The following is a 143722-nucleotide window of genomic DNA, read 5'->3' as shown; positions in this document are numbered from 1 at the left end:
AACATCTCTCTAAAATGCTTCTGATTCTAATTTATTTAAGTACTGATGAAAGCTTTTAGGCTCTGGTTGGAGACAACTTGTCTTCAGCAAGTCAAAAGATGTGATGGATAAATTTGGCACATACACACTAGCTGCAGCTTTTAGGTGTAAGTCCATAAAAGTGAAAAGCATTTGGGATGAGAGCAGGAACACCTTGTAAAGAGGCCAAAACAACTGTCTCTGTCATACAGTGTAGAAGAAAAGCTGAATATAAAAGAGAGGATTGGAAAACAGTGCTGTCTGTCTAAGACATCAAATTTAGCGTGGAAAGGAATAGATAAAATGGATTCATGTGCATTAATAACAATGATAATAATGACAATCTAACTTGCAGAGGCACATCCTATAGCTGTCTCATTAAGATAATTCAGGGAAGTAGCCTTCATGTTCTTTGTGCAGGGACGTAGCTGCTCTTGCCTCATCAGGAGATTTCTGTGTGCCTGTATAAGCTCTGATCTCTAGTCCTGCTGTAAGAATTGTTGCTATAAAAAGCCTGCAGATCATGCTGATCATGCTGACATGATTTCCTCCTGAAGGTAAAGATTTTCTTGTTTTGACTTTTAGTTTGCAATTTCAGAGTTAGTGCGCGGGGTCGTATGAGAGATGGACTCTCAGCTGACAAAAGCTATGGATAATTATTACATTTGTGAGGCATTTTCATGGGGCTGATAAATACAATCTTAGAAAAAATGTAGGCTGGAAGGAATTGTTTTTATTTATATTGGAGTCCCATGAGAGCTGTGCCAAGTAGGCTAAGGTCCCACCCTGGTCCCATTATCCTCAATGGGTATTTATGTCACCAGCGTAGTATCTACCACACATATTCCTAGAATCATCCAGCTGAAGAGCCCGAGACCAAGCTGTGGGCAGCCTTACCACTTAGCAACATTCAAAGAAACCACAGCTGATTATAACTCAGTATAAATCACTTAACACCTTGTAAGAACACATTTGCCAGGACTCTTTAAAGAAGTTATTGTATCACTGTGTCCTATGGTAGGAAGCCAAACCATTCACTAGGAATTCTTTGGAAAGAGCATATCTCAATGTGACAGAACACGTAATGAGAGAAGATGACATTGGTTAGTTAGATGAGTTACATGTCAATCCCACAACTCTGTCTTGGAGTCTTGGCCTCACTACTCCAACAAATTCAGAATATGCATCAGAATACTTGTAAAGAAATAAAATCAAATTCCTGCTAGAACTTTGAACAAATTATTTCTTTACTTTCTCTATTGCTTTCTAAAACGTTTTCAGTTTCTATCACTCACTGACTTCATTTTCCTGCTAAGTTTTGAAACTTTCCAATGGCAAAAAGTTAAAAGCAGGAATTCACAACATAGACACAAAATCAAATCAGCAAGTCCCCTAAAAACAATGACCAAAAAACTCAAGTAGCAATGGTACTTATAATTTTAGTAAAGGGGGAAAAAAACAAATTTGATATAATATCCAAGCACTTACATGCTTCATGAAACCTAAAACTTTTTCAAAATAACAAGCATATCCAGCATCGAGTCTGTGTCTCTTCTTCAGTGTGTGCTGAGGATCCTCTAACTCAAGATTTCCCAGGCTGAGGACCACAGAATACTGGTGGTGTGGGTCACCTCCTGTTTCATTTTTGGAACAAACAGGGACAACCACAGCAACTGTTCCATTGGAAAAGTAATGGTAAGAAAATATTTAGTCATTCCTAACTGTTCCAGCTGCAGTTCTGGCCTTTACTTTCTCTGCAAGGACAATGCATACAAGAGGCAGTGAAGATACTTATTTCTGTCCCATTCCAAGTGCTTAAATAGGATTCCCGACTTTTCCTGAATACACCTCCAGGTAACTGGAAGCAAGAAAGCAGCACTTTGTGTTCTATCAATTATCTACGGACGATTAAAAAATTGCATGCTGATGCCATCTTGGAGATCACTACTATGGAAAACACAAAGAAGCCATGTGTCTGTAACTGTAATAATAAATCCACTTATCTTGATCATGACATAAAACTTCTCCAACAGGTCAATCTTACTGATAGCTCATTCCACTGATTTGAAGATCCAGATATTTCTAGAATATCTAGAATTCTAGATATTTCTCATCCTAGTACTTGTGTGACAACCAAACTCCTCCTCATAATGTGACTGTGTTCCCACATTTGTGTAAGCCTTTCACACAGCAAAGAAAATATAATTAATAGGGAATGTATTTGTAGCAGCAGGAGAAGAAAGGCATATTCAGGTTGGTATAAGTATGTAAAAAGAGTCTAAAGTTTCCTGATTAGCAAGGGGTTTATATTTATTCATAAAAATGTGTCACTGGAAGTGCAGCATGTTATGTCTATTTTGTAACACTTCATCATGACTAAGAGATAATTTTTTCTTCCAAATAACTGTTGTTTTCTCAGTGCAGTCCCAGTGTTCCTTTCTTAGTTTATCCACATGTTTTTCTACAATTATGTGTGTTTTTGTAAGCACACATTTCCAGTATCTCTGAACTTGCTTCCCAGGGTATGACCCAATCATTAAGGCTGAACCAGTCAAGTGATTTAACATACAGGGATTTCAGGTAGGGTGTAACCGGAGGAGGGAATGCAGCCCACCCAAGTCTCAGCCTGTGAACGCCAAGTTTAAGTAAATTTACTAGCAGGCCTTTTCCCTTTACCTCCTCCCCCCAACAACAAAACATATAATCAAAAGGTGAAGAGTTCAGTTATGGAACAAACAGGACCTCTTTAAAAATATGTAGCTGGCTGTAGCCAAAGACAAACTATGATGTCATTGGGTGGGAACTTCCCCTCACTGTATGCGAGCAGCGTTGGAGTGATGTGATGCAAGATGTGAATAAAATCACCGGAGTGATTTAATATATTCTGGGGTTTAGTTGTTACAACTAATCTGCATTATCAGTGATTTTCTGTTTTATTCACTCTTATGACTTGTTCATCTGCCATAAATTGGGGGCCACACAATTTTCCATTCCTAGCCATGCTACTCTCATACACAGACTGAAAGCTAATCTGATTTGCAAAGTTGTCAATCACAGCATTGATTACATGGTAGATAGTGGTGTTAATGCAATCATTAAATGGCAAGCAGCTTTTGCAATGTTTTCATTGAGTAGCTTCTAGGGCCCCATCCGTATTAGAAGCACGGCTGATTCAGGGAACCTGGCTATTGACAAGTTACCCTATAACTCGGTTTTAACATTTGTATTGATTGGCCCAAGGTTGCCAAGACCTCAGTCCTGCAGACCTTTAGGTACATAGTTCATATTTTCTGTCTGTTTGCAGAGCTAGAAACTGGTTTTGCCCACAAGAGATTTCCTGTGCAGCCAGTTAGGCTTAGACACCTTTATAGCAAATTCCTTGAGAAAAGGCCATGTGTGGTGTTGTCAGCAAATGTGTCAGAAAAATATAGTTTAAAGAAGAATTGGTACTTATGTTGATGTCTCTAATTCTCACTCGTCCATGTAAGACTTTAATGGTGATAAGAGAAACAAAGGTGAAATCCTGGCTTCACCACATCACTAAAAAACAACCTCTCTTGACAGCAATGGGGCCTGAATTTTGTCCTATATGTTTTACACTGAAATATGGTGAGCAGTGTGAATCAACTCTTTTACCTTTGAGACCTTAGTTCAAAAGAAATTGAAGAAGCAAATTAGCTTGCTGGGTTTATTTCTACTACTGTATGGGCATTTATCTGTAACATTAAACTTCCACACAGTGTTTTCTTTTCCCATAGAAAGATCAGCATTAACTATTAGAAGTTTCCTTGGTCTGCAATGAATTACATTAGTATACATGTCTGAGAGAGATCCAGATAAAACATCCAGCTCTTTTACATTTTGCTTTTCCCAGGAAGAATGGAACAAATATTTAAATTTTAACCAATTTGAGTTTACAATTTCACATATATTATTTTTTTTATTAATCACACTCAAGAAAAAACAGTGGATAACAAACAGCTTCACAATTGGCATTGATTTTCAAAGAAATCTGTTACCAGTTTTCAAGTACCGTATTCACAAAGGTCAATAAACTCAAACTGCACAGACTCATTGTTTGAACCTACAGGGTGCTGAGGGGAAAATGTGCATTACAGAGAGTCAACCTCTTTAAAATAATCTATCTCAAGTCTTTGCCTCAGGTCATTTTTTAGCATTAAAAAAAGCATACCATCTATAGCCATGACCTTGCCCAGATGTCTGTGATGTCTTGAATCAAAAATAATGAATATCCTCATATTCAGATGATTTAAAATTTGCTCGACCCAAAGCCAAACCTTCCCACTCTTCTTTTTTCAGTATAGATTATTTATTTTGTTTCTTGAAAGGAGGAAATGACCATGAATAACAATATTGGGCCCAGTTATTCAAGTTCTCTAATATTGTAAGTATTAGTAAAGTGTTTATTCAAAATGGTTACCATACTAATAATGATACTAACTGGACTGTTATCCATATGACATTTAGCGGTATTTCAGTTTTATGCAAGGGAAAGCATCCTCCGCCATTAAAAATTCTTGTGGCTAATCGTATCATTAGTGAGAATACATGGTTATCCTGTATGCAATTTTAGATTCAAATGAATTAGGGAGCCTTGTTGACCTTTGGATGTGTGAAAATAGCCACTAAATATATAAAATCACAGGCTAATAGTCGCAAAACATACTTGTTTATGTCACTGCTCTTTTGCTCGGAAAGTCTCTAGAAACTAACTTTTTGCATTCAAGGTTTGACTTGCACGTGCATCAACATGCAGCCATGCCAGCTGTGTTCAGAGCAGCTTAGAGTTTCTTGCCAACTCCATATGCACCAAGTAACCACACTTTAAACTCATTTAATGTGCGTGCACAGCAGGTGCATGCTGAGTGTTCAAACTGATACAAGGGAGGCCAGGAGTGCAATTCTCTGTTCGGAGTGGGCCAACTACAACTTGTGAAAAAGAAGCAATAGCAGCATTGATGTTGTTTGTAATGCCCTTTGGAGCGGAGCAGCACAGCGGGGCCCCTGGCAGCTCCTTCCACCACTCAGCTCACCGTGCTGCTGAGAGGGAAGTGTGGAGTGAGATCTGCCTGACTTCCCCTTAAATGCCCTCCCAGTCTGTAATCCACAAACCACACTAATCTGCACTGGGGCTTCCCTGCATTATTGTGGATCAGTGACATTCTGCTGTATCATATAGTGCACTTATGTGCTGTTCGCAGACCCTGTCCAGTCTAACTCATGGCAAGCAATGCTCTGTGGTCTCATGCAGTGTTAACATCGGTTAATACAGGTATATTAAAAAAAGTATTAAAAAATAATGTTATTCTTACTTTACAGTAGAGTTTTATATAGCATACTGCATGCACACCTTATAGCCAAACTTTTTTTCACAACCTTGCAAAGGGAGGTTAAATGTCTCAGGGTGCATTCAGCCATTCCTTTGCACAATGGCAGGCTCTCACCAATCTGTCAGGAGGTGGTGATGTTCAGGGATTTTGCCTGGACTCCCCTGTACTCCACAATTCTTTTCTAGTGGTTTGGCTGCCAGCCTAGCACTGTTACTTATTCTCCCTCTCTCAAATAAAATCAGTAAGCCCCGATCCTACAGGAAGCCTGACACTCTTACCCTCCCTGCTCCTGCAGGCTTCAGTCAGCCTCTTTTTGTAAGGTCTACTGGTAGTCTTCTGGCAAGCACAGCTCTGTTAAAAAGTGGTCCTGACTAATTCAAAAGGAGGAGAAATTTACAGGACACACTGAGTTCCTTTAATCTCACAGGTCACTGCTCCCTTCCCTACCCATCACCATCACATTGTCTCTTTTCCTCCACTTCTCTGCGGTGAGCCGGAGGGCAAGTCACTGTAGGCGAGATCAGGAGAACGGGGAGAGTCCTTTGGCAGGGTCCGCGAGCTTCATCTGGTCCTACTGTGCAAGCACTCAGCATACAGGGCGCTGGTGGCCCCTCTCCTCCCATGCCACTCCATCAGTCTGCAGTCTCACTGTGCACAGCTACCATGGGAAGCCACTGTCATATATGCAGAAAATATACCCACAGGCCCTGTGGAAGGACAGCAGCACTGAACTGTTTGCTTGTGTTCCGTAAGAAAGGCTGGAGCCAAACAGTGGGGTGCGAAGAGCAAGGCTCAGAGAGGAGTAATGGGGTGCTGTGGAAGGACAGGGACGTGACTGCATGGAGAGAAAGGGTAACCAAATGCCTTCCTAAGAGTCTGGTAGCAGCACATGGAGACACATACAAACAGATCTGCATAGCTCACAAACACTTACATTACAAATCCTCTTAAGTTCTCCTTCTTTGAGAGGAGAAAATACTATAGCTGGAGTTGCTGGGGAAAGTCATGTCTGTCCACTTCCTCAGGGCCCAGGCAGGGCACCCCACATGAAACACTTTTCACTTCAAAACTTTCACTTCACTCAGCATCACCTGTCCCATCTGCAGACTATTCCCTCTCTTGCTTTCCCTGTCTGACTTACTGCAGGACCCTATATTCAATCTCTGCTCTCTGTTAAAGCTTTAGCTTTAGGGAGAAGGCATTGGGGAGATTCTGATGCTGGTGAGAAGGTGCATTGTGATAATGAACTACTGGCTATTGCTGTATAGTCTTCAGCTCTAACACTCATTTCACTATGGACAAGTTGTTGCTATCCTTATATAATAGATTCTCTCCACTAGTTACTCTGGTGGCTTGCCATTTTTTATGAACAGACTTCAAATAGAACAAAAAATGTCTTTCTTCTCTTCTAATGTGGATAAAATTACATGTTTCCTCTTCGGTGCATTTTATTTTTTTTTACTGGGATCATAACTACTGAGAAGGCAGGAAAGTTAAGTCAGATGAGTTTTGTGGTCTGTGAATCTCTGGACTACTTCCATCAGAGTGTCTAGAGATGTTACCTGTTTCTCTCTTCTCCCCTTCCTGCTCCATCAGGGTTTTGGTTGGTTGGTTGGTTGGTTTGGTTTTGTTTTTTGTTTTTTATAGTCCACAACTGTCATGGGAAGCTGGCCTCACAAATAAAAAAGTATATCCAGGACCACCTACATACAGTAATGACAGCACTGAACTGTATTCTCTACTTTGAAAAAGGTAAAGGTTCAGTACAGGGATGCATCTGTGGAAGCAAAACCAGTAACACCTTTTGAAATTATTATCCTCATGGAAGTGTTTTTTCTGTTGACTTGAAGCAGTCTTGGAGAGGTTTCTGTAACTTGCATCTGTGTTGAATTTTGTACTAGGCGCAACATTTCCCAGCATTTCTGAGGAAATTTCTAGGCAAACTGAACTCTAAATTGGTTATATGTATGACACTGGCATACTCTAAGAAATCACATACATCTTTAGAGAAGTAGCAGCAATGCTCTTCATGCAACACGCACAAAACCTCTTATGATTTAAATGTGAACAGACTATGTATCTTTGCCGTGTTAGCTCAATAATCCAAACTTCCCTCGGGCAAGTTGCCTGTGTGTCTAAATGGCACACATCTGTTCTTTTCCACCACTTGTTTACATGTTCTTCCTCTCCATGTGCCTCCACCATCCTCATTTTAAAGATATTCCTTAATGCTTTGTTTATTTCTCACATATATTTCACAACTGCATGCTGTAACAGTAGTATGTATTGAGTGCTGGGTTTATACAGTTTATGACCCAGTGTTTGTTTTTCAATATGTTAGTATGTATTAAGAATAAGTCTGTGAAGTCATTCAAGGTTAAAATCAGGCTTCCTGGCTTCAGGCTGACTGGGCAGCATTGCAAAATACCACATTACAGGGGAATGTAACGAATGTATCTGAAACGATACCTGCTATATACAAAGGACTTAGGATAGGAGAAAAAAAGTCTAATTAAAATTAGCAATTTAGTAGTGGCATTCAAAATAGTAATATATTTTTAATAGCATAATCAGAGGAAAAATGCACCTTGAATTAAGAAGATTTTTTAAATGATGACTTTATCTTTAGTTTTCTGTTCTCAGGGGCTAAACAGCCTGATTTTGAGAATTGCTGAGCAAATATTTGTTCAGTAGTGCTGAAAAAATAATGCTGAATAGGTGGATTCTGTGAAGTCCACCATCTTTGCAACATTAACACAATGCTGTACAAATATTAGGACAAAGAAGATGCTCATTTTAGCCTAAGGATGGAGTAAAACATTGCTGCTGTTTGAAGATCATTGCTAGAGCAGCTCAGTTCTGAGAATTGGATTACAAACCTTTCTGCTTAACATTACTTTGTGTTTTCTCTGTGCTATTTAAAGTGTTCTACAACTAATAAGCCAGATAAACTGAAGTGGGTTGTTTGTTCCTCTGCTGAAATGACAATCGGTGCTACCAAAACAAAGCTCTCAGCACAGGACTTGTTTACATGTTTTGTCTGCTTGCTTATCTTATTCTAGTGCTGATTAGTGCTGCCTCAGTGTCTTTTTCCAGAGTCTCTGATTGCCAGCCTGGAGTGGAGCCTGCAGTGTGGGTTTTTGTAAAAGGCTTAATAAGAAAAGTAAAATTCACAGAGAAATATTGAGCACATCTGACATTTCATTCCTATAAAATGCACCCACAGATTAACAATGCATAGTTCAGAAAGGAAACCAAGTATTTTCACGGTACAAACAGAAACCAAAAAAAGTATTCCTGTGCATAAATGGATATTGCTGTAGGAAAAAAAAAGGTTTCTGATGATTAATCTGTTGGAATTACAAAATCTTAAAATTGGCAGAAGGTTGGTGTGGAATTAAAATTCAAAGCCTAAGGAACTCATTGAGATAATTATTCTGCTTCTTAGGCTTCTTTTTTTTTTTCTTCTTTGTAAAGTAACTTAGCAATGCACATCTCTCTCCTATTTGTGACAGCTATGAAGAAACAAAAATATATTTTTAGATGTGTATAAATACTATTGCATAATGTCATGTTGATCTCTGATCATTGCAAAAGCAATTATTTCCTTTGGACAAAACTGTCTGCTCATTAGCACTGAATGGTATTTATCAGTCTTTTTTCCTGTTTAGATAATTTGTTCAGTGTTGATATATTTAAAAACATTCAATTGGTTGGAATAGTATCTGTGGCTTCCCATCAAAAGAGTGATGGCAGTAGCTGTGGGTCTAAATCTCAAAGCACCACTCTGTAGACTTCCTAAGTGATTAGCACAGAGTATTATCGCCCTCCACCATCTGGCTATCTAATATGGAAACGATATTAAAGGAATCAGAAGACCTATACAGGCTTCTACACTTTGAACATAACGTGCTTCACAGCAAAAATGTGGAAGCTGTGTTTAAGACAAGAAGAGACATGCTTAAACATAAAATTATTATTTTTATTAGCAGAGAAGGTATACATCTGCTCACCCTCATTTTAATTCCTTGCAAGTGTATAAAGCCATACATATGTATACCGAGATAATACAGCTTAGCACATATACGCGGGCTGCATGTTTAGCATGCTAGGAGTGAAATCTGTTTAAATTAAGGATCTCATTCTGGTTTTGATGTCACTACAATTAGTTGATGTGTTGGATGGATTCTGAGACTTTGATTCATTTATGCTTTAAAGGTTTTGAAGTTAAATGCTTTGGATAAGGCGGAATTAAAGAATCATCAGAAATTTCTGTGCTAAAGCCTCGCAATCCAATACATAAAAACTCTTGTAATTCAGTGTACTGTATATCTTTGTGTATAAAAATATCCCTTTATAAGGAAGAACAAAAGATACGCTTCTCCACTCCAGGAACGTTACATGGAATAAAGAGCCTCTGAAAACCTCCAAAGCACAGAATGCAAGCTTGTGCTGCCAGACAAAAGTGAAAGCCTATCCTGTTTTCTCTCTCCCTGATGTAGTTGCTGTGTCAGATGAGGGCATCAGGGCAGATTTAAAAGTCAGAATGAAGAAAAGAGAAGCAGTGTAGAGAGAAGTGTGGTGAATCCAGTCCTGCAAACACCTAGGTTTTCCCTGCACAAGCCCAGCTTTAGGCATTTCAATTTGTTTGTTTTGCAGAAGTGCAGATAAAGGTGGTAATTAAAAATGGGCTGTCAGATTGCACTCATTCATAGGTGTTCTGCTCCGGGGTACTGGGAGCCCTGTATCCGGTGTAGAGGGAAGCAGAAAAAAGAGAGGTCTTTTCTCCTGTTCCCTTCAAGCTGTTTAGGAAGTGATTTCTTTACTTCTTTTTTTAATGGTTTTATTTTTACCTCATAATGAAAATCAAACAGTTTCTTTGCATTGTCAGAGAATCCAGAGCTAGTGGGCTTTCAGCTGCACTCGCTAGAAAAGTTCAGTAGCCATTAATGAGGAAACAAAAATGTTTCTCTGAGCAGCACAAACAAGAGTTTGGTTTGGTAAAGATCGGAGTCTTTTGGTCCAGAAACCTCCTTCCCCACTGCAGCTATCTCAAGTCCTCCTCTGTCTTCTGTGGTACCTGCCCTGGACAGAAGAGAATGTGAACTGCAGCGAGCCTGGAAAAAGGACAGTAGCAGAGCTGAGCTCACCTTTCCCTCTGATGAAGAATTAATTTCCTTTCTTTTCTGGATAACTGTGGGGTATTTTACAAAGCTTGTAAGATGCTAATTGTCTTTAGGATCACTATCCTCTTGCACATATGGCTGAAATTGGTCACTGACTTCAAAAGCTAAAAGGCAATGGCTGAGAGCACAGTCACATGCACCTTAGGAAAGGAGGTTATTAATTTGCTTACAATGTGGCTTTTTATATTTTATGTTCTCAGCACTTTTGACCTCAGAACAGCCACAGTTCTCTGACCATTGGTAGTGTTGTCCAGGATGGCCAAGGATAAGTGAAAAACTAACAACCAATATCTCCATACCCAAATTTTCCATCTCTCTTTCATCTCCACCTATAATGAAATGAACACAGGATCTCCTCCCATTTGTACAAGCTGCTTTACACAGGGAGGCTGCAGATCCATGTAATGCTGCTTTTGGCAGCAAAGCCATCTCAAGTCAAGTCAAGTTGATGAGCTTTGTTCTATGGCTCCTGATCTGATCAAATCTGCATTGTGCTTTGCACCCGCATCGGTTGTGTGAACAGAGCCGTCTGTGGACCCTAGGGTAAGGCGGCTCACTAAAATCACTAGTACTAAAAATAACCCCAAATTAAATTTTTTAAGACATTGTTAATCGATTTCTTTCCAACATTCTCATTCTTATCTCTTCCACTTTAGTGATGCAGGGGCAAATGTTCACAGCTGCAGTGGAAAAAAGAGCTAGGAGATGAGTTTTAAACTGGTTCTGCTACCAAAGGGGAATTGATTTTGAGTTACCCATAAAGTGTGAAATTCTGTCCTGACTGGAGATACTAGAAAGTTTGTCTTTTACTGCAGAGTGGATAGAATTTCATCTTGTGCAGCCACAGTGCAAGGGCAAGAATCCAGGCCCTACCGACATCAGGAGTAAAATATCCCATGAATTCAACATCTTGGCACTGAATAAATCCAATAGTTGTGACTCTGCTAGGGTAGCAGTAAAACCTGAGAAACATTATCTGTGGGTAGAATCTCCTCTGCCATTACAAATTCTGAGCATAACTACGGAAAAAGAATTATTAAAGGACCAAAAGATAAAATTAAGATTGCTCCAGATTTAACTGTCATGATCTTTTCAGAAATTAGGATACAAAAACCTTTTAATTCTATTGTACTTACATTTACATTCATAGTTTAGGCAAATATTTTATGCAAGTATTTAAACTTTTCTGGTACATTGTTGTTTTGTTTTTCCTTTTAATCATTATCAATTAATACAGATTGTGATGCATTTTCTGTAAAATTTGCATTAACAGTGCAGACAGATATATGACCACCAGAAATGTAAACAGTTTGTCAGTATTAAAAATACAATTTTCAGATATGTAAGAAAAAAAACAGGTATTGGTAGGATATACAAGGAGAGAGAAAAAGAATTGTCAGCCTCTGCGCACAGTGTTCAGCCAGTTCATAGTGACCTTCCATGTGCTGGTTCATAATGTACAGGATCTGCTCATGAAGTCCTAATTCTGGCAAAAATTCCTTTTTCCTGAGTAAGGAGAGCAGAGCAGCCCTCACAGTGAACACTCAATTAACAAGTCTTTATGTAAAACTGCACAAAACAGTTTTTGGGAAGGAAAAATACATTAAATACATTTTCCAAACAACTTATTTAGACATTTTGTCTTCTGGTTTATACTCAGATATTTCAACATAGTCAAGGAACTGTAATAAGGTAACTCAGTTAAATGTATTTGTGCTCAACTTTTACTCACCGTTGGGCACATACTGTCTGTGGCTGAAAGCACAAACACAACAGCAGCAGTCTATTTTTGGCAGAAATAGCCCTGATATTCCAAATGTTACCATCTCCTTTCTGTGTGTTAGTAGTCTTGTAGTAACTGTTTAGCAAGAAGCAGGAGCATTTACCTGCTCTTTGCCAGCAAGAGAATCACACACACAAAAAATCTGTGTCCAGCACAATCACAGTAAGCATATACCCCTTTTCCCTGCAAAGGACTAACTAACGATTCCAGCGTCCTCATTGTAGAGAGGCAATATACACATTTCCTTCTTTATGGTGGAAATCAGGGCAAGACTATAAAAATGCACTTCAAAAAAGCAGATTTTAATAAAATATAAAGAACTTTATCATTCTTTAGGTAATTCCTTCTGGCACGGATTTTATTACAGCTTTACATCCTGGATTTCCACCAACATAGATGTCATCTTATGTAATTAAACTGGATCATTTTCAACAGTATAGTACACAATGAGTCACTTGGAAATCAACTGTAGGAAATATACTTGGAGGAAAGTGAACTTTTCCATTAATAATACTTTAGAAGATTCAGGAATAGGTATTTGAAGGAAGATGTGTCTATTCTGACATATGATATACTGGAATTCTTATGGGTTCTTTTTGAAGTGATGTGCTAGTAATTGAAAATGAGATTTTAAAATAGAGGTTTACAAAGGGATATCAGCTCTTTTGTCAAGGCTTGAACTGGTTGTACCTATCACACAATAAGTTTTCTTGTCCAGTTTTCATTGGAGATATTTTTTTGTCACTGCGTTGTTTTCTTTTTTAATTTTAAAGTGGACAAGCTCCATCTGTGACAGATAGACCAGGATATATACAAGGGAGCCATAAGACAAGCGTTAAACAGCTTAGAAGATTGTCTTAATGCATTACTAGCCCAGCAGTTGGAAGGATTATCGCTGTTGCTGTTGTTTTGGATTTTTTCCTGGCAATATCATAGCAAATAACAGATTAAAGGAGAACAATCAAGTAGTTTTGCTGGTGCTAAAAGCGAAGTTTTTCCAAACAGAAGAGGGAGCATAGGAAGAAAAACTAATTCTACATCTTCACAGTACTAATGTAATGATGTGCACAGATATTTGAGCTGCTTCTGAATGAGTTAACATGGCACTGGAAGCAGAACAAATTCATTAGTGTGGTATTTTCTTTGGGCTGTTTACCCGGCTGAGAGGCACAATGTATTCATCCAGATGTACAGCCACGGTAACACAGCCATGCGGCGTCCAGCACCCACGACCGGTTGTTAAGATCTGGTCTGTGTTTCTCTTGAGCTATGCGGGCACAACTGGCAGCTCCTGTTTAGAAATTACGTTATAATCCTTTCAGAGAAGGTCATCCACCTTCTCAGTATTAAAAGATAATTAGGACAAGCATCAACCATAAGGAATGAAAATCACGAAAGCAAAGTTGTTTGCTAAAATACAGAAGATGTGGAGGAATTTAAAGATAGGTGACATTGTCAAAGCTGACATTCTAGAAAAATTACGTTTCCAAAGACTAGGGGAACTAAATTGTATTTGTCGAGACCAAAAAAAGGATGTTTCAGCACTTAAGATGTAAGGTGAAGATCTGGATAAGGATTTCAATAGTAAATATTATAAGGTACACAGACAAGACTCTATCTTAGATAAAAAATTAACTTCTGCATAACATATCTTACGACAGATTGAGAGAAAAGCTTTGAGAGGTTTGAGACAAACATAATTCTTCGGTGATGGGTACTGACTGGCAGGAACCTGTGGCTCCTGATGACTGAAGGAATGCAAAGAAGGAGGATGAACTGTTTTTAATGATGTTGCACGTGGGTTGAAAGCCAGACATCCACAGGCAGACTGGCAGTCGAGGACAGGCTGAGATCTTAATTTTAAAAGAAGGAAACACATATGAAGGAGAGAAAGACCTGGGAGTGATCTTGATAAAGGTGGCAACTTGTGCTTTAGATGAAAGAGAGTAAGAAGTGAAGGGTATACAGAAAACGGTGAAGGAGTAAGACAAATCCTCCAAAGGCAATGCTGAAAAATGGGAGAATCATGAGCCAATGTTGTCATAAAAAGGCAAGTGTGGCAAGATTTCAGTGTGAGAAATCCGACCATATGATTTGAAAGATGTCAATTGGCCACTAAGAATAATGATGGAGTCTTGTTTCTGGGACTTGGGTTATTTGAGACTCGGGTGAAAACCGTTTCAGCTGTAAGGCAGAAAATGGACTGTAGAACATGCAATTTTACGATAATTTAGATGGCAAATGTAAACAGCAAATTGACTGAGCCTGGAGCTGAATGATAAGACATGTAACATCTAGAAAAGCAAGCACATACGGACTTCTTATCAAAGGGACAATGATCCCTGAGGTTGCCAGTTCTCATGGGATGTTAGTGAGCTGTATCTAATCACTCTCACTTGCTCTGAAATCTCCCTAACTATCATTCTAATAACATGGATGTTACAAGTCAACTATCATTAGTGGTACTTCCCATGAGTCTCTGGGGTCCTCCAAATGTAGTACATAATTGGCAACATCTGCCGTAGATCCACAGATAGATTTGACAGAAGTGCAACTCAACATTTCCTTTGGCACTCAGTTTGCTTTTTTCCTCCTTGTCCTTCTGCTGCTTCTTCTCCTCTTCAATTAAGGGAACAGATCCTGGACATATTACACCATTGCAGGAAAATGTGACTTCTTTCACTGAATGCCCCTCAAGTGAGGGGCCTGTTGCTTTCCTAACTGTCCCAAAAGCATAAAGCAACCTTTTCCTGGGTATGACTTCACCCTTTTTTAAAGTCTCCATGCAGCTGACCTGTCTCAGCCAGCTCTACTGTGAGGAAGGCTGTTCTTGAGATTATAGATACCATTGTGCCAACACACAGCAGAAAGACAACTACATGTCCCACAGTACTATTTGTCTGCTATTTTCGACTTGCCTATTTTTTGCAACGTTGATGCTTATCTGTTTTGCTTGAAAAAATGATGATGAAGTTTTTAGGACCCAGCGCAAATTAGAAAGAAAGAGAACAGTCACATCACAGTGCTGTTACACGGGAAGTTGTCACACCATTTGGTCAAAACTGAATGCAAGCATATCTGATACTGAAATATTTTGATCTGAGTGTGAATTATGTCTCAAAAAAATCCATTGATTTTCTGGCTGCTCACCAAAAATAGAGTTCTTGACAGACTGTATTTTATTGTATGCCAGAGCTCCTTACTTTCAGTGTTTCAAAATGTGTAAGCCACCTTTCGTGACTTTTAAGTTGCAGATTGATGTTCTTACATAGATGTAAGTCTGGCAAATTCTACTCTTAAAATGAAAATCACCCAGAAACTGATTAAAAATAAGACTTATTTCTTTCCTACACAGGTACAATTCTTGTGGTCAGACCAACTAGCTGTTTTGATCAGACCAAATGAACTACAGTTCTCCTGGAGCCCTGGGGAGAGGCTTTGCCCTACCTTCTTCTCCCTTTATACTAACTGTATTAAACAGCTGTTAGTTCAGTTTCACAGGTACATGGTAATGGGCACATGCTGGCTTATGGGGACAGACTGGATGCCTGACAAACTGACCCAAATCTGGTTCTTTCAGTACAGGTACTGAAAACACTGTTCGAACCTGGACTGAAAGTCAGATTTAGCAGTGGAAATGTAAATGGTTTCCTCCCTTTCAGTTATTGCAGCATATTTAGTGCTACTGTATGAGTGAATGTGAATGGACAGTTGCTCAGCAAAAGCCTGCAGGATTGAATAAGAGGTCGACTATTAAAGACACAGCAATGTGTTAAGCTGGAAAATTAAAACCTGTCTCTTTCCTCATTAGCCAGAATGTGTTCAGGTGTTTTTGTCTAGTTGTATTTCTTTCCATTTTTGTGCTTTATCATAATACTAGAACGTGGACACAAGTTAAATCTTTCATTTAATGTAAGTTAAAATAATGATTGTAAATAAGGGAGCTTTATATTGGTTTGTCCTTGTGACTTGCTACATTAAAATCTTCAGCCTCAAGAAGAGGATCAGGAAAACTCCACTGTCAGCAAAGACATGGCGAATACCCTCAGAGCAACACATACAGGCTGATCCAATAACTAAGAGATTTCAGTCACAGAAACTGGATGCCAGATCACATTGTTCCAGGTGTGAGTGGCAGCTAAAACAACATTAGAACTGAGATCTCTCATTTCTGTTTAGGTCAAGGACCCTTCAAACAATAAGTTACTGTTTCCCTGTATAGCTTGTAGGAAAGGTATTTTGAACTTCATCTTTTTATTTGATACTCCTGGTTAAATATAAACAGGCATTTTAAGAGACTGCTGATGTGAAAGCAGCGGGTGAAATTTTTTGTGCAGTTAGGCTCAGCTACACCGGGGATAAATCAATTTCAAAATTCATGAGAAACATAAAACAACACGGCTTAATTATTTCTTCCTAGGTAGGCTCTAACTTGGCAGAGTCCCAAAACCTACACTGCGTGAAGCTTTCTGAGCACTTGAGCTTTGCAGCATTTGCCATAGCCATCGTCAGGTTCTTCCGACTGCATGAGGGTTAGTATAACAGTTGAGAAAGCCTGTTTTGACACAAGTATTTCCAGTTAGAGAGTAGATGTTGAATTTAATTGTCTGGGCTCCAAGAGGCTTTGCCAGAGCCTGACATATTGGGACGGAACACAAAGATTTTTGCCTAATTCTAAAGGAGGCAATAACAAAATTCAGGCCTTGATCCATTTCACCCAACCTGAGCCTTCTAAATGACATGCCTAAGCAGGACACGAGCCAAGTTGTCCTGGACATCTCTCTTGTCCATGGTGAGGGAAGAACAAATCTCTAGAACAAATCTTATGTGAATCACAGTTTCCCTCTGAAGAAGCCTGTGTCTTTATTGACTAGTGAAGAGGCCTAGGGCGGGTGTATTCACATCTTAGGCTAAATGAGAAACTGGCTGAAGTTCTGTTAGTGCTTGTAAACTAATGTCTCAGTTGCTCTTAGGAAGAAAGGCAGACATACACCAGAAATCTGCACAGAAGTGAGAGCGATTATCTGAATTTCAGGAAGGACTGTACTACATTCTGGCAATAAGATTAGATTTGTTTCTTTCTAATTGGACTTTGTGCTCTGCAAACGTGCATGAAAGATACTGCACCTATTCCACAAGCATCCTAACTTTAGTAATACAAAAACTCCATAGATAAAAGAGGAAAAAAGATACAAGGTCACACACGAAGCCTGCAGAGCGGTGACAAACACACAGCATGTTTGTGCAATACCTGGAGCCTGGGAAGGCAGGAAGCCAGAGTGGAAAAAGAAGCTTGTGGCTGAAGGAAGAGATAGAAGGACAAGAGGGGAGAGGAGCATAAGCAACACAACAGATAGACAGCTGAGAATCAAGATTTTTCAGTTTAGACAGTAAATACGTATTTCCCCCACCCACATCTGGAATAACATGAATTTTGGATTCAGAACTGCATTCTTTATTTGCCTAAGACTCCCAGTAAAGTGTCTTTTGCTCAAGGAATGCAGGATCTAGTGTCTCAGCTGTATGACTTCTGCATGTAGTTGGCAATATTCACAGCATTCAAAATCAAACTGGTTTTTAATTGCAGGCAGTGTTGTCTACTTAAACAAAACACTTCTCCTCTACTTCTCCCTTGCACATACTTTTTAAAAAATCTCTGTTTCATTTTAAAAATCTCTGTTTCAGTTGGAAAATAGGAACAGCTCCAGGGAGCTGGAGATTCCGGATCAAACTGAACTTGACCTCTGGAGTTAAAAAGTCCAGTGGGTTCCATAAATTTCCTAAAAGAGAAAAATGCTTTTACTTCAGTGTACAGCCTCTCATGTTGCAGGTCTCTGAAGGTTCCCTATCAAACTGAATGGTGTCTTTACTTTGCAGACTGCTGTCCTTAATCGTCTCCTGAACATGCAACCTTTTGCTCAAATACAAATTATATCTATCAAGAATAAGAGAAACAAGATTGCAGTCATCAAAATAATATTTTTTTTCTATTTTATAGGTTTGTTGTATGTGTATAAATATTTAGTAAAAAGAAAGTTATCTATTCACATTACAAAATATGAAGTAGTAGAAGCATTCCATAAAATTATTTGCATTCTAGTTACCTTATATTTTGGAAAGTGAAGCTATGTGTATCACATCGTTTGATGGAATTTGTGCTTCTGAGACAAAGGTAGGGAAATTAATAGCTTATTTTAACCTTATGGTGGAGCAACATAGGGAAGACTGGGTTTGTTTACTATAGAAAATAAAGTACCTCTGCTGCAGAACGAGGATTTACCTAGATGACTTCTGGTGGGTTTTCTGAGCTGACAAGTGAAAGAAAAATTAAGTTAGGAAAAGATATTCTACCATGCTGCTTCAAGTATTTCAGAGGAAATATTAAAATTAGCCAATGAGATACCATTTGCAGGGCAAATGGGTAAAGGAACTAGCTTTAATAATTCATTTTTTCAGGGAGCAAGGCCTGTAGGAGTTCAAGCTAGAGATTGCACCCTAATAAAAACAACCAGTAAAGAATCCAAGTTAGTAAAAAATGTCATGGACTGTTAGTACAGATGTGCATCCAGCAACTTTGCCAAAACTCATCTGTCCTATATGCAAGATTTTATGTTTGTATTTGTTGAACTTCATGTAGCAAGCATCTGTTGTTCTGCTTCTCCAGCCTGTTGAGGTCCCCCTAAATGCCAGCTTGTGTGCAGGAGTGTGGGATGGGTCCCCAACAGTGCTGCTTGCTCAGGCACAGTCGGACAGTCTCTGCCGTCATGCTGCCCTGCATCTGCTTTCCCATTGTCTACCACTACCTCTGCCGGCACATCTCTTCTAGCTCTTCCAGCTCTTTTCCAGCTTAGGTCTGATGGGACTGCTTCTCCATCCTTCAGTAACCTACCTTAAAGTCCTCCTTATGAGGCTGGGAAGCCTGTTGGCAAGGACATTCATGCCCCACTTTTGTTAGGTGAATCCTCTCTCTACCCAACAGTCACCATGTGTCAAAGAATGCTATCAGCATAGAAGCCTGGAAATGCCTGAAACAATATCCTGACATTAATAGCATTTGAGTGTCTATGCTGATCTTTAGCCAGTGTCCCTCATAACAGGTCACTATCCAGAGGGTACAAAGTGAAGAATTGCTGCTCTCAGTACCCTGTTAATTTTTCAGCTGATTCCCACTGTTCTGTTCCCTCCTCTTGCAATGTAAATGAACAGCCTGTAATTAACAGATCATGAAAATATCCATTTACTTTAATACTTTCCACATTAATCTTCATATTCATGTTAGATGTTAATCAAATGTAGTTTCTATTCATTAATACAATGGATAGCATCTTAATGTACTTCTGCCTTTTAAACCAACTATAGTAGAAACTCTAGCCTATTTGCTTTTTGATATTTGCATTAAATTACTTTATCCCAGGCACTCCTCTTCTCTCATTTTCCATTATCTCTAGTTCTGCAACTCACACTTCTCTTTGTTTCTATAGCAAATCTCTTATTACTACCAGATCATGGTCTATTCTTCTTCACTTGTCAGAAAACAAGTTCCTGTACCAGCAGTGTCAGTAATGAAGCCTTGTTTCGTACCAGTTATGTCTTCCCTTCTCATCACAATAACTCAGGCTTCCCCTATCATCTCCATGCCTTCCCATTACAATACATTCAACTCACTCCCACGTCCTACACAATATCCCAATGATCCCTTTCAATACTCAGGCCTCCCTGTAACACTTCCTATTCCTGCCCCTTTATTTCCTAGCCTCCCACGAGTGAGTCATGTCCCAAATACTCATAGCTCTCCCGTATCTCTTGCTTGACTAAGATAAGACATATGCATTGATAATATGTACCCTGACCTATCATGTAATGAGCTGACCAGTACTCATGGCCAACCACAGCTTCATGGAAAAACATAAGCGCAGCATTGTTTCTTCTTTCCCTCATTTGGGAGCTAAATGAGACTCTTTTTTCTCCCAAACCACTAATTTCCAGGGAAGGTGTGGGAATATCCTACCTCTGAATCCTCTTAGTCTAAACTGAATTTGGTTGAAGTCAGACAGTGGATTAAGAGACAGTGAGGTGGGTGGGAGGTGAACAGGTGTGGGCAGTGAGGGTGTGTAAGCAAATACATTTCTAGAGCTGCCTGTGCTTTCTCTTTCTGCTAGCGTCACTCAGCTGTCATTACGTGATATTTTTTTCCTGAAAGGGACAACTGTACAGCTGAGAGGTTAATCAGAAACTCCCTTTAATAAAGGCAAGGCCACAGAAAATTGATAAAGTGCTGGCTTTCGCTCAAAACTCAGCAGTAGTGCAAAACAGTTTCTGCCAGGCACCAGGTCAGTGACTTCTATGAAACTTGTGCAGTATTGGGCAGGCAGAAAAATGACAACTTGTTACTTCAGCTTTCTAGTCCTCAACTGAACATTTCCCTCTGACACCACTTTTATGACCAGCTCCACCTAAGGTGCTTTTAATTTTTCACTTCCCATCATCCTGAAAATAGTATATTCGGGGACATCACAAACCCAAAGAATACATCTATGTATTAGTGCTAAGCTAGTAGGTATTGGTTAGATACAACTTTAGCTCCACTAAAACTGCACTGTGTTTTCAGTTGTTAAGAGGACTATGAAATGACAATTTCTCTGATTTCATTGGACTCCCCTGTCCACTGTACAAACAGAAATGTTCTTTCTAGTGTTTGCTTGATGATGATTTCTGCAAAATACCTAATGAATTGATTTGGTGCAGTTTGGGATCCAAAGCTGTGTTTTAAATTAATTTTTTAAAAAGACGATACCAAAATATCTTCTCTGAGTACTTTATCTATAACTCTATGGAATCCAATTTTATGGAAGTATCTTGCTTGCCAATGCTAACAGGCTAGGAAGAGATGACCATTCATGTATTTCGTCTCCAAATGACAGCTGATATTTAGATGAAATGCGTATAGTAATAAAACTGCCAGCAGCCTCATGTGAAAGCTTCTCTTGGATCTTTTGGACTTCTGTGTCAACTCCAGCCTTTGGCCTCTGCAGGACTATGCTGATCAAGTGAAAATACTGTGTGAACAACAGTGAAGGCAAACACAGCATGAAATGTGTTAAAACAGTGATAAAATATTTCCAAACAGACTTTATTTCCCTGAAAGGGAAGACACAGAGGAGCCACATAGAGAAAGTGGCCTCACTTTCACTCATCTTCAAGATTCTAATATCCAGCAACCTTACAGCTTCCTCCCTATCACGACCATCCTATGTTATTTGGTTTTGCTACTCCTACTCTCTCTAAAAATGGAAGTAGGAATATTTATATGCATATAAACAATCAGCTCCGTCAGATCTAGTCTATACACACAGACCAGCCTCCAAAGCACCAGGCAACAGTTGGCTCGGCTTCTCCCTCAGAGCCCAGTGACAGATTTGGCTTCCAAGAAGCACCAAACCTTATTTAAGCAGGAAAAGAGCATCTCCCATGCCTTGCCTCAGAGCAGCAGCCTCTTCCGTACACCCCAGACGCCGATTCCCAACAAGAGACTGTGTGGCCGCAGCAGAGGCCTCAGTGCCGCAGTCAGAGGGGCTTGTGTCTGCATTACAGGGCACAGGGGCTGCGTAAAGGAAGGAGGTTAGGGTGAGGCCATCGAGTCTCTCCCAGACTGCGGCTAAACGGAGGGAATCATTGCTCCGGGTTGCATACAGTTCTCCTGGCAGTTCTCCTAAGCTACAGCTGGTTATTTGGGGGAGACACCCATAGTCACAGCCTTTCCGTGGGACAAGCGCTCGGGCGGCCACATTTCGGTAAAACGCTGAGTGAAAGCCACGCGTGCAGGTGCGGATCTCACGTTTCAGGGCACACTAGCTGGGTGCCTTCGCTGTGCCTCGCACATTTCGGCCAAAACCCCTCAACCCCGGCCGCAAACGAGAGGACAGTGGCGATGGGGAGGTGCAGCACTCCGGGTCGCGGTCTCCCGCCCGCCTGCCTCCCGCCATGCCCCGCGCGGGCCGCTGGGCGCAGAGCACGCTGGGAGCTGTAGTCCCGCGGGCACACGGCCCCGTTCCCCCTCCGCCCCGCGCTTTTGCCGCCGTGTGCCCGGGGGACACGGTGGCGGCGCTGAACGGTCCCCTCTCCGCGGTGTCCCGGCGGGCAGCCCTGCTCCCCCTCACCGGGCATGCAGCAGCTGCTCCGGCGGCTTCTCCCCGCGCTTTACTCGGCGCGGCCGGCGGCGGCCCGCACCCTCCCCGCCCGGCGGGTTGTGCCCGCGCTGCCGCGCCTCATGGCGCTGCGCCCGGCGGCGGGAGCAGCCGGGAGTGTCGGGGAGCCCTCCCGCGCGCCCGGCGCGACCCTGGAGCACGGTGAGGAGGCGGCGGGGCGGCGTTGCGCGGGAGGGATGCGGGCAGGCGCTTCCGAGGCCCCGCGGCGTCCTGTGCGCGGACCGGGCGCCCTCCGCTGCCGAGGGGCAGCGCCCCGGCCGTGCTGTGCGGGGGCGCCGCTCCCCGGGGGCCGTTAAATGGTCACGGCGCGCAGAGCGGCTGCAAAAGCTCTGGCTTGTGAACACGTATTCGGCTGTTAAATGGAAAGAGATTTCACAGCAGGCCTTGCGGAGATCGTAGGGGAAAAGGATCCGACTTAATTGTGGGCTGTTGCTAAAAAGACTTGTGTTTTTATTTACCCTGCCTGCCTCACTCTGTCCCCAAACTTCTTGTCTATGTAAGCATCCGGCCTGGCTGAATAATAAATCTACTACATATATATATGCATATATTTTACCCAAAATTCTGTTTTGTGTTTGTTTTGTTTTGTTTGTTTCGTTTTTAAATAAGATTTTTTTTATTTTTCTGGCTATGTAAACAGTAGTGTCGGCACCAGTATTGTGCCAAAATGCCTGGAGCGTAAGACCATCTATTTCTACAGCAGCTTTCAGCTGAATTGTCTCCAAAGGCTTCCTTTGTTATTAAACATGTGAACACAAACATACTAAACATATCACGGAATCACAGAATGAATATAAACATATAAACAGGGAACACCTAATCTTACTGTGATCTCTGATGTGTAGGTGTCAAATAATACAAGATTATGTGAAACTAGAAGTATGAGAGAAGAAGGCTGGGAAGATAATGTAATCAAATATGTTTTCTTGCTCCTTGTTTTTGTATTCTCTCATTTATGAGCTAGGTGTATCATGATGTTTTTTTCTCCTGGAAAAGATGACTCAAATACTGGTGAATATCAGCAGCCACTTAAATACAAATATGGGAATAATGTAGATACCTGTTCGTATATGAAATTTGGGCTAATTTAATTAAGCATGCAATTAAGAAAAAACATTTTATCCTACAACAGCTTGATGGTCAGGGAGTTCCTGTGGAAGCTGGTTTTGTTACATGTGTCTCAAACTATTAACATTATGTCAAGAATTTTGAAAAATCTTGTTTTCAGGTTGTTTCAGTGACTGGAACACAATTCTTGAATTTTGTTGCTGATTTCTTTAATAAATATTTCACAAAAGGTGAGAGATGGACTTTTTTTTTTGCTCGAGGCACAACCTGTAGAATTTAGGAGTGCCTGTTCAGTGTGAGAAGGGACATTGATAATGAATAGTTGTGCCTTTGCTATGTCCATGTGCCATTGAGAGCAGACAGAATTTTTCAAAGTGGCACAAGTATGTTGCTTTTTGAGTGGACAGAGCAAAGGAAAAGCATAATCTGCAATATAGATGCCTCAGATTTATATGAGTCCTTGTTCTGCAGCTGATGCTCCCTTAACAAATCCCTTTTGCTCCCAGCTGATTATGATTCTGCATTTCTGAATATTGTTGATAGCTTTTCTGCCCCAGACTGACCTACTTGTTTGTCAGTTTCATGGATTTCTGTCTTGGCCTGCGCTTTGAGATCTCTTTGAAAGAAGAATTGTTTTCTGTATGCTTGTGGATTACCAGCAACAGTCTATTTTGTGTGAGCTTTGATGTAAATGTTAATAATTTGAATATTGTTTTAACATTTGTTTGTTGTGCATAGTTAGTGTCTACAGGGAGAACAAGCAACAAAACTAAATACTTTGTTTCTTTTTAATAGCCTCGGGGATAAAGTTAGGTGTCAGACCACAACCACAGGGTGGTTTATGCCTCCCTAGTTTAGACTGGAGTGAATTAGCATTTAATAAGGTTGTTCTTTTACTTATCTTCCCTAACATAAAGCGATATATTTAAAAAATGTTCCACAGGGTGATAATAACCCAAATGGGCTCTGTAATATTGATTTTATACATGTAGTGTAGCTTTGCATGCCACAGGAACATAATATGCACTTTTGCTGCCAAATTTTCCCCTTGGGCCAGTTTTGGACTATCTGCGCTGGTCACAAGAGGAGCTTTGAAAGTGCGTTGTCTGTAGTAATGAGCTGTCCTGGGATAAACTGCAATTCTGACATAAGGCTTCTTCCACTACAGTAATCCCATTGTGGAACTGTCCCAAAAAGAGTATTGCTGGATGCCTGGTTATGTGCTCATTTTTTTTGCTGCTAGAGAAGATTTTCCTTTTTCATTTTTTAAGGTATAACTTCATATGCCAATATTAGAGTTTACTGATACAGAAACATGAAGCAGACATAAGGCAATGACTCATGCTTAGTTAGTACTCTTGGGGAAAAAGACATTTTTAAAAACTTAGTGGAGATTATTCTGTCATTGTGGTATTAGTCTGAGATGGAATTTCCATGTGTATCTTTATACATGCGAGTTTTATGTTGATTCTTTCTTTAACTTAATTTTAGAAGTCAGCTTTTACACTGAGAAGTTCAGATCATTGCTGTCTGTAACATGCTCTACTGTGTGGGAGATGCAGGAATAATCTTCTCAGTCAGCTGAGAGCTCTTTGTATCATGTGAAATGGTAGGATTCCCTTCCTGTTCCTTCATGCCTCATTTTCAGTGTGTTTACATTGGAATTCCTTTGCCAATGCTTGTCTGCACTGAATTTCATATGCCATTACTGTTATCTAAAGTGAACTTTATGTGATGTCTGAAGACTTTCTTTTTTGTTATACTCGGTTATAAGTATTCTCTTTTTTGCACAGAATTGCATTTACTTAGAACCGAACAAGACCGTAAGTTATTAAATATAGAAGGCTGAACTCCCTTTTTTGCTATTCCACATAAAGCACTGAAGTATTTTTGCTGATATTTTGACAAAGAGGAAGAGCAGCATTCTTAAGAGAGTTATATGTCAATATTTATTTGCTCATAATTAGTGAAATGTATACTTGTGTATTGCTTGTGTATAATGTGTCTTAGCTGTTTATATCAAAAACTGAGACTCAGCGTATTATTTTATATATATTACAGATGGGCTGGAAAATGTACAGCAAAATAAAATCTTTGAAGAGAATAAGAAAAAGACACAACAGAAAGAAGAGCCATGTCCTGCAGATTCAGTAGACTCTCTGATGGCAGAAATGCCATTTGTCGACACAGATATTGAAGATGAATTTGTTAGTAAGTACATTAAATAGAAGTAGCCTGGAAGCATAGGCACATCACACAGTTCTCGGTCCTGCCTGTTTGCATGTACAAGTGAGTTGTGCACATGGAACAGCGTCTCCCCATGAACAGGATCCAGTCCAGAGCTTCTTTTAATCGTACTCAGTCCTGCGAGTACTTGAGCATGTTAAAAATGTACTGTTTTGTGATCCATTGCAGCAATGAGTCACAGAATAAAGACTACCCATATGTCAATTCACATTACTGTATATGAGCTTCTCGAGTGATGGCTTTTATGAGCTGTCTTCCAATATGTGTATTCCCAGCATGGGGCTAGAGGTGCACCTCTAACTGGACAGTGGATGTCTGCAGCCTGGGTCAGCTTACACGTGTGTGTCAGGCCATGTGTCAGGCACACCCTCGTGCTAAAGGCTTGAGGAAATAAGCTGGGAGAAAAATAATTTATGGTGCAAAGGAAGAATTGAGGATACACACTTTCTTTCACTGTTGCAAGGTATTTTTGGGAAAGGAGGAGGTAGAGAGTAGATCTGTCTTTGATGAAATTTTCTTCTGGGCTGGGTTTGGTCCTTGAACTATCAGTTGGCTAGTCCTAGTCTAATATGACCTTTTCCTTTAATAATCATATGTATTATTGTGTTTTATATTTCAAAATGCAGCATGCCTGGAATTATTGAAACTCAATGCTGACCCTTTTCCTCTAAAGTCACATCCATGTTCAAGTGCAGACAATTTGCAGGCCTGTTACACTGCAGTGTGAGGTGGCTAAATGACACACAGCAGTTTGGAACCTGTTTGTCTTTGTTAGCAGTTTATAAGCCTTACTTAGAGGTGTTTGCTTTTAGTTCAGGCATGGTGCTCCACTCGTATGACTACATTAGTTCAGGGTGGAGTAGGATCCCAATCAGACAGTTCAGAGCATGAGCAGATTGGATAACTGGGAAGACATGCTCCAGTCAGTTGACTGAAGTCCAGCTCCTGTTTGCATGATATGAAGTGTATCTTTGGTTTGATTTGTTTATATGCTGAAAGTTGTTTTTTTTTTTTCTTCAGTGCATGCAACCTCTGAAATAAATATAAAAAAGAAAAGAAAGAGGACTACTGGAAAGGAAATTGAAGAAGGCAGTGAGACAAAGAAGAAAAAGAAAAGACAGTATCAGCCGAATTATTTCATTTCTCTTCCAATCACTAATCCAGAGGTAACATTCCTTTTATACTAATTTAGTATAAACAGAATTACTTCAATATCTGCATGTGTTTGTAAGAAGCACAGTGTTTTATTTTGACAAAAAGATCAGGTATTTTTAAAGGAAAATTAGCAGCCTGTTCAAAGAGTAGCTTTATTTCCTGTAACGTTTTTGTGAGTAAAATTGCTTATCTGGAAAAGACTAGAGGAAAACTTTTTCTCTTTTTATTCAGTTTTTCAGTCTTACGGATTTCACCCTGTTTTGACTGGAGCGGGCTTAAATTTCCCTTTTCTACTGTTCCGATATTGCTTGTTTTGTCATTCACTTACACAGGTGTCAAACTCATTTTCACTGGAGTCCACATCAGCCTCGCAGTTGCCTTCAAAGGGCCGAATGTAATTTTAGGACTGTATGAATGTAGGAGTAGTTACATACAGTCCTGAAATTAAATTTGGCCCTTTGAAGACAACCGCAAGGCTGATGTGGCCCCCGCTGAAAATGAGTTTGACACCCCGGATGTAGAATAAAGGAGACATTCCTATTTAATTTAATAAGAAAATCCCTAGCAATATTTTTAGCTCTCCTTATAGAAAGGAATTTAAATTTGGATCCTGTTCCTGTTTTAGCTTGGCAGCTTGCAGTTCAACATTTTCCAGTAAAATTGATCATTTTATTTAAATTTCAAACAATGTATTGTTTTAGTGAGATGTTGTTCAAATGGATTAGAGAAGTGCAGAGAGCTCTTTAAGAAAATGTATTTTCCTGTAGTTAGCATGTGCTGTCTTGTTTAGACAACGAATGAGGATTATTTCTTACATGCTGTGGGATGTCTCTTATATAGCTTTGAAAGCAGGTGCATTATGTTTAAAAAGTTAAACCAAACAATTTGCCACCATTTCCAAATTTAGGTTTATTTTTTAATACAAGGTTCTATCTCAGGTGAAATTTAACACATCCTGCATCTGTATTATCTATTCTCTGAGAAAGTCAAAGATTTAGAGAATCCAAAATGAAAATAAACCAAAGTAGGTTTGAAAATTACAGTGCAGTCTTTGCTACTTTTGAACATACTATATGAAGAAGAGATTGTAAAGGTTGGATAGGCTGACACAAATATTGTGGGAGATCTTTTGTGTCATCTTACTCTGAAATATCTTTTCTTCCTGTCTATTCTGTGATTTAACAAGTGAAAGAATAATGTTTGGGTTATATAATCAGATAATTGAGACTTTCTGCTCATGGTTGTTATTGTGTTGAATGGCTGGTTGAATGGAAAAGTCTTAACTATGCATGCTTTTTCTATATGTCTTTTATTTAGTCTTTTATTATTTCCAGAGGTAAAGGAACAACTATATTAAATCTCAGAGCATTTGGGAATTCCAGGATTTTGCTGGAAAGTTTAGTTTATACTTGCCTTAGATATGGAGTTATTCTGAAAGTAGAAAATACATGTTGGAATTTTTACAGGCAACATTAGCCAAAATTTAGACTTAAGACACTTGGTTTCTTGATAACCAGATGGAATCTGGTAATTACTGGTAGTATGTCAGTTAGTAATGAGAGAACTTTCTTTTTTTAAGGATCTGATTTTATTCCAGTGGAGTGTTTTGGGCATTTATGCCGAGAACCATTTTGTAATAAGGAATATATCTGGAACATTTAATGAGCTGTTCCTCTTGGAAATTAAACAGTTTCCTTGTTTTCATCTTAATTATGTTTTGAATCTTCAGAAATAAAATGTGGTGTTCCCTTAATCTTGAATTTATATTAAACTTTGCATTATTACTTTTGCAAAAATAGTTAAATGGATGACTATCATTGTATTCCTTTCTGGTAATTTTTTTTTAATGTTTCATCTGATATGTTATCACTTGATAGGTTAGTATTTCAGGGCCCTCTAGTCTTTATGATATTATAATTATAATTAATTTGGTAAATCTTTAAAGCTTATAGTCTTTATATTCACTTACTAGTATTATCCTTGCAATAAGCAAAACCAAGTTATTTTATTACTCTTCAGAATAACATGTTCAAAGTAATGGGAGAGGGGACCTCAAAATCAGTGTTTGAGGCCTTATTATGGAACACTTTTAAAAATAATCTGAGGGGGAATTGTTGAGTATGATCTGCCTTCAGATATTTGTTTTAGTTAAGAAATCTCAAGTTAAATAACATGATAGCAGTCGTAATATAACATACAACTCTGTAAGGTAATGTAAATAGCAGGTTAAATAGCAATTTAAGATTTTTATTTATGCAGTGGGTCATAACTAGTTATACTGAGATGTAGGAAGAGTCCTGGTTCACTTAATTAAAATTCAGCACACTCAACCATTAATTGCACCTGAGATTTATTGAAGAAAACAGAACAAATCTGAAGTTATATTACGCGTTGTGATGGCACAGCTGTGCTACAGCTCTTGCCTTATGTTTTGATCATAAAGCTTCTGGGAAAACATATTAGATATAAAATCCTGAAATTCACAAAAAATGTACCTGAAAACTTTTCTTCTTCTCTTGAAATAGTGTAGATAGTGTAGAATGTTGTAACTTAGCAAGAGAGAGAGAACATGCTTAGTCTTCCTTTTTTTTCTTTGCCAGCTTTCAGGTGCGAATTAAATTTAGAAGCAATAGTTGAAAATAGAATAAAATTGTAATTCATATGATAGGTGATCTCGTTTTTGAGGTTGTTTTGGTTTTTTTTGTTGTTGTTTATTTTTTTTTAACAGGGATAACTGCATTTATTTTAGTTTATAAACTTAAATAATTATGCAGTCAATATTGTAATTGTAATTACGCAATTGTAATTACCAGAGATTGCATTTACCATTTTTTTTGCTTAAATGCAGGTTAAATTTCTCCTACATCTGAGACAATAAAAGTGTTATTTATCCAATATAAGGTCAGTTCTGACATATGAAGGAAGTTGGTCTTATTACAACATGATTAATGATCAAAATGTTGGTGCAATTTTCTTCGTATGTCTTACACTACCTAAGACACTTGTGGTTTTGTAGATGCCGCATCACCTTTTACTGGCAAATGGCTTTTACCTTCCTTCCTCCTCTTCATCCTCCCTAGAGTTGGTTCATTTCAGTTACAACTTGGTTTTATTTATATGGCATTAATAGATATCTGTGGCACATTAGATAAAACTCTTGCATGGCAAAATTCGTCTTAAGAAATTCAGTCAGAAAACTACTGACCACTCCCATTAGACTGTGGGTTTTTTTTCAGGAAATTTATGTGTTCCTTATGATTAACAGAGCTATCAAAATATATCAAAGCTTCTTTTTTAACCTAAGATCTGTTTGTGCTTATGTTATGAAAGTCAATATGTATAATATATTTGTGAAACATTCACCACTGGGTTTTGAATTTAAAAAAACCCAACAGTTTTCTACAAACTTTTATACATGCTTTTTTTAGACTCACACACCAAATCTGATTCATCTGTAATGCCTTTGCTTAACATGCTTTAAGAAATAATAAGTTTTGTAAGATGGTCAAGGTTATTGGATTTATTTTCCACGTACATATTCAAGAACTGTCACACTTTTTTTCTTAAATCACTACACTAGAACTATCATTATGGCAAGCACAGTAAATATTTTGTATACAATTTATAAAGCATAAATAACCATACAAATAACTTTCAATGAAGAAAATGTAATTCAAGTAATTTTAAGGACTCATGAAGTTAGAACTGTATAGATGTTGTATGGAAATTTGTTAAAATATATTTGAAGAGAGTATATAATTTATATCTATCGATTGGACAGTATGGTCAGAACTGTAAAGTGGATATCTCTACAAATTATTTACTGAATATTCCTGTTTTGTACATGCCTAGTCCTGCAAAAATCTCTTTCTTTTTCCAGACACTTGTACGCACATAGCAGCATACAAGTGAGCAGAGTCCTTGAATAAACCTTTTATTTGAATTACTGGTAGTGTAAAACTGGATGATCTTAATCTGTTCCAGAAATTTATCATACTTATGGAAGCAAACTCCTATCAAGATATGATGGGGAGTGTCCAGTGATTTATTAATTACTCCATTCATACCCACTTTGGGTTTACTCGGGTCAGTTAGCACAGCTTTGTCAGAGGATCAAACTTTCTTCTGCTAGAATGGTTTTTACATAAACGTTTGATTTCAGTTTGTGTGCTTTCTTGTTCACTTGCATGATGGGACACAGTAATTGTAATAGCTGACTGTTGTTTCTGTGTCTGTCTTTCTTCCCAGATTACTGGCAGTATTCAGGCTCTCCAAGATGCAATAATACAAAAGGATCAAAGGCTTTCCAAAGCAATGGTTCGCTCTGGCTCGTTGCATGTCACCATGTTAGTGATGCATTTATCGAATGAAGAAGATGTTAGTGTGTAGGTATTTGATATTAAATTAAGTATACACAAGTATTTTTGCTGGAGTAGCTCATAAAAAGTCTAGGAGGGTTGACGGATGCTTATTTTTTGTGATACAGAGCCCTGAATTGCCAGGGTTACTGAACATGTAATTCATATTGTTGTTAAAATGCTAACCTTAATATTAGCCATTTTCATAACTTATGGTATGTCATGAGCTCTGAACAAAAGATACTTTTTTCCTTTGCATTTTTCTTACTGTGTGCTGAACTTGCATAAACAAATCTCATGTTTGCTAATGTAATTATTTTAAAACACTGTTTTGATATAGGGGACACTGAACAGATTAACAGGGGAACTTTCAAGATTTCGTAGGTTAGCAAATGTTATAAGCCAAATCAGTAATTGTCACTGGAAGACTTTAATGAAATAAACCATAGCTCCAAGCTAATGTCTCATGCAGGTACAGGATTTTTTGATGTCCCTAAATGAATTTATTATACTCAAATTTCAAATACACTAAAAGAGAGGTGGCAATTAGGCCTTACAAAAGTATATTTTTTATGTTGCTTCAGTGATATAGCTGATCTCTTTGATTGTAGAAAAGTTGTGGAAAGACATATGTATTATACAGTGATGTCATGTGTCTAAGTGTTAGATGCAACTAGTTGCCTTATAGTTCTTTGGTGTTTTTTACTGTTTGTTGCATGTTGTACTGCTATCTGACAAGTGTACTTTAGCATACAAGTCCAATGGTAAATATGAAGATGTTCAGACTTTTAAGTCTATCTATACAGCTGTAATTTATCAATGTTCAGAATAATAATTTTTGTGTCTAGTTCTAATTTTGACTTGCAATGAAAGCATGCATTGTATTTTATAGTCCCGCATTACACAGACTTGACAGTTTTTATTTAGGTCTGGTGCACAATAGCCTGCATATGTGATGTCTCTATATTCGCATATTATAATTGCAGAATTGAGATTGCAAACACTTTGGTAACTGCAACAGAGTATTATCTAAAATGCTGATAAATGGCCTACTGGCATTATATGAATATCTGGGAATCTTCTATCCCTTATGTGTCCATTTTGTATTTCTAATGAATTAAAATTCATCAGATGGTTATAATTCTATGAAATAGAAGCATCATGGTTTCGTCCCCCCCAGATGAGTTCTCTCATTGGTTTTCTCTGCAGTGTTAGCAGGCATGTGGTCCATGTACTGAGTTATCTAGATCAAATAATGAATAAGTGCAGTGAGACATTGTTTTGGTTATGGTAATACAGTTACAAACTAATGTGTCTAATGAGTGTGTGTTAAGTTATTTTTTTCCCCCAGAAGCTTTGGTTGCTAATGTGCAGATTGATCATAAGAAAGTGAAAATCCAAGGTAGAATTTAGGAACCGTTTGGTAGCCAAGGGCATACTTCTAATAAGGAGAAGTATTTTGGCTAAAAACATTTAACACCCCTAAAAATAATGAGATACCAGTATATCTAAATCAATTTCCTTGCTTTATTGTCACACTTCTTTCCCTGAATGCTATATCCTTGAGGCCTCTACACTGTTGCCTCTCCTGTGAGGATGCAAATTTGCCTGCATCCTTGTTTCCAATGATCTGATCTAAAGGGATCTAATAGCCAGGAACAGAGAATAGAAGGGAAAGCAAAGGATAGTAGATTTGCTGGACTCCCTCTCTTCTCCATGTGCATTTTGTCTCCTGGAGTTAGAGGCACACTAGCTTCCTCCTGCCCTAGTTGATGAGCAAACTGTGCCAACACATGTCAGTTGGTGAAAACAACCACCAACTGTTCACTCAAGATTTTTTTTAAAAGGCTTTGAAGTTTAAACTTTTTTAAAAAGGAAATGAATATTTTGAGACTCCTAAACTGTGTATCAAATATTCTCAAATTCATTCTCTTCTGCTACTCCTTGAGCTCCTTCTCAGCAATTTGACTGCCACTCAAGCACTGACGGAGTTCTTCTCTGCCTCTCCCAGCAGAACTCCCCAGTCCAGGCACCCAGGAGCTGGCCTCTAGTCAGCAGCAGCTTCCCCAGTGATTCACTCCTTCTCTGGCCAGATGCCTCCTACAGGTATCTAGCTCAGCTATCCTCAGGTATTCTAGATTGCATTTTCTATTTTATGGGATTTTTTTTTCATAACTGATGTTTTTGGTTTAGTCTTTTGGGAGCACCTGGAGATTGAAAAGTTGAGATTTCTTTTCTTTGCTTCACCAAGTTTCAATACCAGGTTAATGGAAAGAAACCAAGATCCAGGCTGGCAAAAGAACCTGTGTGTAATATAGGGTGAGAACAATCCCTCAAAGTTCAGCTAATCAACTGGGTGTCTCAGTGTTCACGGATCCTTAGGTTTGGATCCATTAAGTTACTTAGATATCTACAGTTTTTCTACTGTGTTTGCACAATAGTGCCTCTGTCTATACAGAAATGAAATGTGTTGAATGCTATTTGAAGTCAAAATGCGTGATAAGAATGTGCTAAACATAACATTCAATTCAGCACAAAGCCCTTTGTATGGTGTTTTAGTACATACGGCTTTCACCCTGGAAATGGAAGATCTGTATTTGAGACTTCTCTAAGGGAATCCAGAGCTGTAGTTCCCATGCAAGTTTCCTAACTGATTGACTGTGGTCTAGCCTTCATGAATGCACTTTACACATCTTTTTCTAGAACTGTGTGAAATCAAGAATATTCGATTCTAAAAACCATAAAGAAATTAAGCAAGAAAGAGTCATGACAGTGCTCCCTTCAGGCAGAGGAGCTCTAGTCCATGCTAACTATGCATAGTCATGGGATCAGGTACTAGAAATCAGGATGCCTGCCTTTGCAGTAAACGCCTTCATTACCAGACTACAATGTCAAGGTCTTCTTGCTTGTTATCTGTTAAAGACTGTGAATCTTACCTTTTCATTACAAATACGGGAGCTGGAAGGAATCAGTTTGGCTTTTTTTTGCAAGGTGGCTTTTTTTTTTTTTCGCAAGGTTACTTTTTCTAACAAGTAATCAAAATTTAAAAATCAGAAATTTCTAAAAAGAAAATACATCAATTTTAAGTGCTGTAATATTTACATTACAACAGTATAGAAAAAAGGAGGCACTACTTCTATAATCCTAGTTTGTATTCACTTAGAATATGCTGCTTATTTTTTTTTTTTTTTCCTTTTTCCACTTTGGAGCAAAACGCTTGTAAAGTTTTTGTTACCCCTGTGGGTTAGTTCCACTGAGTGTGACTACTATCTGGCATTGTAAATACTCTTTGGTATGGAATCATAAGAAAATACTACTGTTCTGTGTTTTGCTATTGACTTCAGTGGAAATGTTTGTCCTTATGCCTTATTCTTACAAAGCAATTGTTAGACATTATAAAGTGATTGATAGAATACAAAAATACAAAATATGCTAGAGTGAGATGACAACTGTTTCTAAATATTTTAGTGTTTTCAAGATCATATGTAAAAAAAAAAAAAAAGTAGAAATAAGTCTTCAGTGACACAGTGCTAAACTGAAAACACACTGCTCTGTGTGAATTGACCTTTCATAGACTTCTTCAGGTAGAGTTGAGCTGGTCAGTGAGTTCTGCAGCACACCCTACAGTATGGAAATGGGAGTCTGTTCAGCTGGAGAACAGAGCTTTCCATGACTTGCTGTGTACCAGTTCTCAGATGCAAAAAATTCAGAGATGGATTTTAGGTATGTGCATGATTCACTACTTGAAAGCCCACTGCAGTCTTTCACACAGTGTATTTGAAATATCTGTGCTTGATTTGGAACCATTTTCAGGTTCATGTCAGTAAATAAACTTACACATGATTACTTTCGAAGTAATCTGACAGGTATGATCAGTACTAAATGGTGGTTTTGAAAGGCCTTGAAGTATATCACATAGGGAAGACACAGGAATAGACTTGCCCAATGGTGATAAAATGGTAGGTAAGTGGCAGAGACTATGCTCAAATAAAAATATCTTTGCCAAGGAACAAGTAGTGGCATTTTTTTTAAAGTGGTTATATAGGAGCTAAAGTACTTGTAGACTGTAGATTAAAGCTCTATTAAAAAAACACAGGAGGACTACATCCATCAAGGATATTTTGTCATATAATCAACAGTAACGTCTCTTAAGCTGGCCTAGGTTTCAATTAAATGCAGAGTTCTCATCAAGAGTCCATCTTGTTAAACACAGTGGAAGCCTGGGTAGAGTTGTTTGTAATTGTACAGGCTTAAATAATATAATTTAGCCCACTTTAGAAATTATGTTGGCTTTTATCCAGCTAGGACACAAAAGCTAAAATAAACTCTTGAGAGTTTTTAAACAGTTACTGCCATCTAGTGTTTATAAAGTCAAAATCAGTTCAGTGAAAAGTTTAAATTCCGTTTTCTTTGAATAGAATTAAAAACTGTGAGCATGTGAGAGATCTTCTAGAAGACACTAAGAAGGTTTATATACTTCTTGTTTAGCACGTGAATCACTTCAAGTGCATGTCAAAACACATATTTAATGTAATTGTACATACACTTAATGTGGCTAATTAAAATGATTATTAAAAAGTTACCAGGCTTGTTCCTGTTTCTTAAGTTACATGTAGATTATGTGTGCATGCTACATATCTCTTAAAGAAAGTAAACATCAATTTAGGTAGTACTTCTAACAGTTCTCAATGAGCTTAATAGTAATTTCCATGTAATTTCATCATTATATATATGTATAATGACACCTCTGTTTATAATATTAAGTAACACACTGTAGTAACTTTGAATGAAGCAGAATCCTAGAGTTTTCAGTTGAGCTATCAGGAGATGAAAAAAGTTAATTAATTTAAGAATGGAAAGCCAGATTGTTCTGAGGAAGGATATTACTTAAATGGGATGCGCAAAGTAATAGAGACATTATCATCTTAATACCTGGTCACCTTGAGGACTGAGGTAAACTCTTTTGAGGAATTACACCTGCTGCTAGGTTTGCCTTATTATGTTTTACAGAAGGATATATGAACCAGTGTACCTTTATAAAATGGTAGTAATAACACTGACTGCATTCATAGGAAGTTGTGTAAAAGTACCTGAGTAGATAATAAATTGATACTAGTAACACTTTGTGAGATTTTTTGATACTGATTACATTACTATTAATCATTATATTAATATATTTGACTTTCACATATTTATGTTTTTTCCTCTTGACAGAGCGGTTGGTGCTCTTTCAGACAGCAAGGGTTTTGTAGAAGATCTCCTGAAAGGAAAAACCGTGGATTTGTCTTTTCAAGGAATTGATCACTTCAGAAATGAAGTTGGATTTGTGAAGTTGGCAAAAAAAGATCATACAGCTATACTTAAGGAAATAGCAGGTACAACTTGTCAATCTAGTTTAAGTGTTTTCAAGAGTTTTGACTACCTAGATGAGAATGGAGCACAAATGTAAGTTGGTGGTAATTTAGTCAACGTTACTTTACCTTTACAACTGTAAAGACTACATAACAAATTTCCCAGCATAGTTCAAAACTATAGTCCAAAACTATTATTCAATTACAGGCGGTACTATTCTCTGATATCTTTTTATTTAGTATATGTAACTGCAGGTTTGTAGATGGATCTAAAGACCCCATTCTACCTTGTTTTGGTCCAAGTGCTGTCTGCTGTTTCTCAGCTGATACTTGCACCCCTTTCAATTTGTATATTCATACTGACTTAAAGAACTGTATCTTTGATGCATCTTACCTGACTTTCAAAGTTACATAGTTCTCTCCTTTGTGTTCATGCTGGGTAGAGCACTGAGAGACAGTGACGTTCTTTCTTATTCCACGGTCTGGGGAGTATTTACGTTTCATGTTTCCTCTATGTTATATATATCACTCTTAGATCTCAGTGAATTAACTGTACCTTACCACTCCCACTTGTATAAGTGCATATATACACACATACATATATATATGTCTAGGTATAGATATGTACTTCATACATACACTTCCATATATGTATAAAGTAAAACCTGGAGTTTCTTTGCACCCCTGGAGGATAAGGAGAATTCAAGAGAATGACATGACTCATCTGCCAGAATAATGGAGTTGGATTCTATGCTGCTTTAACCTGAAATACTTTTTGGAGCAGTTGTGGAACCAGTCTGTGGCTTGTTTGATGTTAATTGCCTTCTTTTAGCAATTAGGAAGTTACTGAAAGATGTGGCAGCTACATACTACTCTGCACGTGCATCCACCTGTTCACTTCAAAAGCAAAACTCTCAGTTCTGTCTTAACAGTGGAGCTAAGGCCACTGCCTTTGCCAGTCAGATAAAATGCATCCAAAGACATAGTTCAAGTCAGTAGGAATATATAAAAGGCGTATAAACATCTACTGGAAAACAGTAGGTAGAGTGGAGTTTTTTAATCTATGAGTCTATACTTAAACTATGTTGTTTACAGTTCTTAAATAAAAATTCTCAGAGAACAGTACTGTCTGTAATTCCTTTGTGTCCTTTAAAACTATCCCGGCAATTCCAACTATTCCTTGGAAAGTCTCTTTTTAAAAAGAGTTTTTCAGTATTGATGAATTATCTTTTGTGCTCTGAGGAATGTGAGGTCACACCATTTTTTTATAGTGCAATAACCAGTATAGGACATTTTGCAGAGTAGCAAAGAGTGCTGCTGTCACGCTACCTCTTTGCAGTCCAGTACAGAGAAAAAGATGGAAAAAGTCTTTATTAATACAGTGGTTTCTCTAGTAATTAATTAGATTGATTTCTGAAGCGCATTTAGAAAATGTTTAGTATTTTTTAACTTACATTTTAAAGAAAACTTGAATGGAAGAGTGTGAGCTTTCCAGCTTACCAAATTGCTTATGCCGTTATTGGGCAATGCTTTACTATTTTAAGCAGCACTCAATAGAGCAGTATTTCTAATATTCAGTATGATAGAAATGGAACAGTTTTTACATTTCCAGAGGCGCTTGAGTTGTTAAATAATCAAATAATTATTTCAAAGATTGAATCTACCAAGTATTCTTCAGCCCTTTGGATGATATGCTTCCTCATCCTTGTCTTTGAGTTTGTCTTTAGACTTCTTTTAAACATGACAGAATATTGTGTATGCATGCTGTTTTATAAACAGTGAGATAATTCATGAACTGTATTCCCTTTCAGTACCTCTTGTGAAAGGAGGTTAATGGCTCCTGTTAGTGACAATAGCTTTTGATTTTGAGAAGATTATAGTTAAGAACTCCAACATAATCAAAATTGCTAGACATGGAGAGCCAAATATCTTTAACTACAGGAAAGAAAAGATTCTTATCAGTGATTTTCTTTGCATCTTAGACTCTTGAACTGGATTTTGATCAGAATTAGACAAGTAAAGCTGAGATGACCTTTGTTTTTCAGTTCAACTGTCCTTCCTAGTGGACAAACTGATAGTACAGTCACATTTAGCAAACAAGAAAACCTATGTTTTTCTTGGAAAGCATAACTACTGATACTCACTGTGGAATATTCTTTGCTTATATTAGAACCACAGCTGTATATTTTTATTTTCACTTAACTACTGCTGTTTAGTAAAAATGTTTCTTATTTCAGGGCTTACTTTTGCCAACCCAAGACATCATTTATTCGCCTTAGGCCTGTTGTTCAGTCTCTACACTTTTACAGTGATTTTTGTTTCATCTGGATTTAGTTCTGAAACAGGGTAGGGAACTGAACATTACCAGAAGAAAATGGTAAAATGATTGAAAATGTTCAATGGGTATGACTTCAGAATATGCCATCATAACATTGCTTAGTAACTGTCAAAACCATAGCTTCTGAATTGCTGATTTCAGAGGATCTTTTTGTGCCTTCTTGGAACTGCTAATATTATTTCATAACAGGTAACCTATAATTCATTAAAACATATTTGGTTTTTCTATTGATGTTTGTGCTAGAGAAAAGTATTTTAGGTCTGTAATTATGCAACACTGAATATTACACAAGTGTGTTTCAAATGTTAGCTTAATTACATATTAGATGAGTGGAAAAAACGTGTGAGTAGGAAGAAAATCAATATAGCAAACAGTTTCTATGTATGTCTTCACTAGATTAAATTGCAAAGAAATTAATATAAGTAACCTGATAAAAATAGATAATTTGTTATTACACAGATGTCCTTCAGGGAAGTGCAATTTGGAATATCAAATAATCTAAAACAAAAGAATGCATGTGAACTCTTCAGAACGGACGAAGTAAACAAGAGAGTCATTAGGATTTTCTCTTCTCCCTCAAGCATATCACATGTATAATTCCTTTAATGTAAGAGTACACTTACAGAGTTAATTGCAACACAGTTTAGTTTGCATGCAGTTTTTACAAAACATTAGCAGACAGTCCTCTAAGGGCCAAACCTCCTACTGAAGGTGTTGCATTTTGTGGAAAAGACCATGTAGTACTTTCTGGGTTGTATTTCACACAATAAATATACTTTCTAATGTAAAGAACCATATTAGCAGAAATGTGACATTTATTTTCTGTAAAACATCTTGTATATTAATTCAAAATAGGCTGTAAGTCAAATGCCTAGTACTCCTGCTCTGTGAATAGTATCCTGAATACGCAATTTTAGAGATAACTGAAAGAGAAAATACTGGAAACTCTTTTCTGCTGGGCTGCTGTTGTCAGGATCTGTGTGAAGATTCCTAGCAGTTTTTTATATATACTGCAGTGAGGTTATATATGTTTGACAAAAGTTAATTGTCACTAGTTTATTCTGGCTCCTAGTACAGTTTGCCTGCGATATAACTTGTATGCAATTTTAAAACTGAAGCTTGTAGAAAGAAAAAAGATATCTACAGTATTGCCTCCAGGATGTTAATCGTTTTGTTGTTGTGCATGGAACAGTAAAGAGAGCTCACTTCTGTAGCTGTTTGATTTTTTGCAAGACCCAAGTTTAGCTTATTACAGGAATTACTGGTTTGCTACTTCAAGATTATGCTTGGTTCTGCTATGCTCTAAGGTGAATTTTGACTTCATATGTTATTTTGTGTTCTACATGAATTTTGAAGGAGAAATACACAAGCAATAGAAAATATATGAAGTTAAACCAGCTTCTTGTATCACAGTATGTTTGGGATTGGAAGGGACCTCAAAAGATCATCTAGTCCAATCCCCCTGCTGGAGCAGGAACGCCTAGGTGAGGTCGCACAGGAACATGTCCAGGCGGGTTTAAGAGCCTATTTAGTTCCAAAAATTACATCAAAATTTGTTTGATACCAGTAACGTCTGAATGTGGTACAGCATTATAGTAATAGTGGTACAGCACAGTAAGTGCGTGTCTACTAATACCAATGTAAATATAAATTTGCCAGAGATGAGTTCAGGAAAAGCAGAGCTAAGATGGGTCTTCTGTTTGTTGTGATTTCCTTGTTATTTCCCAACAATCCATTAAGAGACATTAGTAGCCTATAATTATCTACCAGGAATAGTGCTAAACTGTTATTACAGAAGTTTGAGGAGTAATTTAATCACTCTTTGTCCATGTCTTTTTAGAAATCCTGAGCAAAAAGTGACTTAGACACTTAGAGTGATTTTTAAAAACCTCTTTCTTGTGCTTTGCTACACTACAGAATTTTTGAAGTACTAAGTGAATTTGGAAAAGGTAGTAAATTGTTTGGGTTCAATTTTCATTTTGATAATCATATTGTAAATGCTATTTGAAGTTGATAAGAGCGAATAAGTGAATCCTGTTATTTCCCACAGGATTTGCAGTTTTTGGTTTTATGGATGAACGGTGCACATTATGGTCTGACCGTGGGGGGGAGCTTGTATTTCATGAATGAAAAAGCTACTCTTCTGTTTATGCAGAAATTATTTCATGTGCTTCTGGTCCTGTGTTTTCCTGAAGTGTTGATTTGTAGGGTTAAATATTTTAATACAGGTAGGAGTGCACTAGACAGACATGTGGTACACCTAAGCAGTTGTTTCCTTTAGTTTTATATAAATGACATTTAGTCCAATCTCACTAAACTGATTTTCCTAACACTTTGTACTACAGCGAAAGAGAAGTGGAAAGTCAGTCATACTGCCCATCTTCTTCTCTAGGTATATTACAGCTTTACTCGAGCATCATCTGGCATTGCCACCATAGCAAAGCAGGCTGGCCCCTCTTGTTGTGCTGAGTATTTGTGCAGCCACATGGTGACTTCTACTGTTGTGAAATTAAGTTTTTACCTTTGCCAGCTAATTTTTAACCTACACAGTTTGCCAGTGCAGTTTACTGTAGAGCTATAGGACTGTCTGCACAGAAAATAGGAGCAGTGGCAGGCACAGGGCTGGAGAGGAACAGTCTGTTTTGGCAAGGATGGTGGTTTATGAGCTTCTCTAAAGATTATGAAACCACACATTTAACGTCTATTTTAGGATGAGTTACATTGCCCTGACTTCAGAGAGCCTAGGGAAATAGTTTAATTCAGTTAATTTAGTTCCCTTTAGTTCCAGATGGCTGAAGCTAAGATAAATGAATTTTGCCTCGTCTCAGTTTTTCTCAAGTCAATTCACATGATGGAAAAATTGAGAACTCAAAACTCTTGTAACATTAAAACAACTGATTTGTACAAAGTGAACAAAAAGCCACTAGTCCAAATCCGTAACAGTTGCATTGAGAATGTTCTGCTGTGACATGTTAGATTTTCTTCTAGTCCATGCGCCATTAGTTATAGTTCCTACTAATGCTCCGAAGTTGAAAGTGGCAATGTTCTGCTGTCTCAAGAATATAATTATCTATGTCAGCAAATACATATATGCTGTATTGTTTGATGAATATAACCAGCAGAAAAAAACTTCAACAATTCTTTCGTTGGTTTCATTACAAGAGCCCAGACACCAACCTGCAGATGGCACTTAATGACATGGACTGATTCCAATAGACATGAGCACTGTTCATGCCTTTTGATATTACAAAGTTTTCTGCGTGCAACCTTTTCTAATTCAGCTCTGTGCTAACAGTTTTATTTGTTTTAGGCCCCTTGACTAGACAAATTCTGACAACAGGGGCAGACATTTTAGTGAAAATGAACAGTCACTATTATAGCCTAGTATAACACCAGTTAGTTTAGAGTTTGTGCTTTCAACAGGTAATACTTACAAAGTACATTTTGCTCTAGAGCTCAACATTTTGTTAGTTGCATGTGAATATCAAATGCCATGCTATTGTGAAATCTTGTAGCTCACTTTTTTGTGTGTCACATGCCAAGTAGAAGCGACTGAAGCAGATACACAAGAGCAGTAGGCTGTGACAGGGGCCTGGGCCTGGCTTTGGAGTGCTGTATTGCCATGCCCCTCCTGCCCTTTGACTCTACTGCTCTTCATGCAGGGTCTGAAATTTTTGATGAACTGTGTGGAAAGAGTCAAAAAGAATCTTTTCCATTTACTACGAAAAATGTGATTTGACTGTATAATGGCATTTTAAGCAAGGTACAGAGAGGGCAGATACAAGGGGAAGAGTAATGGTTTAATAGAAAGGAAGTTGAGGTAGCAGGAGTAAGTAGAAGATCTGTTTTTAAGGCAAGGAGAAAGTAAATCTTTTGGGAGAATTTGGGCATTTACAGACCAGGTAATCTCTAATTTACTGTTGTGTAGTCAGGTAGAACTGGAAGCAAAGTTTTAAATTGTTGCAAGGAATTTATTCAATTAGCAGGGAGCCTGAAACATCTTCAGTTTGTCATGGCATTTCATCTCTGCACCTCGATGTTTATTGTGGTTTTTATTCTCACTGTAGTTTTATGTGAAATATATAAAACAAATTAACCATGTGCATGCCTGGCTCTGAATCTGCCATTTAATTTCTTCTTGATTGTTTATTATGAGAAGTTTTTGTTAACATCCCTCTGTACAGAACATATCTGACGATGTGGTTAATGGCAACTGAGCACTGCTGTATTATTTAATGAAACTGGGCATGCTGATCACTATGTTGCTTGCCTCTGATCCTCTAAAACACCCATTAATAACCTCCACATTTGTTCCTTAGCCCTAAAAATGCAAAGTTTGCTTCTTTGAAAGCAAAGACAGCAAATGCTTTTAGATTTTCATTTACATTCTTCTTCATATTGTGCTTCCAAACACTGAATAACAATAACTGATAAATACCTCATTAAAATTAAGCATTAAGGTATGCTTTTTGTGGTTTAAAAGAAGGTATTCTCACTCACTTCTTTCTGAGATCGTAACAAACTTTTAGTAAATATTTGCATAGATTAAAACCAGTAAAAGAAGCAAGTTTCATCAAGAAGTCCTACCTGAGTTTCAGTCTAGTGCTTTGAGCTTTCACATTATCATCGTTTGTCTTGTAAGGCTTACGTTACACATTAGCATCTGTGCGCAAAGTGGGGATTGGTTTGTCCAGCTGCTTCTTGGATCCTACTTCATGAACGAGCCCATCTGTCTTCTATACACGTGTATCGTGATGGAGAGAAACATAACAACCCACACATACTGCTGATACATGTTTGAAATAACCATATAGCTCACTGGTATATGATGGTGGCGTGGTACAGTGACAGTTCCCTGTAGAAAAGCCTAAGTAATATATAACCAGGTAGCAGTGGAAGAGCCATTGGGAAAATGGCTTGGCTCTGGTTTACCTTTTATTACAATGTTAAGCTGACTATTAGCAGGGAAATGCTAGTGCTGATGGGAAGGAAAAAAATAGCCTCTTATGGAGAGATGAGAAGCAAGGCCTTTTCTTACATCCTGGAGATAAAAATCACCAGCACAGTGGTAGTGACTGAGCCTGATTTAGCCACCTGTTTTTTTTTTCAACAGAGGTTGGGGATTGCTGAGGTGTTCAGGAGTCAGTGGTTTTTGTCAGGCAGCAGCCAGGGACACTCCTCAGGTTGATACTGTCCTTCATAATGGTCCAAACAGCAGGGTGGTAGAGAATTTGGTGCTTGATGCAGCCTTTGATTATATATTCCAAGCATAATGTGATATGTTAAATATTTTTTTTTTAATTTGTGGTACTCACCTCTGGTGATGTGTAGTTGAGGTCATGATAAATATTAGCATCTGAAACAGATGGCTTTGAGTTCTTCATTGGCTTGGAAATTAGGCCTTGTAAGGCTTTGCAAGTGCATTATTCTCAGTGCTATTTGGAAAGGAAGGATGACCAGAAGACCATCTTTGTAAACCCCAAACTTGTGCTGATAGCCAACAGAATACTCATACAAAAAGCCTAACAACTTAAAAATTTAACACGAGTTAATGTGATAGTTATAATTGTAAGTTATCTGTGCATAGCTTTTCTTCAGCTCCAATTGTGAAGTAAAAGAAAATTTCAATTAAGAGACAGAACATTGTTTCTAAATTCTGAAGCTTTTAATTGAGGGAACATGGTTTAGAGAAAAGCAGAAATTCATAGACTGGAAGAAAATGTACATCTGTTAACAGTCATATCTAATGAAATCACAAAAAAAGATGATGACTATTTGTATGAGGGAATAAGGCTTAATGTGCAATTTCTCTGCTAATCATTCTGTATTGATCTAGCTGTTGAATTTTTGAGCCTTTCCAGTATATAGCAGTTCTGAGTAAGTTTCATATATCACATTTCAAGTCTAATTATGGGGAATCAGTTGTCTAATGGATTCAGCCACATCCAATACAAGAGAGGCCAATGTTATTCAGTAATTTTGACATTGTAAAAATAAGGTACAAAATGGTATTGCAGAGTGCTTAAAATTGCATGAAAGATGGTCTGAAAGCTGTCCAAAAATTTGTTCCAGGAAGTAATGGCACTTGTAAAAATAGCCTTAACTTTTTTAGGGTATGCTTTGAAGCTGCAAAGATTGGTCAACCTGAAACTGGCCAACATTTTTCAGCCACAAAAATGATCAGAGGATTGGAACAGCTCTCCTGTGAGGAAAGGTGGAGAGAGTTGGGGTTGTTCAGCCTGGAGAAGAGAAGGCTCTGGGGAGACTTTGTTGCTGCCTTTCAGTACTTAAAAGGGGCCTATAAGAAAGATGGAGACAGACATTATAGCAGGACCTTTTGCGACAGGACAAGGGGTAATGGTTTTAAACTAATAGAGGGGATATTCAGGGTAGAATGCCCAGAGAGGTGGTTGATGCCCCATCCCTGGAGACATTCAAGGCCAGGCTGGACAGGGCTCTGAGCAACCTGATCTAGTTGAAGATGTCCCTGCTCATTGCATGGGGGTTGGACTAGATGACCTTTGAAGGTCCCTTCCAACCAAAACCATTCTATGATTCTAATGAGGGAAAACACAGATCTTGTTTGATTTTTTAGTCTAGCTATTAATGTTAATGTCTGGGGGAAAGATGGCAGATCCTCACCCATGGACATTGTCTGTCATACCATCCTTGTCACTGGCCTCTAATTTCTTTCAGTTCAGGCAATCCCCATCATAAACTTTAACCTTTGTATATTTGCTTAACCTTCAAATCCACTTTCATGCTGTCCCATAAGCCTGGAACTTTGTCTTGCCCACGGCATCAGTGCTTCCTTCCCCATTTCTTTTAAAATCTTTCTTGTGGGCACTTCTTTGAAGAGCTGCATGGATATTAATAGCATTACATTATCTTTTAATCTTCCTGTACTCTCAGGAAAACATTTCCCTTTGTTTATTTTTCCCCTCCATCTACTCAGATTTTGTTCTATTTTCATTATCTTTGAAGAAGGAAACATTGTGCCAATTATGTTTGTAACTCACCTTAACCAGTAAAATGTCACGCTTAGTCCCTAAGTGTCAAATACTGCAAAACTGGGGATATGTGTAGTACCAGCAAGTGTGGCCAATCTCTTGAGCCTGTGATGTTTAATAATAGTCTGTGCCATGAGAAGTCTGTGTGAGAAGTCTGATCACCATGAGAACATGTGTGGACACACACACATACACACGAAAATCTATTGAATATAAAACTTTCATCACTCACTGAAGCTGTGTTTTCTTTCCTCTGACCCATTTTTTTCATCATGTTTTTTCTGGATTAGAGTTACCAGGTATGAAAAAAGATGGATTTGGAAAGATAAATAGAAGCAGTTATTGAACAAAGCTATTTAGCACCAAATGAAGACACACAGGCCACATGGTTGCTGTTCAGCAGCCTAAAGTGTGTGGGACAGTGAGACACACACATTTATAGTGCCACATGATCAGTCTACCATGTTGAAAACACTGGGTTTAAAATCCTGTGATCAGATGCACCTTGGCAAACCGCTGGTCTGACACTAAGCTCTTACTGGAGATAGGGGGTGAGAGTACTGACGCAGGCACGTTGTAGGAAGAGCCAGAGGCCAAGTATGTAATTGGAAACAGCAAATTTATTTTAGTTACCTTGCTACCAGGGGTCTCCAAAGCAGCACCTAACCTTCCAGGCAGAGGTGACACAAGCAGGGATGCAGGCGCTGCAGAATTCAGCCCTGGTAGAAGATCACTGGGCCTGCTGTGTTTGCCTGTATTTCAAGGCTCCAATCAAAAGCACAGCCTTCTGCTCTTTCTCACAACAAAGCAGGAATCTCAGCCATAATGATAAGGTGCCTTAGAGTTTCTCACAGGCCTATGTTATCTAACACAGAGGTTCTACTTGTCAAGCACACGAGGTCAGTAAAACAATTAGTGTGATGTATGTGTTTTCACTGTACCCCAGCTGTAAGTCACTTGAGCATGTTTACATTTCTCCTCCTTGCCATTCTTCAAGAATTCCCATACAGGGGGACACCCTTTGAGGCACACATCTTCACCAGTACAGACCTTAATTGCAGAGTGGGAGACAAGGCACTGCTTGGCATAAGACATGTAGCCAGAAAGAATTTGAGCTTTTAGGGGAGAAAAAAGACTACAATCCACAAGACTGAGTCACAGTATCACAAGGTAGCGTAAACCTGGTTTTGATAAGACTAATTTTTTTGCTGGAACATCAAAAAGTCAAGGAGTCCCCAAACGATGCAGTTCAGAGAACCAAACAAAGGAACCAGAAAATGGCTTCATTACAGATAATTTCAGTTTTAAATAAATGTAACATTTTATTACCTTACTAACATCAGAAAATAAGCAAGCCATTGGATGCATGGAAATACATGCACACTATGACTAAATGACTTAATTTGAACTTCCATATCTCAGTTTGAAGAAGCAGCAAACATCTATTTGTCGTCTTTTGTTTTGATATGTTAATCTGTTGTTCAGCAGCATTCGTGTGAAAAGCTGCACAACAGCTTACTGGAGATTCAGTGCAAATTTAGAAATGTTTCCTGCAGACACAATTTAAAATAATATAAGTAGGTAAGCTGTACTTGTGTACAGATACATAACTATAGATATATAGTAGACCTATAGATCTAGATATATAAATGTATAGATTTAGATACATAGGTAAGCATCTGCCATAGTAATATGACCCCTATTACCATTGTGTAAATGCCTCACAGGTTTTAATCCAGTTGTCCTTTCAGCATCTGCTGAGTTAGAATAATTAGCTGGGCTAATTCTTTTTCGTAAAATGCATCAGCATCATATAAGTGAGGAGTGAAAGCTGAAAGAGAATTTCAAGTGGGCCTATTTAAGAGATGACATTTGGGTCTTTGATTTCCTTGGCTTCTTTAAAAATCCCAACTTTAGTTCCATAGACTGTGGAGCCTAAGGTTATAAATAATAGGCAGCAGAGAAAGAGAAGTGAATTTTGCTCGCTAGGGCCCATATGGATAGTCTGAGCTTCTTCTAGAACTTGTCTGTTGATGAAATAACACATAAACTTGTAAAATCTCTTCATAAGTGTGATTTCAAAGTAGCTCACTTAAGGTGTTCCTCAGTGTAATGCATTTTTTTCCAGGTGGGAGAATAAACCACTGATCTTTCTGTTACAGCTGAACTATCAAGCCAAAAAATATTAAAACTAAATGCAAATACATGGTTGTTGTATGGATTGATTAAATTCATGTGACAGGACTGATTTATTTTTTTTTCCCCTATTTTGATTTTGGTTCAAGGGTAGTATGGTCAGTTAGACCTACACCTAGTGAAAAATTGCAAGTTGTATTTGCAAAGAAAAAGAAAAGATTTTGCAGTTTGCCTGTTTTTCAGTAATAGAAATATTCTACTTACTGGTATTTTTGCCACAGTTTTTGTCAATTTTATCTAAATGGATTTTTTCAAAATTGCAACAGATTTTTTATTTAAAGTATTTCAGCTAAAAGAAATATGGAACATAATTCAAAAGTTATACTGAAATTTATTTCCAATAAATGAAACATTACATTGGGCAGTTGAGTTGGGAAATACTAAACTACGTCAGTGTAGTAGAGTTGCTTTGGCCTGGGCTGTAGACAGATAAAAGTTTACATTAACAACAGGAAATTGAAATGCAACAGTGAAGCTTGAAAAAAAAACAAACCAAAATCACCAGCATTCCTGATGTTTTCTCTAATTCTGCCATGTAAATCTAGTGCCAGAATTTACAGCTTTCAATTTCAGATTTCCTTTGGTCTGGGTGGGAGATTACCCAAATACGGATAATAGAACTCATTGCAGAATAGTGTTTTTGAAGAGACACAATTCTGTTATATACTCAGAGTTTTCCTGAAGTTTCCAGAACTCTTCCAGTGAGAGTAACTCCTGAACAGTTTTAGTGTCAAGTTCCTATTTTGACAGCAAGAGCAGACAGCATGGACAGCTTTCTAATTGCTGGTATTTTAGTAAAGCAAATTTTGTGACCCATATTAACTGCAAATATAAGACTATTTTCACACTATTTTCACTATGTACCTTTGAAGTTACCTAGAAATCTCCCTGCTTTTTGGCACTCATCATCTCGTCTTTTCCATGTGGAGGGGCTGTGACTCATATTACAGTAGAAGGCTCATTTTTAAGCATTCTATCATGTAATATCTTTGTACCTCTACATTGTTTCTCACCCCTTAGATACTATGAAGAAGATATTTCAAGAAAAGGGCATTTTGACAGGGGAAGAAAGAGCGTTTAAACCACATTTGACCTTCATGAAGTTGTCAAAATCAACACAGCTACGTAAGCAGGTGAGCTCACATTTCACATAGCTCAGCAGCAACCTAGAAAGTTTAACTGGAGATCAAAAAGGAGTTGCTTCTGCTGTAGCATCATACTTTCTACTTTGTAAGCAGCTGAAGAGGTAAGACTTGAAAAGACTGATTTTTTTAAGAAATAATTAGTACATATACCATATAAACAGGAGACCTGTACTGTACTTTAAGTTACGATCCTTGATATTCTCAGTACAGTAATATCATGGTCTATTTTCTTTCGTGGAACTAGGCAAGACCACAGGATGAAAGTACTTGTCCAAAATCACAGAATTATTATTAGGATGTAGATTATATGCATGTAGTTTGTTTGGATAGTTTTGTTTTGTTACTGTATAGAAGAAAATAAGCAAGTAAACAGTGTTTATGTTTGGATTATGCATGATTATGCAGACTGTCAGTTCCCTCTATTGAATCTGCTTTGGTGAATTTCAGAGTAGTGATGAAACACATCTTCTGTATTCTCCCATGCTGGCAGTTATTTCTTGCTTATTTATTAGCTTTTTTGACAAAAACCGCAAATACATAAAAATAGTTTAAAACTGTTGTGCTAAACATACAGAAGCAATACTAGTATATCTAGCTTTTTATTTCATACTAATTTAGCAGTAATATTGTATTATTTAACATCAGGTATACCTCCATAAATTTCTTTTGCTAACTTTGCATAGAATGTTTTATGTGATCCTTTAACATTGACCAGCAAAATAATTTTCAGAAGAAAAAAATATTTTAAATAAGAATTAAAGTACTTAATATAAATATTTTAAGTTGATTTTTTCCTTAATACTAGGCATTAAAGAAAAATACATTAAAAATTAATTAGAAATAACTCTAAAAAATGCCCAAAGTGTACATTTTAGCTAAATAGTATTGTGAAACCAGTTGGAAGAAGGCAGTGAGATCTGAGATACATCAAGAAACTTCAAGGGCACATATACATGCTCTGAAACAGAAACAAGGACTTGTCTGCAGGTTGTAGGTGGTATATTACAGGTGTTAAATTTGTAAGCTCACATAAGCTTTTGCTTGTATTAACAGTTGTTTTTTTAAACACTAATTTTAAAAATCCATAGCTGTTCTAGAATATCAGCTGTTCAGTAATTTAACTGTTTGTTTAAAACATCCAAGACAATCAGGGTGAGGTTTTGGCATTCAGGTTTTTGGTTGTTTTTTGGCTGTTTGTTTTGTTTATATTTATCTACCTTGCACGAACTGCTGCTAGCCAGGATGCATTACTTTCTGTGTTCTGATATTCACTGCTGCTGACAGAACCAGGTCAATGTCATTCCAAATCATCTTCCTTAGTCCTCCATAATGCTGGATAATGCATGTGGTATTGTAAAGATACACTGTATAGAAAGATATTATGTATTAAAAATCTGTAAATTATTTTAAGAGGAATTTTTCTCTGTCAATCCACTGTCGGGCATAAGCACTGGTCTTTACTATAATTTTTTGTTTCATTATGTCCATGCATTTCGGGAGATAGCTTCATGCATTTACTGAAAACAATACATAAAAATATGAAACATAAAAGGAATAACTTTTGTAATACATTTTAATATAATGTTTAATCGCATTTTCAGATCATACAACAGTATGAGAAACAAGAAATAGGGAGTGGATGAAGATTACATGAGAATGCATTTAGAAAAGCAATACAACTGAAGTTGTCAAGTACAGTTCACAGCTAAAGGTTTATAACTATATTAATTTTTTTTTAGGTCTCAGTTTTCTTATTTGAAGCAATACGCTGCTAAGCTGCTCCCCTCATAATGTCATGATGTCCCCACCAAAATTATCTTTTTGGGAAAAAAAAAACATCTGTTTTTCAAACATTAATATAGCTACAGGCATCTTCGAAATGTGTATATTCTGAAAAGATTTTCACTTTCCTGAGTTGTTGCTGATATTTACATAGCAATGAGTTTGAGAATTCAAAATCAGTAAAGATCTCAAGAAATTAGCTTTCCACTTCGAAGGCACAGCATTAAGCTAAAAATAGCAAATGCAAAAAACTTGGAAACAGACATTAATAAAGGAGAAAAATGTGAGATAAAATGGGTCATAAAAGAGCTATCTGGATTACTATACCCCCTTCGGCTTCTCAGGTTAAAGAACTTACCTACTCAGAAGTGGGAGTAACTCCTTCTTCATGCTTATTTGGATAATTCTGAGATCAAATGTGCAACTGAAAACTTCCCCAAATATGGAGGTACAGTGTGCCTCTCAGTGTCCTTGTGGAAGGAGGTAAAGGGATATAAGTTACTTGCACATGTTTAACTATTTCCACAATTGATTGTTGGCATGATAAGAATCTTGGGTTACGATCGTTATCTTCTATACAAAGAACCGAATGAAACAATGAAAGAAGTAACTGGCGTTTTGCACTTGAAGATAACATTTCTATTCCTGCTTCCCTCACGAGCCTCCTATGTTGCCACAGGTCAGTCACAATCCCCTTGTTTTTCATTCTTCCAGACTGCTGATTATTTCAGGGCATGTTGTGAAGCACACTTAATAAATGCTGCATGACATTTGGAGATCCTTCGATACCTAGTGCTGCCAGAACTGCAAATGCTGGGAAATGGATTTCATGAGCAGAAGATGACTGACAGCTAAATTGCTCTGATGGCATCTGCTTAATTAGTAAGGGGCATATCCTTAGCCTAGACAGTGGTTAACAAGAAAAAAAGCCAAAAATATAGTTTATTAATATTTAATATATGAAATTTTCTGTACAGTATATCTTCAGAATGCTCTGTGTATAATTAGCAAAAGATAATGTATCAATGAGAATAATCCGTTTGTACTTTCAACACTTCCAAATGTTGTACAAGGCCTGATTCACTGCTGCTGGTCAACTTCAATGGTAACATCGTCAAGATACTGGATATTATTTTGCAGACAGTATTATTATGACTGCACTGGAAATAGCAGTAAAAATGCACGATTCAGTGATTCATTCTTGTATTTTTAATGTAAATTATGTTAAAACTTTTGACACTGTCCTAGTGTCATATAGAGATAACATAAGGTACTTCTTTTGTAATAGTAATTCCTTCATCATAAAGAAGAAAATTCCACACTGAATCAAACCCAAAGCAGTGTCTCCAAATTCAGATCTTTTTGATGTGCACTCACATTGATCTTTTTGCTATCTTCAGCTAGACCTATCAGATAAGATATTTAAAGTGATAATTACTTTTTTCTCATGTAAATTTTCTCTCATTTTATATCACATTAATATTTTTGGCTTCTTGAAATCAAATATAGCTGAAGAGAGATCTAATGTATCTGCTGATGTCTCTTTTTAGCCATACTGTAAGCAGTTACAGCAAGTTTTCACAGTCAGACAATAAGCTATCATCTCTCTTCTATGTTACTTAGGTAAGGAATCTCAAGCACTTATCTTGTTGGAGGAGAGGTTATTTATTACTTCTACCGTACTTACATATCATGTCTTCTGTTTCTTTAATTTGTTAATGAATTTTTGTTGCATATGCATACATCAAATACCGTGTTCAGTAAAGATACTGTGTGACATGAGAAGTGAACGGGAATCATCCCCTTCTGGTATTGCTCCTTTTAAGTTTTACTCAATACTCAAAAATAGAATATAAAATGTGAATTTCTGTCTTACATCCCTAGTATAGTTATATGTTTCCTAGATTTGTAATTTTATTTATACCCATATGGCATAGATACATAGTTGTACCATATAGAACCTTATGAGAAGAGAGTGATTCTCAGTAGAACCAAGGCATTTCCTCTGTTGATCAGTCCCCACTGATTCTGACCTCCAGCATTCTTTGTATAATAATTCCTGGGATCTCTGGCATTTTGGACAGAAATGCTGGTAGAAGACAAGCTGCAGAGCTCATTAAATCCCTCTGTATTTCAATTTATCGCCCTCTACATCAGCAGTTTGTATTGTGACAACTGTTACTTGTTGATTTGGGAGTCTGAGGCACATACTTACTTGGAATCTTTGATGCTGACCCTAAAATGGCTGAAACAATCACTTTGGCACAACATGAAACAATAAACACTTTGTTTTCACAGTCTTATGAAACGAGCAGAAATGTTTTGTGATTTTTCTACAGAATTTTTTTAATCTGAAGATCTAACAACAGGGGTAGAAAATGCACAAACAGGGTGACGCAACAGCTGGAAGAGGTTCTTGAATTCTCTTATTTCAGTCTTACTGCTTTCACATCATACACCATATTGCAGAGATATGTAACTAAAATATTTGTTTTAAACAAGAAGAGGAGGAAAGGGCATACACTACAGACAGTTTGTTAAAAGCTAAATGTAGTGTGAGGTGCTAGTCATAATGATCAGTTTTTAAAATTACCAAAGTGTCCTACTGAACATGGTAGATGGCGAGGTAATCTATGCCTTTACACATACCCCCTGTTACAGGACTGAGGCCGCCAAAGGCAGCACCTCTTTACGCATGAACTCTTCTAAGTCCACATGGGGATCATCAAGGTCCAGGCGAAGAAACTTTTCCACAACAGACCTGGATTTTTCCATCCGATCTCCTTTTGAAGGATGATCAATACGTTTGATAGCCTTTCCATTGCGAAGCAATTCTGACACTTCCACTCCTCTTTCAATAATTTTGGCTGGCATTCCTGCTAATGCAGCGATGTTGGCAGCATGACTAACAGTGGACATGCCCTGCTTGATCTGATAGAAAAATATCAACTCGTCTCCATCTTGGTGGGTCTCCATGGTCAGGTACTCCAGTAGAGGTGTTTCAGGCAGGAGTCCTAGCTGCATTAAACTGTGAAAATTAGTGGAGACAAAGACCTGTGGACACTGGGTTCCTTGACTGATCCAATACCTCAAGACAGCAGCCAGAAGGGACAGGCCATCCAGCGTGTTCGTTCCTTTACCAAACTCATCAATAAGTACCAAGGACCTCTCTGTGGCATTGTTTACTGCCTTGGCAACCTGGTTAAGATCAATCATGAAAGTAGAGAGCCCTACAGAAACAGATTCCCTACTGTGGATTCTTGTGTAAATCCCATCAATTACTCCAATCTCAGCCTCTGCTGCGGGGACATAACTGCCGATTAGAGCCATGAATACAATAAGACCTACTTGCTTTAAGTAGATGCTCTTTCCAGATGAGTTGGGCCCTGTGATGATCTTTATTCGTCTGGTAGCTTCACCAGTGTTCACAGGATTGGCCACAAAAGTCTTTGCACATAGTTCCATGAGCGGATGTCTTCCATCCTTGATGCGGAAGCCATGGCGGTGAGTAAAGCGTGGCCGGCAGTAGGCATTCTCCCGGGCCATCACTGCCAAAGCCAGCAGCACATCTAGGTGTGCAGTATACTCAATCACACTGTTAAGCACTTCAGACTTCTCCAAGATCTTGGTCTGCAGCTGGTGCATAATAAGTGTTTCCTGGTCTCTGATCTCACAGTGCAAGTCGCCCAGCAGGCTGTCTAGCTCCTTAGTTCTAGCACTTCTGTAGTGCAGTTTATCCTCTGATAAGAACATGAAGTCCAAGCCTTCAATTTCAAAGTCACTCTTGTCCACCATAGTTGGTAGCCGTGGAATGGAGAGAAGGAACCCGATTAAAGGAATGTAGATCACACAACAGGAGGGAATGTGGTTGTCTAAGGTCTCCAGTTCTTTTCGTGCAACTTCTGTAAGGAAGTCTGACAGTCCCATCAGCTTTCGTTTCTTCTCATCAATGGTGGGATCCACATTGGGTCTAACAGTGAAGCGGTTCTCTGAGATGCTGCCTTCAAAGTCTACCACTTTGCTGATTAGAGTAGCAATGTAGTGCAGATCATCAGTGAAGACACGTGAAATAGTCTGAAAGAGTTCAATAGTGCTGGGCAGAGAACGACATGTGTCTCTAAGGCACACTGCACTGTATGCTGTCTTATAGAGTGCTTGCCAGTCACTAACTTTTGTGTTGGAAAGAGTCATTCTCTTTAGAATAAGAGGCACATTTTTAATATTCTTGAGGCAACCTTGAAGAGTGAGGACTGTTTCATGGTTCTGAGCCAGCAGGAAGAAGTGGATAACATCTAGCCTTTTGTTCAGCTCTGTCAGGTTTCGAGTAGGTCTTGTGAGCCAGAGCCTCAGCAGTTTTTCTCCCCATTTGCACCTGCAACGGTTTAAAATTCCATATAAACTGAATCCTTCTTTTAATCCACTGGACAGCTTGTACACAGAAGGATGGATATCACTTTTAAATATCTGCAGGACAGAGTAAGTGTCTTGGTCCATACTCACAATATCTGTCAGCACAAACTTTTTAAATGCCAAAATAGGAACAGCAATAGTGCTTTCTTCAAGCTCAACTCCAACCCTTCTCCGGTCTAGGAACTTAAGGAGTCCCCCTAGGGCTCGTATCATGAGTGGGCTCTCAAAAGGGATGACTGAGGACAAGTAGAGAATTTTCTCTGTTGCAGTCATATGAGACGGGATAAATGGAAATTGCCTAGATAGGATTCGTTGCTTGCTGACTTCTAGGCCAAAATCTATGTTAGGAAACAGAACAATTTCTGGTTTTCTGGTATTGTTGTCACCAGCAGTAGCTGTTAGGTTGGCCAAGAATTTGGCAATATTCTGGTCCTGTTTTGCACTGGTCACTATGCATTGAGGATTAATTTCCCCAATCGCTTTATGCAGTAGCTTGAGGTCTTCGTTATCAGGTGTGTCAGGCATGAAGTAAACTGAGCAATCTTCTGTATCATAGTAAGTAAGTGCAAGCTGCCCTGCATACCACAAAACAGACATGTGTGTCTCAGAGCCCTCTTGGTCCTCTTGTTCGGGCCCAAGCGGTGGTGGCAAGGCACAGCCCATGACTGATGTGGCACTCATTCTGTTGGAGAAAGATATTTTTATTCATCAAAAAAGTTCTGAGAAGTAACTGTAATTTATAACAGCAGGCTAACACTCATTCTTCCAACCCTGGGGAAACTAAGATGCCACCAGGAGTTCAAGACAGACGTTACATGTTTAAGTGAAAAGATGGAGCCGGTAACTACAGCCGCCATCTTGTTTCCACGCAAGGTATAACAGAGGTAGCTACCAGCAATGTTGGAATAGTTTTACAGTTTTCCTTTGTATCCTTTATTTAAGTAAGCATATAGGTATGCCCAAATACCCATCAGCACAGTAATGTACATACATATGTACATACGTGTACAAAATCACCCTCATGCAGAGGCGTGGGACACCCGTGTACACTGACCACAGATCCTCACAACAATGCAGCCCCATAAACTGCTCATCGTTTCAGGGTCCTACCCCAGTATGTATGCAGCACCGTCACACAGTACCAATTTCTATACCAGTACATAACACACTGCTGCAGGGATCAACCCTACCAAACAGTTTCATCTACAGAGTCCACAGTCGCTGTCAGCAACCCACTTCCAACCCTCTCCCATTCTTCCCCCTTACTCACTCTCCTCACCACAGACGGGCAGTTCGTCCCGGCTGCCGCGTCTTCTTGCAGCCCCAAAATTGTATTTTGTCCCACTTTCCCCTCCTCCGCCAGGTGCTCCGCGCTCCCTGCGCTCAGGCCCCACCCCGCCGCCGGGTCCTGTCAGGAGGGCGCTGCACTGTGGCGCCGCGGCCGCCATCCCGCCCCCGCCGCGCCGCCCTTAACCAGCCCCCAGGTGACCCCGCAGCCGGGGCTCACCGCCGCCCTCTCCCCGCAGCAAGTGCCTGCAGCCATGCGGGGAATGGAACTTCAACCTTACTGACGCCTTCCCGGCGGAATGGGAGCTATCCTCTCCTCGGGGCTCAAGCTTCTCCTCCCGGCCCCTGTTCCCTGCCCGGCGGCGGCTTGCTGCCTCCCTCCCCGGCTTCCTCGGGGAGCCGCGCCGAGAGGGAGGGACAGGAGGCGGCTGGAAGGAGCCCCCCGAGCAACCCAGCTCTCGGGCCGGCAAGGGATGCCAAGCATCTGCTCCCATGTGGCATCTTCATGACCTGCCCCTGCACTGCCTTTTGGTGCTCCAGCAGGACCCATGATACAGGCTGCCAGGCTCCCCACAGCTCACCTCCTTCGCACATTGCGGCTTCTGCAGTTCACTTAATGAGCTACTTCGAGCAGCTGTAAATGAATCTTCATGTGCAGCCCTCGCCTTCAGAGAGCTGGACGTGTGATGATGGGAGCTGGGTGTTTTGGCTGTGGGGTCTGGCACATGGAAGCTGAAGCTGCTTGGGCAGGGTGTTGGGGCAAATGCTGCCTGCTGACAGCAGCCATGGGGACTCCAGCCACCTGGAGGGTTTAACTGCAGGCTGGGAGTGGCAGGCTGCACTTTCCCATCTGCATACAGAGGAGGCACAGAGACTTAACAGATGTGACAGGGCTCCTAAATGCTCTCTGCATGGTGCCCTGCCAGTCTTGCAAAAGCTGCACTTGCAGTGCCTCTCCAGGCCCACATTATACAGCCATGTCCCATTCATTCGTAAGAATGATTCCTCAAGAGGCAGGTGTCTTCCTCTTCCGAGCATCAAACACTTCAAAATGGCCTCTGAAGAACTCTTGTTTCTCACTCTCTCCCAATTATATAATATCTTTATAATCAGCATCTGTAACTTTCCCATGTGGAAATAACTCCTCTCTTTCATCTCTACCGTTCCAGACCCTTTCAATTAAGAAATGAACCGTGACCTTCCCATGCACCTGTATTATTTCATCTTTTCACATCTCAATACAAACAGCGCTCCAGAGATTGCTCCAAGTTACTAAAAATATCAGTTTTCCCATGGCTCCTTTTCCAAATATCTTTTAGTAGCACATCACAAGCATAACTCAAATCCTGAGCATTCAACATTTGATTCACACCTTACTGATCTGTTTTTGACAAGCAACATCCCAGCCTTTTGTAAATGCTATTTCTTTATTGGAGCATGAAGTGGTGATTTTGATATTTTCCTAGTTTTGTTCCATGAGTACTCAAGGCTTCACATTTTGACAAGTGTTCTCCTGGTTGAAAAGGACTTTTTAAAAATACTGATTGATGTCTAAATATATTTCAAAGAACTGTCAGCCAAAAAGCAAAGAATGATGTTTTAATTTCAAAATAACCTTAGTACATAAGGACTAATCGAGCTCTGGAATATCAAATTTTAAATAATGACAGTGAAACTGGAACAAATGAAGTCTCCCAAGGAGGTCACATACCTGAAATGAAAAGTGTCCACCACTAGATGTCATCGTTTCAGAGATTAAGGAAACGGAAAGACATTTCTGGCCTTCACTAAATTAGACTTTAGAGAACCAAATGTGCAGGTACTTACTCAAGCAAAGTGCTTTTGGAATCAATAATTTTGTACTTAAGTAAAAGCTCAGTAGACATACCAACACTGAGCTCATCTTGCATATGAGTAACTGTAAATGAAGCATCACAGGAAAAGCATGAGCATGGTGCTCAGATGAACGGATACAGTGTAAGCGTGTGAGGAAGGAAGCAGCCCTTGGCCCCTTTAGGGTGTCTGGTGAGGGATCTTTTCAGTGCAGAAGGGGATAATAAAAAAAGGAGGAAGCCCGAAACAACACTTAGAGAGACACAAACCTGACCAACATATGATAAGGGAGGCAGTAGCAAGAGGCTGATAAGGGCATTTGGAGTGTGGGGATGTTTATTTCAGTATGATTATCTGCTTGAGGACCTTGTCAAATGAGATGGTAAGGGAAAGGTGGAAGCCATAAACAAAATATACAGAGACACAAGCCTGTCAAATATAGCAGACAAAGACCAAGAAACAAACCTCATCAGTCACACTAGTTGATGGGCTGTCAAGAAACCTCAGGCAAACTGGGACTTTGCAGCTGTTGGCGATGTAAAGCTGAGAGTCCAGGGTGTTGGGGCGGGGAAGACTGCGCAAATGGATGGGAGATGTGCAGTGGAAGGGGATGGGGAGGAACAGGGGAGGAGTGGACAGAATGGGGTGCAAAAGGTGCCAGTTGTGTGTAAAATGGGGCTGGTGGGTGCACTTGTCTGACTGAGCTGGTGTACTGGGTGCTGGCTGTTGGGGGCAAATGTCTGGATCTTTCCCAAACTGTGTGTATATGAGGGCTGCAGGTGTTTACTACCAAAGCTCAAGCTGGACCAGTCAGCAATTGGGATGCCCATGGGGTGGTTGGGGGGGCCTGGGAGCTGGGCTGGGGTGCCAGCCAGGCAGAGGGGCCTTGACGGTGCTTGGGGAGTGCACAAATGTGTGTGTGTCTGTAAACCTGGAGAGGGTGATGTGCGCACCTGCAGCAGTGACCTTCTGTCTCTGCCAGGGACTGGTCTGCACTTGTGTCTTGTGTGAGCCCTGCATGCAGGTGCTGTTGAAGGCAGCAACTTGTCTGTGGCAGCCTGTGTAGCCACCATGTCCATGTCCTCTGAGCATGTGTATGTGTCTCTGGGACGTGAAAGTAGCAGGTACATCCATCAGAGACCCTGGGTCCCCGGGCCACTGGGCTGGGCTGGAGCTGCTGGAGGCAGCAGTCACTGCTAATGTCCCTTAGCACATAGTAATGATTTTTAAAAAGCAAAGAGCATTATTTTGAGTTAGATTGAAGGAGAAAATATTAGATTTCTACAGAGATCATCTATTTTTATTGAAAATATAATGGAGTGAGAAATTCTGAACTCTTACAATAACTACTGAAATGAGGTTTTCTGAAAACAGCCTAGTAGGATATTTATGTTTCACTTCATATATGCAAAACAACATAATGATAATGATATTATAAATTACTATAAGTTTTTAGATTTGCTGAGGTAAAAAGCCTAGTGCTAGTTAAATAGAACAACATTTTCCTGTTTGGTGATTCTAAAGGCCCAGAAAACTGCCCTTGACAAACATTTGAGATTCTTCCTTGTAGTAGCATGCCCAGCGATGACAGCAAGAGTAATTTCCAGTTACATGTTCCATTAAGACTGTGGCACACCATTGGAAGTTAAAGCAGTTGGAGCATTGTGTATGTTGACTTGTGTCCTACAGGACTGAAGAGGGAGGGATAGAAAGGAGGTGTCATGACACTTTTATTTCCTTAAGTTCTGCAGCAGACAGTGCTTGACTAAAGCAGAATGGGCACATTATTGTTTTGTATTCTTTTTGCATCTTGAAGTAGTTTTCCATCCTAAGTATACCTGTGGTTAAAATTAAAGCTGTAGGAATTAAATATGAAAATTAGGTCTTCTAGTAGAATGCCTAATTGAATTTTATGTTGCTATTTAAAGGTGAAAAAAATTGACTCAAGCCTGTATGAAGATTTTAAAAGCCATTATTTTGGAGATGAAATCCTGCACCGCCTAGATCTTTGCTCCATGTTGAAAAAAAAGCAGCCAAATGGTTACTACTACTGTGAGTCCTCTATTGTTTTTGGTAAGTCTGTCTTAATTTTTCTGTTATTAATATATCGGTTTTGTTTGCAAATTATGTGCCTGTGAAGCCATTTTTTTCTGGAGTGTATGTTACATGATTCTTATAGTAACATCCATGGAGTCTGATGGAAGGCTGTCCTTCAATCCTGCCTCTCCAGGAACATTGTGCAGTGCTACAGTTCACGTTCAACTGTCCGTCTCCAGAACCCAGTTCCATTTCTCATCCTAAAATGAGTGTTTAAATCAGTGAGATTTTTTACTCTCCAGAGCTGCTCATCTCTCCGATGGCTCTTAAAACAGCCTGTGTGACTAAGTTAGATTAGACGCAGTAAGTATAGATGAGTAAAGCTAAGTGAAATGTCTCTGGTTTGGCAGAGATGTGACCTTACTTGGACTGTACTCATACACAGAGAATTTCAGTGGTACAACAGATTTCATAATATCTGTTCAGAATACCATCAAGACTTTAGACATTGCATGGACATCTTGCCTAGTCTATAGACTAAGAGACTATAGGATAATGGCTTGTACAATAAACCTCTCTGTGATGAGTAGTTTCCAGTAACTGATTGTGGATTTGGGGCTGCTATTGGTCATGTTAAGAACATGAGTTAAAACACTGTAAGTGGAATAACTAGAGAATGTTGAGTTTTTTTTTCTTAAATGCAGTCACCCCTTTTAATGCAGGAATGTACTGTGTGATGTGTTGGGAATATCTTCAAAAATACCATTCCTGCACCTGCAGATCTTTAAGAAATCAGATGGCATGGGAAGGTGGTCACGTAGCAATACATCAAAATACAAAGTTTTTTATAGTAATTGATTTTTCCACCTCTCCTAATTAGACTGATTCTTTATATATGTCATGTTAGAGGTGATTCTCAAAAGCCAGGTTTATAGCAGGGAACAGGTCATGGTCTTTGGAGGTCAGTCTATATTTTTTCGTCTTTGTACTGGTACAGCTTGCGTTTTATTGTTTGGGGATTATTTTTTTTTTCTGCAGTCATGTCAAAGGTTGAATGTGGTGGTGTTGGAAGACGTGCGGCACTGAAATTCATACTAGAAGTTCATGTGTTGACTTAACTTTGTCTTTTTCCTTTAGAAATAGAAATTTAGAAATAGAGCAAAACTCTATAGGGCATGTTGTTAATGAGCAGTAGCTCCTTCTCAGCAAGAATATGGATGACAGTCTTAATAAATTTTAATAAAGTCAAGTCTTAACTTTCACCTACTTAAGGAAAAGAGAACATCTGTTCTTGTATGGATCCTCCAGTAATAGGAAAGAAACATGAAAAATCTTTTACAAGGAGCCTCAAAAACAAAAGGCTGACTTAAAGACTACGATAAATTTGCTCTCGTGTTTTCATATACCTTACAATATTTTCTGGATTTCTGGTAATAAGCAGAAATATAAAAAAGAAAAGGCAAAAAAAGTGACCGGAATACATTCCAACAAGCAAATTTTTCTGCGGCTCTAATGTTTCCTACTCCAAAGCATTCTAGTCTTCGTAATGAAAATATTCGTGACTGAGGAATGATCATATCCTCGGAAAGAAAGAACAAAACATGCAACATCAGGGAAATCTTCCAAGACTGTTGCCATCCCAACTAGCTGAATAGAAACATCTTCACTGGAATCTTTCCTTGTGTGGACAGTTTTAAAAGAAATCTCCATCTTCAGCCTTAAGTAATAAGGAACCTCAAAAAGAACGAAACTTATGTTTGATATAAAGATACATCCTTAGGGACTAAGAAATCTTGAAAAGATAAAAACTTCTGTTTCTTATGAAGATACATTGCTATGTACTAAGAAATCTCAAGAAGATGAAGACTTTATGGAGGTACCGTGTCCATCCCAAGTTTCTGCAAAACCTTTAAAGCTATGATGAGCATAAAATAAAAGGAAAACTTCTGATCCAGACACCTTTTCTAGGTGAGCTAATTTTGATGGAAAGATCCAACTTTCAAAGGCTTATAATTGACAGGAATACATGTGAATAATGCATTACACTCTTTATTTCCTAAGCACATACTGTTTTTTTCTTATTAATGAAAACTATACTTGGTTAACAGGCAGGTTATACCTGGTTATACTTGGCACTTCATCTGCTGTTTTTCGGATGCTTTTCAAGATCTGGATTGTTTTATTCTTAATGCTATAAAACCAGCATTATGTTGGAGACGAAGGGTGTTCATGGACAGTTATTACTGCTCCTAAAGTCCTCTTGTTTGGACTAGTTTTACATGAATGCCACTATTAAAATTTAGTGCTGGCTCCAGAATTCTGTGTAGGGCTTTGGTGACTATTTGGTTTTTACCTTGTGGGAACTTGTTTCCCTGTGTGACAGCATTACTGTTGGAAGTGCTCAATGGTCTTGAGCACTCTTTTGAGGACTTATGATTAAATACTTATACAATACTTTAAACATGTCAGGCACTTTGAAAATGCTGATTGCTGTTGATGTTATTGTTTGCACTTAGGGCCATCTTTATTTAGCTTAGGTAGACTGTTATAGAATAAATCAAAAGCAGTGCAGAGGAAGAAAGTGTAGGATGTCTGTTTAAATTAGTGGCAACCCTGTTGCAAAATACAGACCAGTCAAAATTAAAGTGAGTTATATTTATACATATCTATCTGTCCATCTAAATCTATTATCATATTTATTACCTCGTGTTATGCATGTCTCATAGTTATATCTGTGTATATATCTGTATATCTAGTTTCTTCTGTACATGTTTGTACATTCAAATATTATTTATGTGCATACAAATGCTTAGAAATTACAAGATAATTTAACGTGTAAAATTTTTCATTTGGTTGAAAATGAGGCTCCACTATTCACAAATATACTTCAGAATATTTTGGAGTATGTATCTGATTAAGGAATTTAGTAAATAACTTGTTACAAATAAAAGCTGTTTAGTAGTATATTTAGTATATATTGACAGTGTTTTTTTCCAAACATTTGTTTAAATCTCTCTTCTTGAACTTGTCTTATTACTGACATCTCAGAATGCTAAAATGAGGCAGTCAGTCTTTCAGCTGTCTTTGGAATATGAGTCCCATTAAATGGTTTATAACAGCAGTCAATCAACTGCTATTCAAAGAAAGAATCAGATGTTTGTTTGGCTTCAACTCAATCCTGCTATGACAATGCGTAAAGACTTTATGGCAAGTGTCATTTTCACAATCTGAACAGAATTCTCCTCTGAATTATTTTTACATGAGTACTACATCTGGCTTTCTCTAGCCATAGTATTTGAATTGATGTTCTTCACTGATACCACATTAAGAAAATGTAATATTATTATCTCCACTTTTCTCAGTCCTTTATGAACATAGATGCATCTTGCCCAAATACATGCATTTCATTTTTTTAATTTGGTACCTGTTAATATGTATTTATCTAAAGCCAAGAGGTGAAGGAAAATAGCTATATTGGAACGGTATTTAAATTACTTAATTTTTTTATTTAAGAGAAGACAAAATTGTATTTTAATGAATTTTGAAAAACATATTTTAATATGTTTTAAAATGTGATTTCAGTAGGATTTTTAGTAACTATAGGTAGCTAGGACATTAAAATAAAGGAGGGAGTTATTAATACATGAGAAATAGTGAAAACTGAAAATTGCCTAATGTGGACAAAACACTGTATACAGCTCTAGTTCCTTCTGTGTACTCAAGCAGTTATCTTCTTTCTCTGAAGTGCACAGAAAATAGAAAACCGGTATTTACTTTTTGTTACCTAGAGTTTGGGTCAAACGTGAGTGTTATGCATAATAATAAGATGAAAAAATCTAGAAAGGGATCAGAACTAATGCTAGAAACAGAAATCTGTACACAACACAGGATTGCATGCTACTATGGCTGACAGGTGCAACAACACATACCAGTCAGCTTCACAGCCGTGCATTTTAAAAGCACGTTTGGAAATATGGGAAGCATAAAAGCACGATAAGAATAAAGGCCAAGTGCACAGCAGGGAAACTGGCTGGGACAATGTGTTACAGAGCAGCATCCACTATGTTCAGCAGGGCCTGCAGACATCTGCAGCAGAAGATTTCTCTGCATCTTCATGCCAGGCCCACAGGTTGTGTTCTCAGGAGTTAAAGTTTGACATGACAGTGATGATAATTTTGAAGCTTTACTCTCAAAGCAGAGTTCAGTTTATTCTTTAAAACAGACAAACCATCTAGCTAACAAAGTGTCCTCCTTCAGACCACCCGCCCCACGACAGCTGCTGTATGCCATCTCAATCCCACAGAAGACCAGGGAATGCTGGAATGAGTTGAGCTTCTCAAGATACAGCCCTTCACCCGAATGACTGATCAGTTCCTCATCTCATGGTGAAAATGTTCAGTAGACCCTCTGGCCATCATGGAAGCATTACGTAAATCTTCTTATGTTAAATATGCCTTTAGCATTAAGTATTTCAAACATTTTCAGTATCCATTCATTAAGATTTTTGTAGACTTGTTTCAAACAATATGTTTTCTAATATAAAATGAGATTATAATCACATTATGAACAGAACACCTTACAAATAAAATTTATTCTTGCAGATTGCTGCTGTTAGGCTAGTTGAATCTTTTAAGTAACTTTTTAGTTACTTAAACTTTAATAGCCTTGATTTAGGATTTAGTGGTGCAGTTTATGCTTCTGTGTACACATACGCAGGTACGTCGCAAGAAGAGCCAGAGGCCACGAATGCATTGGAGAGAGCAAATTTTATTTTAGTTACCTATGTATTGGGGGATCTCCAAAGCAGCACCTAAGCTTCCAGGCACAGGTGACAGAGGCGAGGACACAGGCGCTGGTAAGTTCAGCCCTGCTGGAAGATCACCGGGCCTGCTGAGCTCGCCTGTATTTCAAGGCTTCAGGCAGGTGCAGCCTCCTGCTCTTTCTCACAGACATAGCAGCCTCCTGCTCTTTCTCACTCAGACATAGTGATAAGGTGCCTAAAGTTTCTCACAGGCCTATGTTATCTAACACAGAGGTTCTACTCATCAAGCACACAAGGTCAGTAAAACAATTAGTGTGATGTATGTGTTTTTTCTACAGACAGGTGCAAATCACTTGGGCATATTTACATTTAACTAATCTCCTCACCAAATCTTCCGCTATATCCCCATACAGCTTCCACATTACATTTGACAATGTCAACCAGGCAGTTGCTCAAAACCCACGTCTCAAACAAAGAACAAGATGCTTTTAGTGGTACCTTGTGTAAGAGCTCTCCAGACTGAAGATAGGTTTGTCAGCAATAGGTTTTGGGGATACCCATCAAGGAGAAGGAATCAAAAGAAAGAAGAATAGAAGAAAAGGCTCATCTGTACCTAAACCAGAAAATAGATACTATAATGTCACTTTATGAACTCAAAATAATGCTGAGAAGAAATAGAAGACTGAAAATAAAAGAATTGGAAACCACTTGGTAGTCAGACAGATGGTCAGATCCCTTGGTTTGCTCATTTTAAAAAATGCACTTATAGTGTCAAGCAAAAAATATAGTAATATTTCACCTTCATCATTAAGGAAGAAGAGGATTCATATGTAGTCTGAAGTATGAAGTTTGCCCAGTTTGTCTGAAATCTTTTTAAAGTAGCACAGGCTTAAATGAAAAGAAAGACTGCCCTTTGGCTCCTTTAGATACTCTTCTGCTTCTGTTGCATGCAGATGGTTTGACCCAAATGTGATTGGTTTTATTCATACAGCAATTAAATATTTTCTCACAGTGGAAATACCAATGATAACCAAATAAATGCCCTTTTGATTGTCCAGATCCTGCATCTTCCAAAATAACTTTTATCACGTGTTCGTTTCTTTTATTTTCCTTCTTACCCACGTGACAGTGAATCACTTCTTCTAAAATAATAATAATTCTTTGATTTTATCCGTTATCTGTCATTTGCCCTTCTTTCTTCTTTTTCTGTAATTTCAAAACACTCCTAGGTCTGTTTCTTTCGGTCCTTAATGCTTCTCTCCTTGCTAGTCTGTTTGCAGGCTAGCTTCTACCTTCTCCACTCTATTACATTGTGAGTAATCACTCTTGAGTTTCTCATATATCTATGGCACTCTTCCTAAATTCTAATTAATAATATGGCATGCATACTGCTTTTGGATAAAAATGTCTTGGGCATCTTCCCACGGGCTATTTCTTCACATTGGAAATTAGTAATTAATTCACTGTTTGTGATGAGTTTGTCCACAGCTGCTGCAATTTTGTGCATGCAGTATGCTAAATGACTCTTTGCCTACATAAAAAGCAACAGGTATTGTGTGCTAATCAGTAAAGTCTTTCTCTAAAGCATTGTTTCTTAGCAGAGTAATGTGGTGGAATATTGACTTAGAAAAACGATTCTTTCAAACATGGCAGAGAAACACTCACATTTTAGTCACAAACATAGAAGCCAGACTCTTTATGGACAGGGAATAGAAAGTGGCAATCCAGTGTTTTTGTAGACACGTCAAATATTTCCCATTCACTAGTGAGAACAGTGGTGGTCGCCTAGTGATTCCTTTTTGCTGGTCTTACATTAAAATTTGATGGATATTCTCTAGTGAAATATCTCATCTTGTATTGCTGTGTTGGGCAGTTTCTTCTGTATTTGGTAATTTTCTGCTATTGAAACATTGACCATTAGTGTAGCATTTTTCATGAGGAGAAAGCATTTTTATATTAATTTTGTAATACCAGTTATAACTTAGAAGCTATATTGAGAAATTCTATGTGTGGACAAGGAGGAGAACAAGCTGATTGAGAGGGAAATAACCAATGTAAATATGTTTAGAAAGTGGAAATTTTAGTTTCAGAATGATATTTCATTGCTTTGAGGACAAATTCCAATGTCCCTGACTTTGAGCTTTAATGTTGGCAAACGTGTAACAAACTTTTCATTAGAAAGTGACAGGGAGTTTTGAAGACAGGAACATGGTGTTTAGTATTCAATCACGCGTCTCCTAATACTGAAAGTAAGTAAAACCTTCTCATCATCTTCTGTGATTCTGTGATTCATGATTCTGTGATTATGTGGTGTTTGCTTTATTGTACGGGATCATTTTTTGCATTTTTCTTTAAAAAATACCATAATGTAATTCTGTTCTAAAGGCTATTGTCCTTTTATTTTTCCACAAAAAGGTATTTGAAGTAGTGATGCTGTTATGCTGTTCATGTCAGAGCTGTTATCAGTAGCTGAAAATACGTGAAAATAACATTTTCCACCAATGACTTTCAAAAATATGTTTAGACAATGGGATAAAACCAATAAATCTGACAGGAAAACACAAAAGCACAATTGACATCAGTAAGAATGTGATTCGTGACTGAAAATGTAGTTGAGTATGTAAAAAAGGCAGAATTCATTTTTCACAACATAACATAGTGCATTATGAAATACAATATAATAATGTCCAGCAGCTTTTTTGTATCTTAAGTATTTGTGCTTTAAAGACGTTTTTCCTCAAGCAGACTTTGGCATCCAAACAACTAACTTATTCCTAAATTTAATATATTAAAAATACATTGAAAATATGTAAAACATTAATTTCAACATATGTTCCTTGCAAAAAGTAATCAGACCACCTCGATGAGAAGTAAATTGAATATGTAATAGTCTTTCACTGAACAGATCAGTAAAAGATAGTTACTTTTTATTCTTAAAATTTTCCTAGCTAGGAGATTGCTTTCTTTGATATGTGTTTATTGTATAGTCTTAATATCAAACAGAAGGTATGTTTGATGTACCATAATTGAACTAAGCTCTTCTGCAGTTCCCGTGAGGAGTGTTTTTCAGTAGTTCAAAGGACATCGAGTGAAAGGAAAACCAATTTCCCATTGTTCAAATGTCAACTGTTTTTCAGTTGTTGATGGTTAGTGCAGACCCAAAGAGCTTATCCCTTGTGCTGCCTGGTTACACACAGAGAGTCTGCTGAACTGCCAGCTAATCCCTGGGAGGTGTTCTGAAGTAAGACATGGTTGCTGGTCAAGTAGAGATCAATACTCCAGGAGAAATACAAACACAGACATAAAAATTGAGTTGTTGAGGAAAAGGGCTTTGTTTTGCTTAATACTGCAACTTAGATTTCTCTTTCAGAACAGTACTTGGCAATGAATAGAAACAGGTGATAATTTCATTTCCAGTAGTTCTCTTATTCTCTACATAAAATGTTTTTTTTGCTATTTGTAAAAGTAGTTTCTTTTCAGTGGAAATCATTACAAGATAAAATGTGGCAGATTTTAATGAAGTATTGTTAATGTGGCACATCGTGTCATTTCTTCTTTCCTAGAAAGCAGCAATGTGCTGGTCTTATAGAAGCAGTAGAATGCAAAAACAAGATGACATCAACCACAAGCTAAACCAGATCATTATTGTCTTAATAGTTGCCTGCCAAAATTCTTGAAGTTTTAACTTGTTCTTAAACACATCAGAAAGGGCCATCACAGTACCTGCTGGATACATAATTTGCGATCTCCTGTTTTTCAAATGAAGGTCGAACATTTAAGATCTGAAGTAAGATTTGATGTCAGGAGGGAAATCTTAAGCACCTTTCTGTTTACAGGACACTTCCACAGGTCTGTTGGCTATGAATGGTTGGAGGGTGTCACTCATGAAGTACAGAGAACTTTCTGGGAAGATGCAGCATGCAATTCATAAACATGTTGCTTTATTGCATAGATTAAGAGTTTCTTAGTGAATTATGTCTGAGTCTGCCTGTGGGCCCTTATCTATCAGCCATCCAGCTGTGGACAGTCACGCATTGGGCTTCATCCCCCTGTCCCACAGCTTGAAAATTTACCAGAGGACATGGGTTAGAGTAGAACTGTTGTAGGAAGAATGGTGCCAAACGTTGCCATTTGCAGCCAATAATAAATGGCTGAGCAATGCATAAGAAATAACTTTTTGATGCTGCCTTTTGTGCCGTGTGAACATTCCTCTGCTGTTCCATTGCAAAATTAAATATGTTAACCACCATATCATAAACTATCTGATATTACTTAAATGGTTTAAGGTACCCCACTTGCTTTTGCTGAGGAACAGAGCAGGAGGGCTCGGGATCAGGTGGAGATGATAATGCTTAATGAAGTTGGTCGTCCTGCTTCTGAAGTGTTGGCACAGTGCTGAGCTTGACTTCTTGAGTTGGCACCACAGACTCTGCTCACCTGGAGTTGGGTCAGCTACGAGTACGGGAAGAGTAAGCTCTTCTTGTCCTCTCTAGACTGTGTAGTTTTCATTTAGGTAAATAGCTGAATTTCTGAAGTGCTGAGATGCTACAGCTGACTGGCATATACTTTTTAAAACCTCTGCTGTAACTTCGTGTTTTGCAAAGAGCAGATTTGTCTTAAAGAACTCTGAGTAACCATCCACAGCCTACAGATTACAGCAGAAAGTAGTTGCTGACTGAAGACTGTTTAAAAAACCTTTTACCTTTGAAATCACTTATTTAGGGAAACAGTGAAAATGCCACAATTGCATTTTAATACCTAGGCACTGTTGTTTAAGGTGTTTTGAATCAGAAACCCTATATACTGAACTTCATTGCTTTAATCAAGAGAACAAACAAAAGGCTTTCTTACACATAAAACTGTTCCTAATTAAATACACTTGGAAAGTAGGTCAAGCTAAACAGGAACAAAGCACTCTTATTCCAAAATAGGAGCATTCACATATGGAATTATTCAGAAACAGCTCTTAGTACTTTAAATTCTCAGCCAGTGTTAATCTGCCTTATCTTTCAAATGCAGGCAAGCCCTATAGCTTTCCTTCTCCATTTCTATATATTGTATTGCAAGCAAAAAACACATTCGATGTTAAAAATTTACATCACATGATTAGGATGTTATATAGCCTTTGGCAGAAAAAGAGACTTGTTAGTTTGTCATTAATATTAGAAATGTTATTTTCACATAAAAGCAAGTAAAAGCTATTGCTTTTATTAGCTATTGCTATTATTAGCTATTGCTTTTATTAGCTATTTTAATAGCTATTGCTATTATTTTACATGGCAAATATACCTGCTTATGGATGTACTCTTTTAGAAGCATATGTTGAATTCTTTGTGATCTTCATTATTGGTGAATTCCATTTTCTATACATGGTAATTTTCTTTCCTGACATATTATACAAGATACAGAGATGCTAATCTCCAAATATCTCAATTACCTTCCAAAATCTGGATTAGCTGTTACCTCAGTCGTTTATATCTTCCAGTTGTCTTGCAGTTATGTAGTTGTCTGGCTGTCTAGTCAGAACTTCTCATATATGTTTTTTCTTTTCAGAAATATACAGAACATCTGGTTTATTTTTTCGTCATAATTCATTAAGCTGGGTTGATTTGAATGTACTTAGTAGTTATTCATATTCTTAGGGATAGCTTTTATTAATTTTAAAGAACACAAAACACATGAAGGCATACTGTTTCTCCAAATGGAGTTTAAAATATTATACTACAATTCTTTCTATATAGGCATAACAAACACATACTTCAAAGTAAACCTAAATCCATAATTTGAAATACAAATGTGTAAATCCTAATACCTTAGCTATTTTTAACTATTGTAAATAACTTCCTGATAAAGAATCATCTGTATTTTGACTGCTTCTCTGTATCATGGGGCTTTTTTTTCTTATATTACCAATTTTAATCGTGATGCTGTAATTATCCAGGTTGCTTATGAAGAATAAGAGCTAAAAGGTTTCAAAAATTGATTTCTTTCTGACTGTTTATCTGCCCTTTCAATTTTAAGCTCCCAATCACATTCAGTCTTTTTCTTCACTTCTTTCTCAGTTTGGGACTTTAGTGGTACAGGGCCAGTGGTGGTGAGGCTCGCACAATGAAATTCTACGGAAAATAGTATTATTTTGGGAGAATACTTCTCCGTAGTAGGGTAGATTTAAAGGTAACAATTATTCAGTAGAGTGCAATAATCAAGTACAAAATATTTTTGAATATTTAAATACTTTTGAGTTTCTACACAGCACCCCTCTTGTCTAGACTCGAGTTGAGTTACAGTGCTCAAATACATGGAATTAGGTGCATATATTTAATAAGTATGCCTTTTGTAATGGTAGCTATTCTGACTATTGCTTTTATATTTGAACACTCTTGTCTTTCTCGGTTTGTTTGATTGAACTGAGTGCTGCATTGAACAAGCCAGTGGGAAACACCCAACAAAGAGCGGTGTCAGCACTTCTCTGTCTTCCTTTGGTTTTGACTTGGGATACAAAGCCCAATATCCTCTCCTGATGATACATGGGTAATTAAATCAGATTTCACTTTATTTTCAAGAGGAAATACATATTGCACAGATTGGGACTCTGAGCTTTTTTCTTTGCCCCACTTGGGGAAGTTCAAGGCCCTGAAGGCTGGAGGAGCTACCACCTGCAGCCTAGCATGATGAACCTGTGTTCTTCCAGGAGCTGCTTCAGCGTGGAAAAGAATTCAGATCCCAGAGGGCCAAAGAATGAGAGCCCCCCATATCCCCCATCCCAAATCAGATTCTGTGATCCTGTGATTATTTCTTGGAGTGTCTAGTCTTACAGAGGTCATAGGCACAATGTTAAAATGCCCACTGGACTCATAATCTTGTGGCCGACTAAGGAAAAGGAGTGTCCGGTTTCTGGATCCTAAGCAGATGGAGCCCAGGCCGTTCAAACTGAGGCTGTTCTGAACGTGGATCCTTCTGCTGCTGGGCAATAGTAAAATATGCCAGTTTTAGTGAGTTTTTGAATGCCGACCCATCTCTTCTGTTTGGTTCTAGTCTTCTTTTGTTATTCATTAGAGACAAATCATCAGTTGATACACAGATGTGTATGTGTGTGTGTGTTTGCCTGCTTGTGTATATGCACATATATGTACATAGCATAACTCCTGGTATTTACTGTTAGGTGATGCAAAACATTCCCTTTAAGCAGCTCTTTTCTTGCTAGAAATCTTTTAATCAATTTAGCCACAGAAGTGGGTGGTGTTCATGTGGTGGAGGTTAAGAAAGATCACACCAGAAAAGCATTGAATAAATGTGATTTTGGACAGCCTTTGACAATGGGACTTGTGTGGTACCTTGACATATATTAAAGCCACTTCCTCCCAGTTGCACACTAGATTCCCTGTGATAGGCTTTGGGCTTTGGACTGAGTGCAGCCCTGATGTTCATTTTCTTACGTATTGTTAGTACATGATTCATTGAAATTTTCCTTTTATTTGGAAACAGTTCAGAGAATCTCATACACTGACATGTTTATGAATGTCCATTTAAGGGGGCATCTTTCTTGATTGTTGCATGTTGTTACTGTCTTTTATATGTGAGCTTATTTTTCAAGCTATGCTATCTTTGCATTCTTACATAAAAACTTAATTAGCACTTAAATAAAAACTTCAGTTTAACATTGTAATGAAAGTACATAGATAAATCCCCTTTTATCAGGAAGTATAAAACAACAATTTAAAAACCAAAGCAGATGCTGAAGGTGTAACCAGTGATTTCTCCTGTCTCCAAAACATATTTATCATGCTAAGGATGAAAACAAATGTCTTCTTCCCTTCTCTAGGAGGGAAACACAGTTGTAGTTTGTACAGTACACAGAAATTTTGTGGAAGTAAATAGAATCCAGAGCAAACAAAGGAAACCATTTTACTTTTAAAGCCTGATTATACACGAGTATGTTTTGTAAAGAAACATTTTTTAATACATTGAGGAAGGAGAAATAATTTTTTATTTCACTTAGTAGATATTGTATCCTCTCCTTGTTCTGACAGCAAATGCAGAATCACATTCCTTTTTTTTTTGACCTTTATAAATATCACTGTGTCCTTAGAATAAAGAAATATGCAGGAATGCCCACTCAGTTACTTATGTTGTAACTGGTTAATATAGGCATCTCAGTCATAGCTCCTAATTCTTGAATTCCTTTATAAAATTAAAAATATTTTTCTCAAAATGATATCAATTTTGTACAAATAGGTGTTCACATATGAAACTAAAATTTCAGAACACACTTTCCTCATAGTTATAAACCTTAAAAACTGATATTGAAGGACAATAAGCAAGTTTCTACATGAAGATCTAGGTGTCGTGCTAGCTGGCTTTTTTTGAGAACTTTGCAGTAAATCACTCCTAGCTGTCAGCACACTTTTGACTCCATATATTTCTAGGAGGACTTTTAGATTATGCACTTTTGGTATTACCAACTTTATCTTAAGTAGATAAAATTTCTACATCTTTTGATAGAGATGTGATAGAAAATCCTAATGCACAAGCTTTGCTTCACTTGTTCTTAGTTTACTTTTTACTTCTTCAAGCTATGTATAACATTCAGATTAATTATTGTCAATACTCTTATAGATAATAACTTACAAAATAACTTACTGAGTTATTTGAAAATGCGTGTATTTTAATTTTAAATCTGTAAGTATATTCTGTTAATGTTTGGGTCTATTAGGTAAGTAGTATCATTAAGTTTACATTATTTTAATGAACTCTAATATTTTACCTCATCTTTATTGGAGACTGATGGAAAACTGGCAAAAACATTCATTTAAATCAATATTAAAATTAGGAAACTGTAGCAAAAGAATGGCTGAGTTCCAGCATAAGTTTCCGTTAACTTTGGGTCAAGACATGACTTTTGCTTTACTCAGATTTTTCTGAGAAAAATGTATGAAGGGAATAACAAGAATATGTGTATGACTAACCAAAAGGAGGTTAGTTCACAGTCATCTCAGAAAGCAAAAGCTGGCTGGCATTCCCAGTTCTTTCCTTTCTATTTAGAATGAGTTTTCTGCTTTGGTCTCAAGAAAACCTTGGAGCAGAATACCATAAGAAATGAGTCAGTGTTACTGCCTGTCCTGATCTTTTAGCAGAGGCTATCTGGCGCTTCTCTTCTTGTTGATGGATCCGACAGATTCTCACACAGGCAGCGTGGCGGTTTAATGCCTATTAGTTAAAATTAAACCAACAGTTATCCAACTTTCAATCCTTTGGCAGTGCATTTATGATGTGTTGGCAGACCGTATGCTAAGGGGTCACCTGCAAGTGATAAATGCAGATTATTCAGTACACTTGCTGCAAGATACATTAATAATGAATGTATTTTTGTGCTGTTTGTGAGAAAGAATATTCCAAATTCCATGCTGTTTCCCCATTCCTTTTCGTAGTGTAAATTAAAACATCAAGAAAAAAAAAATTGTAAAAGGAAAGGATTGTTAAAATTCCAGTCAATAAGTGATTACTAGACTAAATGTTTACAATATTCTAGAATATGTGGGTGTACTCAAATCTAGAGAGTCCTTTTTTGGAAAGCTTTGAGGTGAAATGTGTTATTTCAAAGGAAGGGGAGTCAAGGGTTAAGCCTTTTCTTTCCGAATATTTTATTTTCTTTATAGTCTGAACAAACAGATTGTTTAAGGTGTGTACCTTGCTTAGCTATATACTTTACTAAAGCAAATGGCAGCGCACTGGCAGATTTCAGTGAACCATATTAAGGTGCAGCACTCTCGCAAGTGCTATCAGCTGACAACATCAAAACTTATTAATTGTGGGGGTTTTTAATTTAAGTTTTACCTGGATTCCTTTGCTGACTTTATTCTGCTTTCATTTTTTTCCTCCCATGAATCATGAAAAGCCTTTGATGCAATCTTAAAAACATAGCTGTAATGCACAGTAACTAGCATTGGTCCCTTCATTTCTGTTCTCTAATGCTAAGTATTTATTTGCAAAACAAAAATACCACTTTTTCACTGGCATACTACAATAATATGGCAAAAGACTGAAAAAAATGACATAAAACGCTGTGGTTTTGTTCTCACCAGAAAGTCTGAAGAAATAACCTATTACTACTGATTTCAAGAACTTGAAAGAGCATAGGACATCTGTCTATTCAACATTTTTTTTTTCTTCAGGCTGTAAAAATACATATTAAAGGAGCCTTTTGCTGTTGTACTGTCAAGTACCTCTTGAGTAATTAAGATTTTTACAGAAAGGACTACCTTAAATCTCAACTCTGTCCTGACTTGCATTCTAACCAGCAGCTTTAACAAGCAGGAGAAAAGGAACTTTGTAACATTCTCAGAAAGTTAACAAATCTGGGCTCTGGAGCTCCAAATGGAGGAGATTGGGGAAAAGTTGCAACAGGAGGAGTGTTGCAACAGGATTGGAAAGGGGACTGTAATCAGAGGGCCTCCCTGTGCAGCCTTATGCCAGCTGAATTTTGGGCGCATTCAGTGAGCCTATTTATATATATGTTCCAAATCCCAGAAGAATTCTAGCGTAGAATGATAATGAAGAGCAATAAATCAGCAACAAAATACTGACTGGGGGCAGCAGCCTTAGCAGGTCTGACTAACAGAGCTGCGATACAGCGTCAGTGCATTTCACCAACTTTCTTGACAAACTTTGAAGGGAAAGAATATCAGTAGTCACCATTTAAAGTTTTTTTATTATTATTTTTTAAGTTTATTCAATTTGCTTGTTCTAGTGGAAAATTCCTTTTGATTTGTTTTTAAGAAGAATTGTTCTTCTAGGTTGTGCACGACATTAAATGTTCCAGAAAGTAAGTTTTAGCATAATGTGTTTGGTAATATATATATACATTGCAAAAAAAATCTCACTGTGCCATGTTCTTATTCCATTTTATTTTAAATGTAAAAAAATCTCATGTTTGAATAGAGAACAAGGGAAGGAAGTACAAGAACAGAACCCTAACTTCTTTTTCTTGGTAGCCACATTTTCTTGATCATCAAAGCAAGCATTTAAAAATGCTAAATGTAATCAGGGCAGTAAAGAAATATTCAAAACAATATTCAAAACAAAATTTGGCCAAAAAATTGAAGTAGTCTTAAAAAAAGGTAAACAGTGTAGTGATAATTTGCTGGAAATTAAGGTTTATCGATTTAGAAGTCAGAACATAGTCATTAGAGCCTTGCCACTGATTTTCTTACTCTTGTTTAATTTCTGTATGTCAGAAAAAAAAATTCTCGTTATTTTACTATAATTAAAGTTGAGACTAGGGGAAGGTTTTTATGTTCTCCTTAAGAATTTTTGGTGTCCGTGCAGTCAGGTTGACTCTCAGTAAACCATCACTGGACAATGGTTGCTGTCTCTAGCTACTTGTTGGTTGGTAGAATCATTGAGATACTGACAGGCTATGAACAGGACTCTTTTCAAGCCTCGTTATCCTCAACTGTCCAATTAAACTTAGAAATTTTAGGAGAAAAAGGTACATAAGTACCAACATTTTTGCCCTGACTTAAATCACTCTGGTTTTTCCCATGTGGCTTTCAATATTTTTTACTAAGCTAAGAGATTAAATTTCTTGCTGTGATTTTGGAGGGTTTTTTCCTCACAATAGCTAGCATATCCTTCAGTTTCTGGTTACGCTCCACCTCTTTTATACATTCGTTAATCTTTCTTTTCCACAATAGTAGGAACTATCTGAACACTTTAAATAAAAGATTTCTTATTTTAAAAGTTATCCTGGCACTTCTTAGTTATTATTTAATGATACAGCATTATCAAGATCCAGACATAATCGTCTCAGCACCCTAATGCAGCCAGTAGGAATATTGAATTAAATGAAAGCTTGGTAGGCCTCAGAGGCTCACGCCTGTAAGGTGAGCCTTGGGATGACCCTAAAGTGTGAGGGGGACCTTGCCCCAGCTTTTCACGCTGTCATTGTCCTGGGGCTGATCTGCAAGGGTGACATTTGTGTTAAGGGGGACGTTTGTGTGCTGGCATCCTCTACAAAGTCCATCTTGTACACCTGCTCTCAGGCAAAGTCACTGCAGGAATAGATGGGATACCTGGGGACATACACACCACAGACAGACATGTCCACTCTGCAAAGCAGGGTGCCATGAGTGCTCACGGGGCTTGAATGTATGTGGAGTTTTCGCCCAGAGGTGCTCTGTGGCTTATTCTAAATGTGGCTCTGAATGCATTCCCGAGGGTAAACAATCTGGGCAGTTGGCAGATTTGGTCTTGAACCTCGCCCTGAGGTTGCACTTAAAATAGAAGGCAGGCGTATCTGTGGCTGGTGTCCCAGCCTTTGCATTCAGCAAATGGAACTCACAGAGACAGTGATTTACAGTGCATAGGAGCAGGTTTCTCTCTCTAGAAGGCAGTGTTGTAAAACACATATTAGTGGTGAGACTTTCCTGGAAGTATTTTAATGTGGTTTAAAAAATTTAGCTAAAATAGGAACTTCTATTTTAGAATGCACATGCCAACTCAGCATCATTTTTTTCTTTACAGTACATGTTGCTAGGAATATTCTTAAGTAATTGAAGAAAAAGAAAATAAAATACTTTAAGATTAATTTAAGCTTTTTCTCCAAAAAAAGGGAAGTGTTTTCAGAAGGATGCAATGGAGAATTTGATAGAATTACACATTGCATTAAAAACCAAGTATCAGAAAAAAATTGGAGTATAGTCTGCACTGTCAAACACAGTAGGAAAATGTTTGCATTTTGGGAAGTCCAAGAGATGATTCATTTATCCCTGGTTTTTCTTCTAGATGGAGATTGTAATTCTGAATTGGTAGGTGCTCCCAAACCAACACTTACAGTGACACACTGTTGTTCTGCACTCTGTGTTTGTGTATATGTGTTTTTATACAAAGGCTTGGGAAAAGCTTAGGTTCTGAGTGCAGAAGTATTTTAAGTTGAAATGCAGATCAGCTTTTCTTCCTCACCCACCTTTTACATAATTTTCACCACAAGCATCATCTAATAAAAGCCTCACCAGGTTCCTTGTGGATCAGCTGAGCAGTATTCAGGAGCACTAAGAAAGCTGAAATTGCCTCTGTGTAGTTTCTCCTAGTCTTTATCTGCGCTGAAGAGAGACACTTTCCAAGATTCAAAACTGTATTTTCTGCTTGGTGGATGCCAATAGTTCTGTCTGCTGGTTTTGCACTAGTTTGTCTTGGCTAGTCTGGGCATCCGTCTTTAATAAAGGATGGCACCTTGCCATCCCTTACCTGGAAAAATTCCACCCTTCAGATTCAATCGCGGGGTACCCTCCAGCTTCCCTGCCTCCCAACAAAATACTTACCAGTGTCTCTTGGGCTTTGTTCATTTTTAATAATACTTTGGCTGTTTAGGCCTCATATGGCTAGACTTAGTATAATTCTATATCCAGTCATACTTATGATCCTGAAATAGCTGAAAACTTTGCTGCTGTGCTATAACTTCTGTCAAAATGTACTTTGTGTATCTCACCAAAATGTCAAGAGATGTCCAAACAGAACAAACTACAGGCCTTGAGCTAGCAAAGCACTGAAAATGTGGTCAGAAACGCCTTTTTCACAGAATATATGCCCAAATACTTAAGATGGACCATATCCAGCTGGGGAGGTTTCAGTTGACTTCATGATCACCACCTTCATCTTGCAAGTTAGAGCACATACACTGATCTGGCAGTGTTACAAGTCCAGGGCCCTCCTTGAATCCTGTTTCTTCTCTGTGTCCACATTTATGCTTATGTGTTTTGTTAGTTTTGGCTAAAAGATGGCTTGTAGATGGATGAAAGAGGTCTGTCACTGTTTGTGATTATTCCAGAATTGCTTAATAGGCTATTGTCAGCCTGACATCCATGGATTGCCAGGACTGCTTAGAAAGCCATCAGGGAGAACTATGGTTATTGCATGTTTTAACAGAAGGATGTTTGGGTTTAAGTACAAGAGGACTTTGTGCTTCTTATACTGCTTTGTAAAACAAGCTTGTCAAAACAGGACTTTTCTATTAATTTAGGTACTACATAGATGTGTTGTATCTATACAGAGGGAGATTATGCCTAAGTAAAACTGAAAATTTTATCATAGAATACCAGGTGGAAGGGACCACAAGGATCATCTGGTCCAACCTTTCTTTGCAAAAGCATAGTCTAGACAAGACGGCCCAGCACTCTGTCCAGCTGAATCTTAAAAGTGTCCAGTGGTGGAGAACCTACCACTTCCCTGGGGAGATTATTCCAGTGGCTGGTTGTTCACATTGTGAAAAATTTTTCTGTGTGATCGATCAGAATCTCCCAGGAATAACTTGCACCCATCACCCCTTATCTTTTCCATGTGATTCCTTGTAAAAAGGGAGTCTTCATCTTCTTTGTAGCCATCCTTTAAATACTGGAACATGGTAATAAGGTCTCTGATGTATTACTTGAACATTTCTGATTTTTTTTAACTTTTCCTCAAGGAAAATATTTGTTTTCTTGCCTAAAATGTTGCCTGTGTTCTTATTTTCATCCTGAGCAGAATGGAAGATATGCTCACTCTTAGAAATAATCTCTCTATGCTTTGATGACTGGCTTCACTTATACCCTGTAGTATTCATGTTTAATTCAGTTTTGTTGTAGAATGTGGGTCATGTTCTTTTCTTTTTGCTCTTGGTTAGGCTGAAAGCATCTCCTCAAGTGAGGCAACTGCACAGCTGAAATGAATTTCTATGAATACAGAACTTAACTATTACAGCTATTTTGAAAACTTGTATACCATCCTGATTTTTTGTTTCTGCTACTGGAAAATAATACTTCTTAAAACAGTAGATGACTTAATTATTGTTAATAACAGAGTAGTGGTGGAAAATAATTTTAAAAAATTACACCCTGGCAACCTTATTTCAATTCATTTTAGTTTTGGAATAGTACTTAGCTTAAAAACAATTCTGTTTTTGTAAGGAACAATGCCTTACAAATATATTAAATATATTACACTTGTTCTTCTCAGGTAAGCTGATTTATCTCTATAAGAAATAAGAAATCTTCATAGGATTCTCCAGTCTGAGATTCTTGCATCTAGGAAAACAAACATATAATTTCATTAATTAAATAGTAGTTTGAATATAAAGCACTAGACATTTTTGTGGAGAATTTCTGCCACTGATTAAATTATTGGTTTTCTGCAAAGTATGTCTTACTAGCTAGAACACTTACAAAGTGCAGGTTAATAGTAGCAGAATTAATACCCTCATTTTGTGGTAAAAGGATTATTTTTTCAACTGCAAATATTAGTTTTTAGAATATAGACAAGGACATAAAAGAGTCATCTAAGCCTTATCATTTATTTTATTGGTGTGATAAGGAAGACAAGTGCATGCTTTATCCATCCTTCATATTAATATTAAATGTTGAGAATTTAACTGCTGTCACAGGCTCTCTGTTATCTTCAATGGGTGCTTGAAATGTAACAGCAACTGCAGGTATTACCAGAGAAGGTTTGCAAGATCAGGTAATTTAACGGAGACTATTTGTGGATTTGGTTTCTTCTGATTTTTTTTTATACATTCTGAATGTAACTTGCTTTCAAAAGCTAAGTGACTGCAGCCATGAAAGGCTGCTTTTCCAGTGCACACAGATGATCTTTCAGTGAAACATGGTGGTTTTCCTGGATCTCCTGAACAGGAAATTGTGTGCAGAATTTCTAGACTGTCGTCCCACAATTTCTGTGTATACCTGCGTTCCTTCATTATTAGCCTAATGATAGAAGGCTTGTGGGATCATGCTTTGTGGATGTCTATGTGTGTGTTATCTGTCCATTACAACAATAATTTATAAAGTTTTTGACAAATTTCTGGTGAACACATGTAGAAGTCTTAGAATATTAAGTATCTACATGTTAGCAGAAATATACATCCAGATGGATTAAATCTATCCAGAGATATACTTCATTATTACCCACAATGAAGGAAAAATAGTAGTATGACAGCTTCTAAAAGCCATGGGGCATCCAGGGACTATTGTCATTATGAATGGCTTTCCATGGGTCGGTCTTCAATATGAGTTCATTGGACACCAAGGAGCTACTTCTCAGCTCAGGTACGTTCTTTGTTGTGTAACAGAACAGTTTGTGATGGCAGCTATTTGCAGTGAAAGCTGGGATATTAACAATATAATTACCCTGCAAGGATGCTTTGATAGCTAACAGCATGTGAGCAACCTAATCGGGTTTGTGTAATTCCTTTAAAATTCAGTGAACACAAGAACACTTAAAATTTATGTCTTTACATTTGGTTTTATTTACATACTTTGGATGAATAGACTCAGTTTGCCAAAGCTGCACAGGCTGTGCTTATTTACTGTCCTGTCTCACTATATGTGTGCCAAACTTCCACTCTTAGGTGGTTTATTACATAGAATCACAGAATCATAGAATGGTTTTGGTTGGAAGGGACCTTCAGAGCTCATCTAGTCCAACTCCCCTGCAATGATCAGAGACATCTTCAACTAGATCAGGTTGCCCAGAGCGCCGTCCAGCCTGGCCTTGAATATCTCCAGAGATGGGGCATCTACCACCTCTCTGGGCAACCTGTGCCAGTGTTTCACCAACCTCATTGTAAAAAGTTTCTTCCTCATATCTAGCCTGAATCTCATGGCTTTCAGTTTAAAACCATTACCCCTTGATCTGTCACAACAGGCTGTGCTAAAAAGTCTGTCCCCATCTTTCTTATAGGCCCCTTTTAAATACTGAAAGGCTACAATAAGTTCTCCCCGAAGCCTTCTCTTTTCCAGGCTGAACAGCCCCAAGTCTCTCTGTCTGTCCTCATAGGAGATGTGTGTTCCACCCCTCTGATAATTTTTGAAAAAAATGACTGTGTTGAGTAACATTGGGACTAGTACTAATCCCTATAGGACTGCCTTTTTTTTTTTATTTTTAATCAATAACTTACTCTTTACTAATGTTGCATCTGGTTAGTTTTTTACCTTAAAAAAGCTTAAATTTATTATGTCCAACATGTGACCTTCATCAACCACACGTGTAACACATATCCTGTTAAGAAGGAAGGCTAGTAACCTGGGTTAAAGCTGGGTCACCAGCTCTATTTCAACTGAAGTTGCTAGTGAATCCCCACCAAACTGAGAGCAGCGACCCCAGTTTGTTTCTCAGCATCTCTTGCTGGGGCTGCTACTCTTCCAGCAGCTCAACCACCTTTTTTCCTTGCTTAGTCTTGTAGTCTAATTTTTGCTTCTGGAGGGATGAGGGAGAGCCCATTTATTAAGTATAAGTACTTCATATATATATATATATATAAACTGTATACTTAACCATATTTTCTCCCCTTCCTCAGCACACTTGCTGAGGGAGGGGAGGGGAGCTGCGGTGGCAGAGGGCACACAGCCACGCTCCCACTCTTTAAACGGCCGGTGCCTTATTTAAGGTGGCCAAATGCTGCCTCTTTTTTTGAGTGCCCATCCCTCCTGTAACAGAAGGAAGCGAAGGGGAAGACGGGGCAGCTGTCTCGGAGACAGCCGCCCGGCAGGGAGGCAGCGCAGCCTGCGAGCGGGGCCGGGGCTGCCGCAGCGGAGCGGAGCGGCGGGCGGGGCCGGGCGGGGCGGGGCCGGGGCGGAGGGGCGGGGCCTGCCGCTCACTCCCGCTCTGCCGCTCGCTCCCACAGCAGAATAAGCAATTTCTTCACGGACGGCAGCCCGGTCTGCAGCTTTCGCTTGAGGTGTGCACGCAGAGAGGAGGAGGAGGAGGAGGAAGAGGAAGATAAGGCAGTAGATGCCATGGGCCAGCTCTGCTGCTTTCCCTTCTCCAGAGGGGAGGACAAGATCAGTAAGTGGCAGAGCTGCGGGCTGCCGCCGCCGCGGGGAGCGCAGAGCTGCGGGCGGGCAGGGCTTGGGGTGCTCTTGCCTTTGGGAACGTTCACCGATTGCTTTCTAGAGAAAGGACGGGGATAGCTGGAGACAGATTAAACAATATTCCCATTAGGTAGATTAAGATATCCCTGTAAGAGAGAGAAAGTAATTATGTCTGATTTTCTTTCTGAGCATTCTAGCAGTCCATTTCTCTGTGCAAATGTAGCCACAGTGAGTATTCTAATTTTCCTTTTTAGCAAGTGTGGTTTAGAGTAAGAGATGAAAAGGGATTAAAAGCAAGTGCAATTTTAACTATTGCAATTTAGAGTGCGAGATGAGAAGGGTTCTGATGTTGATAGCATATGCATGTTGATGGTAATGCTCATTAGCAACAGATAGAAAGAATGGACATTTTTGTTGATGGCAATGTTGACAGATGGTGAAGGAAATCATCAATGCACTTTTCATCTGGGTGTTGTTTGGATGTGTAGTTTTAAGCTGACCGAGTGAGGGAAGAGTTGCACTCTATGCATTAATCTGGTAGCATCTCTAGAGTGACTATCAAGTGCATCTGTCTGGTTCTGCTTTTAGTTGTAAATGTAAGTTGAATTAGAGGAAGCAGTTCTGATTGCCTCCTCCTTTGATGCACTGAGTCAAGCTAGCTACTTTGACTGGAATGTTGTTTCTGTTAAATTATGTGCTGAAAATGATGTTTGTCCTAAGTTGTTTACACAATAAAATATTTACTCTTGGCTTTTTGCTCAGTGAAATATTTTCAGCCTCTCTTCTAGAGGATAGAGCCACATTTCTGTCACATTGTGTCTGAAATCAGTTTTAACTAAATTCACATAATTCATTAGCTGTGGGCTAGAAAATCCATTTTTCTGATCTGGTTTCTGTTTCATTCTTTTTACTCAGGAAGCTGTCTAGGCATAATAAAATCGGAGTTTATACCATCAATTTAAAAAAAAAAGTGTACACCAGTAGTGTAAGAAACCTAGAAGACAGCCTCAAGAAAATTAGTTGGCTGTTTTAAAATGTTTTACCTTTACGGGTCATGGCATGAGGGTAAATGTTGCCTGGGGAAAACGCCTAGGGATATTTTATATTTCAAAACTTTTTTTATTGCTTATCCAGTACAGTAGCTAGTGCATCTCACTTCTAATATACAGAATAGATGGAGAGAGACAGCAAATACAAATTGTTTTTAAGATTGTTCTGTTGACACAGAGCAAAGATACAAAAATGCAATAGATTCTTCTGCATCCTGCTTCTTTTTGGTCCCCTCACTTCACTGCTTTTTGACTTTTCTTCTGGCATTACCTGTCATGCACTGGCTGTCTTCATACGTGCTCCTGAGAGTGAATGGAACATAGTGAATATAAAATTTTGCATAGCATGACCTGGAACTGCTGGTAGTTGAACAGATCATTCAGGAGATGTCATTGTGTGCAAAGTCACAAAGGCTTTTGAAAGAGGTGGGCTTTTGGCATGTAGCAACTGAAAGGTGTGGCACAAACACCCGAGGATGAGGGAGGGACAAAAAGCACAGTTAGAGGACAGTGGGAATCTGAAGCAAGGAGATCTGGCTATGGATGAGGTAAGAGGGCGGTGTCTGAAATGGGGAGAAAAAAATAGATGCTGCATTTTTATCAGTGTTTGTGGAGGAGTAAGATAGGCTGAGACATCTTAAAAAGGGAAAGAGAGAGGAAGTATGTGACAAGGATGGTGGGATGGTGGGCTCTTCCCTCGGCCCTGCACGGTCTGGAGAAAGAAGCAGAGAAGGGGCTTTGCTTTCAGTGGTCCCCTGGCCTCCTCCCTCCTTCCCTCTCTGCTGCCGCACCTGGTTCTCCCTCGGGGCGGTGGGAGAAGCGCTGCCGTGCGTGGCTGCCGTGCCACAGCTAGACATGCTGTTCGAAGCTGGGCACACGGAACAGGCAGAAAAGAGGGACTTTCACATCTATTTTTTATCTTCCTATTGTATTATCATGATGGCCTTTAAACTAATTGTGTTGGGAAATTAACCTGGGCTTTTATTGCCACTAAATTGTCCTGGTTAGCAAACATGCAGGTGCAAATCACGATCATGTGAAACAAAAAAGCACATTAAATAAAGGCAAGCATTTGCAGTAAAGAGCAACTCACCATGCTACTTGACTTGCTTCTGTCACAGTGAAGATGAAAATGTCCAGACTTCTTTATGGTCTTCCTTTAAGTTTTGTTTCAGCTGAGGTGCCTCAAGTTAACACAGCTGACAAATGCCAGTTATTGAAGTGCTGGGAGTTCATTACTCAGTAAGGAAATGTTTCCATTTCATATATTGTGTAGTTCCAAAAGTTTTTGTAAATTATACTGTCTGGTATTGTTACTTAGTACATATTTATGTTGAGTGAGGTGAAAGCTCACCACTTTCGTGGCATGCTTTTTAAAATTTGAGTTTAGATCTATTCCACATCAAGTTTGAATTGAATTTAGCTTCAACAGGTTGCCTAATCTGCACGGTTTAAAAAAAAAAAAAAAAAAAGATTTAACCTTGGGATTTAAGAGATGCCTATGACTGAAATGCACTGAAGTACTGACGAGTGGAAGCTGAGTCATTTTATTCAGTTTGAAGAGCCACTTGCTTACATCTTGTATTCACACACCTCATGTATTTCACATCTCTCTGTATTCTCTTCAAATACAGGTATAACCTTGAAAAACATTTAGCCAAGTTTTATGGTTATGGTAAGATCACAGGAGTGGTTGTTCTGGACCAGATTTGAGATCCCTTTCCCCAGCATTGTAGGTACAGGGTGCCTAATAAAACCCTTAGAAAGGGGCACACATAAGAAGGCGTTTCCTCAAAATATAGCTCCAATGCAACAGTTCAAGGCTTGTGGACTTTGTGAAGCAGGGTAGCACCCTTGGTAATTAAAAGTCTTTAATATTTTTTTCTTCCAATAATTTTTCCTGTCACCTCTTGAATCCACATAAACTTTTAGTATCTGTACTGTCTTCTGGCAAGGAGCTTTACAGCTTAAGTACGTATTTTCTGAAGAATCTTGTTAGCCATGCCAAAAAATACAGTTTGATTTATTGAGTACTACCTAAATAAACAGTTTCTCTACCACACTTGATAGAAATCAATTCCCAGAATGTACTCTGGGGAGCAAAGATTTAGGGTATTCTACAGAAGAGGGAAGGAAGGAAGGAAGGAAGGAAGGAAGGAAGGAAGGAAGGAAGGAAGGAAGGAAGGAAGGAAGGAAGGAAGGAAGGAAGGAAGGAAGGAAGGAAGGAAGGAAGGAAGGAAGGAAGGAAGGAAGGAAGGAAGGAAGGAAGGAAGGAAGGAAGGAAGGAAGGAAGGAAGGAAGGAAGGAAGGAAGGAAGGAAGTATCTGTCCTCACCACAGGTTGTGGGACAGAGATATAAGTAAAGCATGAGTAGAAGCTGTTATAACTTAGGCATTTAGGATCTTCACATCCTGTTCTTTGAGTTGTCTCAGTGAACGATCATGTAACCACTCTAAGGCTGAGGAGCTTTCTGCAGGGATGCAGACACCTAAATCAGCATCTCCAAATGCTGCCTTTGTGTATATTCATCTATAAATCCTTCGTTTAGTCCTTTACCGGACAACGTTTTAAAAATAATTGGTGGCTTACCTAGTTTTTTCTTTGCCTTTAGGTACATAAAATGTGACCATATTGATATTATTATTATCATCATGGTCTTGTGCAAGGGATCCCTCAGGTTCCTAAAAATTTGAAGGAATTTATCCTTGTGAATGTAAATAACTGGCTTAGGGCTTACTTAAATTTTGGTAAAATTTATGTAAAATTTATGTAAAATTTATGAAGGGTTTTTTTCTAAATTAAAAGCACAGGATGTTTCAAAAAGATGGATCCAATGTGAAGTCAACTGCAACTTGAAATTGGGTCCAACTTTTTGAAACGCCCTGTATTAGGGTGGAAATTGTGGGGTTTTTAAGTAAACACAAAATGAAAACCCCCAGTTTATTTCTTCCCCCATTCAACCATGTTAAATTCCAGTGAAATATGTGGGGGTTTCAAAATTTGACTTGCTAAGTTTAAGGAGGGTCTTTTGAAAGAGTATGTTCCAAAAAAGAGTATATTCTGAAAGAGAGTATATTCCAAAAAAACCCCTAGTATACAGTCTAACAATTCTTCATATTTCTGAGATCATGAAGGAGTTCCTTGTATGATAACCCTGGAGTTAGACCTGGTATTGATTTGCTGATGTCAAAGCTAAGTAAGTGCTTTTTCATTTTGGCAATTATCTCAAATTATTTTAACTGCTTTTTGAAATTATCTTGTTGGAAGCTTATTTCTGGTCTGAAGTTGTTTGTTTGTTTTACTGTGATAGTGGGACACTTTTTAATGTGGCGTAAAAGAAAGCATTTTGCAAGATAAGAATCATTACAATTAATTTTAGCTGTATATGTGTTAGTCCATTTGCTTCCTGGTTCCAGATAGGAAACCAAGGATTTCAGTCTTTGTTATACTGGCCATAAATTTTTAGAAAAGGCTGTTGAATATTGAATGCATACAAAATTATTGGGTCAGACAACTACTGTTGTGAAATAAGGCTGGTCATACCAAAGTAGATCCTGGAATTTGTTTGATTCATAACTTGAGAGGGCAGAGCACACCCATGTGAGCATTCTCGTATGTTTTCATTTAATGAAATTAAGCACTTAAATTGTTATTTGATAGCTGTTATACACTATTACTTATAGTACACGTTGAATATAACATATGCAGGTAGTTGTGGAAATAAGTAAATGAACCCAGGGCCTGAAGCTACATACTCTGTGCCCAGGATCTGGTCAAGCTCCAACACGTGGCCAGGCCAGTGACATTCCATTTGGATCTTGCTCATTTGGGCCTGACCAAAAATTGCCCAACAGTATCAAACTAGGGATTGTGTTTTGAGGGTAAAAAAAAGTTCAATGAAGGAAATGCAACTATTTTATTTAGGTCTGAAACTGATTTGGAAAATCCTGAAAGTTATATTTGCAAATCAATGACTTGGTTGAATTTGCAGTTTGTTATCATTAATTATTTTGCATCTGTACTGTAGCCACATAAAAGATGCATTGTCTGGCCTTCTGTCATGAGAGACAGTACAGGTTTGCCTACCACAAATAGTAAGTCAATCCCTGTTGTTAAACAGCTCTTGTACATTTGCCAGGCTAACTAGTTTCTGAACAGCCTCCTGTCCTGCAGGTCGTGTGTCCTTTTCACTTCTGTTTTGTGAGGTTTTAACTCTTAGTTGCTCAAAGTGTTACCTGCTCCGGTACTATTAAGACACTATCCTTTTCCCTTCTTCTTACCTGAATGTGAAAATACACACTCATCAGCTAAGCTTGGTGAGCCCTATATAGGCTCCATTCTGCAGTGCTTATATTCTTTCCTTGCCAATCTCCCTATTAAATGTCCTTTCTTCACTCCTACATTCACTCATATACACAAGATAGACACAGACAAAGAGGTGCACGATGTGGATGAAAAAAACAGTTTGAAGGAAAGGTGCATTCCTCAAAAATGATATTTTGAGTAACAACTAGCTGTTGTTTGCCTTTTTCTCTCGTAGAACTTCGTAGTGCCCATGATTAGGTTGCTAATGTTACTTCCATTCTCTGTTGGAAGAAAAGAAAGAAAACTTAGTGGTCCCAACCAAAACTAAATGTTCAATATGTACCATGTCAAAGTTGAAAGTTACACAAGTCTTTCCGCTCCTGTAACCAATGTTAGGTTTGAGGACCAAGGCAATAAGCCTAATAAAGGCCTGATCACAATCAAGACTGTCATTAGTGTTTGTGAATCATGAGTATCTCCACTTGTGTGTCCATTCTTGGGACTGACACTGGCTGTTGAAAATAATCCCTCAGTGATGAGGCTAGACTGCTAGGATTGTGCACACCAGTGAAGACAAATAGAAAGCATAAATTTAATTAAAATCTGGGAGAGAAAGTAGGGGGCTTAGATTAACTGTTAATTTCAACTTCATTGCAAGGTATCAAGGTAGGGATGATAGAAGAACAGGTTTTTAAATAGGAGGAAGGAGATTTAAAAAGACCTGCAGCAGTGGGTGCCTATTTGTGGCCTCAAAAATGGAGAAATGTAGTCCTCTTGAAGATAATAAAAATAATGATGGCTGTGAAATTGAAGAGTTTTTGAATTGATGTTAGATGCATCCATATGTCTTAGGAACTCATTACAGAAATTAAAAAGTCTCTATGTCTCTATTTTTTTAATTAATAAGTGATCCCAGCAAATAGTTCTGCATGGTACGAATGCATATTGCCAAATTTGCTCCACCATTTCAGGTGGCATTTGACTTTTAATTGAAAAGCGAAAATCAATTTTTTTCTCTCTTTATGTTTAATACAAATATATCTAAGTCCACATTTAAATTGTATCAGCATGTATGGCCTGTGGAAAGAAATTAAATTAGCTTATTGAATTTAATTTTTGTATGAGTTTTTATTTGGCTATAAGGAATTTTCAAGCATAGAATTGTATAATTTTTAAAATGAGGCTATGTTTTACTCTTTCACAAGTATGCAGCAGACTGTCTTGCTCTATAGTCTATCAGACTGCAGATGTTAGGCTTCCTTTCACCTTCCTGACAGGATGTTTTGTGTATAATAAATTGCAACTAGAAATTCTGGAGATGAATCAAGTCAAATGTGATTGCCTTGCTATTAAGTTATGTTACTGATGGGGTAAAAAGCAGCAGTGTTTATTCTATAATTTATTTAGAAGTAGGGCAGAACTGCTTTTTTACTGAAAGGAAGCGTGAGCAAAGACAGGGAGCTCTTTGGTTCATAATAAAAAAATTGTCAAGCTGAATTTGTAACTGTTCTGTAACAAAATAGCGAAAACTGTGAATTTGATTAAAAGTCTAATCTTTCTGTAGCATGCTTTTATGTATGAACAGAAGACTTATGTGGGGCTGAAGGCCTTGTTAGGAGGTACTTTGGACCACAGTGATTTATAACTGCAGTACACCGAGAAATTTGAGCAAAACTGTTAACCAAGCCTGTTTGTATTAAAGGACTTGAAGTCCCATGAGAAGTTAGGAAGAGATTTCATTTCAGTTCTGTTGTAGCAAGCAGAAGATCAGAACTAGCTAATTAGTATAGGTAACTAGTTTAATGATGGGATAGATACCAGCACTACTTGGCTGCACTAAGAGAAGATAAGAAAGAAAAAGAGTAGTAAAAAAGTTCAGAAGACCCTGATGGGAAACCTGAGCAGGTGGGTTGGACTAGCTTATCTCCAGAAGTCCCTTGCAACCCCAACCATTCTGTGATTCTGTGAGATGAGGTTGCTAAAATTGACTCCGTGTTGATGGAGTTGGAATTTTAATAAACTTGATTATCATTTTTCAAAAAGTATGTTGGCAGAGAACCAGCCTCTAGTGATTTCTGACTCTGTAGCAAGATGAGAACTGCCCAGGTCCCCAAGTGCTGTCTGCTGTTACTGCAATGTATTGTTTTCTGTCTTCCACTGATGCCACCAGGAGCTGATTGCAGAAAATGTCTGCGCCAATGGTTAAGACCCTTTTAAAACTTCCCTCCTGGATAATTTTGTGGGCAATTTGTTCCTGTCATACCTAGACTGTCCATTGGCTTAAATATTCAAGGGTAAATAGCTTAATGTCCGTCTTATCGTCAGCATAATTGCCAAACCATCACTTTGTGTAGGTGGAAAAAATAGGGAGCTTTTTAACTGTGAGATGACACATAATATTTTGCAGAAGTATTTGCATAGTTTCCTCCTATATTGAAATTGCATTTATTTTCCATATTGAGGTCAAGTGCATGATCCTGTACTCACATGCTACTGTTACTTTACTGTCAGTACCTCTGCAACTGTATTAGGTCCCAAACAAAATTTGATATATTTTTTTTTCTCCAAATGACTGGCAGATGGGGCATAAGAGAACTCTTGACTTTTGCTTGCACCTTTGCTATGTTCATAGTCCTCTTTATCCCCTGCATGGGTTCTGGGTGACGTTTGACATGCCTGCCTCCCTGGTAAGACTATCAAGGTGAAAACTGCCAGAGTTTTGGTAACCATACCTGTACTTTGTAGTGGGTTGCTACAAGCCGCCTTCTTTTGTAGTGGGTTCTAGCAAGAAATACATGATCATACACAGTATTAATTAACCTCACTTGTTACAGAAGAATGTTGATAGAAACAAAGTTAATATGCTGGCAGTTGTTAAGATAAGCAAACCAATAATGGCTCTACAGCCATAAACAATATCCTGTTCTAGATTCAAAAGTGCCAACAGAAGATGTTGATGGTGCCATGTGGTCATTGCTGCCACCATCCCCAGTCGTACATCACCAGTGCACTGCTGATGTACGCTGTGTGTGCTGATCCATAGCAGAGCAGGTTATGTGAGCACTCCCTTAAGGCAAAATCACCCCAATGAGGTTAAACACTTCTCCATCGTTGGCTGACTAACCTGGCTAATTTTGCTTGAAATGAATTAAGAAATCCTCCAAAACCATGGGGCAGATAATGGTAAGCATCACCCAGCCACAATGACTTCCTGCACTGCGTGATTTGATCTAGTAAAGAATATCTGTTGCTTCAGAAATACACAGGCTTAGTCTTGCAAAATGCTGAGCAGTCTCGATACCTCGTGAACATGTGCACAGGTGGTGATGCTGGATCCTGCTGCTGGCAGAGGATGCTGGGGTGGCAAGGAGCTGAAGCTTTTCTTGCACATGGGAAGGATTAATGGTGTGACGGGAGGGGACATGAACCAGAACGGGTTGGTTATGGTGCCTTTCTCAACAGACTTTATTAGTAACATTTATATTGAGATAAATTAAAACTGTACTACTCCCTTGGTGTAATGAAAGGGATTTTACTGTGTCTGAAGTAATAAGCTCTGTTTCTGTGCAGATTGATCCACTGATACTTGTGGATCAAATAGTACATCATGTAGACATCAGATGGGTCAGTGTTCCTGTTAAGTTCAGTATTCTCAGCACAGTGAAATTGTATCTCTTTACCTTTCCCAGACTCAGATGGAGAGAAGAAGGAGGACTTGCCTGGTTGTAGTCCAGCACTTTTCAGGAACTGCAGCAAGATCAGTTGGAAGGGTGAATCTCTGAGAAGCGTGTGGACTAGGCATCTCCCTTTTGCCATCCCTCCCAGTTGTTTGCCTCACATGGCTGCTGTCCCACAAGATAAAGTGCTGTACTTCTCATTGGGTGGCTAATTTCCAAGGTCCTGTAGTGCTTACCATGCTTATATTTCACAAGAGGCTTATCTTCATATTTGTATGCTTCCCTATCCTCTTCTGACCTGCAAAACCATAATTCTCTAAGAATTCCAGAAATAAGCTTATTGACAAAGAAGTGATAGTTAGTTAATGCTAGTCTGGAAATGTTAAGAGCCATGGAAGAAAATGAAACAACCAATGCAAGGTTATACCTCATTTCTGCTGTGAAGGGCATTATGTGAGCCATTTGTGAATTTTTAGGTAAAATAATCTATTTAATCACACCAGAGCAGATTCTTCACTGTTTAATCATGTTAGTACTGCAGTGGATAACTCTGCTGTGGGATTTTTCGTTGAGCAAAGATGAGAGACAACATTAAAATTGTTTTGTTTACGGCTGAAGGCTTCTTTGCAGATTATGGGACCTGAGCCTGTGATCCCAGCGAGCCCTTGCAAAGGTCACCACTGCTGGAACTAGTCAGCACACTTGTCAGGCTAACAGAGGCTGCTGGTCCAGGGGTTGTGAAAAATGCAGTGTTAGTTATACATATGTTTAATACATATGTTTCATATATAATATACAATATATGTGTGTGTATATATATATATTCTATACAATATACATACACGATATATAATATACAATATATATGTATACAATATATATGTATAATATATAATTAAACACAGTAAGAGATTATGATCAGTACCACACAGTATTTCTGCTATTATGTGGAAAGGAAAGGAAAGGAAAGGAAAGGAAAGGAAAGGAAAGGAAAGGAAAGGAAAGGAAAGGAAAGGAAAGGAAAGGAAAGGAAAGGAAAGGAAAGGAAAGGAAAGGAAAGGAAAGGAAAGGAAAGGAAAGGAAAGGAAAGGAAAGGAAAGGAAAGGAAAGGAAAGGAAAGGAAAGGAAAGAAAGGAAAGGAAAGGAGAGTCCTCTGTCAAGGAGAGGGACATTCCTTACAATATTTATTTTACTGCATGTTGATACAATGAATTATTTCCATCATTTGTTTTCTTGCTTTTACTCTCTATTTTAAAATTTATGGCCAAGTAACTTTTCAGTATGCTTTGCTACAAGGTCAGGCAGTCCATGTGGAGAAGTAATGCACTGGAAACTTGCTTGTGTGGAGATGTTTCTAACCGTGACATTAGCCAGACGTTTTATTCATTGTTTCCGGAAGGTGTTTCATTCAAAGAACTGCATGAATAAAGAGCAGATTCAACAGGAAAAGTAGTGTTTTTTTGATCCACTTACTAAGCACACTGATGCTACTTCAATTAAATTGATTGGCAAATGTTTGGGGGGACAGGAACGTTCAGTAGATGCAGAACTGAGCCCCATATTTCCTCGATTACATAGATACAGTTTAAATTCCATCCGCCATAGGTCATTTCCTTGCCCTGTTTGGTGGGGGGAAAGCCCAAGAATGTATCCAAAACTCTTTGTGTGGCAGTTTAGGAAAAAGGAAGCTTTACAAAGCTTTGGAATCTGAGTGAGTTTTGCTGTAACAGTGTTCAAATAGCCCTGGGCATTTCTGTGGGCTACCAGCTGCAGTGGCGGATTACAGTGAAAATTGCATTTAGTGTTCCAAACTGTGCTCCTTCTTGGTTCAAAAAACCAAACAGTAATACAGACTGAAGAGTGGTGAATACCATTTCTCATGGGGCCAAACCTTTCCAATGTGATTAGGGTGGGGTTTTTTTGTAATTCTCCAGCATAAAGTTAGAACAAAAACTTGAATAGAAATTAATAACTCTTTTAAAATATGCTGTAATGGGTAATAACTTTTGTAAAGGGGAAAAAATTGATGGTTAACTATTGTCTATCAATTTTCAATATAACATAAATAAGAATACGTGTTGCTTTTCCCCACAAATTTCTTTCTGTATTTCTTTCTGTATTGATACTTTTCTGGTAGTGATAAAATCTCAGAAAAATTTCCAAAGTACATTAAATGGGAATTTTAATAGTTGTTATATCAATTTAAAATAATAACTTAAATGATGATTTACCATTTAGGTAATGCAGTGCTTGGAAGCTGTCTAAAAGGACACTTCAGTTGGAATATTCTATTAAAAGCAAGCTACCAGTGTTGCAGGATTTTTGCTAAACATGCAAGTAAAACTATGAAAGTGAGACAGATTATCGAAGGCATGAATCAAGCAGTAGTGAAAATGTCAAGTGAAACCCTTAGCAGCAGTAGGCAAGGATAGTGCTGATTTATACCAACCCAGGACCCGACCTGCCAAGTGTCATGGCTGTGACAGTCCCCTGGCACTCCCTGGAGTCAAGGGCTGCAGTGAGACAGATGAGAATATCAGCTAGCCCATGTAAAAACAGCCTGTCTATAAATACTATCAGAGAGATTGGTTCAGATGGCAAGCCAACAAAATTGCCAACTCCATCTGGAATCTTCTTTGTGAGTACGTAGATAGCAAGGGAAGGAGCCCATGTAAAATACCATTCTTGCAGCCCTGGGCATTAAAAATCAGGCTGGTAGTCTGCTCCCATGGACCTTGCAAGAGATTTCCAACATGATTTCTTAAAATGAGAGTAAGCCTGGAAGTAAAATAAGATCACGTTGAAATTTTCTGCATTTGCACTAGTTTTCTTAAGCAGTGTGTCTGCTGCTATCTCATATCCTTTTGGGCTTGAAAAGGAGAATAAAGGGCATAAGATGAAGTAAACATGCAGAAAAATGTCTTGGGTGAACTAAAGAGAGTAACTTCACTGGTTGTCCTTACGCAGATCTTCCACTTAAGAGGAAGTGTTGTATTAGATTTCTTATACTTTTCTAAGTATGCAGGTTAAGCATTTTTGCTCATTAGTGGAAAATGTTATGTATTCAGACCATATACACCTAGATATGAGATATTCTGTCTTTTAAGCTGTTAAGATGATTTAAAGATTATCTTAGTAGCACCATTGCCACAGCAGAAGGAAGACTGGGTTCTCAGAGGAACTCTGCTTGCTTTACCCTAGCTTACTATTGAATAAGGCAAAACCTGCAACATTATGTTTTTATTGATTTCCAAAGGGTAAATTACAGGCTGTTGTTATCAGATAACATTAAAAGCTGCCCTGTATCTGTGCTGAACAACATCCAAATACCTTATTCCGTATAATGGAAATCCCCTTAGTACTGTTTCTCATATTCACTATTATATACTCCTTTCTCGGTTGACAGAGTTTTATGTATACTCTGGCACTGTGCCTCTCCACTCACTGTACAAATTGTGCCATCTGTGACTCACCAAACAGTAGAAGAAGGAGCAGTGTGGTTTGCTCGAGTGCTCTAAGACCTGGCCTGAAAAGTAGAAAGCATCACAAAGTCTAAATATTTAGGGTTAGCAATTCTAGCTTTCCATTTCCTTACTTCTGGGGATTATATCAGCACTAAAGCAGTAGGATTTCATTGTAATAGAAGAGGAAATGGGAATTGTGCTCCCACAGCTTTACTGGAGTCCTGAGCCAAATCCTGGCCTCTGGCACATGCATTGCTCCAGCTACTTCTGCGTTACTCTGAGGCTGTTTCTTATTTTATATATTCTGTTTTCATTTGTGCTGGGCTGCTGTGGACTTAAGTCAAAACCTCTACCAGCAGAAATCCGCAGAAGTAACTGTTTCATGAACATGGAATTTATCCCAACGTACTTCTTACCTTTACTGCCTACAGACGCGCCCCGGCTCTGCAGCCCACTCTGAGTGTCGCAGACTCCTGTGCGCTGCACGAAGGGGTGTATGGGGTGCACCCCGGATTGCCGTGCCTGTGCTCATGAATTGTCACTGTGGATCCTGCTGTAATTCTGGCCCTGGCAAAAGGGCATGTTGTGCAGCAGCTCCTGGGCGCTGGTTAGGAGTGAGCACCAACCCGAGACCAGTCCCAGCTGGCAGTTTGGGTGCAGCTGCACTGTTTGAGAAGCCGGCAGAGCTGGTCAGGGTGGACCCGAGCTGCTCTGTGCTACTTGGCCCCATAGCCAAGGAGTGAGTATTGGCATCGTGGAGCTCACCTGTGTAAACATAGCCAGGTACCTCTGAATGGAACACTGGGTTTCAGAGATACTTTTCATGTTACTGTGAGGACGGGCATTGTATCTAATGTCAACATAGAACCTAGGTTGAATTTTCCTTCCCTGCTCAAAAGTGATGCGTAAGCAAATCCATATTACAGCCAAAGAAGAAGTGTGACATGCTAAATATGAAATACTGTTCTCTGTTACTATATATAAACACCTACCCCAATTTAGGTACTTGTTTGCTTCAACTTATTGTATTGCTGTATGACAAGTCCTACTGTAACCTAATCCCTGTGAGTTTAGAGTGGAACCACTCACAGTGCAGAAATTGTAACATATGGAAAAAGCATCTATCTATTACAGAAATAGAATAGCCACAGTTGGGAGGGGCAAAGTGTTATACAGTCAAAATGCAGTAATTGTCTGCTTCTTCCTAACCTGATGTTTTGAATGTGCTTTTTTTTTTTTTCTCTTACACTGTCTTATTTGTGATGCTTAATGCTAGCTAATTGAGTGCTTTGTTTTCTAATGGAGAGTGGTATTCCTGGAAGCAGGCAGGCATGTTTTAACCTTTATGCCAGAAACCATTAAAATGTTAAAGTGAAAAATTATAAAAATGGTCTGCACAGCCTCTCTAAAAGATACCATATGATTAAGAAAGAGAAAATAAGTTCTTTTGTTTTGTTTCATTAAAGGCCTCTAACAACCAAAATCTGGACAAATAACTCTCAAATTTGACATTTCTGTACTGACCTGGAATGATGAGGAGGCTGTACTCAGTCCTCTTGAAAAGGGGGGGAAAACAGGTTTCGTCTATGGAAAAGATTCACTCTGGGAAGGCGAAAATACCCCAAACCCTATAGCTTTTTCTCCTCTGGCAAGGTCATGTGGCACCAGACCTACAACCTTTTAGCAGAATTGGCATGCATGCAGCGCCAGCCAAATCTGCACTGGAAAGGTCAGGGTAACTTTTGTCCTAGAAGCTCCAGAGGCACAATTGTGGAACAGAGGAGGAAGAAGTTTGGAGGAAGGGTTACGTTTTCAGAAGAAGATAATGCTCCAAATGCAAAGTAGGTGCCCAGGCTGCACTTCTAGAAAATGCCTGGGGAGCTCCACCCTGGGGAAAGCCCATGTGCTCCAAAAGTAGGAACTAGCTAGTTTTGGAAAAAAAAATCTACAAAGACAGAAGGCAGGAGGAGGAACTGGTTAATATGATTAAGCAACTGTTAAGATAGCACAGAATTACTTCTGTTGCATCATGCGAAATAAGAACAAGAGAGAACATTTTGTATGTATTTCTGGGAAAGCTTCCTGTCAGTGACAGATGCTGGACTGCAGAGGGTCTCTACGTTTTGCAATGTTATGACCAAGTTTTTCAAATGAATGCAGACAAACAAAGAAAACAAGGCAAACAAAGGTCCTTAGTCCAGTGAGAGGTTGTCCTTTAGATGACACTGGTCTGTTATTATTTGTGGAATTATTATAGGCAGAGTGGAAAACAAGATATCTTGAGAAGTTTTGTCATAAGGCATACTGGCACCTTTTTCAGCAGCTAATTATTGCTGGTTTTGTAACATTTCATACCTAATAATTTTTGCTGTTCCTAAAGTTTGAGTGATTCCATAAGCTTGAACTGTATAATCAACAGAAGTAGAGGAATTTGGAGTATAGAGTCACAGAATCACAAAATCACAAAATGTTAGGGATTGGAAGGGACCTCAAAAGATCATCTAGTCCAATCCCCCTGCCGGAGCAGGAACACCTAGATGTGGTTACACAGGAATGTGTCCAGGCAGGTTTTGAATGTCTCCAGAGAAGGAGACTCCACAACCCACCTGGGCAGCCTGTTCCAGTGTTCGGGCACCCTTACTGAGAAGAAGTTTCTTCTCATATTTAAGTGGAACCTCCTGTGTTCCAGTTTGAACCCATTACCCCTTGTCCTACCGCTGGTTGTCACTAAGAAGAGCCTGGCTCCATCCTCGTGACACCCTTTATATATTTGTAAACATTAATAAGGTCCCCCCTTAGTCTCCTCCAAACTAAAGAGACCCAGCTCCCTCAGCCTTTTCTCATAAGCGAGATGCTCCACTCCCTTGGTCATCTTTGTTGCCCTATGCTGGACTCTCTCCAGCAGTTCCCTGTCCTTCTTGAACTGAGGGGCCCAGAACTGGACACAATATTCCAGATGTGGTCTCACCAGGGCAGAGTAGAGGGGAAGGGGAACCTCCCTCGACCTACTAACCACCCCCCTTCTAGTACACCCCAGGATGCCACTGGCCACAAGGGCACAGTGCTGGCTCATGGTCATCCTGCTGTCCAGGACCCCCTGGTCCCTTTCCCCTACTCTGCTCTCTAACAAGTCATTCCCCAACTTATACTGGAACCCGGTGTTGTTCCTACCCAGATGCAATTCTCTACACTTGCCCTTGTTATATTTCATTAAATTTTTCCCCACCCAACTCTCCAGCCTGTCCAGGTCTCGCTGGATGGCAGCACAGCCTTCTGGCGTGTCAGCCACTCCTCCCAGCTTGGTGTCATCAGCAAACTTGCTGATAGTACACTGTATTCCCTCATCCAAATCATTGATGAATATACTGAATAATACTGGTCCCAGTACTGACCCCTGAGGCACTCCACTAGATACAGGCCTCCAAGCAGCCTGTGCCCAATTGACCACGACTCTCTTCTTTCCTTCAGCCAGTTCACAGTCCACTTCACTACCCGATCATCCAGACCGCACTCCCTCAGTTTAGCTGTCAGGATGCTGTGGGGGACTGTGTCAAATGATTTACTCAAGTCAAGATAGACCACATCCATTGCTCTGCCATCATCTATGCACCTCCTTATGTCCTCATAAAAGGCTATGAGGTTGGTCAAGCACGACTTCCCCTTGGTGAAGCCATGCTGACTGCCCCTAATGACCCTCTTACGCTTGATATGCCCTGAAATGGCACCAAGGATAAGTTCTTCCATCAGTTTCCCAGGGATGGAGGTGAGGCTGACCGGTCTATAGTTACCCAGGTCCTCCTTCTTGCCCTTTTTGAAGACTGGAGCGACATTTGTGTTCCTCCAGTCCTCAGGCACCTCTCCCATTTCCCAAGACTTGGCAAAGATGATGGAGAAGGATTGTGTACGCGATAGACCTTAGCATGGAGAAAGGGATAGGAAATTGTTCTACGCCTATATGTATCCTATACCACTGGAGAAAGGGCTAGGAAGTTATCCTATACCTATCCTACACCATTATGGAAAATGGAAGTCACAAAGGTTTAAAATTTAGATACCCTCCATTGATAAAAAATCCTTGGGCACTGTACCAGTGGTAGATTTGGCACTACCAAACTTTTATAATAGTTGGTGCTTTTAGACTTGCAATTCTGATGTTGGCATACATAGCTGATCTTTTGTCAGCCTCCTGGCTGTGCCTGTAACTCTCATGAACTTTAGGAATTGCTGTATAGGGAAAACTCAGCCCTTATTAGATATCATCTCTGGATGCCAATCCCCAAAAATGTCAAAATCCACCATTAACTTTCTTTTCTGCTGATGACTTAATCCCTCTGAATATCTGCCAGTCTCAGGTGAACTTCATCTGGGCACCTGCTGAGTTTCCTGTGAGTTAAAATCCTCAGGCATGGATAATTTGTTTGCTCTTGCTAGAGAACTTTTATGTTTTTGCTAAGAGGTGAAATATCTTATGGCATGGTCTATTATTGTGTTACTCATTCTGTTTCACATCATAGCAATAATTTTTTAAATGGCATTTTATTCAATTTTCCACCTTAGTACAAAGCACAAGGATTGAACAAAAACATATTAACTATCAGGAATGTTTTCTGCAGCACTTACTGTGGCTGAGGAGTATCAGCAAATGAGTAACATTTTTGCTGTCTTAAAAATCCATTACCATCCAGTAGTAGCCTAATGCAATCAGGAAGCTTTTTCTTTCTTCCTTCCTTCCTCTCTTCTCTCAACCCCCCCTTTAAGTTTCACATACAACACTGTTAACAGAATGTGAGAGATTTTTCCAGCATAAAATTAAGAGTTTATTCTTGTAGTTCTACAAAATATAACCTGTAATTAAGGTGAGTTTTAGAGATTTGGATGCCCTCCTAAAGTCTGGGATTACCTTTCTCTTGTTAAAATGAGATTTGATGTAGTGTTTGCGTGTTTTGCAACACTGTCGATCCTCTGATTTAAAGAAGTAAATGTTACTTTCTGTTGATCCCACCTGTGTGCCCTATTCACACGTTGTGAGTGCTCTCTATTATAATTAGACTGAAACATCTGGGAGAAGGGCCAAGTCTAATAAGGACAGAGGGCTTGGTACAACGCAACCCGGATCATGGAGGCATTGCCTGCAATGCCTACTTCAGCATAAGTGAATAATAATACTAACTCCATTTTAAATTAAGTGCCCAATTTTGCTTTGAAAGATCAATTTCATTCCCTTGGTCCTTCTTTAGCCATAATCTCTATAGAACATGTAAAATCAGAAGATACTATGGGATTAGACTTTGGATAAAAATACATTACGTGGTTAAGATGTGTCCAAATACAAGCTCCTATGTCAGCAGTGGAATATCTGGTTTGACGTGGTGCTGCACCCAAGCTGTGAGAACAGGCTAATTCTCAAATGCTCTGTGTTACTGCTTCTGATTCGCTGCATAGTAACAGCACATAACCCTCTGATGTATAGTTATACCTGCATTTGCAGAGTTAAAGCCACATTGCATTATGCCACGCAACTGTCGTATGCATTTACCCATCTCAGGAAATCTCAAAATCATTAATGATATGATTTGCTCTAGAGGACAAACATTGCCCATCTCTTTCCTTCTCCTCATCCTTAATGAACTTCTCTTGGCCCCTGTAGCCAAACGTAGAAGGAGAAGAACATAAAGCGAAAGGGAACTACAGAATCAGATGCATTGCTGTTTAGCTGGAGTGAAGAAGAAATACCTGCTTTTGATTTCTCAGTTGGTTCTGAATGTAGTGAAGAGAAATGCAAGAACTGGATTTGACATGAATATCCAACCTTTATTCTTTTACTCTGAGTTAGAGAAAGACTGAGAAAAATATTAAAGTAAGAGAGAATAAAGAAACTATTTAGCCTGGTAGAAATAAAGGACCAGAAGACCAGCTGGTGCAAATAAGCAGTTCTTCATTCATATTAATGGGACAAAGTTAGAATTATTACGACGCTGAAGAGGAAGGGATGGAATTGTGAATACTGTGTCGGCAGAGATAAAATTTCCAAATGGAAAAAGGAGTGGAAAGAGAAGAGAATCATCAACTTCAAGGCATGGTAATGAGCAATCCATTATGGTACAGAGCATAAGCTGGTAAAAGTTGTGAGGATTAGTTCAGTTTTTGGCATAGCAGATGTGTTTTTCTGGATTTCTTTTGTTGAAGTGCAGCTAGAATAGGTTTTGACTCACTAAGTTTGAGGAAGTAGAAATTTGGAGGAAGAGAGAGAGGGAGTTATTATTTTGCTATAGTGAAGCGTAGGAGCTGTAGGGAATTACCATAATGAAAGAAGTGTTGCTATTATGTAGGGAAATGTTGGTTATGTGCTTAAGGAGTTTTGTTTCACAAAGAAAATGCTTTTACAACTATTTAATATTTAGCATAGGAAGGATGTGAAAGTAAGGCCCACTGGTTTAAACAAATAATCAGGATTCACTTATTCTTGATTTCTAATGGTGAGGCAGACTCAAGAATAATGCTAATTTTGATTACTAGGTGTTTGTTCATCAACTTAAGAATGTGCTCTGTTCATAAAGAAAATAGGATGAAAACAAAATGAGTGGTGTCCTCTAATTTTCTTATTCTTTGGGGTTTTTTTTCTTGTCCTAGATTATAAAGTCTGCAAATTTTATGTGAAGGATTGATTGTGTTAAATTTTGTTTTATGATGTGTTAATGTTTCAATTTTTTTCATCCACAGATTTCATTAAATGATCTCTCTCTACATTACAGCAACAATTTTTAACCTCCTGTGAATTAAATTAAGTGAACTGTAATCATACCTTCAGCATTCTTAACTCTTTAGCCACAGCTATTCTGATTTCATATAGCTAAGGTGACCAAAAGCCTTATGACACAGAGCAATTTATTATGATGCAACAGGAGTCTGAATTTCCTTATCTTACTGGGATATTTTTCTTTAGACATCAAGATTCACTGTTCTTGCAATCGAGTATACTGGAGCTTTTAGAGAGAGATTAAAGCTGAGAAAGAGCTTGTCCCAAAGAAGATCCTGAGCAGTAGTTTTATGGGTTCCGAGCCAGAGCATTTAAAGAGGGGTCTTTATGAACTCAAATTTCCAAGTATAAAAAAAACCCTTAATATTTATAAATCTTTCATAAACCTGTATGTGGTAGAGCAGTGAACATTTCTACAGCTACATCTCACAAAATCAGATTGAAAACTTACATCAAATTCTTGCTTCAAAAACACATTTAAAGTGGAGGTTATGTAGAAAATAAAAGGGTGGAAAGAAAGAATAAAGTTAAATACATTACTTAAAGCAAAATATATAATATCTAGAGAGGGTTAAGATAGAAAATGCCATAAGTACTTAATGATTTTTTTTAAATGACATTCAAATCAGCTTATGGGTGTTATGTTAGTTTTCCCAAAACTATTAATGAAAATGGTCAGATTCTGCGGGCTTGATCCATTAAATGAAAGATAGCAGCAATACTACTCTTATGTTCAAAAATACATAACCTCATGGTTTGCCCAAGAAGCTGAAGTGGGTTCAGTTCCTTCATGTGAGATCCTGGGGGAGAAGGATGAGACCGTTTATTTTGACAACCTTAGAATGTACTTACACTACCAATTGAAACCTAAGTAAGATGTTCCTACCAAAAGAGGTGACTCTAACCTTCTTCTGTTAGATTTAGGCTCAAATAAAATATGATTACAGAGATGTTGAAAACACCTTGCAAATGACACTTTCCATAAAAAATGTTCCTTATTACAGCATTTTACAGACACTTGGACATCCATGTCAATTATGCTTCTATCTTAATCTTTTTGGACAAGATTTCATCTTTGTTCTGCAGTTCAAGCAGTATGCAGATGTGTAACTCATGTTACTGTTACTGCAACTGAAATAATTAAATGAAAATGCATGTGGATTAAAATTTGACTCTTCTCTCCATAATTTACAAAGGTATACAAAATTACTTTCTCCAAGGAAAGACACTTAGTATGTGAGAGACTATTTGATTGCATGAGTTTGTATAGTCTTTCTCTGAGCTCCAAAGGAGCAACAACACAGGATCAACTTGTTAAGATTCACTTAATTTATATTTGTTTAGCATATGTCTTAGTCCAAAAAGGTTACTTTTTTTAGTTTACTTGACAGTAACATGAAGAAGTCTCAGCCAAAACAGTGTTTTATTTGAACCTGTATAGTAGCAGATGAATCCTAAAGAAATGAAATTGAAATCCACAGAGAATGTAAGGATAGGAAAAAGTAAGGAGAGGGGAATGTGTATTGAATTACTTCCCTCATCACACTTGTGAGTAAATATTCAATTTTTTGCAGTTGGTTGGTCCATAAGCAGGAACTTTTAGGATTTGGCAACATGTTTGGACTTTGACAATTAAAAACTCTGTATATCCTACTCTGGTTAGCTGCAGCATGTCTTGGACCTGTCCCTTGCTTAGCTTAATGACCCAGCAGGGCAATTTTCTGCCTTCGAGACCATCCAGCTCAGTGCGTTACATTCTCAGTACTATTTCTGGAGGGTCATTGACAGTGAGGGACAGCTGGGTCTGTCCTCTTCCAGAATTCAGCTTTTCCCTAGGAAACAGGGAAGCCTGGGCTCTCTCTCGGGCCCTGAGAACAGCAGGAGGCTCCTCCTTGGCTGCGTCCCGAGGAAGGAGGAACTTGCCAGTCCTGGTGGCTCCTGTTCACCATCTCATTGAGCTGCTCGCTGTGGATGGTGAGAGGGGGGGAATGATTCTGCCTGGATGTTTTGGTTCTCCAATTGTCAGCATGCCCAGTGGATGTTCATGTGGTTATGGAAAACCACTTTTGTAATTTGGGCTGTTTTCTCTACTTGATTATTGGTGAGAAAGCTGAGTAAAGCTCACTGGTTTTTAAGCCATCTCTTATTTCTTTCAGCTTTGATATCTTTGTTTCCTGTTACACTAGGCTTCTTATAAATTCATTAAGTTTAAGCATTAAACGACATTAACGGAGTCAGGAAATTTCTCTCTCAGCAGGTCTCTTTAATAGGAAAATAAACCCAAGATACTTAGCAGACCTCCTGGTATGATGGGCATGAATTCTTAGTTACCTTTTGTGTTACTTTGTTTTGAAGACTGGTGCCTGAGGAGTCGCATCCTTCAGTTCTTGTAGAGGAAGCACATGTTTAGCAGAGCACATCCTGTCTGTCCACGTACAGTTAGAGGTGGTCAGAAATTTTAGATCACTGGGCTTCAAAGGGTTTTATCCAAAGCAAAACAAACTTTTGCCGTGCTTGCCAAGCCTCCAGCTCCAAGGGGGCTGACACTGACACTGGTGAGAGCACCATTTTCCCTGAATAGCTGCAACACACTTAATTTCCTCTTTACTAGAAATGCCTATTTTTGTTGGTGTTTTTCTTCCATAGGGGGAGGGGGAGGAATCAAATTAAAAAAAAAAAAATCTTTCCAGCAAACTAGAACCACATGTGTTCAGCACAAATGGCAGATCCGTATTGCCTTGTTGGACAGTCCTTTATTTACAAAGCAATATATGTAAAACTGTTTGTTGTATTTCCAAGAGGAAAACTAAGCTACATATGCTGCTTAACATCAGATTGGAACATCCAGCAACACAAATGTCACCACCATCATGTTGTAATGATATAATAATTTCACCCTTCCTTTCGGTGCCTTATTTGTGCCAATTTCTTAAGTGACCACTCAAGAGACATTTCATGGTAGTCCTTCCTAATTAACAAGGGAATGTTCAGAGTTGTGACTTTCCTGTCTGTGCTTATTGTGTTGATTAGATATGGGCACATGCTTGTGTTTGTGTTCATCACTTCAAAAACATGATCTTGAATGTGCTGGCTCAATAACAGTCTGTTGCAAGGGTGTAAAGCATACGGTCTGGTGCCTGGTTATAGCTTGTTATTCAGTTTATTATGGCCTGTGGACTCACTGTCTTTGCAGTGCTAAGGGGGATGGTATTTCTCTAATGCTGTAGTTCTTTTAATCTGTATGGCCTACCAAATATATCTGCAAATGCTTAGTAAAGAAAATGCTCGACACATTGGTCTGATGCATAGGACATTACAGTTCAGTATGTAGGTGTGGTAACCTCATCCAATTCCCACAGAAGACAATGAGACTTAATTTGATTTTTAATTAGATTCTGTAGACACAAAAGTCTAGTGTAGCAAAAACTAGATGTTCCACAGGCTGCAGGCAGGCATGGGTTAATAGTCAGTTGTCGTATAGTGAGGGATTATTGTGAGGTGGAGCTACCAAGGTGTCACTATAGAAAGGGAGTCTTCGGATGAAAGCTTTCCATGTACACAGCAGTACTTTTCTAAGTAGAAAAATGAAGTTTTCCGGGAAGGTATTTGTTAACATTTAGTTTTTGAAAGACTGAGTCCCTTGTATTTTTTTTTCTTTCTAGAGTTTCTAAAAACAGTATTACAAAACCGATGAATCAAAAGGTAGATGGAGAAATGTCTGTTACCACAGCCCTCCCCAGGTTGCAGACTGTAACTTCTGCTGCCAGAGTATGGACTTCCCAGCTGGTCTTAGTCACCTATTCAAAATACCAAGGGTCTCCTTTATAATTTGCACCATGTTGGTATCATTTTATTGTGAAAGATTGTTGGAAGGAAAAACAAAACCCAGCGTGTTGGGGCCATGAGGCAAGGACTGCAGAATGTTGTCTTGGAGTGTAGCTGGTAAAAGTTTGTATAACTGGCTTTTTCTGTAAAAGGGATCCACTGTTGGTTCTTTCAATTAAATCTCTCACAAAAAAAAAAATAGACTAGCAGTATAAACAGGAGAGTGATTCAAGTAACTCTCCTGCCTCTCTCCAAATCTGAGATACTGACATGGGCTTTAAAACAGGCTGTTGACACAGGACCATGAAAGTGCTGTACCAGGTCCACTCTGTCTGATTTACTCCAATGCAGTATTTCCGAAATCCAGATCACAGTCTTTAAAGTGTAAGGGATTTAGACTTGGAGAGTAAACCTAGTCCAACAGAGAGATATAGCAGTGAATTTGAATCCAAACTTGGATTTGGTTGCAGGGATCTGGTTCATGTCCATAACTGCTGGCAGCACACGGTAGGATCATAAAGCCCTTTTTGAATAATTCTGTGCAGTTGATAGTTCCCTTTTGTAAAAAATGGTGGTCATTTCAGGACAATAGCTATGCTTCAGTTCCAGTAATATAAAGCACTGCTTAGCCTGGATGCATTGAGATATATTTGTAGAGTATGAATTTGTTTTCATCTTCAAAAAATTATAGAAGAGAATTCTGGAATAAACAAAATGAAAGTGTTTTTTTCATTTTTATTCTGAGCTACACGCAGGAGAAGGCAGTGGAAGCTTTTTGTTTACAGGCACAGAAATAAAGTAGTGGCACAGTCCATACTGAGAGGCACAGCATAGATACATATACAGTGCACCTGGTATATCTGTTCCCTTTTCAGAACAGAGTTTACAAACAAAGCAATTCTGAACTTGTAAATCTCTCTTTTAAATCAGAAACATTCATTATCTGCAATGGCTTTTTACTGATATTCTGGTAATTTCCAAAACATAAGACAGTCTACACAAAGAAGCATTTGCCTGCTGCGAAATAATTGTATATGTCTAAGAATCAGGCAAGCAGCAGATGCAGCATGTAGAGTGAGATATAAACAGGACATATATGTGTGTTAAATATTCAAGTAAATAGAGATAATCAATACTTGTTATAATTACACGACCTATTTCTTTTTGTCAACAGTCATGAATAGGCATGATGCAGTAGTGTACAACTGCCTTGCCAACGAACCTCAGCATTGCACAGGCACTCACACAACTGCCATTTAGGGGTTCTGCGAATTATAAGCAGAGCGTGAGTGAATTCTATAGCCCCCTGCGCCAGTCGGCCAAGGTGGCCGAATGGATAAATCCAAGGGCGCTCTTCATATGGGGATGTGCACGCATCAGTCACATCCCCTCTATGTCTGCCCAGTGGGAACGCAGAGTTAGCTTAGGAGGCACTATAGACTCCACTCCAGACTTGGTGAGCCATGAGTGTCTCAAAATATTAAGAACAAAAAAATAACCAAAAAAGTGCAAAACATTCTTCTGTAGCTATATAAACTGTACTTTTAAAAGGCTCATTTTAAGTAGCCTGACTTTTTTCATGCTTGAGAAATTAGTAACACAGTGAACTGTCTACTTAATTTGAACTTTTAAATGCAATAGTAGATATATAGATTTTATACATATGTATGTAAATGAGAACTGTTTTGCAGAAAATATGAGATGAGCTCTGTCCTTTTTTAGATTGTAAGAATAATACATAAGGTACTACATGTAAAATTACACTCAGAGTAAATATAGTCACTGTTCTTTTGTAGTATCTGGAGGCCCCTGTGACTGATTAGTCATATTCTGCATATTAAGTACTGTAGGGTCAAGTGTCAGAGTGGCTTAGCACCATATTTCCCATTGATTTTCTTCAGACCTGCATGGATAAATCATTAGAGCTGTGTGAGTAACTATTTCTGAAAAATAAGAAACTCTCCAACTGGAAACCACAGTGTTTGGTTGTTTGTTTGTTTTTTTTTAACTGAATAAATAGACTGGAGCAACCAAAAGATTTTGTTGAGCATCTTCAATAAAAGCAAAGGAAATTTGGAATCAAAGGGCAGCATTCAAAAGAGCATGTGGCATGAATTTATAAAAGCTGGGAGGAGATGCTGCTCGTATATATCTTAGCTCTTCTGAGAGATAAGAGCCTGAATTAAGTCTCTCCTCCAAGCAAGTTAAAGGATAGGCTTAATCCCAAGTTTTGGAGATAGTGAAGGAAAGCAGTAGACCAGAGAACCTGGAGTATGTAGCAGTTTGAGTGGTCTTGGGAATAGTGCTTGTGCCTCTCTCAGACTCATGTATTAACCTAAAATGGTTCTTCTTGTAGATGCCAAACCTATTTTTAACATTTTCTTTTTTTTTCTTGTTTTTTTTTTTTAATTTTGTTTTAGTCAAACCTATTCCCATAGCTGTGTTTTAAAATATTTTTTGAGTATTTTTCAAAACTTTTTTCCAAAATGTAATGAAATGCTTCACCAAGGTCTAGTCTGATGGCTTTTCAGCTGGAGAGCACAGTTCTCCCTTCCCCACAGTAACAGTGCGGTGGAGGCCCAGAACTGGAAGAGTTTGGTCTGTCTTGCTGTTCCAGAGTGGGATGCTCATGTTAACAGCTAATAAAGGCACTGCTCTGAAAATGAAGGCTTTTGTTTACCTCTCCCCCTTGAATCCCTGTATGAATTATGTTTTATCCATGAAATCACTCCCAGGTTGTGCAATCCAATAGGAAGACTAGGAAAAGTCTTTTAGAACTATAATCTGTATGTGCTAGTAAACTTGAATAAATTTACATTTATGAAAAAGAGCAAATTTAGATAATTGAACAGTGCAGAGCTTTGTGCTGAGAGCATACAATAGTATCTTTTTCACCAGATGTGTGTGACTAAGCAGCTCCTTATTACTGGTTGCAGAATGCTAACTCCAGAAAAGGACATTAAAAGTATGGGCTTTAAATATAGATGGAGGGAAACAGTTATTTACCTAGTGCAATAAATTACAAAGTGGCAGATTATATGGCCAGTGGAAATTGAACGATAAAATGTGCTTTTCCTGGATTTCTTCATAAGAGGAGGATGCTGTAGTAGGCTATATAGTGTATTAAGAAAATGATTAATGGAAAAGTACAATTTCAGAACACATGTAATAATGTATGAGAATCCTCACTAAGTATACAGTTATTTCATCATATGTGATTGTTCCTGTGAACCCTCAACAAAGCAGGGAGATGCCAGCTTCTTGCTTTTATCAGCAGGTCTCTAAGAATAGACTGCTGGAACTTGCATTCCTTCGATGTCAGATCTTTAAGTTAGAAGACAGAAGAGAGACGAGGAGGGTTTTTCCGAGTTTTATGCTTTGTTTAGAAAAAAAATTTAGTCAGTTTTTCCATAAGAAGCTCTTGAAATACAAATACTGAATAAATAGATAGAAATTTTACGTTTCTTAAGCAAATGCACAAGATTGGCAGCTAAATTTAAGAATGCTGCTAAAAATGTAAATTAATTGTGTGCCATGTTCTTCATCTTTGCCCAGATGTCACAGGTGATTGTTGGCCAGAAAAAACTAAACTCGCACACTTGCTTTTCTAAGCTGAGTGGGTGCTCATGGCGTTAGCAGTGAAATATTTTTGATCTGCTATCCTGTGTACATCTTCATGAAACGCTTTTGATTCAGAGCTTGAGGAGGGGGAAATTGCTTTTTACAATCAGGAAGAGGCAGGTAACAACTGAAAATCCAGCTCAGACAGAGGGTCCTGATACAATTAGGGCTACTGTCTTTCCGCGGCAATGAATTCCTTCTCTTGTCTGTTGTGGCGCATAGGTGAAAAACATGCAGCAGAGCCCGACGATGCGGAGCTGGTGAGCCTCAGCAAAAGGCTGGTGGAGAACGCGGTGCTGAAGGCTGTGCAGCAATATTTAGAAGAAACGCAGAACAAAACCAGACAGACTGATGGAAGCCCCGTTAAAACTGAAGAAGGAGCAAGCGGCAGTAAGAATGAGAGTGACAATGATAACAGCAAGTGACCGCTGTGCAAAAAGCCCGGGAGCAAATATCCCGCCAAGAATAACCACAAAAACATGTCCCAGCTCCCCGCTGAAATTTGCTAAGTGGTGCTGGGTGACAGGCACTCTGCTTTCTGAGTCTCTTATCAAAAGTTTGTTCTGAAGTGAAGGACACTGTCTACCAGTTTAATAAGTGCTTGCACTGCTGAAAACCTGATGAATGCTGGGAGGGATGGACGGTGGAAAAAAGACAAGAATGGTGGAGCAGGTGGCTCCAGTCTTCACTGGCTCTTGGTACCAATAGTCCCTTCCTTGCTTTTGAAGAGAAACTTAACCCTTTGCATTTGCCTTTCGGATTGTGACGAGTGGCCGTGGAAGAGGCCTTGCCGTGAGTGGGAGCGGTGCCCTGGGCCCGAGGGCTGGCAGTGCCGCAGGCCGCTCGCTCCCTGCGGGAGCACGTGCTGTGTCCCGGTCAACAGCCGTCAACCCCAAGCTAAAATTACCACTGCAGACATTCGTCGCAGATGCTATTACACAGTATGTAATACGGCAGGAGTTTCTCGTAAATGTGACTCTGTACTGTTCTTTACTTTTTGGTAGCATTTGTTGATGTAAATTATATTTTTTTGACAAAGTACCTTTTTATAGAAAATCAATATGGGCAAAAGGCTGAGAACTTAATACTGTCTGAGGCAGATATGATCTCTTTTTCTCCATACATTATTGATTCTAAATGACATTTGTTGTTATAAAATGTATTATATTGTTCTTTTTCTCTAGGAAAGAACCATGAAGCAGACTTAGTAAAGGAAGCTTTGTACAGAGAAACACAGGCCCTGTTATCCAGACTGAATCAGATAAAGGAGCTGTTATCCAGTCCCGAGATCCGCATGAAAATTAGCAAAGAATTGTTTGAAGACAGGCACAACTCTAACAGCAAATGGCAAAGTTGTATTGACTCTGGATCTCCCAGTGCATGACTGTAAATTGCGATGATGTAAAATTGCATCAAGTTATTTAAAGACAACAATGATTTCTTCAAGAAATTTTCCTTTCGGTTTCTTTTTTACTGAATATATGAATGGTCGTAAATGGCTGATGAGGAATCATGCTGAAATACTTGCACAGAAGGACTGTATTTCGTGAGGATGAAGTAGAGCTACTCCTCAGCACTGCATTGAAACATGCTTGAATGTGCAGGTGTATGTCATGATTCCAAAGTGGAAAAACACTGGTTTCAAATAAATCTGAGCAAACACTGTGCCCTTCCTTCATCATTGCAAATAATTCAGATTTTTTTCATAGATCCCTTCCCTAGCAATGATATACAAATATTAAAATATGGATGCTTTTAAATACTTAAAATGTATATTTGAAAAAAAAAAAAACAGAACAAAAAAAAACCCTCTTTTAATTATCCACCTTTTGGATATGTACTGGCATTTTGGGTTAAAACTGTCTGGTTTTTATTTTTTTTTTAAACAGCACTTGAATACTTGTATAGATGCTGCCATGTTTCTGCTGATGTTTACACTAACGCAAGAATGTTTTTAGATTTCAGAATGAAATTCAGGCTCCACTGATCTCAATGGCAGACTTTTATTTCTTTAATGGAGTCAGGATGCTGCAATTAAGGTTTTTCTTGAAAATATTAATATTCCTTGGGATAAAAATTGCCTTTTTACTTTTGTAGAACAGTATTTTTGTCTTTTGTTTTTGGTGTTTCCTCCATCTCTACCTTCTGCTGCCTGAGGTAGGGTGTCGGTTTGCTCTCATTGTTCCCTCCACACACCTGCAAGATTCACTGAAGCTTTTGATGTACAACAATGCAGGAATAGGTCCAATATTTGCATTTTTTATAAACATTGTTTAAAATTGCCTCTGATCATAAAAGCTATATAATATATGTTGTGACTGAAATCAGAATTGTGCTGTTAGAACAGCTGTGTGCATATTCTTCATTGGTTTCAAGCACTGGTCATTTATCTCATGTGTCCGAGCTTGGTTGTTGTTTTTTTTTTCTCATTTGATATGTAACAGTATATTCTGAAGTATCTCATACATGCCATGTTCACAATAAAGTATTTTTCCTTTGCACTCTATGTCTGTTTTCACCTGTCTCCAAATGGAATTTAATAAAATTACATACTTGCAAGTAACTGGATTGACAGAAACATTGCTTGTATGAATCATGACATTAAGTTGACTACAGGTGTTGTGCCAAGATACTGATCTAGAGCTTGGGTGCTGAAATGATGTAAAGAAATTAATGCAGATAAGTAAGTCCCAAGTTGTTATCATTTTGAATAGCAAAACTGAAACTCTACGGATTAATTTTTATTCTGGGCAGTGTGGGTTTAGAAGGAAATACTTGTACAACTTCCTAGAGCTCCGTATCTTCAACATCAAAAGTGGAGTTTGACTTTAATAGAAGTCTCAAATTTCCTATAGAATAATGGTAATTAAAAAAATCTGAATCTGCAGTCAGCCCGGAAGATGAAACCACCGAACTTGTGACAAGTGGATCTGTACATGCCCGCACAGTGACTCTCTGAGCCCACCTTCTTCCCTTACTCCATAGGCTGAGAAAAGAAGCTGCTTTCCTCCTTCTGGGGAATTCCATTGTCATATCAAACATTACTGAGTACTAGTTCATTCAGAGATAGCTGTTCATATGGTATCAGGCAATTTAAATCCAACTTGCAGATGACAACACAAAACCAGACAGTTGACTATGAAAACAGGAAAACAATTTATTGTATTCTATTCTAGCTGAATCTCAGGTTGTCATCTCCCTTTCCTCCATGCAAGTCATTACCATGAGTAAGTACCTTTTTATATTGTTCAGCTTGTAACAGTCATTGTTCTCAAGTTCGAGTAAAACTGTTGAAATTAATCACTGAATTTATCTCCAGACTCTCTGATAGGTGACCTGGTTATTAGAGACTCTGCTCATTCACAGTTCTTATGGATGGCATCAAGAACAGCAGCTTTGAGAAAATAAAGTGTAGGGAATGTAATGGCATGAACAGAGGCAGCCAGTGTCATTTGAAATGCCCCAGAGTGGGCCAGGCAAATATGACACAAACCCTACAGGAGATGTGTTCTTCTAGATCCAGAACTGTGGGCTGGAGGATACCCCAGAGCCTCTAAAAAGACACTGGATACCTGTGCTCAAGCAACTGAAACTTGTCTTGGAATTTCAGACGTTTTGACCTGTGACAGTCAACAGGGCTTTTGTTTCTCAACCATTCACCTTCTTTTAAAATGCCAACCGGAGCCTTTATTTCTGGCTTTGACTAGACACCACTATTAATTTACTTAAAATTGAAAACAAAATATGGTAAAAAAAAAAAAAACAAACCCTGCATCTGGATTCATTCTCTTACGACAACCCTTCTTCTTGCTTTCTCTTTTTTTTTTTCCCCCACTGGTAGTGAAGCCTGGCTGTCAAATTAAACCATAAATCTCTTGTATGAAGCTGTGGGAGGAGCACTGAAGAATGCAAGTGCATAGAGACTGAACCTGACATGGACAGGTGTGAAGCTCAGAGCCACACACACCAGAGCAAATATGTCACCTTCCTCACACTCATAAACCATTTTCAGATATCTATTCTGTTTTTTATTTAAGCATTTCTTTGGGGTTATGTGTTGAGGTAGTGATGCACAGGTTATTCCAGGAAAGTGTTGGCATTTCAAAACAGATGGTGCAAGTTTGTCTGTGTTTTGTTTTCAGTTCCACCTTGTAGCTTGCTCATACTCAGGAGTATTTCCACACTGCTGACTATAGAGATGTCTGTGACAGGTTTAAAAGCAGTAGCTCAGCTTCCAGGACCAGGCTGGCTGCAAAACTTTCGACTGCTGTGACCCACTGACAGACTGTCCCTGACATCCATGCTTGGTCTAGGTGAGGGCACAAAAGTTGCAGAAGCCATACATTTGATACCTGAGCAGCCCTTGCCAAAATTGCCTGCACTGTTGAGCTGTGCATCAGAGAAGCTGAGAGAGTGACCAGAGAGATCAGTAAATTCATGTGAGTTCTGACCAACAGGCAGCAATTCTCTGGTGTAGGAAGAGAGAATGTTGTGGAAACCAATGTCTCCAAGCATGGGTAAGCGTGGCATAAAGATGCTCAGTCTGGTACTTGGAGAGTAATGCAGCAGATTGCCTCAGTGCATCAAGATCTTTGTGAATGGGAAACTAAACAGTGTTTCTGTGTTGACTGAGGGTGATATAAATCTAAAAAGGGTTGGAGCTTGAGGTCAGACTCAGACACTGTATCCAGACACACAGATATTGGGACCCACACTGGATAGTGCCCTGTATCTACTAACGGTCCTACTGAAGTAAATAAGATGTTTTGAGAGGTAAAATGCGACTTCATGGTAAGCTTAGACAATCTGGAAGTTAGAATTCAAGAGATTTCATGTTCTGTATTTATGGAAGTTTTTGATTATAACTGTGCACACTTTTGCATAAGCTATTTTAGCTTAAAGGCCATACGAGTGTGTCATGGATCAAAAGGTGTCAGCCATACTTCATTCTGGTGACAAGAATGATGCTGTTTCATTTTCATGTCAGTCTAGACATGACTCATATATTCTTGCTAGAATTCTGATTTTATAGAAGCCTTGAGGGATATCCTACACATTTATGTAGTCAGCAAGCAGAAAAAATAGAAGAGCAAAGCCACTGTGCTCCATAGAGCTTGTAAGTTGAAGTTTAGTAAAAACACACATTTACTTTTTAAATTCAGTTATGTCTGAGAATATGCTTGTGAAGTGAAGTGTAAACTGAAACTTCTTCACTGCAGATGAAATACAACCTGTAGAACCAGCTGCAGCCCCATGGAGCCAGGAGGGAATGCAGTTGCCTCAGGTGGAGCCCAGTAGCTCGAGGGTTGCTGCACTCTGCTTCGAGTCGTGGACTTTGTTTTGCACAATCTTTTTCAGAGCAGTTTTTTATCTGTGAATGCCCTCTGTCTCTGTTCAAGTGATAATGGCATCTTGTCTTGTTCTGAGAAAATGAGAGACTGAATGGATGCTGTAGCTTTCAGGTGTTTTGATCCCTTTGGAGGAAGTAGGAGGTTGTCAGTGAAATCCCAAAGAGGTTGACGTCTTTGCAGAGACACCACTGGTCTCATTCGAACTGCCAGAGGTCAGAGGAGGGCCTGTGTGGCTGTTTGCAGAAGTCTTCATCTAGAGATGACACCTGCCTGGTCCTGAGGCTGCGGAGATGGCCCAAAACCACCGGAGAAAAGCCATTCCGAAGGGATGCACCCTCCCAGAACTGAGATGGTAAGTGGTTCAGCTGTGTGGTTAGTGGACAGTTAGATAAAGTATTGTTTTAGCTTTATGCAAATTGTTCTAACTTGTGGTCATATAGTAACTTAATTTAAAACCTTTTAGAGTTTTGATTCTTCCATAAGTTTTCACAATAGTTATAAGGGGGAATCTCTGATAAAGGTACATTTGCTTTCAAAGAGCTCATTAGTGCTATACCATAATGTTCTATAGAAATGTTTTGCACTTTTTATTTCAGTTAAGTGAAATCATTATGTTGGCTTGGTTTCAGAAGCAAGGAGTCACACCATTCTTGTGGGAAAGGAAACTTGTTTGAACCCTGGAAACAGGAGCATGTTCACACTGACGTGTTTTACTGTGCTGTTCCTTTGATCAATACAGTTTCTGTATAAGTAAGTCCTTAGCGTGCACTCATCTTCTCATTTGTATTCTCCTCATGTTAAGTCTTTCTAATGAGAACATTTGTACTGAATGAAAATCAGTCCTGAGAGACGGCTGGGCTGAGAAAGAAAATGCACTCCTAGTGGAGCAATAATTAGAACAGTACATAGGAAAACAAAGAGTGATATGCTTGCCATTCCCAGCATAGTGAAAAAGGCACTCGGGCATTGATAAGCAAATACTTCTGCAGCAAGAGGCTGGAGTTTGGCTGCGTTCTGGTCTCTGCTCCCACTGCTATTTATGTGGTTTGTTTAGTGACTCTTGGACACAAAATGCATTAGCAGACATTGGGACGTGGAACTGTTTCTTGCTAGGGACTCTCCTCATTGTTGGAAAATCCCCCTTTTGCTCTTGGCGATTAAGGATTAAACTAATCAAAAATGCAAAATTAGGGTAGTTAAAAGGAGTTGATTAAGAAGCGACAAATTAGAATTTCAGCAGAAGCTCATTTGAAATAGAAGGAGTTTTTATTTGAAGTACGAAAGGCAGAGATGTTTTGAGGTCAGGATTGACTCTAGAGATTCTGGTGCGGGTTTTTTAGCAAAATTACAATTTAAATTAGAAGTCATGGAAAACATCGTGCTTTCAGAATCTTTTTTATTTTTAATTCTTTTTTTTTTTTTCCTAGCCACACAGAGAACTTCAGGCACTGAAACAGTCATAAGAGAAGAAGAAGAAAACATGTTGATATGATTTCACTTCAGTCATAACTCAGACAACCAAAATAGAAAAACAAAACCAAGAAGAATCACAAGCAGCTACTGATAAAATTCAAATGTAGCTGCCACTATAAGAAAGATGTAATAAGTCAAAATGTTTAGAAGAATAAAGGATGACGTAAAGCAAAATTATTGCCTTCTCTGGTCAGTCAAATGTTGCACACCTGTGTTTGTCACTCAGCTGCACTGTGTAGGCAACTGTCCCATTTCCCAGCCACATTTTCCAATCAAACACACCTGTGAGGGAGAGACAAACAAGTGTGGGGCTGGGAAATATCGCTCTGGCAGAGCACTGAAGTGAAGGGCTACAAGAAATATTGCAGGATAGAGTTGATGTCAAGGGAAGGTCAAGATGAAGCTCGAGGAGATGGTCTCTAGAGGAGCAGGAAGAAGCAAAGAAACCTAGCATGTGTTTGAAACTACTTTTACTAATACATTTTATCATCATGTAGGTCTACTGAGCTGCTGTGTCCAGAAATCGAAGTGAACCAAGTAGTCAAATACTCGAGTGCACAGAGAGCTATAGGAATTCATTGCAAATCTGAAATTTTGAGGTACGGATGCTGCCAGCCAGTGGAGCAGAATGGGGAACAAACCTCTCCCCTCCAGAACCAAAGAGATGACTGAGCACTTGCAAACGGCTGAGCGCGATGGCTGCAGCTTCAAGCTGCTGGCTGCGTTACTTTCTGCATGTGAAGTACAGGAAATTGGGATACGAATCACAGGAATGAGGAAATGAAATGTCTATTCTTTGTATAGATAATGTAAGAAGACTTATTTAGTTTAATTATATATATATATATAAAAAAAGAATCCCCTGCAAGACCAGGCACAATCACCAAGCAAATAGGAGAACTAGATAAACTGAAAGCCGCTTTGCCATTATACCCTAAAATGAGATGCATCACTGCACCGGGGTGGATACTCTTGTTTATAGAACAATTGCTAACAAAGACAATGTGTAGAGAACTACTAAACCAATATCCTAAACTAATAATACTGCAAGGGTAAGAAAACCATTTCAAAAGTGAACATGCAAAAAGAAAAAAGCGGTTTAATTTTTTAGTGAATCCAGATATTCCTAACTTCAGCCTTCTGGGCAAAAGCTTCAAGTGCAGGACTGGTCTCTAGAACGTATAGCTCTGTTACACTTAAACCATAAAAAAAATCTCTGGTGTGTTCATCAAGGAAACGTAACTGAAGCTGCTTTTAGTATTAGATGTAGCAGACATACAGAAATAGATTAATCAAAGTAACATTTATTGTAAATTACCTGGCATTTTTGTTATATATGCATTCCACAATTTTTTGTCTAGACACAGTAATAATTCTTCTAGAAATACAGGAAAGGCACTGGAATACAGAGGATGCCCACTTAATTTGTACCTTAAAAGAAGATTATAAAAAAGGAAATGAAGTTACGCACTTTTTTGAGAGACTGGAAATTAACTTAGTAAGGTACCAGACACTTCTTGCATTTTCAGTATATGAGGATTTATTACTTTCAAAATATCACAAATTAAACACATAGACATCATTGGACTGAGTGAGTCACACAAAAGTTATGCACGGAGGAACCACAGATCAATTTGTGTTGTTTTGGTGTGTTGCTATCCTGTAACTTCAGGCTATTGGCAGGCAACTTTAATCTGTGGTAGCTGCAGGGGTGCTTCTTCATAATTACTTGTTAAACTTCTGGGTTTTTTACTAGTGTAGTATTTCTGGACCATCAATGTGAATAAATAATTCATAGACATTAATAATTTACACTAGAAAGTCTGATGGAGTAACAGAGGCTGGAGGCCATGGGATCAAAGGGAAGAAGGATCTTCTCTCTAGTCAATGAAGTCGCTACAGCCAAGAAGAGACACTATAAGACCATGTATGGGGCTCTTGTGTCTTTGTGGAGAAGAACTATGTGCTCTACGAAGCTGGATGAACGACCTAGCCCACCAGCATGGCAAAATTTGGGCTGGGAAGGTGAACACAAGTGAGTTTTAGCTCAAAAGATTTTATGTCCTCTCTTTTATGTCAGTTTCTTTGTGAGTCCTTAACTAGACACAAAGAGACTCTGCAAAGAGGACATGCACAACTCAAAAGCATAAAGTGATCATTTATTACACAACACACACTATAAAAAAAAGAGATTTTACAAACTCCTAAGGTAAGCATGAGCATGCTCCTCACCCCAAAGTCTCTCTGCCAGCCAGGTGGACATTGGACAGGAGAGAGGTCCATCTCCGCAGTCCCCTGAACTGGAGCCTCCCCAGTGCTGCGCTGCCACCTGCCAGCCCTCCACCAAAGCTGGTCTGCTGTCTGTATGACCCAGGCATTCCCAACATGGTAATTTTGCATTGCTGGCCTCTTCCCACACTGTCTCACAGCTCTTGGTCAGCAGCCCGAATCAGAGTTGCACAGGGGGCCCGTGTCAGAGCAGGACCTTGGCTCTGGGGTAGGGGAGCAGCTGACTCCCGCATGGAGGGACACTCACCACAGGGGCTGGCCCAGCTTTGGGGTGAGCCAGATGAGAAGTCATCATAACGGAAAAAAAGCAAAGAGATGGTTTCTATGTGTCCTGTACCAGGCAGGAGAGCCAAGTCCTGGCTGGGCATCTGCGTTTTTCCTCCCTGGAGGAGGGGGCGCTGAGGAAGGCCGGCCATGCCTCAGTGTATGTTCAGGCAGGAGCCCAGGCAGGGACAGTGCTGGCGTGTGGGTCACATCATCCTCCACTTCCCTGCCTGCACCACATCACCCCATAGCCACAGCACAGCCAGCCACCTAGCCCGGTCCTCCATTGCCATGTGAGTTGTTCCCCACACCAGCAGATATTTCCATCCAAATACTACATTAGTTTAGGCATGAGTGCATTACTGTTACTATTAATATTCCAGGATCAAACTGGTCCTTGCAAGAATTAGAAAAAGGAAGTTTCAGAAGTGTCAGCTAACATTTGTTAATCATTATGCTTGAAAGAAATCCCATAGCACTTGGCTCCCCCAAAATGTTTGGTGTTTCCTTACCCTCTCTCCTTTTCTCACTCTTGATAAATCCAAAGAGAAGATTGCTTTAGCCATGGTTGGCCCCAGAGGGTTAGTCACACAGGCACAGCAGGCATATGGCCAAAATCAAATAGAAACCTAGGGAAATAGACACTGAACACCAGATAAAAATCTCCATATTGCACATAGTAATTTCCTTTCTCTAGTTTGCCTGGGGTCATCATGCAGTGCTCATCTGGTGGGGGCTATGCCACATGGAAATGCTCATGTTTGGCTGTTTGGTGCAATTCATCCTTCACTATCCACGTTATTTAGATTTGTAGGTCTGTATATGACCAGTTTAAAAATAAAGGAGCCCAACAGAGACCCCACAGCCTGGTTTGAACATGTTGCAGCAGCTGAGTTACACTCCCCCAATATTAGAGAAACTTCATATCCAACCAACACCTACCCTGGAAATCATAAAAGTAAATCAGGAAGCTTTTGAAAGAAACCATTTCTTAAACCAGAGAGAGAAAAGCTTACCAATGGGTTAGCAGCTCTCCAGACATTTTATTAATTGTGTGAGCAGGCATGCTGGGTTATGCACAAAGCACAGGCCAAAGCCTGGTGGCTGCAGCTGAGACTCCTGCATGGTCACACGTGGGCCAGGGCTCACGTAATCACTTGTGTTCCCTCCACTTTCTACTGCAGAATTTTTCCCGATCTGCTTTACTCATGGAACGTAAGAACTGATTTAGAGCAGAGATCAGGTGTGTAGGAACAGCCGGCAGTGGCTGCTTGAACAGGGGCAGCCGAGTGTTTCTCTCCCTGGCAGATCCTCCCAGTTTCCAGCAACCAGCCCGTCAGGGATTTTGTGAGTGGCAGCTTGTGTCTGGAACTGGAGGATTTGATTACCAGCCTGATTACCAAAAATGAATATGATTTCTGAAGAACAGAGACATAAGAATACAATAGTAAAAGACAGTTGTAGTCTTAAGTGAATTAATGAGCTAGAGAGCAACTCACTTCTATTTAACAAGAAAGAATTGAGTATTATTTGGTACAGTCCCAGCTCTCACAGAAGTAGAGGTGGGCTGCAAAATGCTGAATGGCGTGGGTTCCTCATATGTCCCACTAACTGTTGTCTATGAGTCCATGCCCATAGTGTGCACAGGGAATGGCAAAGCACATACTACACCGCGGTTCCTTAGCACCCTGTAGCAAGCTTTGCCCAAAGCACTTAAATACTGAGATTGACAGCTCTCCTTTTATTGCCATGCCAAATCAGAAATGTTTGGCTGTTGTGGTAAGGAGGGTGTTCCCAGCAGAGAGTTGGGGGACAGCTCTGTTTTTCAAATGGGACACTGCAAATCTTCCCCACCTGGGAGGCCCAGAGGTTGTGGCCACCAGCCATGGAGCAGCCATGCAGTTTTGCCTGGCATGGACGTGGTGCCATTAGCAAGATCTCCTTCTCACAGGTAAACAATGTGGGTAATTTACACCCTCCTAGGGCAATTGCAACACATCAGGCAAAATGGCTAAGGTATGATAGATCGGTGGCTGCAGGAAATTATGACATATTTTGAAAGAAAATGGTCTTTACTGTGCTATTAAGTCAGGAGAAATGTTGACTGAATAATAATTACAATTGAAATGACACTTTTGTTTTTCCACGTGGTTTGGGGGTGAAATAGCATTGCCACAGCTAGTGGAAGAGTCTGGTTCTTCGTAGATGACCAAACCTGCTAAATGGAGAGAAAGTATTATTCATATTCTTTTTATGTTATGCTCCTTTCCTATTCCTTTCAGTATACTGTGTTGCAATAAAGGGCATCCAAGGAAGCTGGCAGGACACAAAACAAACAGAAGGTTTGTCATGCAGTGGATAATCAGCCTATGGAATCTATTGCAGAAGGATCTTGTTAGTGGAAAATCTTTACATGGCTCAAGGGGGTGAATGGATGAGTACTTGAAAGTGAAATCCACTGTGGATTGATACGGAAACCATATCCACTTCAGGAAAGCCACAACTGTAAAACAATTTTGGTATTTTAAAATATGATTTTTTTAAAGTTTTTTAATTAATCTAGTCTGTAAAAGCTGTGAACTTTTTTACCTTTATTCCCTGGACTTTGGAAAGTTGCTGTCATATATCTTTGATCGTATGCAGGAAAAATATTGTTAGCAAGCTGCAATCAGATTACGAACAAAAATATAACCATAGACTTCATAAACTCAAGACAGCCTATGGGAGCTGATAAGGTGTGCAGATGACTCTTTAACAGCCCAAGGAGATTTTAATGTTTCAGCAGTATCTTTCCCACCACAGGCACAGGGAATTGTCCTCCTTTGTCCCTCGCCCCTTAGTTCAATGTAGAGAGCTCCTTACCAACACAAACAACCTACTTGCTATTTCCCGTTTATTTGGAAGCGTGTGTTCTTACCATATGGGAACCATTCTGTATTTCAGTATGTTTGTCCTTCTTGGCCATTATTACACCTCTCTAGCTCTATGAACGGGCCCTCTGCGCTGATGTGACTAGAGCTGAAGATGCTGTTGTCATTCCAGAGGCATAGACAGTCTGGCATGATGATGTTTTCTTTTATATTCCCTAATTCTTTCCCAGTAATTACTAACATGCCATCTAGCTTTTTGATCACTGCCCTGAATTAAGCTGAAATTTTCAGAGAAATAATCACAGTGATTGCAAGATCTTTTTCCTGGGTAGTAATAGCTAATATAGAGACCACTATTGTGGATGTGTAATTAAGGTAGATTTTGCATTGCTTTTTTTTTTTTTTTTTTATCAGTATTGAATTTCTTGAGACATTGCATTATTTACTGATATTCTCATAAAATCTTTTTACAGCTCTTGATGGACTTAGCTCTGACTACTGTGAATAATTCAATATCATAAGTAAAAAGTGTCTCGTAATTCTTCACGTTCTTTTCATGGTCATTTAGAAACATTTATGGAGTCCTACAGTTATTCCGTTTCCTATTACTGTACTAATTTTATACTCATAATTGCTTAGTTTCTTTAATGCACTTTAAGGAGAGACATTGTTAAAATGATTTGGTGATTAGCTCATCTTTAGTTGTATGTTTGTTGATATCTTCAAATAACTCTAACAGATTTTACTATGAAAACCATGTTGAATCATTCCCTTCATAACATATTTATCTATTTTTAAAAATTTTTTTCTGTTAATCTGCTCAGTATATAAGGCAGATTTGTCTTCCTGTAATTCTCCACATTTCCCTAAGGGTCTTATTAAATATTGATGCCATGTTTACCATTTTCAAGGTAATCTTTAGCAACAGGGTACAGTCTGATCATTTCAAACCATCCTAGGACTGAGTCAAGCAGAAATTACTCATGGTCCGGTTGCCACACTTTACCATGTCTGTGTTGCCGCATTGCTGTGGGAAATGTCAGGAAAACCAGTGCCACACTGTAGGCTTAGCACCTCATCCACCTTTCATTTGTATCAGTAGCTTTCAACTCCAGGATTTTTTGGATTTGGCTCTACAAAAAGTAGTTAGAACAGGCACCTGTTGCCAGTGGCCTTAATTGAGCGTACAGTGCATAGGATGAGGGTTTTAGTGGCCCTTGTGTCAAAATATGCTGTGAAAACTGGGCTGGATCCTTTGTAATAAGAAGTTTTACAAAACCAGTGTGGATTAGTTAGTTTTGCTATATAGGAAGCTCAAATAGTTAATGTGCAACTACCTACTTCTCAATTCAACAGTAAGTAGAAGAACATTGGACCATACATGGGCTCACAACCAAAAAGAAAGAGAGTATTTCTTCTCTTTCAGATGAATAGTTTGGCTAATGAGAGCTCCCAAGCAAGGAGGGCCCATGCTCACCTCAGGGGGGAAAATGGAGATACTGGTGGAGGTTAAATTGCATGGACCTCCCCTTTCATCCTTCTGCCAAGACTCACCCCAGGTGAACCTGGGGCACAAATTGAGACAGCAGTTCATTGTAGGAAGTAGAAGATGGGAGATCTTCCAAGCATTTACAATTGCTTTGGTCTAGATTAGTTTCCCATTGACTGTATTTAGATTTGGGCAATTCAAGAGATAGGAAATAATGATGAGAGAGAGAGAGACAGAATTTAATAAAAAGAGAAACATCACATGCTGAAGTTAGTAATGTTTCATATAAGAATTTATTTTTGCCCTTCAAAAAGAAAGCTGCTTTCAATTTTCTGTCATGCTAAAGCCATTTCACACCATCTGGACTTCTGTTCCAGTTTTCAGGCAGGAAATATTTTAATTTCTGTGTAAGCTTCATATCTTAGTTGCAGTGACCTCTAAAACTCAGTTACAATAATAATATTGCATAAGTAAGACTAAATATTGAGCATCAAATACTAGATGGATTTTCTCATCAAAGATTCCACTTCCGTAACGTGCAAGTTGTCACATCCTCACAAGGAGCCCGTCTTTCCTGTCTGCTAGAGCCAGAGACAGAACCAGAGTTCATCCCGTGGCTTGATCCTGAACCTGCTAAGTATAATGGCAATGCTGCCTGCTACCGTCTGCTATTTTGGCACTATGGAAACTGAACTTGAAAGACTGGAAGTCCTGTCAGTCTTCAGAGGGATGTGTACTTCCAAGATTACCTTTTCCACAATGACAGAAAAGCAGATCTATCCAGACAAAAATTTTCGTGTATATTTAGGCATAGTCCACTGTACATCTCCTCATTTGCAAGACTACAAACATTTGAACTTTGGTTCATGGAGTTCCACAGGGGTCAATATTAGGTCAAATCCTGTTCATCAGTGACCTGGATGAAGAGACTGAGTGCACCCTCAGCAAGTTCGCTGATGACACCAAACTGGGAGGAAGGGCTGACACACCAGAAGGCTGTGCTGCCATTCAGCGAGACCTGGACAGGCTGGAGGACTGGGCAGAGAAGAACCTGATGAAGTTTAACAAGGGCAAGGGGAGGAATAACCCCAGGCACCAGTACAGGTTAGGTGCGGACCTGCTGAAAAGCACCACTGCAGAAAAGGACTTGGGCGTTCTGGTCAACAGCGGGTTGACCATAAGTCAACATTATGCCCTTGTGTCCCAGAAGGCAAACAGTATCTTGGGGTGCATTAGGAAAAGTGTGACCAGCAGGTCGAGGGAGGTTTTCCTTCCCCTCTGCTCTGCTCTGGTGAGGTCACATCTGGAGTACTGCATCCAGTTCTGGGCTCCACAGTTCAAGAAGGACAAGGAATTACTGGAGGGAGTCCAGCAGTGGGCTATGAAGATGATGAGGGGCCTAGGGCACCTTTCTTATGAGGAGAGACTGAGAGAGCTGGGTCTGTTCAGCCTGGAGAAGAGAAGGCTGAGAGTGGATCTCATCAATGTTTACAAATATCTCAAGGGTGCGTGTCAAGAGGACGGGACTAGAGCCCTTACAGTGGTGCCCAACGATAGGATGAGGGGCAACAGGTACAGACTGAAGCAGAGGAGGTTCCATCTGAATATGAGGAGAAACTTCTTTACTTTGAGGGTGCCAGAGCACTGGAACAGGCTGCCCAGAGAGGTTGTGGAGTCTGGAGACATTCAAAACCCACCTGGACACCTTCCTGTGCCATCTGCTCTGGGTGAACCTGCTTTAGCAAGTGGGTTGGACTGATGATCTCCAGAGGTCCCTTCCAACCCTAATGATTCTGTGATATGTCATGTTAATATTTAAAATAAATTTAAAACAAATGCAACAGTCTCCAGGTAGCACAACTGCCATTGACGAGTGGTCCTGGAAAATCCACTTAGAGATAACAACAGGTGTGTAGATAAGCAAGTAAAAAAGAACCTGAGCCTTGTAACTGGATTAACAGAAAGTTTTCCTTATGATTACTGAGGTTTCCTGTTTCTATTTAGGCTGTAAATACTTTGTGAACAGTTTAACACAACTATGAAGTGGTTCCAGTCCCAGCAGCATTTGTGAAACAGAGGACAAAATGTTAAAAACCAAAAAATAGCAGAAGTCTTAAAAATTCCATAAAGTTTGTTTGACATCCATTATTATTTTGAAATATAAATCTGAAATGGAAAACTTCCTTTTAGGAAAACCTGCTCAGACCTTTTTTTTTTTTTTCTTAGAATGATCTCTTTCCCCTTGGAGAAATGCTAAAAACACTGAGAAATGATCATAGGTTCTCCATAGGTTTTTCCAGCTGGGAATCTTTGTTCAGTTAAAATATTCTTCATCTCTTAAGCGGGATCTGATACCACTTCTTTTCATGCTGCATGAGTCCTCTTCTGACCTTGTAAATCGAATTTTATGTGTACACTTGTCTACAGTTCTCATTTGCCATGCCAGAGGCAATTTAATTGTTCAATACTTTCGTTAGTCCTCTATTGATTGGTTCCTTTTCCTCCCTGCTGTGCAGAGAAAGGTACATTTCCTTTTGCTATTTGCTATCTAATAAAACTTCCTTAGTGTTTCTTTGGCATTTTGATTATATCTGTTGGTAATCTTGCCTAGTGGTACTTAAAGCAACTTTTTAATTTAACATTTTATTTAAAGCAACATTTTAAGCAATTTTACCTGGCCCTGCAAGTTCTTTTACCCTGAGCCTGTAGTAAATCACTACTCCTCCCTGACTCCCTCCCAGCATCTATTAAACCAAATACTGGACTGGAAAGTGGGAGGCTTCCCTCACCTGGCTGAAGGCATTAGTGAACTAATACCCTAGTGTGCCCTCTAAGGCAGGGGTGTCAATTTTGTTTTTGCGGGGGGCCACATCAGCCTCACAGTTGCCTTCAAAGGGCCGAATGTAATCTTAGGACTGTACAAATGTAGGAGTAGTTACAAGGGGCAATGGTACTCAGGAGGTTCCATTTAAATATGAGAAGAAACTTCTTCACGGTGAGGGTAACAGAACACTGGAACAGGCTGCCCAGGGGGGTTGTGGAGTCTCCTTCTCTGGAAACATTCAAAACCCGCCTGGATGCCTTCCTGTGTAACCTCATCTAGGTGTTCCTGCTCCAGCAGGGGGATTGAACTAGATGATCTTTCGAGGTCGCTTCCAATTCCTTACATTCTGTGACTCTGTGATTCTGTGTTTCTGAGTTCGACACCCCTACTCTAAGGCTACTCTCTGGTGTGTGCTGGGAAGTTCAGCACCCTGAACACACTGCTGGCATTATTAGCTGGGACACTGGGGCCTCTAGGGTCTCAGAGAAGCATCTGAGATTGCCATGCAACCTCATTGGAGCCAGATGAGAGAGCAGCCATGGGAAATCCCTGACCTGCCTTCTTCCAGCCAAGGGATGTTACACAAGATCACTAGAATAAAATAAAAGACAGTCTTTTATACAGACCCAAGCTTCCTTTCATGGCATAAAGCCACAGCAAGCACTCCCATTCAGGTATGTCAATTTCTCCAGCTGGTGCCTCCTCCCTGTTTCTAGAACAATTTTGCAAACCCCTGGGAAAAGGGCTTCTTCAGCTCAGTATAAAAAGTCCACATCTTCGGAGAGCATGTCTCAGTGGGATGCCTCTGCCTTGTATTTTGTGTTTCACACCAGTTCTTTGGTCTTCAGAGAGTAGGACTTTCTGTTTGCAGTTTTCAAATTAAAAATCTCATTTACTGCAACGTTTTTTTCTGAGATTGATTTTATTCTGTTTTGTTTTGTTTTGTTTTAGTTGGGTTTTGAGCTTTTGAAACAGCTTAGAAAAGTAAAAGTCTAGGAGAATGTGTTGTTGAGGTGCTCACTGCCACAGGGGAAAAATGGAAAACCTCTTTCACCTTTTTTATTTACTGTGAACCCAAATAAATTAATATTATGTCTTTCAGACAATTTATTTTTAAATTGTTCATGCTTGGAGTTAAGAGTCCTCAGGAGAGTTACTGGAGCAGTGACCAAATATAAGGCAGGAGCTGAACATAATCCCAAAGTCCATGTAGCTACTGAGGAACCAACCTGACCCCTTAGAGCAGCTGATCCCCTAAAGCCTGGACATTTCAGACACATGTCCCCTTCCCTCCCCACACTCTCTCTGGTGTTAGTGGCAAGAGACAGAGGTCTGTGGAGGTGGTGTGGCCTCAGAAACCTCTCTCAGGTGTCCCCAGGGAGCTGCTTTCCCCCAGGGGAGTAGGTAGTGCCTGCAGCCACCCCACTGCTGGCTGAGTGACCCAGGAAGGGCCTCACCAGGACAGACAGGCTGGGCCTGATGTTGAAAGAAGGAGAACAGTGGGAAAAGAGAGCGATTTATTCTGCAAAACCACCTTAAAAGAGCTAAAGATACACACATTTGTTTCAGTAAAGTATGCCCCATTTAGAGGCTCACCACCAAGTACTGCAGATGAGGATGAGCTGGTACCTACGGGATGTTGCCAACATGTCTTGCAGCTGCTGCTGCTGCCAGACACAGCCAGACTCCACTCTGAGACAGACACACATTTTCAAGGACACCATTGTGGGGTCAGCGGTTACTGGTGGTTGCCTCAGTCGGATACGACAGATGTATCACAAGACAGCAGGCAGCTGCAGTATGTCCTGTACGGTAACTGCCAGCAAATAAAATGGCTGCAGCACTTTGACAACCTCATGGTTTTCAGGATGTTTTACAGATTTATTAATTTACTGGTTTTAGTGAGTTACTGAGACCCATGATTCTCATAGTGACCTTAAATGTCTCTCAGGCAAGAAGCAAGACTGGGACTCACACCCTATGCTTGGAGGGGTGTATTAAGATTTACGGACAGAGGACAGTTGAGCTTGCTAGTAAGGAAAAACTGTGCTAAACCGCCACTGTGTTTTCTCATGTCCCCCGACCTGCACAGAAGAGGACTAAAAGTCTTTGGAAGTGGCAAGATGCCACTTCATCAGTGCTGAATTCTTCTGCTAAAATGGCTCAGCTTCAGCCAGATGTTATTTAAGAAAAAATGTGAATAAGCATTGACATTGATTTATGATATGAAAGATCAGAACCGGAAATTCGAATTGTTGTTACAAACCTTTTTTATTAGAAAAGTAATAAAGCAGACATGAAAAAGCCCTGGTGGTAAAGTTCTCTATTGCAAACGCTTTTCCTGATTCTAATGGAAAATGTCAGCTGAGTTTCTACCCTGGTCCAGCAGAGAAATCCTCCTGCTGAAGTGCCAGGTTCCAGCATGGGAGTCCAAAGTGTCACATGTATATATTGCTGAGGGTTTAACAACAATATGGAAACTGTTGATCTGTTTCTTATTTCAGGCTCTTGCCCATGCTTCCTAGTGGTCTGCATTTGTCCATGAGGTTTGTTCCCAGGGATTTCTTCTTTTTCCTCTGTGCCCTCCTGCCCGTGGTGGCTTAGGGTGAGGCAGGTGGGCAGAGCTCTGCTCTGCCAAACGCTCACCACGTGCTGGGGCACCAAGCATCCCTCCTGCCAGAAACAGCAACTCTTCCTGATGCTGTTGTTGACAAAACCACTGCCTGGTGCAAGCCATGTGGCAAATGTCTGGACAGAAGACTGCTCCACCTTGGTTTTATGATGGTGATTGCTGACAGCATGATTCTATGACAACGAGGACTGAGCACATAGTGGGGAAAAGAGGAAATATAAGAGTAAGGTTAGAAACAGTGGGAGCCTCGGGGAAGAGCCCCCAGCACCTGGCTTTGCCCCATTGGCATGAGGGAGCAGCCTGACATGGTTGGGGCATCTCCTTGCCCTGGACCAGCACTGTCAGACATTTCCTTTCCCTGCTGGCACATGGCATCTCTCAGCCACCATGCTGGGAGGGCAGCGGCTGCCAGGCTGGGAGGAGAGTGGTCTGTCCAAAGGCAGGAGATCTGCCTGGCCAGGGGACTTCATTTCAGCTCCAGACTTGGCCAGAAATGGCTTCACTCAGTACAAAGCTCTTTCCCATGGAAACAAAGTCATTGAGCTTTCTTGGGCCAAGTTCTTAATCTTTCTTCAGGGAAGTTGAGCATCCCGTGTGAGCCACAGTGATTCCCAGGCAGTCTGAGGGCCCTCCAGCCCTGCTTCTGTTGCAGACTCACCACCTCCATCCCTGAACCTCCCTGCAGAGCCCCTTAGCACTGTCTAGTGCATTCAAAATGACATGCCAGTAGTCTCCAAGAACCAAGTGCTTGGTGGTCTCTGGGACCCTGGGGAGATGCTGCTGGGCATACTGACATGCAGGTTTTCAGGTGATGGCTGCAAGCAGGATGGGTTACAACCACACAGTCCCCAGCATTTCCAATCCCTAAACCAAATACAATTCTCTCCACTGTAGCTTGCACAAATGAAGAAGTTTTAATGGCATCCAGAGAAAAATTGCCATGTGCTTTATCTCTGTGAGAGCTCAGGTTTTTGCAGTGCAAACCCTTTCTTTCAGCCCCCTGACCCGGAGCTGGGCTTCCAGCATGATGTTACAGGTCTGCTCAAGGCTCCTTAAGTTTCTGTAATCCTCACTTTACTCCTCAAAACAAGGGCTCAAAGCCCACATGGACAAAAGCAAGCTGAGACAGAGTGGCTCCAGGCTTGCCAGATACCTGGTGCTGAGCATAGTGAGCATTTAGTGTCACACACTTGGTTTGGGAAGCAGCTAATGGAGCAGAAGAAATAGCCAGAGCTCATTTGGTATGGGATGAACACCCAGGCTCCAAGATGCTATTACACCCTCAGTGGCTACAGATGGTGCAGGTTATGTTTTCCCACTTCTGTCCACATGACTGTCTATTGGAAGTGGGACAACAAAACGAGAACTAAACCAAAGAACCCAAATCATCACCTTTTTGGAGGCAGCACTGAAAGGCAGCTTGGAAAATATATCTTTTCTAACAGACTGAAACAACAGTGAAATCATGATGCTGCAGTCACTGCACCCAAGCAGTGGCTTTGTAGGAGCGCTGAACTGACAGGGACAGATAGTGGGTGCCTATAAAAGGCATTTACTGAAGTCATTTCCAGTACCTTGTAGCAAATATAAAAGGTGCTGCAAAAGCTCAAAACCAGCAAGTAAAGCATCCTGGGGAGGAGAGCAGGGGATTGTAGGCATTGTTCATGTTTCGGGTTCATTCTTGCAGGGAATACATTAAATGAAACTCCAGGACAATCACAGAAAATGGACCATGCCCAAAAGAAAGATGAGAACCAAGCCCAGAACAGGTGTTGAGTCCTGGTACGCTGACATGCAAGAAGGCTTTCCCAGACAAAACTGGTGCAATTCTCCATGGGCATTTGTTACTGATGGGGGTACCAGGACATCCATGTACTGCATTTGGCTCTGTAGTCCCTGAGAAAGGGTTTTTTTAATCTGTTTAATCTGGTTTTTTATTGTTTATCTAAAGTAAGGTGCAGCTCACTGAAGTACACACCTGCAGATACCTCAAAGTACTTCCATTTCAGCCACCACCTGGCTAAAGCATCTGAGCTGAAAGACAGCAGATCAGATCTTAGGACACTCCTCAAAAAGCAGAAGGGTGACTTGCCTGTGCCCAGTGGTGTGATGGCCTGCCGGACAGTTCTACCTTCCTGTCCCATGCAGCCCCACTTGTTTCACATGATCAATGCCTGTCATGGGTCCCAGACATGTTTCTTACAAATGCATCCAGCTTTCTCTGGAAAACATCAAGAGATGGCAAATCCTTAATTTCTGTAAGCAACTTGTCCCACTATCTGGTAAGAATGTGATCCTAGTTGCTAATTGAATTCCTCTGGATTTACTTTCCAGGAAGGTTTTTAAATTATTTTTTTCTGATAAACTAAAGAAGTTCTTTGTATCTTTTATTTTCCACCTAGAAACATAGACACATTCTGCAATCAGGCCACCGTTCATCACCGATAACTGAAGTGAACTGAACAAATCCTATCAGCAGTGATTCTCCATTTTTGTTTTCCATCATTTTTCCTAAGATTTGTGGATGGCTGCTACATACAAATATGGAATTGTTAACACCGATAGTTTTTTTAAAAACTATTGACAGTATATTATCACTCTTCTGCTTCTTCTGGAACTTCTGTGCTGTTAATGAGGAAAAGCCTTCTCAGCAAACTCTTAGGAGGTGGCAATAGATTGGTTACTTCTACTGAACTTAATTTGTTCCATGAATTTGCTTAACCTCCTTAGGAGTTACTAGTGGCATCCTAATAGGCTATAGGTAGTTTAATCTGTTTTCAAATACAGAACAAAAGCTGTAGTGAACATGCAGGGTTTTGTAATTATTCATAGAAATTAAATGGTTGATTAATTGTCAATGGGATTCACAAGTATGTGCAACCTATTTTGCTAATATGTCCATCAGTTTTTGGTATTAGCCAGAAATTTCAAAAGTAGCCAGAGACCTCAAAAATCACTAATTTTATTGAACACCATCGGTGGGTTTGTGTAATTTGAGCAACTGAGCCAGTGTATGTGAGACGAAGCAGAAGCGATGCTGCTGCAGCTGAGGGAACCTAAGGGCTGTCAGCACAGTGTGTTCAGAAGAGAGAAAAACTCACTTACAGCGACATTCCTCTGGGAGATGAGGTTTACGCTGCTGACCTGCAGGCAGCATCCCTTGCCAGCCAAGTGGTCCAGCTGGAACTGCTGAGCCAAATACTGGCCCTTGTGGGTTCCAGTTGTATGGCTGGTTTGAGACAATTAAGTGTGGCACAGTGACGGTGAATGCACCAAATGTCAGTGAGACAGTCCATGGGGAGAGGCCAGGTACAAATGGCATGAGAAACATTTTTTAGTGAGAACAGCAAGAAAAATATTTGTTAGTGAGAACTGTCTGCTGGTTTTTAGCTGCAGGAAAAACACTCGGTGAGACCTCATAGCCAGCAGCACTGTGTGAGATTATATCCATGGCTATTGGTGTGGTGGTTGCTATGGGAAGTATGTTTTGAGAACAGCATAAAAGAAGGAGGGGGGATGTGGAAATCCCATTAGGTGGAATGGTGAGCTGGTTGCATGCAGAGGAAGGCAAGGTCACCAAACCAGAAGGTGCAGTGCAGCCTGGCTGTGGTTGGTGATGTTCAGGTGGCTGAAGAAAAAGACATGGAAAATCCCATGAGGAAAAAATTGGAGCTTTATGAAACTAAACCCGAATGTGTGAGTTACCTTCCCCCAAAGGATGCGCTTCAGGATGTATCACTGGCTCTACCAGGTATGTCAGTGGCAAAGCTGAGGGTGCTGCCCCATGGGAGGCACTACAGCTTCTCTGGCTTGGCAATGGAACTTTTTCCCCAGGAGACAACCTCCCTGGATGGCCCCAGCCAGACCATTACAGTAGCCATCTTGTATGAATAACATCTGTTTGCAAACCAAACCAAACCAAACACCAGCCAACCAAAAAACCACACACACACAAAACCCCCAAACAAATAAAACAAAGCAAAACCCCCAAACCAACCAACCAAACCAAACCAAACCAAAACAAAGCACAAAAAACCTCAACCCAAACAAACAAACAAACAAAACAGCAGAGAGAGAAAGGAAGGAAAGAAAATTGGCAGGAGAGAGGGAAGGAAGAAAGTTTGAAAGGAAGGAAGGAAGGGAAAGAAAGGACAGAAGAAATGAAGAAAGAATAGTTTAAAAAAAACCAAAACAAACAAAAAACCAAACAACAAAACACAACCAAAAGCCAACAAGCAGAGCTAATTTCTAAAACCATGACTTTAATAAGTTTGTAATACATTTTTATTTAGTAAATGAATCTCATATAATCAATTTTCTTTTTAAACAAAAAATACTTTTAAAATAGTAGGATTATTTTATAACTGATGTATCCCATCCATAAGAGCACATGGAGCAGTGTGTACTTAGACACACAGCCCACTGACAGAATTCCAGCTTGCCTAACATGAGGCAGGTCCAGTCTGGACACCATGCAAACAAGTTTGGGTTTGTGTCCCATTTGTTCAGTCATAGTTTTGCAGCTTCTAGGCTGGAGGTGGCTTGTGTTCTAGAAATCTGAAACATGAACATAAAATAAGTGTACAGACTTGTCCATTAACACAAACCTTCAGTATGTTCTCAGTTTTGCTTCAGTCAGTTATCTGGACTGAAATTGGGTTTTTGGGGCTTTAAAGGCAAAGATCTAATGCAGAATGTGTTATTGCATCATTCATTAATTCAGCCTACTTCTTTGATAATACTAGGAATCTGGACCCAATGTGAGGACTGATAAAATGAGGAGATCCTGTCGGCAGTAAAAGTTGATTAGGCTTTAAACAATTTCATTGATATATTTTAAGATCATATTTAACAACATCAAAGGAAAGACAGAACTTTGAATAAGCATATCTGTTAGACTAAAGCATCGCTTCACGCATCAGAAAGAAAATATTGCAAGCATGATAAGTTTCAGGAACATTATGCAAATGGCTTCCTTTGGATTCCACCTTCACCCCCCACCCTGATCTGTTTTACATATTAGAAAAGCTATGCAAGGCTTGCCCGATATTTACGCAATTGTACAGCTGAATAGTAAATGCAAAGTAGTATCAAGACTGTATATTCAGGAAGGGAAGGCTTTTTCAGTTGTTACAGGTATCATGTAATCAGCAGTCAGATTTTTGTAATCCTTCATTAACATGGTTTCTATCCTGAACATGAAACCACATTTTGCTGGGAGTGCTTCCAGCCCTTTCTGTGAGCAGGTGACACCACAGGCACAGAAAACGCTCAGAACTTCCTAGGAGCAGTCCTATTATTAGAAACCTCTTCCCATGCCATTCATTCTCCCAGACATGTAGCTTTTACACCTCTGAAAGATGTGCAAGGTTCAAAACCTGGAGAATAGACATGCCAGAGCCTCATACATCCAGCAAGCAGAGCAGAGATGCTTGCTCTCTTGGCAAGTGGGGATGGGGTGCCAGGAACAGGAGCAAAGACCCACATCCAGCATCTCTGTTAGACACCAAGAGTGTGGGAAAAAGAGATGTAGTTGCTGTTTTTCCACTTGACCTCTGATGGTTCATTAGTCTACTCCAACAGCATGATTAGATCAGTTGGGCCAGTTTTCTGAAGTGCTCCAGATGACTAAATCAGCCAAGGATCAGTCAGATTATTTCTGCTTTACTGCCATCATTACGGCGCCATAAACATATAAATTAAAAGAGTTTGCTCTGACATGATTCCTGCTGTTACTATTTCAATGGCTTCTATGGTAAAGAAAACCACCTTGGTGGTAGCCCTGAGGAGGCTGTGGCAGCTGAGTGTGGTGGGATGTCCCAGCTCAGGTGCCAGGGAATATCTGTCCTTGTCCTGGGCAGAGCGCATGTCGCTGGGTGTGATGTAGAGGAAGGGGTGCTATGGGGACAAGGCTCCAAGTTTGGGTGGCAAACTGTTTGTTTACACAAATGAAAAAATTCATCTGAGCTTGCTCTTGGGACCCTGCAGGCTCCTGAGGAGTTTGGGGGCATTGCCCAGCACCTTGGGCTTTTCTTCCCCCAACCCAGTTAGATCAGTTCCTTTGACCATACTGAAGCCTGCTGCCATGGCCCCTTCCCAGCTCTTTTTCCTGTTGCAAAGATGCAGTCATACAATAACCATGGTGTTCACTGGGCTTTCGGGATTTAACTGTGAAGACTCTTTGGTCTTCAAATCTTGTATTTTGCAGGAAAAAAGAAATGATGCCTTTAGACTGAATAAATCTCAACTGTATTTCCTGAATGCAATAATAAGATCAATGCTGTGGGACAGCATATATTCTGAAATCCTTATCTAAATAATTGTGGATGAGTAAACAGCTTGCTTTTCCAGAACTGGGCAGCATTTCCAAATACTACTTTCCAAAGACTTGTAGTTAAGCAGCATATCTGTTCTCTGACCTCAGGATTATGAGATACGAGAGCTTTCCCATCAGTCATAACACCTCAGGAATGTTTTGTGTGGGTTAGCTATGATTATGATAATTTGCAAAACTAAATGCTGGGTGGAACTCTTATGTTCTGAGTATACCATTTATTTGCATCAAATACATACCTCTCTTAAAGCATGCTAGGAGTTTTCACATGGAGCCTGCAGAGTGGGTGGATCTTTATTCCTCATGCCTGAAAACTGTGGAATTCACAAAGCAATACTCCCATGATGTCATTATCAGCATTATATGGCTGATCCCCAAAACAAAAATCGCGTAAAGAGATCTCTTATAAACGGGTGGCTGCTGTAACCAGGGTAGGTCTGGGCTTGCTGCCCCTGGCTAACTCCAGCTGATGCCTTGCCAGTTCATTGATGCAGCACAAGAAAACGCTGCTTCGCAGCTCTCTCCATCCAGCTTGAAATCATAGCTGCTCGCACATCTTGGCTACAGGGGTCACGTTTATGACTTAAAGAGGACTCCTGTCTATCATATTGCCCTTCCCTGCAAAGCTTCCTCTCTCTTTGCTCATTCTCCTTGTGCTCAGAATCAGCCTGCCTGGTTTTTAGCTATTTCTGCTACCTTTTTCAGCCCACCATGCCAACACAATGCTGGAGCGTGAACCCATGGATACACCTCCCAGAACAGACACGGCTGGTTGTGTTACCCCTGTTACTCCTCACACCTGAGGCAGACCTGGGACTTTCAGCTGGGCTGTGCAAACCCCTCAAACCACTGCACCCCTTCATCCTCCTGCACAGCTTATAGTGGTACCAGGGAAGCCCTTGTTAGAGTACTTGCTTTTTTTTGCAAGCGTCAGGTGTGACCAGGACCACCAGCAGCTGCTTAACACTTGCAGTACTATTAATGCTGGGTGGTATAACCTTTCTTGCTCATTAACAGTGGAAGCCTCCAAGGAAGAAGGGCATGTACTGAGTATGAGTTGGGAATACGTATCGATGCATGTTGGAGGAGCAGCAGGAGTAGCAAGGGAGAAATCACAACTGCAACTGAGATAGGTAAGGTATCTTCTGACCTATGGAATGAACATGATAATGACAGGATAAAATCCAGATGTTAAAACAACAAAATAATAGATACCAAACTGGCAAATATGAAATGCAAAAGAATGTTGTGTAGAGCCCTCCCTATGGGGTGATTTGACTTCCACTCTTTTCTCCCCTAAACTTAAGGGGGAGGAGTGACCCTGCTGAAAGAGAGTTAGCAAAAGTCTTTCCTTCACAAGCTGCAGGATTCCATGGCACTTATGGTCTAGGAAAGTGATCATTTTAAAAAAAAAATCCCTATTTCATACACATTCAGATCTTTTACTCACTTTCAGAAGAGGGGCAGGAACATCTATAGGCAGGAACATCTATAGGCAGGCACCTTGCACGTCTCCAGCTTTGTTAATAGGTTGATTTCTACTGTGATCATGCTCTAGAGTCTGAGCCAGGACTGAAGTCCATGTTCACCAGATTACTCCTGCCTTTGTCATGGCCCAAAGGGAGAAAGATATGGCTCAAGTCACCTTGAAAATCAGATCCAAAAGCCATTTTAAAAACCGTCATTTTATACTGAAGTTATCAGTAAAGAGAATTAACATTTGTCAAGACACATCTACAGCTTTCTGAGGGCTTTTTGCTCAAGGATGTCTGCTACAGTCTTACATTTCCTCACATTTTCAGTGTTTTCCCTCACCACCAAGGTGGCTGCAGACAGCTGTGAATGAAGAGGAGGAGGGAGGGCGAGAGCAGTGCCTGAGGGAGACACCATAGCTAGAAAGCTTCATCCCCTGGCTGAGGACAAGAGACACAACTGTAAACTCTGACAAAAAGAAACAGAGGTGGCCTCTGTGGTGTGGCCTCTTCCCAAAGGGAAAGGCAGGGCTGCCCAGCCCACCCTGTGAGGACGCAGCCCCAGCAGAGCCACCTCACACAGCGCTTGGGGAACAGGCTGCTTGTGAAGTGGGCTACATCCCTAATTAGAGGCTGTTGAGGAATGCAAACCTACAGAGTCTAATCACTGCTAATTTATTGCATCAATCATTTAAAATCAAAGGGCGAAAGGGAAAAATAAATACAACTTTACTTTCTGCAAGTAGGAAAGTATTGAATTCAGCTGGAGGTGTTTTCTAGAAGCAGGAAGACAACAGGACAAGAACCCGTGATTTCTTTTTTTTTTTTTGGTCCTTGCCTAGATTGCCACGTGTTACAGCTTTTATATGTGCCATGTTGGAAGGAGAGCACAGCAAACATTCTGAATAGAAAAATACAGACTGCGGGTTCTAACCCTTCACTGCAAGAATCAAGTGATCTGCTCACAAATAAACATTCAAGATGCAACTGAAAAATTGCTCTCTGCATGCAGAAACCATCCCAATGTCAGGGGACAGGGAGTATTTTCTGAAGGAGTGACTTCAGCTTGCCTTGTGTGAGCACTCTTCAGGGGCGCATGGTTTTTCAAACACAACCCCTGCACTTCAGAAGGCAGAGAGAGCTTCAGGTTTCCCCTGGTGCTAACGGGAAGCAGGATAAAGAGCAAAGCACAGGTGGGGTTTCTCTTCTCTTGTTTGCCACTGTAAATATTAAAGAGCATCCATCCTTTTACTCCAGACATGCCGCACTGCTGAAGTGGGAGCAGGTCGTGGGAGCTGTTGCCTTTTTTATCTCTTGCGTCCTCTCCTTTGGAAGCATAAAATTTCACCCTCTTTCGAAGACACGTCTTGGTGCTTTTGTAGGTGACACCAACCCTCTCCTTCCCTCATACCGTGTCACTGCGATTTCACAGCAAGCAACTGAGAAAAAAGTGTGTTAGTGGCTCTCAGTTCATAGGCATGCTCTGCTGTGCTGCAGGAGCAATGGTATAAAAGGGCTAATTACAGACAGGAAGCCTGCTGAGTTACAAATGCTGAACATGAGACTAATTTCTTGTGCCTTTTCCCTCACTCTTCCATGCTGTAGTGCCTGTCTAGTTCATCCCAGCAGTGCTAAACACAGATTTTTGTGAGGAACATATGGGATGGGGGCAAGGGTCTTCCTCTGCCCAAACCCTGAGGTGAAGGTTTCCCTTTTATGAAGCGCTTCCCCTTTGCTCAGGTCTGGCCACTTGGCTTGACAAATTGCCTTTTGGCTAAATAACACATTTTAAATACAACATTCCCAAATCTGCAGATGAAGGGTATCCTTAGCTCTCACTAGACCTTCCCACATAGAAACTAATTTGAATTTCAATCAGGGTAGAAAATGTAGTGTATATGCAGCAAAGCTACTGAAGGCAGGCTGAGAAAACATAAATGAGCTTCATTTTTGTAGCTTTTAAGTTGCTTCTGTACAATCTCTTCAGTTCTTATTTACTGTAATCAACATCCATCCAATAGCAATTTGTAGGTAATTGTGCACTACAGTTTGATCAACATTCACAGAAAAACTGCATGTTTCTGAAACCTGAGGTAAAACTCTGCAAATGCCAGAACTCCGGCTAGAAGATGAAAAGGTCTCAGGCCATGATGCTCATTGTTCTGCTCAGAAAAAGGTACAGAGAAAGTAAAAATGGACACAAGTGCTTCCAAGCAGCTATTTACAACAAGATTATTCCAAAATCAAGAAAAAGTTTAAAATAGCTTCAGTTCTTCCGCCCCTGTGGGCTGTCTGAAGCTAAGTTGCATGGTTTCAGCATCTCCCACATATAACTAAGAGATTTTTGAGAGATTTCTATCAAGTCCCTTCCTCTTCCTCAGCTTCCCCTCTCTCAGCCTCCAGGCAGGTGATGGACAAACCTATTCTGCTGTGAGAGCAGGTGTGGTGTGAGGAAGGGGAATAGGGGAGATGGGTGCATGCTTGGGTATCCCAAGGAACCGAAGCAACATAAGAATTTCAACCAATTTGTTCAGCTGCAGATGCTGTGGAAGGTGCCTCTCTTGGCACTACCGTTTCTGTCCACCCTGCTTTCACTTCTCATGCAGCCTCCTTCTTGCAAAGCCAGGTTTTATTGCAGGAAGGATAACAGAGGTGGAAAATGCCTGGTGTTGAATGCTCCACTGCTTCAAGATGGCCATTTTAAGTGCTGATCTAGCTTTTACTTCTGGTGTTACCAGGTGAGAGTGACATTAGTTTGAGTTCTGCCAGGTTGAGATCAATAAAGTCACCTATGTCCTTATGCATGTGGCTTCTCTTTGATCATACTTGAATAGCTGCTAACCTTGATCCACCTATTCTCTTGGCACAGCACTTTTTAAACTGATACGGTCCTTCCCTGGAAGCAGTGTATTTATGTTTTTAAAACCTTATGTAAATTTATAGGGCTACCTCAGTGGTGAGCAATAATAAGCGTATCAAAGGTCAGAGCAACTGCCAGACTCTGTGTGGCTGTGGGCGATAAGCCTGGTATGAAAAAACTGTTGGAGTTATACACAGATAACATGATCTTCTCAGGCAAATCCAGTGAGATGCTATCCTGGGAAGAAAATGGAGCAGCCAGCATGAAACAGCAATTTATAGGGGCTGAACAGCATGTGCACATCTTAGGCAGTGGCTGCAATTCAAGAAGGGCATTTTCCCTGAAGCACTTATTGCTGCTGAAAACTTTAGGGGACTGAACTGGTTTAATCTCTTGGGGCAGGCTGTGATCTAATTGTTCTCTGTCTCCATGTAAAAGGTACTTAATTTCTGTGTATAGTCTTTATCCTGGGTACAGGCCTTCCCTTGGATTTATGAGATGATCAGTGAGAGCACTTTTTGTGGTAAGCCTGAAGCGTGACTGACTTGATTTTGAATAATCTCTTCTTATCAGACAGCTCAGCTATTACCTCTGCCCTGGGCCAAGAACCAGGTCTTTTTGCTTTGCAGCCAATAATGTTTTAAAGCTTCTTTAACACTGAAAATGCCTAGATCTTTGCACAAACAAGTCAACAAAGATAGTTTGTGAGAAGTCAAACTCTTCATGGAGGTCTAAACACTCTGCAGCTGAGAGACAGATGTGAAAGCTGCTTTGGAATAGCTAAACCCACTTAAATCCACTAAAAAGCCTCACAATTAAATTTGTATGCAGTCAGTGACTGCCCTGTCTCTCCCAAGTAACAGTGGGCTTAGTAGGCTGGTGAAAATGAGGGCCACATTTTTGCCAACTTAATCCCATTGTCTTTTCCAGATGGGCTGTGTGAAAAGGGCACTGCTGCTGAGACGCCTTGGTAGGAAGTTGACAGGGAAAATTTGAAGCAAGCAAAGTACAAAGAGACCCCCAAAAAAACAACAGGGGCCAGGTAACCTCTGTCTGAAGAGATGAACTGCTGAGCAAGATGCCAAGGGTCAGATGCAGCCCGGTGCCTTCCAGCACAGGACATGAGGGTGAGTGGGCTGCAGTGTGATGGGGCTGGTGGGTGGCACAGTGTGATGGAGAAGAGTGTTTCAGGGCTGGGGTCAACATGGACAAGAGGAGAAGGCAGCAGGTCAAGCACCAAAGAGCAGAGCTTGCTTACAAGCTGGTTTGGGGCAGAAAAAGCTAGACAAAGCACCTCCAGCAATCACTCTTCCTCATTAAAGGACCGATGATGGCAGAGATGTCACTTGTCATCTCTCTGTCTTACAAGACAGAGCAGAAACATTGGTTTTTCCTTGCAGATTCAGGGTCCTGCCTGTCACTGGATGCAGATGATCTGTATTGAAACAGATGGCGGCTCTGGAAATTGCCAAGGGCTTGTCTGTCGGGGTTAGAAAATGCACATCTTCCCGCAGCCACATTGAAATCCTGGGGTTGGTTAAACAGGCATGACTGTCTGCTTTCAAATGTGGGCCAGTGCCATGTGTAATGGCAGCTGTGTGTTCCCAAAACATTTCCATGCAATTAGGTTGCAGGGAGACAAAGAGCCAGCCCGACTCGCTTCTCCCTTACTCTGCTCCAGCCTCAGGGACCTGCTTGCTGTGTGCTGACATCAGCCTCAGCACAGACATTGCCTGGGAGGTTTTCAGCATTTTCTAGTGAAGCTTGCTTCCTAACTCCTGGAGCAGGGAAGGCATCCCCATCCCTGTCCCTCCCTCCTGCCTTTTCCTGCTGGCTTCCTCAGAAAATCAATCAGAGTTACTGAGCATGTGTGGGCTTTTTTTTTTTTTTTTCTTCCTAGCTATTAAAAACATAATCATAGTAGGTTATTCTGGGATCCATTCAGAGAGAAAAAGTAAGACAAATAAGACATTGTTTCAGTCTGGAAAACACTAATGAGTAAGGAAAGCTCAGTGACACAGTCTGTATTCAGAAAAATCTGTGGATTTTAAAAGTTGTTTTCACAAGATCAAAATGTAACAAGTTGTCTTTTTGAGAAGCAAGACTAACCTGCCTTGACCTATCCGGTACGTGTCAGAAAGTATTTTCTGCTTTTATCCAAGGACATCAAAGCGCTGTTGTGCTCTGTACAGTACACCGTATTCCCTTCGGTCTCTTCAGTGCCCTTTGTCCCCCGACATTGCAAGTCCTGCCGCTCCAAGTAGCTGTGAGCTGACGTGCAGAGCTGCCTGCTGAACGTGCGCCCTGCTGATGATTTGCACAGCAAAAACGCTGTTTATTTTTTGCAGGGTGAGCTCTTCTGCTCAGGCCAGCCGGGAGCAGCTCCCTCCCCTCTTGTTTGAGCAATCCAGGCTTCTGGGAGAGCAACTGGCTGCAAGAGGGTGGTGGAGAAGGAATACAGGCTGGGAGCTAGAGGTGACAAAGATTGTCACCAGCTGGTGGCCCTCAGTGAGCTGAAAGCAACTAAAGGGAAAGAGAAGCAAAACTAATGAGTATCAATGGTCTCAAAAGCTGAGATAATTGCAGGTGCTGAAGCTTTAGATATGATCAACTTAGATGCTTGGTGTTTCCTTTCCCACTGTAAGAGGCAATAATACAAACCTTTTCCTTTCTAGTCAGTTCTGTATTTTCAAATAGTCATAAAAGATCATTCAAGAGCTTTTTCTTTTAAAAGGATTAGAACTAATCAGGGATAGAATACATGACTTTTGTGGTCTCTCTTTCTTGCCCACTTCTTTTTCCCGATGAGCATAGAAGGGTCTTCTATAAATGATTGCAATGGAGTTATTATAATTCTGGAGTACGTTCATCCACACAGCCTAAAGTGCAGGTTGCTGTGGAGAAAAGATTCAGCAGTGGAGGTGTTAAATTTCTTTCAATAAAGTAGATCAATGATTATTAACCCTCCAGCTGTTCAGAAGCGCTGTCAGAACATACAGTTTTAGCAGAAGAAAGCAAAGAAAGTGTGTGCTTACAGGTGTATATGGTATGTTACTCCTTCGGATTTTCCAGGCATGAAATCATCTTGTCTAATGAAGGGGCAATTACCAAAAAAAACCCCAGTCTTTATAATTTTCCTCCCACCTTTTGCAGATTCCACTGAAATTCAAGGTGAATTTCTGAAGTTTTTCCACTGTCTTCAAAGGAATCAGCATTATCTCCAGCGGGGGGGTGGTGGTGATGAATTGTGTGCAGCGACGTCTGGGAGGCTGCATGTTTAACTGCCTCGTGAGTGGTAATAACACTGCCACTGCAGATACCATTTGTGAAATATATTACCACAGTACTGTGAAAAAAGTACTCTTAGGCTTTGCAAATTGATACACTAGAGCTTTCAGCTGCGAAGGGAAGGGATCAATTTACACTTCAAAAACCAAACCGTGCCCTTAGATATATTTGCCAAGCTCTTTCAGAAGTTAATAAGGACCATGAAATTAAAGAAGATACAATTTAGCTTAACTGAGCCTTTCTAACTACGCTATTTAGACGTCTAATCACTTTTACTGTGTCTATTTCACATCTTTCACAACCCAGTTTTTCAAATGAGTTTCTGAATGTTCAAGCTGAGACATCTTAAGGAGAGGAGGCGGTCTGGGGCCTTTTCGAACAGAAGTCTCTTAAAATAATAGATACCAACAAATTAAACAATCTTCAAATCTCCAGATTCTTCAGAGACTGGGAAGAGCGTTTACCTATCCAAACCATCATCTATTTTTCCAGCTAAGCTACTTCATTCAGTAAAAA

General features: G+C 39.5%; 3 protein-coding genes across 3 annotated transcripts; 2 read left to right on the top strand and 1 right to left on the bottom strand.

The window, feature by feature from the left end:
- The first annotated feature begins 22304 nt into the window (after positions 1-22304).
- Positions 22305-112566, top strand: LOC309437226 (A-kinase anchor protein 7-like). The gene is given in 9 exon segments (XM_082047365.1): positions 22305-22447; positions 22449-22684; positions 25673-25822; positions 26879-27024; positions 31262-31398; positions 36586-36746; positions 49287-49399; positions 60652-60796; positions 111245-112566. Coding segments are annotated over 9 exon segments (1416 nt in total). The 5' UTR covers positions 22305-22319; the 3' UTR covers positions 111445-112566.
- On the bottom strand, positions 53849-56284 carry MSH5 (mutS homolog 5; the record flags this gene model as incomplete). Its single annotated transcript, XM_082047364.1, has 1 exon — positions 53849-56284. The coding sequence occupies one exon, from the start codon at positions 56282-56284 to the stop codon at positions 53849-53851; it is 2436 nt and encodes an 811-aa protein (XP_081903490.1).
- On the top strand, positions 83177-111251 carry LOC309437229 (A-kinase anchor protein 7-like). Its single transcript, XM_082047369.1, has 2 exons — positions 83177-83336; positions 110283-111251. Exons 1-2 carry the CDS (start codon positions 83288-83290, stop codon positions 110483-110485), a joined length of 252 nt encoding a protein of 83 aa, XP_081903495.1. The 5' UTR covers positions 83177-83287; the 3' UTR covers positions 110486-111251.
- Positions 112567-143722: the final 31156 nt, after the last annotated feature.

Source organism: Streptopelia decaocto (genome assembly GCF_964273445.1).
Source record: "Streptopelia decaocto genome assembly, chromosome: 3".
NCBI lineage: Eukaryota > Metazoa > Chordata > Aves > Columbiformes > Columbidae > Streptopelia > Streptopelia decaocto.
Note: the sequence above shows the minus strand (reverse complement) of the source record. Positions and strands in the feature narration are given on the sequence as shown.

Coding starts and splice junctions, on each gene's coding strand:
- LOC309437229 (XM_082047369.1), top strand. CDS start 83,288: ATGGGCCAGCTCTGCTGCTTTCCCTTCTCCAGAGGGGAGGACAAGATC. Junction 83,337..110,282: donor CAGAGGGGAGGACAAGATCA/GTAAGTGGCAGA, acceptor TGTGGCGCATAG/GTGAAAAACATGCAGCAGAG.